The 120,208-nt window shown below is 35.5% G+C and overlaps 8 protein-coding genes and 1 non-coding gene across 13 annotated transcripts; 2 read left to right on the forward strand and 7 right to left on the reverse strand.

Moving 5' to 3' along the window:
• Window positions 1–14,048: 14,048 nt before the first annotated feature.
• On the reverse strand, window positions 14,049–14,129 carry LOC148783006 (small nucleolar RNA R12). Its single transcript, XR_016053131.1, has one exon. It is a non-coding gene; the product is annotated as a small nucleolar RNA R12 (small nucleolar RNA).
• A 3,462-nt stretch (window positions 14,130–17,591) lies between these two features.
• Window positions 17,592–24,493, reverse strand: LOC18421446 (antitermination NusB domain-containing protein). Its single transcript, XM_006826244.4, has 7 exons — window positions 24,058–24,493; window positions 23,018–23,094; window positions 22,087–22,221; window positions 19,945–19,999; window positions 19,671–19,758; window positions 18,725–18,823; window positions 17,592–18,202 (listed from the first exon to the last, which is right to left on the reverse strand). Exons 1-7 carry the CDS (start codon window positions 24,384–24,386, stop codon window positions 18,083–18,085), a joined length of 903 nt encoding a protein of 300 aa, XP_006826307.2. The 5' UTR covers window positions 24,387–24,493; the 3' UTR covers window positions 17,592–18,082.
• Window positions 24,494–31,245: 6,752 nt separating this feature from the next.
• On the forward strand, window positions 31,246–36,215 carry ING2 (PHD finger protein-like protein). Its single transcript, XM_006826245.4, has 7 exons — window positions 31,246–31,301; window positions 31,551–31,622; window positions 31,706–31,893; window positions 34,701–34,764; window positions 35,055–35,296; window positions 35,687–35,725; window positions 35,850–36,215. The coding sequence occupies exons 1-7, from the start codon at window positions 31,256–31,258 to the stop codon at window positions 35,952–35,954; spliced, it is 756 nt and encodes a 251-aa protein (XP_006826308.1). The 5' UTR covers window positions 31,246–31,255; the 3' UTR covers window positions 35,955–36,215.
• Window positions 36,216–39,615: 3,400 nt separating this feature from the next.
• Window positions 39,616–43,569, forward strand: LOC18421448 (ARM repeat superfamily protein). Of its 2 annotated transcripts, XM_088861878.1 has the most exons (3): window positions 39,630–39,830; window positions 40,523–41,730; window positions 42,796–43,569. In XM_088861878.1, exons 2-3 carry the CDS (start codon window positions 40,606–40,608, stop codon window positions 43,294–43,296), a joined length of 1,626 nt encoding a protein of 541 aa, XP_088718004.1. In that variant the 5' UTR covers window positions 39,630–39,830; window positions 40,523–40,605; the 3' UTR covers window positions 43,297–43,569. The 2 variants fall into 2 exon arrangements, with proteins under 2 accessions (XP_020529229.1, XP_088718004.1); XM_020673570.2 differs by having other exon boundaries at window positions 39,616–41,730.
• Window positions 43,570–43,611: 42 nt separating this feature from the next.
• Window positions 43,612–45,449, reverse strand: NDF5 (NDH-dependent cyclic electron flow 5). Its single transcript, XM_011624682.3, has 3 exons — window positions 44,766–45,449; window positions 44,191–44,673; window positions 43,612–43,984 (listed from the first exon to the last, which is right to left on the reverse strand). Exons 1-3 carry the CDS (start codon window positions 45,369–45,371, stop codon window positions 43,790–43,792), a joined length of 1,284 nt encoding a protein of 427 aa, XP_011622984.2. The 5' UTR covers window positions 45,372–45,449; the 3' UTR covers window positions 43,612–43,789.
• Window positions 45,450–46,276: 827 nt separating this feature from the next.
• Window positions 46,277–48,682, reverse strand: PNSB2 (NDH-dependent cyclic electron flow 1). The gene is made up of 3 exons (XM_006826248.4): window positions 48,063–48,682; window positions 46,632–47,102; window positions 46,277–46,529 (listed from the first exon to the last, which is right to left on the reverse strand). The coding sequence occupies exons 1-3, from the start codon at window positions 48,633–48,635 to the stop codon at window positions 46,335–46,337; spliced, it is 1,239 nt and encodes a 412-aa protein (XP_006826311.2). The 5' UTR covers window positions 48,636–48,682; the 3' UTR covers window positions 46,277–46,334.
• Window positions 48,683–49,819: 1,137 nt separating this feature from the next.
• Window positions 49,820–83,311, reverse strand: LOC18421451 (TCP-1/cpn60 chaperonin family protein). 3 transcript variants are annotated; one of them, XR_016052028.1, is made up of 13 exons: window positions 82,881–83,311; window positions 81,975–82,237; window positions 81,654–81,800; window positions 81,255–81,416; window positions 80,089–80,166; window positions 77,833–77,966; window positions 53,295–53,383; window positions 53,129–53,206; window positions 52,876–52,998; window positions 52,368–52,462; window positions 51,211–51,420; window positions 50,946–51,003; window positions 49,820–50,167 (listed from the first exon to the last, which is right to left on the reverse strand). XR_016052028.1 is itself a non-coding variant. In XM_006826249.4 (13 exons), exons 1-13 carry the CDS (start codon window positions 83,026–83,028, stop codon window positions 50,102–50,104), a joined length of 1,635 nt encoding a protein of 544 aa, XP_006826312.1. In that variant the 5' UTR covers window positions 83,029–83,311; the 3' UTR covers window positions 49,820–50,101. The 3 variants fall into 3 exon arrangements, 2 of the variants coding, with proteins under 2 accessions (XP_006826312.1, XP_088718005.1); XM_006826249.4 differs by having other exon boundaries at window positions 53,295–53,367; XM_088861879.1 differs by lacking the exons at window positions 49,820–50,167; window positions 50,946–51,003; window positions 51,211–51,420; ... (2 more) ...; window positions 53,129–53,206; window positions 53,295–53,383 and adding an exon at window positions 69,492–69,658.
• Window positions 83,312–94,094: 10,783 nt separating this feature from the next.
• On the reverse strand, window positions 94,095–98,645 carry LOC18421452 (glucan endo-1,3-beta-glucosidase 8). Its single transcript, XM_006826250.4, has 3 exons — window positions 97,751–98,645; window positions 96,103–96,325; window positions 94,095–95,132 (listed from the first exon to the last, which is right to left on the reverse strand). Exons 1-3 carry the CDS (start codon window positions 98,086–98,088, stop codon window positions 94,248–94,250), a joined length of 1,446 nt encoding a protein of 481 aa, XP_006826313.1. The 5' UTR covers window positions 98,089–98,645; the 3' UTR covers window positions 94,095–94,247.
• Window positions 98,646–108,481: 9,836 nt separating this feature from the next.
• LOC18421453 (Quinone reductase family protein) lies at window positions 108,482–114,561 on the reverse strand. Of its 2 annotated transcripts, none has more exons than XM_006826251.4 (4): window positions 114,062–114,561; window positions 112,477–113,089; window positions 110,451–110,810; window positions 108,482–108,970 (listed from the first exon to the last, which is right to left on the reverse strand). In XM_006826251.4, the coding sequence occupies exons 2-4, from the start codon at window positions 112,644–112,646 to the stop codon at window positions 108,742–108,744; spliced, it is 759 nt and encodes a 252-aa protein (XP_006826314.1). In that variant the 5' UTR covers window positions 112,647–113,089; window positions 114,062–114,561; the 3' UTR covers window positions 108,482–108,741. The 2 variants fall into 2 exon arrangements, with proteins under 2 accessions (XP_006826314.1, XP_020517394.1); XM_020661735.2 differs by having other exon boundaries at window positions 113,930–114,120.
• Window positions 114,562–120,208: the final 5,647 nt, after the last annotated feature.

Genomic DNA, 120,208 nt, shown 5'->3' on the forward strand with positions numbered 1-120,208 from the left:
ATGAAAATAGTTCAGATTTGTATATTTATTTCATAAATTAAAAAAATGCAACTTTGCATTGTTTAGCTTGTTGGTTATTTAGCTTGTTAATTATTTTGATTCTTTTTAATTACATAATAAATTTTTTTTTTAACACTATCGATGAAATTAGATGATTTTAAAAGCTGCATTTTACCCTTTACAAAAATAATAATATTTTAGTTATCTCTGGTAATAAATTCAAATACATTAGATTATCTCGAAATAAATTTAAAAAATTTAGCTGATCTTTTTAAGTTCTTTCACATATCTCATGCTATTTTATTTCAATTTATTTTGTTAGCTCATTCTCTTCACTATTCTCATTTTATGCAAAAATAATACTATTCTTTTGTGAATTTCTTTTAGGTTCATTTTGATGGAAATGTTAAGTTCACTTTGATGGAAATACTCTTTCTTTTATATACATCGATTCCTCCTCAATGCATGTTAATTTTATATTAGAATTGTGCCTCTTCTAACTAGATAAAGTAAAGGCTTAGTTCCTTTTCGTATAGCAAGATCACAGTCACCTTTATGTCTTAGGTAAATTTATGCTTTTTTTCAAACTTTGAAAGTAACTAATTTAATCACCATCTGACAACTAAATGTAATCACCTCATTTCCCTATTGACAACTAAAGATAATTGTGTACTAAAAATAAATGGCAGTAAAATCCTTCTTACAACTAAAGATAATTGTGCACTAAAAATAAATGGTAGTAAAATATAAAATCCATTTTAGTACCTATTCATGTAAGCGCTAATTTTATAGTAGAATTACTCCTCTTTCTCATTGGAGAAAGTACAAACCCTTCTTCTTTTGGTACAATAAGATCACATTCATCTTTATGTCTTATGTAAAAATATGGTTTTTTCAAACTTTGTAACACATCTGATAGTCACCTCATTTCCCATCTGACGATTAAAAGTGACTGTGCACCAAAAATAAATGGCAGTGAAGTATAAAAAGCCTTCTTTGGTAATCTGCATTTTTTTTATTTGCTTTGTCAGTGTGCGTTTTCGCCTTATCATTTATATATGCTAGAATTGATATAGAAAGACTACTAAACAAATAATTTAACAACCAAAATATACCTTAAGGTCTTACTAATTATAATCACTTAGGAATTCCATGAAACACATCGCATATATCTACTGTTATATATTTAACAATATCAAAATTAGCATATAAATATCACCCAAACGGGCTCCCCAAACTACAACATTGTGCCCTAAAATATTTACTTGTTGAAGTATTTTTATTTATTACAGTATTTTCTCTCAAATTTGTATGGATGAAATGTAAATAGAAAATGGGAAAAGAACAAAAATGAGGATGAGGATGGATAATCAAATGTGCATGAAGATGGATAATAGTGAATGCAACTAGGCTTAACAGTACTACATCCATATGAACAAACACCTCTACAATACTTCAAGACACCTCTGCAATATTTTTACAAGACATCTCTTCAATATTTTTACAAGTACATCTATATGAACAAGACACGTCTGCAATATTTGTAAAGAGCGGAATTATGAAATATTTGCAAAGAGGAATTATGAATAGTGCGAGAAAACACTATATTTATAAAGAGAGGAATAATGAAATATTTGCAAAGTGGAATTATGGATAGTGAGAGAAAACACTATAGCTATTCCAATCTATTTTTATCATAAATTTTTTTTAAAAAAAACTCTCAAATTTCCAACCATTAAATATTTGAAGAATGAGTTTTCTTTTTGCTTTTAAGACTTAAAAAATATATACATGTTACAATATTATAATAAATGAAAAATTGCACCAATAATTTCTATCCGGTCTTTACTATTTTGTGTCAAATCCTATTCTCTTTATAGGACATTTTAAAGTTTTCATTTCTCTCTCACTCAAAAATATAATTATAGTAAATATGCATGGGCATACACTCGTGCTCATATGGTTTTAGCTAATATGGAATGGTTTTAGCCATGTGGAAGTTTTAGTTAATATGGAATGGTTTTAGCCATATGGAAAAAAATAGATTAGTGACTCAAATTGCCCATCCTAAAAATCAGTCTAAATCGGCAGATCTGCAGTTTGGATAAGTTGATCGGCGCCCGATCAGGCCTTAAAGTTTTTCAAAAAAATATTAAAAATAGTTATATAGATTATTTTTTGAATCTCCTATCAATATTATTTTTTGAATTTCCTACAAAATGGGTGTAATACATTTTAGATTTTCAATATTTTGTAAAAAATACAAGAATATGGAGACACCATATCTTGTGTATCTATTGATATTAATTTTGATACAATAATTTTACAAAAACATTTAGAAGAAAAACGAGGGAGAAAGTAACTTTCGTACTTTATGATCTCACTCTTTAAAGCTTTATGATAAACCTTCGTTTTTTTTCATACTCACGTATAATCACAGTTGATGATACCACATCCCCATACATCTCACTCTTTAAAGCCTTATGATAAACCTTCGTTTTTTTTTTTTCATACTCACAGTTGATGATACCTCGTCCCCATACATTTCACTCTTTAAAGCCTTATGTTTTCTTTTTTTTCATACTCACAGATGATGATACTACATTTTATTTTATTTTTTGACAAAATTCAACCTTTATTAAAGATAAATCAAATTACTTCGAAGCTTCTACATTATCAAAGATCATTAAGGACTCCATGTCCACTCCCCTTTTAGCCAATAAATCAGCCAAATCATTTGCCTCCTATACACATGAGCTAAGGAACACGTCAGAATAGACAATAGATCGAAAATTTACAAACCTATTAACTTTAGTTGCTACGGGAACCGTTGATCTTTCAGACACCACTTAATCACATTCATTGAATCCCCTTCAATAATATAGCCACCATAAAAATTTCTAGCCACCAAAATCTTCAAACCATGTAAGATAGCAAGTAATTCAGCATGGTTTGCCGTAGTAACACCACATGGACCAGTACAAGCCACTACCACGTTTCCTTGCTAATCACGTATCACTCCACCAAATCCTGCCAAGCCTGGGTTACTCAAAGAACTACCATCAAAGTTCAGCTTTAGTAACCCTTGGTCAGGTGGCCTCCACCGTGCACTTGGTCTGCTTTTAGCCACATCTAATTGAAAAAGATTATTCAGATTAATCATCACATTGGCCTTAGAGATTCTTCTGCCTACCTTTGAGACTGATAACCAAGGCCACAAAGACAACTTGATATTATTCAAAACCTTACCAAAGCTCAAAACCACCCCTTCAAAGGTTATTCGATTCCTCTCCAACCACACCTCCCAAAGTATCACTCCCCGCAGAATCTTCCAAATATCTCCACCAATTTTCGGTAAGGGAATATCCATTTGAACAATCAAATCCACCACATGTTGGGGCAATGTTAAATTTATCCCTAACATCTGAAAACACCACCACCAAATTTTGGAAATGAACGGGCAGTGAATAAAAAAATGCGCCCCAATCTCCCCATCTGCCTTACACATAAGACACACATTCACAATTATCTTCCCACGCTTAATGAGATTATCATTTGTGAGGACATTATCTTGAGCTGCTAACCATATAAAAACTTGCACTTTATGAGGAATAGGTCACTTCCAAATCTTCGAAATCTTTGGGAGATTCCATCGAACTCTATAGTGAAAAAGAAGACTGTAAACCGACTTAACCGTGAACTGACCATCATTTTCAATTTCCTAAATAATCTCATTCTCATTATGCTGCCTGATATACATCGGCTGAAGATCCTTGTACAAGTTGATTAGAGGCCGATATAAATAGCTATGATTCTATCATATGGGAAGGTGATATTCCAGCAAACCTTGTCATTCCGTATTTCCTCTAGATCTGCAACAAACGCTTGGAGAGCGCTAACCTTCTCATAAAGAAGAGGATAAGCATATTTTACGGATACATCTCCCAACCACTTATGATGCTAGAAGGAGATAGAAACCCCAACCCAGGTAACCATCTAACATTACGATCAACCACTTATTTGAGGGCATAAATATCTCTCCAAGGGAAAGAGATGTTATCCCTTCCACTTGTCATGTTAATCCACATGCTATATCGATCCACCCCATATTTAGATGCAAGCACTTTACACCATAGCTGGTCATTACAATGAATGTTTCGCCACCACCATTTGCACAAAAGCGCAACATTCATCAGAGACAACCTTCATAAATGTAGACCCCCTTCCTTCTTTAGTGTACACACCTTGTCCCATCTAATAAGATGATACCTTCTCTCTTCTCCAAAAGAACCCCATAAGAACTTGCGCATCATAAACTCTATACGTTTTGCCACTGCTCTAGGCATAAGTAATAGAGACATTTGGTAGATGGGGATATTAGCCAAACAAGACGATAAAAGAGTTACATGGCCCCCTAAGGATAGATATTTGGGTTTCCAAATGTCTAACTTAAATTGCACTATCTGAATAACAGTGTCTCACACAGCCACCGGTAGATTGCCATTCGAAATCGGAAGACTTCACCCTGCAACCAAACGTCCCTGCTAAATCTTGCACCACTACCTCATCGCAATTAACCTCAATTATTGTTGTTTTTCCAAATTAACCTTCAACCCCATGAGCACCTCACGGCACTTTAGAAATCTCTCAATGTTAGGTATTTGAGAAATATTTGCATCACAAAACAATAAAGTGTCGTCTGCATATTGTAGATTGGTGACTTGCATACCACTCTGAGCCACCTTAAAGCCTGAAAAAATCCCCCTCTCAACTATTTTGCAAATCATTCTGCTGAAGCATTCTGCCTATAGGGTGAATAGAAATGGTGATAAGGGATCACCCTGTCTAAGTCCCCTCGATGCCCTGAAAAAGTCTTTTGGGCTTCCACTTATAAGGACAGAAAAGTGCGCTGTCGACAGACACCCAAAAATCCAACTTCTCCACTTAAATCTGAAACCCATACTTTTTTAAATCTCCATTAAAATACATCACTCCACTCTATCATAGGTTTTCTCCATATCCAACTTAATTACCACCCCCGGTTCCCTACTTAACAACATGGAATAGATACATTCTTGCGTCGTGAGCACACTATCAGAGATCATCCTATTTTGAATAAAGGCCGCTTGAGTATCAGAGACAAGCAGAGGGAGAACCAACTTCAATCTCTCTGCCATAATTTTGGCAATGATTTTATAAAGATTGATGAGCAAACTGAAAGGTCTTATATCAGAGAGAGAACAAATCACATATCTCTTAGGAATCAATGCTATAAAAGTAACATTGACACGCTTAAACAATTCATCCGTATTCATAAACTCTTTCACCATATTCAATAAATCCACCTTAACCATTGGCCAGAATTTATGAAAGAAAAATAACGGGAAACCATCGGGCCCCCGAGATTTATAACCCAGAAGTTTAAAAACTGCACTTTTTAATTATTCCATAGTTACCCCTATTTCATGTTTGTTTGCAACTGCCTCAGGGATAGACATAAAGGACAAACCATCTAATTTTGGTTTGAAATGAACTTCAAAAGAGAAAGCTTTTCAAAAATGAGTAACTATATTATTATCCCACTCCAAATTGTGGCATTCATCAACCCCAGGGATAACTAAGCCTGATATATCATTCTACCTTCTACGAGACTAGGCGCTGCATGAAAGAATTTAGTATTACGGTACCCTTCCTTAACCCATTTAACCCGAGACCTCTGTTTCCAATAGATTTCTTCAAGCCTAGAAAATTCTTTCAAAGAGGACATCAACGAAGTTCTATAAACCAGATCCTCCTCAGACATAAGACCAAACTGCTGAACATTCTGATCCCACATTTGAATATCGAGGAGAGTCTGGTCAATCTTGTGTTTTAGATAAAGCCAATTTTCAGCTTTCCACACTAACAAATTTTTCTTGATGAAGAGTAACTTTTTGTGCAGCTGAAAATCCATAGAACCAAAGGTGATTGAATTTTCCCAAGAACCTTTGATTAAATCCACCACCTCCGATTCATCCAACCATCCCAACTCCATTCTAAAAGGCTTTTTCCCACCACAGATTAACTTCGTATTGAGCAAAAGGGGAATATGATTAGAAGATAATCTAGGTAAAGCCTTCACAGATGCCAGTAGGAAAGCTTCCATCCACTCCTGTGTAGCCAAAAATCGATCCAACTTTTACATAACCAGATTGATCGCACTATTATTGGACCAAGTAAATTTGGCACCCGCAATAGGCAAATAAAATAACTGGAATTGCTCAATAAAAGAATTAAACATTCTCATTAAGGAATTCAGCAAAATATTTGAAGAAGTATCATCTCGCCAACGAATAAAATTAAAATCACCACCCAAACAGAAATGCATATTGTGGGGCAACACATCACCCAAAGAACTAAATGCAAAAATAACATGATTCATAGACATTAATAAGCCCCCAAGAAAATTCACTATTAGGCCCTTGAAAAAAGACTACTAGAAACTTATTAGTCCTTAAAACATCCACAAAATGAAGAGTTAAGGGGTCTCACAGAACCCATAAACTCCCAGAAGCCCCTAGAGCATCAACACCCAAAAATTTGACTGCACCATGACCCCACATATCCTTAACTAAAGCAAACGAATGAGCTACAGAGTTTGTTTTTTGCAAAATAACAACCTCAGGCCTAAACTTCTGAATTAAAAGCTTAACATCATTCCTACATTTGGGATCACCCAAACCTCTAACATTCCATGAAAGTATAAACATTACGGATTAAAAGTCGAACCTGGCCCCTCCAAGAAGGAAACCCTATCAGCCTCGTCCAATATGAGAACTGCCTCGTTCTGATCACCATTCGTTCAGTCACCTCTAATTTCTACAATCGCACCTTCATTAAGCCTTATACCTCCATTTGCCTTAGGCATAGGACTCATCGCAGCTAGTCGAGCTGAAAATCTAACCGGATATTTCTCCTTTTGATTTGAATTTTTCATGGACTTTTCATTTTGTGTCACAAAAAGTGGCTCTTTCAGCACCTTCTCTTGGGCAATTTTGTCAATCTTCAGCTTATCTTTGATTGTTTGCAAAACAATCGCCAAAGGGAACTCAAAAGATAACCCCATATCATCCACCATAGCCTCTATTGGATCTATCTTGCCTCTATCTTCTTCACCACCACTACCATCGATCGCCTGTGGGTTCTTTGGGTTTGAAAGAGCCCCCATAACCTCATCCATCACAACATCAGATGGTCAACGCGTTCGAAATGAAGGAGAAGAGGTATCACTTGAGGGACCACCTCAATAGGCTACTCCCATCCAGACTCCACCTTCATCAAACCATCAACTGTCAATGGTTCTTCCACTGCATCTCCCTCAGTCGGCACCTCCATGTCATCTCCAATCAGTTCCGGCTGCTTAACCTCATCAATGATCACCAAAGCAAGGGGATCAATGGGACCTTGAACCACAGTCCGAGAATGCTTATTCTTTGCTACCTTGCGAGAGGGAGGGATTCTCATCTTCGCTGGAACACCACCACAAAAACAGCACCTGCAAGAATTGCTTCGCCGAGAGAGAACTCCACTTCTTGGCTAAAGATGGTTGAGCGTTCCACTTCTTAGTTAAAATGGCTGGGCAGGATGAGGGTTATGAAACCAACCCACCACCAAATCCGCCTTTTTAGCTTCCCTGTCTTCATCTTCCAACAAGAAATATGACATGTCCTTTTCCAAAGCTTCATTTTCGCCACGTCTAGCCTCAAGTCCACCCTTCCTAAAAAAGGTGGGATTTTCTGCCCCTTTCAAGATTTTACGATGAACATGGACCAGTGAGCCCAACGGATCACCAACAACCTCTAATGACTCCAACGTAAACCCTTGAGTGGTGGATCCCTGATTTGATGAACATGAATGATCATCATTGTTAAAAATATGACGTTTTCCCTTGCTCTTGGATAAATCAGGGGTAGAAGATAGTCAAAGGTGTTGTTGGGGAAGCAACTCACCTGGATCCAAATCTTTTTTAATTTCAACTGCTTTGATCCCAAAAAATCTCCACGTATGTTCTTCAACCTCAAAACGAGGGGATAGAAATTTGCATTGGCTTTCTGAACCTTAACCTCCCCACCATGATTCCAAACCTTCTTTTTGTTATGATTAACTACCTTCCGCCCATCACCATCTATCACCTGACCGCACACATCAGCCACCTCTAACCTCATAGCTTTCTGGATTCCATCTTCTATGGTTACATAAATTAGAAAGCTATCAGGGCCCACTTGAAGAGAAATCTTAGAAGGAAGAGGATCATGTACAGTACTACACCACAGCTTAACACGTATAAAATCTATAGAACCCCCTTTGAGTATCTCCCAATCAATATCACAGTACGAGCCACACACATTTGCTAGTTCTTTAAAGATGATCAAGTTCCAAGCATGTAATGGGATACCCCAAAATCTCATCCAAAAACATTTCCTGACAACAAAAGACCCATGAACAGAAGGATTCCAAGTATCCAGAGAAAAGAGTTTCCCTCGAATAAATCTACGAAGATAAAGCACAAACCTAACTTTCTCCACCCATTTGAGAAAGAAGATCACCTTATTTCCTTCAAGAGGTCAAACAACTATATAAGAGAGACCCATCACCTCGTGGCCCAGTCTCCCAAACCAAAAACATCATTAGAAGGTGAGGAGAATGAACCTACGATCACCAAATTAGTTTTCAGGCTGGTATCCTCCGCAAACTTACTCTCATCATTAACTCTAGTAATGCTAGCCATTACCTACAAACCTTACCTTCACCTAGCTCACGCATGAAAATAGATCTTTCTCGATCAATTCGAAATGAGCCTCAATGTCCTGCCAATGAAGGGGCAAGGAAGCAGAGAACGGTGAGAAATCAGGTCTTCAAAGGCTTTGTGGAGGTTATCTTTCTTCTTTGCTACAGATTGGCCTCTGAAATTGCATTGAAAGAGCCCATCTTTCTCTATGCAAAACCCTACCACTACCACTGAATTGTACTGCAAGTCCAAGGAAGAAAAGACAAGCCTTAAACCTATTCTGCAAGTTCAAGAAGACAGAGGCCCACAAATGAAGAAGAATCAAAACCCTGAGCCCAGCCATAACCAATCCAATATGAGAAGACAAAACCACTGGTATAAACCCAAGCAGAGCCCATAGCTGCAATTTCCAAATAGTTCCGAGAAAACCCTAGCCTCAAAGAGAGCAGTAAGTTTTTCACCCACCGGTGATTTTGAAGAGGAAGAGAAACCCCTTACTCTCTCTCAAGACGGGACGGCCATTGACGTCTCTCTCTCCACACTTCTCTCTAATAGTGTTTCCTCTGTTCACTCCCTCAACCCAATCTACAATTTCCTCTCCTCCACATTACCCCATTCTGATTCAATCTTGAATTGAATTTTGCCCCTCCCTCTCTCTGTAGGGTTAGAAAATCTGACAAAATGAGCTCATCACTTGCATAGAAAACCACCAATAATCCTAGTTTAATTGATATGCCCTTTTCCTGGAAGGCATCACATTCCCATACATCATTCTCATAGACACAATGTAGCAGATAATGCAATGATAGGTTAGAACCTCATTCCCAATTCTTCATGTGGTCACAACATTCAGCCAAATGGTGCCCAATTCTTCAGGTGGTCACAACATTCAGCTCCAGCTCCACCATATAGTGCCCAATTCTTCAGTTGGTCACAACATTCGTTCCACCATATGTGAAGAACAGTTTAGATTCTTCCAAGAACGCACCTCTCAATTGAGACCTAAAAAGTGGCTCTCTCTTTCGCTTCCAAGAACACACCTCTTAAATGCGACCTGAACTGTGCTCTTCAGGTCTCTCTCGGATAGAACATGTATGTAGATGTGATCAATGAAAAGCCAAGCAGATACTCTCGCTTTTCTCTCTAGACATTGTCATGTAAGAAGAATAATTGATTCATCCTTGTAAATAAGGAAGTGATCCTTAATTGAATGGGCTAGTTTTCCAAATCTTTCATAATAATTGATTGATCCTTGTTATTGAGGAAGTGGTCTATAATTGATTGAGCTAGTTTTCCAAAAGTTTTTCTATGAGTTTTATAGGAGATTTTAGATGAAGATCAGTCAATTAAATTATATAATTAATAGAGAAATTTGGAGAATTCTCATGGGAAAACTATGTCTGTTCATGGCTTGCCTACTAATTTTGAGCTTGATATTATTATCTAAGCCCCCATTATGTCCAATTTTGTTCATGGCTTGCTTACTAATTTTGAGCTTGATATTATGATCTGAGCCCCACCCCACCCTATATTTTCAAATACATAGATATTTGGGTTAGTGAATTTGACCATTATTAAGAGATTTGTCATCACTTGTCACACTATGGTACATAGCTAAAACCTTAGCTGTGAACGGGGCAAAAAGAGCTTTCCAAAGGAGATCATGTTTTTGGTGAATTTTATGTTAAAAATTAATGTATAATTTTGCTATAGTGTTGAATTTTCAAAAGCGCTAGTTTTAGGTATGTACACTTGATTTCCTTCCTTGAGTAGTTTTGCAAAGAAAGTTAGTTGCATTGTCAAATTTGCTCAAAATATCAAAGTCTTGTACCTTGGATTTCGTTTTTATAGACCAAATACTTGAAGAAAAGGTGAGTTGAGTGTCCCGTGTAGAATCTCGTTTGTATTGTGTACATGAAGCAAATTGTTTGTATTGTACTACATAACTTACATTTAGACATGCACACCTTATCCATGTTTTTTCATGGAAAAAAAATTGAATTTTGGGCTTTCAAATGCTTGGATCCCACCCTTCACTTATCAATTGTATTGTATTTTCGATCTTACCCTTTTTAATATCTATCTTAGATCTTACCTTTCAACAAATTGAATTTTGAGTTTTCTAACACTTAGATGACCTTCACATCCCATTTAGTTTGGTTCTATTTACCCTTCAAAAATATCTACTATCTCAACAAATTGAATTTTGAGTTTTCAAATAGTTAGATCTCACCCTTTCCATCTCAATTGAATCATTTGTACTCTACCTTAGATCTCACCCTTCACATCTCAATTGGATTGTTTATATTCTTAGATCTCACACTTTAAAAATATCTATCCTACATTTCAAACACGTAAATATCACTACTAATCACATGAGGAATTTTCATATGATGATACTTTCATAAAATATTTTCACATACCGATCTTTTATCTTAGGCATTATTTTTAGCCCCATGGCACTTGGATATTTCTCTTCTTAGGCATTATTTTATTTAGAAATTTCTCTTCTTAGACATTATTTTAAGGGAAAAGTTTATATAGAGACAAGGCTCTAAACAATCAAATTTGAGCCTACCTCAAACATTTCACTAGAATAGGTTCTTTTGATGCCCAAATACCTTCAAATCGATTATCTAGACATCAAGATGCATGGACACAAGAAAAAAAATGGATTTCAAGTTTTGAAAATAGTATATTTTGTAACACATCTTTAGACCGTCAATTTTCAAGATTTTATAAATCTATCAATCTATACTGTTTTTGAAGCTTTAAACTTTATAAATGAATATGAAAATATATTTTAAGGCTATTACAAAGATTCCAACATCAAAACCACATTTCTCGACACTATTTGAAGGTAGGCACTAATTTGATTGTTCAGAGCCTAGGCTCTATATAAACCGCACCCTTATTTAAAAATGGGTGAGATTTGCATAAGGTTGACACCTGAAACTATAAGCACCCTTATTTTAAAAGGGGTGAGATTTGCATAAGGTTGACACCTTATACTATAAGTAGGGTGTACCTCAAAAATATATTGAAAATACAATTTAAAGGACACAGCCTTACAATGATATGAAAATTTATTGTTTCCCATAATCATGAAATTTAAAATTCCAAAACAATCAAGATACTTTCTTAGAAGATAAAATATTTTTAAAACTAGAAATCCCTTTTTTTTTCATATCTATGGATCTTGAGATCGAGATGACATATTTGAAGGTTTTCCAACCTAAAAAAAACCTTCTCTAATAGGTTTGGTTGACAACTTATATAAACTTTTCCCTTTTAAAATATGACAATTTCTATGAGTCCATGTAGAAAAGAATCCCCTCTTAAAAACCTATTTTTGAGATGGAGTCTTGTAGAAAAAGCACCCCTCTTAAAAAAACCTATTTTTGAGATGGAGTCTTGCAGAAATTTGAGATGGGAGTCTTGTAAAAAAAGAACTCCTCTTAAAAACCTATTTTTGAGCTGGAGTCTTGTAGAAATTTGAGACGGAGTCTAGTGGAAAAAGAACCCTCAAAATCTATTTTTGAGATGGATTTTTTATCTATTTTTTAGATGGATTTATTACCAAATTTTTAAGGACATGATCTCAAGAATATTTATAAATCAATAAATTTTAGAATTAAAAAGTAATTTCATAACAAAAAGATTGGAACCGTTAAGTTCAACTGTTTTGAGATGGACCGCCCATTTATACCTACCTACACAATCTTTAAAATGGATGCTTTATACTTTGAGGACTCAAATTTGTACCCAATCTTTAAAATGGATGTTTTAGACCTTGGGAGGACTCAAATGAGTCCCCCGACGCATGGTGCAATTTTCCTTTAAAATAAGCTCACACTAGAAAAAGTCTCGACCATTCTAAGTTCAGAAGTACATCAGTTCTCATCATTCGACGATTTCGAGTCTTGCTTGACCATGCTAAGTTTAAATTAAGGACAAGCGTTCTATGCTACCGTCTCGAGTCTTGCTTGACCATTCTGTTATATGCTACCGTCTGAATGGAGGGTGGGTTAAGATTCCCCAATCACAATGTCTCGTCTCATTACTAATGTTTTTTTTTTTTTTTTTTCTACGCCAAATTTAGCACGTCCAATACTCTCTTTACTAATTTATTAAAACAAAAATATTAAAAAAAAATATTTTTAATAAAATAACCAAAATACTCTCTCAAAGTTTAAAAAAGCATTTTGGTCATTATATTTTATCAAAAAAATATTTTTAATATTTTTATAAGTATACCCCCAATGATATGGCACTTACCAAATTTCATATTAATACAATTTGCATTAAAAAACTAAAAATAAAATACTTTAACGGATCTAAGATCAAGTCAAATCTAAGATCAAACAGTGAGTGGCTCTCTTCAATCAAAATTGAAAGATGGATGGATCTCTTGATCAAAATTGGACAGCCGGATGGATGGCAAAGGGCGCATAGATCGTCTATACGGCGTCTATGCCATAGGGGGAGTATAGAAACCATTCCCTAAAATTAAATCAGTTCGGAGTGGAAGTATAGAAATCTATCCCTAAATTAAATCATTAAATCAGCTCACACTAAAATCATGCTATGAGCTCGAGTCTTCAAACCAAGTTTCACAAATCATTAAATCAGCTCACACTAAAATCATGCTATGAGCTCGAGTCTTCAAACCAAGTTTCACCAACAAAGCAGTGGTAAAGATGTTTCACCTACAAAGCAGTGGTAAAGATAATGGGGTTTTGCTGTTACTAAGGTGTGATCACATTCCAAAATCCTTCTCAGTTATGGATGGATTCAAAGTCGACCACCGTGATCACCAATATTAAAATAAATAAATTTTACATCTGAAAATAGATACTTTAAACTTCAGTTTTGGACTGGTTTTGGATCATTCATTTAAATACTTTGGAAAATATATTTCATTTCTAAGGTTTGAATTCCATTTATTATTAAGCTCAAAGAGAAGAAATTCCAAGAGAAAGAGATGACAGCAGTACAAGCTATTTGCTACACAGAAAAGGCTTTCTCCAGGTTTTTATAAATTTGTTTGATTTCCATTTGCACACACAAGAAGCTTTCTCCAGGTTTTTTTAAAAATTTGTTTGAATTCCATTTATTTTGGATCTCCTAAGCTCACCAAAACTCTCCTATAAAGAATTCCATTTATTTTGGATCTCCTAAGCTTTCCAAAACTCTCCTTTAAAACTATAGCCAACCCTCATTTTAATAGTTAAATAAACCGAAAACAATTTGGAGCTGTGAATATGGAAGGAGTCTTATGGTGTGTCAGAAGTAGCTGGTAAATATCATTTTTTGAGCAAAAATCATTGGGAATCCGTCTGATTTTCTTCATCACTCACACCATTATTAACACACTATATCACAGCTCAAGCTCCATTAGCCCAAAACACATTGTTAAAAAATAAATCAAAACTCACAACAAAAAGCCCAAAATTTTAAGCTCCAGTCAAACAATAATTAAAAGGGAAAAATAATCAAACTACACTCAACATTTAAACTAATTCATATCTCACCCACATTATTGATCTAGGTTCAACTAACACATTTCTTTTTATCAAAATTCAAATAGCCGATCAAATGCTACATCAAAACTGAAACTATCAAATTACACCAAGGGTAAAGACGATTGTATCCTCAAAAAATACACAGAAAATAAAAAGAAATAAATTTAATATGCCTACCTTGTCACCGAAACTTCTTATGCTATTAAAAGGAAGATCAGAGCTAAAGGTAGACTATTTTAGCCTAACGATAGATTCCCAGCCCCATTGAATTATCAGAAGCAAAGAATTGCAATATTAGGCAAATAGGATAATACAAAAAAATAATATGGCAAAGAGGATAATACAAAGAGAAACTTGATCAATCGAAAAGCAAAAAGATCAAATTAAAAACCCATGGCAGCTTCACTAAGGAAGATAACATGGTGTTGGTACGATGGATGGATGGGAAAGCCACTTCATAGCAATCAATATAAGCAAAGGACTGAGTTTGCGATATAGGGCTTTGGGTTTTGGGGAAAAGAGAGAGAGGACCGGGTATGAGGATTGATATTTTGGGTTTTGGGTTTTTAGAGAGAGAGACTTAGTGGTTAGGGTTAGGGTTAGGGTTTGGGAGAGAAAAGAATGGGATCTGAAGAGGGGTTAAACGCCCCTGGGAAAAAATGAACACAGGCCAATGGAAATAAGGCAGAGAGGAGATGATATTTATAGCAGAGCCGGTCTATGGCAGACCAAAACCCTAATTTTTAAGACGATGACGAAGCAAACGGCAAACGAAAACCGTAGATCTTGTACTAAAAATTTAAAACAGACGGGGAAGGCACATGGGTTTCCGTTAAAGACGATTTTATCCTCCGCAATTATTTCCAATGGACCCGGCAAACGAAAACCCTAGGGTGGCAATGTTCCCTTATACCCGGTATACCACACACGGTTCGGGCATGGATCCAACATTTAGAATTGGTAGGTCGTACCATAAATGGATGTAAGATACTTTAAACCCTATTTGTTTTGTTGGCAATAATATGGGTATATGATGGTAAAAAAATAACAAAAAAAAAACTCATAATAAAGGTGGCAATGGGATAGACCCGGATTTAACGGGTATGGGTATGGGTATGGGTCCAATTGTTGGACCCAACAGGTTGGATTTGGGTTTAAACTTAGACCCAAATACTATTCGGGTTTAAATTCGGGTCCAACTGAAACCAACCCATATCCAACTCGTTGCCACCCCTAAAATCTACCAAAGAGACTCTACTACAAATTTGATTTAGGCCAAAGGTAGGGAATGTGTATAGTGATGTTAACAGTTCGAGCCAAAAAAGTTCACTATGTAGGGCTTGACCCAAATTCATTATAGTGAGGCCCGAGTCCAACCTTGATGGAAAGATTGATTGGGCCAAATCGGGGCTGTATAAATCTGACAAGAATACTTAATCTATTTTAAGGGAAAGTATACAATAACACCATTTATATTTGATATATGAAGATCACAATTGATCTTGACTATTAGATGTAAAATTGGGGGACTACATTTATCCTATGTATTGGGCAAAAAGTTAGAATTTTTTATTTTTTATTTTTTAACTCTATAACACACTCAAGCAGTCAAATTTTACAAGTAATTATGACCTTCTTGTAATGTGCAAGTGGTCCAATACTAGCCAAGCCCAGCCAAAAAATATTTTAAGCATGCAGGGCTAACTTGGGCCCAACATATGGGCCAGGTCATACAAAGCCGGCCTGAACCTGAGAATGCACATTGTAACAAATTATCAGAAATAACCATTTCAAGACCTTAAGTGCTTCTTATAGGCCTTCCTAATTTGCATCATTTTCACCTCATTAAATTTCATAATTAAATATGAAAATAGATTTTCAAGCTATCTCAATGCCAGAACCGCACCTTATAACAAGGTTTGCAAGTACACCTTACCTTGATTGTATGAAACACACCAAAAGAAAATCTACAATTTGAATTACATATTTGAACTAGTGTACAACTACTCAGTCCCAAGCAGCCCGACTGCTCGGGTTTCAAAAAAATAAGGAATTTATTTGTGATATATTTTTATGTTTACTATCATTTTGGCAAAGATTGAAAAGTGTTTTTGGCTATAAATACTTATTTTTACATTTTTTTTCTTTTTGGATTATTTTTAAAATACCCCCAATTACAAATGTATTTTTTTTAAGCTCCATTTTTTTCTACTTTTTTAACCACATTTAGATGTGTTTTATTTTATTTTACTTTAAATAAATTTCTCCTTTTTTTCGGTTTTTTAGTTTTTTAACATTTTTTTGCTGCTACAATATGCAGGCCAAGTACTCAATCCGAGCCATGGTTTTCAAACAGTGATCAATCTCTCAGTAATAAAAAACAAGAAAAAAGGGAGAAGATAGACAAATGCTAAAATCAATCTCTCTCCCTACCCTTACCCACCCTTTTGAGTTGCACCTTGATTTCCAGCTATATGCTTTGGCAGGATGAGAAATTCAAAGAATGTTATCTATATGCTTTAGCAACCTGAGAAATTCAAAGCATGTTAGGCCCCACTTCTAATGCATGGATGTATAGACAATGTTTAGCAATAATGTGTGAATTTGGTAATTTGTTCAATCTCTAATACTTCTAGAAGAATGTACATATTCATGGCTCAAATCGTGCCAAATGAAGTATATTTGAATTTAAAAACCTTGCAAATCGATCCTCTACCTCAAGAACTATACATATGAAACAAAACGGATTTTAAGCACTAATAATGGTCCATCTCATCACATCACGTCATCAGTTTCAAGTGATTATATATCCATCGGATCTGCACCAATTTTTTTGGAGCTTTAAATTCCACAATTAGGGCTTTAAATTCCACAATTAGGGACACTTATATAGATCATCAGTTTCAAGTGTTTATACATCCACCAAATCTGCATCAATTTTTTTGAAGCCTTAAATTCCACAATTAGGGGTGAAAATAGATTCACAAGTGATCACAAGGCTTTCTAATGCTGAAACTGCATTTTCCAGCGGGTTTACAGTACAGCTATATAAAACCGTGGCCTTCCGAAAACCACATCCTTTCTAGAAACATAATGCCCCCCACTTCACAATAATCACAACTCACAACAAATCCCCTATAATGTTCATTTGTTTAAAATCACTGTCCAGGGCAACAAAAAGAATATCAAACATACCTCAATACTAATCTCACCAGCCAAAGCTCCCAATACGTTATATTGGCCATTGCCTCAAATGAAAAAGACTTAACCCACCCAAAGACTAGCACGAGACTAGCACGAGAAGAAGAATCATAGAAATTTTACTACTCAAATAAAAAAGTTTCAGTGTTAGCAAATCCAACATTACATGCGTATATAGTAATAAATACATTCACAGCACAAAGACATGGGCATGTTAGCCCAGATAAACCCTGTCCTAACAGATAGTGCCATAACAGATTTAGACAAATGAAGGGAAGCTCATATAATAATCAACTTTCTCAGAGCCGATACAATTCAAGCAAAAAAACTCAAGTTCTTATGAAAGCTTCAGCAAAAATGGCATTTCTGTACTGAACTCACCTTAGGAGTGAGAAAGCGACCTTCAACACATTTCTGAGCTCAGTTAGAAAACTGCCTTGAAAGCATTCATGAATGCAGTAATCCTCCTGCTTGGACCCATTTCTGGAAACCCGGTTTTATTATCATCATCATCATTGTTACAGAGAGAGATGTGAACCTTCTTTCCCTTTACTAATGATATTCGGGACCTTTTGTACAACTATAAAATTTAAGCCTCGACAGCTGCAGCACCCTCAGATACCATATGGTCCTCGATGAAACTCCTGAGGCATCCATTAATAATGCGTGGAGCAGTGCCATCGCAGAAACGTTTTGCAAGATCTACAGCCTTCAGAAAAAAGCCAATATAACATTTAAGAAAAAAGCTCTCTCTCTCTCTCTCTCTCGACATGTCACATCTGCAGTAAGCAGTCCTGTGCTCAAGAGGACGAATGATGCAAATCTGCTACCAAAGAAACTCTTTTGACTGAGACTATCAGGGTTTTCCTGTCCCTTACCTGTTGGGTGTTCCTTTAAAAGTTTTGAGTTTCATAATAATTGATAAGAGCTTGAATCTAAAAATCTGTTTTATAATGAAGCTATGCTTTCTTAGAAACAGAAAGTTCCATGAGATGACTCTAGGGCAAAAAATGCAAGCAAAAAAATAAGACGAGTGATATCATGGAATAAACAATCGCATCCATGTCCGACCAGGTGAGAATAACAAAAGGCTAATGTTTCTAGAAAGCAAAAGATGCAATTCCCTTAATTTAACCATCAAGTAGAAAAATTACGAGAAGTCAAATACGTTTTATTCAAACCTCCAGGAAAAAAAATTATTCAAAAAACAAAGAGGTCTGAGAAAACCAACCTCGTTTATGACAATTTGATGCCGTGTGCCTATTACTGTAATTTCAGCCATTGCTAAGTGCAGAAGGCAGTGCTCCAAGATGCGCCCTGCAGGCTCACTCTGCAATTAACAATAATTTCAATGTTACATATGAAAACTGATATTCCACATATTCCACAGTTGATGTCACCATATGTCAGCGTCAAGGTAAATTGTCCTCATCGTTCATTGCTTAATTATCCTTCAATCAATCTTATAAGACCATGGCCAGTAGAAATCAGCAGATTGTACACTTCCTTTAAACTTAGAAGTTCACAATGCAGCCATGATCCTAGGAGTGAAGGGTTTCTTTTTTGTAAATCACTCAATTGTTCCCAATCATCTTGAAATGGTAACAATGTTATCCCTCTCCTCCCCCCCGCCCCCCCACACACACACACAACAACAACAACACACACAAAAAAAAGATAAAGAACATATTTTACTAGATATGCTCGGCAGCCCAGACTTCCATAGCTGACCAAAAACCTTTTTCCCAATCTAGAAACATTTGTCTAATTCGGTTGAAGTTTCATTTCTCTTTTGGTTCAGTTGTTTTTCTTTTTCTTTTCAAATTTTTTGTGTGTGAGTGTTCATTCCATACCAAACAAAATTGTGATCTTTCCATGTGGAGTTCTGATGTTCACGTTTGTCATCCCCTAATTTTTCCATTTCTCTGTGTACTTTTGTGCCCTCCTTAATTTTCCTATGTGAAGAGTGTCTTGGCAACTACTTTGAATAACAGTAATGGGTGACATGGAAGAACTATTGGGTTCATATATCTGTTTCAAAGTCAGTTCAGACAACAAGCGTAAACATAATTTAAACACAAGAAACCCCAATAAATCCTTGTAGCCAACTGAAAAAGAAATTGAATGGGAAACTGAAACTCAAGCAGGCAGCATAGAAAAGATATCATATACCACACCTTCCATTTTGAAGGGGTTATCTGATCCATAACTATAACATGATGGTCCCATCGGGATACAACTGCTTCCAAAATTTTCTTGGTCAACCTGCAACCGAAAAAAATAACAGACCCATTTCACCATTAATTAGGTATCCTTCTCAAATCCATGAGAAGTTACATGCACAGGCCATAAATTGTTGCACTAAATTCCCACAGAGATGCATCATTTTTCTATGACATACATTCGAATAAAATCCCTCTTAACAGCAAGAAATATGAGAGAGGGAAATACCGTAAAACAAACTTGCTGTAAACCAACTTTAATGGAGCAGAGAGAACTTCAGCTTCTGAAATAATCAACAGATAGAACACATATATTAGTCCTTTACATCAATGAGTTTCAATATTAGAGAATAAAAATGATAGGAAAATAAAGGAGTCTCTAGATACTATATCGACTTGGTGAGCAATATATCGACTTGGTGAGCAATATGTACGAGACAATGCTAACTAGTATGTGAACAACTAGTGGAGAGACGAGTGAGATTTTAGTGACAATCTTAACTAGGCAGTTACAAGATGAGGTGTTGTGGTGTATGTTGTTCGCAGGCGACATAGTTTTGATTGATAAGATCCGAAGCGGCGTCAACACAAAGTTAGAACTTTGGAGGAATGCTTTAGAAACTAAAGGTTTTATAATTAGCCAGACGAAGATAGAGTATATGGAATGCAAGTTTAGTAAAAATAGGAGTAGAGACAAGGAAGTAGTTAAGACAAACGGCTAAGAAATAATAAAAAGAGCGCACTTTCGATATCTTGGGTTGATATTATAAGAAAATAGAGAGATTGAGGAAAATCTCGAACATAGAATTAGAGCTGGGTGGGCGAAGTGGAAATGTGCAAACGGAGTTTGATGTGATCACCATATAATAATAAAATTGAAGGGCAAGTTCTATAGGACAATTGCGAGACCAGCTTTGCTTTATGGGGCGAAATGTTAGGCAGTTAAAAAACAACATAATCATAAGATGAGTGTAGCAGAGATGAAAATGTTGATATAAATGAGTCATAAGACAAGAAGGGATTCAAAATTGATACATTCAGGAGAAAATAGGTGTGAATCGAATATGCGATAAGATGAGAGAAAGTAGGCATAGGTGCTTGGCCATGTGCATCGCAGACACAGTACAACATATGTTAAGAAGTGCGAGTTAGTTCCAGTAGAAGGCTTTAAAAGGGCAACGCTGCAAGGGATAGACCCAAAAGAACATGGTGGGAAGTAATGAGAAACGATATGGGGACTTGTGGCCTTACTGAGGGTATGACCCTTGATAGAGTAGTTGGCAGAGTATGATTCATACAGACGACCCCAAATAGTTGGGAAAAGGCTCTGATTATGATGATGGTGATGAAATGATAGGAAAAATATGTAAAGAACTCAAACCTTTTATGACGATTCAACACAAGATATGATTTTATCCTCACAAAGAAAATCAATAAAGGGTACAAAATTGATCGTGATATGTGATATCAAGTTTAATTCATTCAACAAATAAAGTGGAGCACGATGCAACATCCTTTAGGTGGAATATCCAGGGGAGGAGATTCCCAAACTAGAGAGCTTTTTAGATTTGTACCCGGCACCATAAGTATCTTGTCTCTAACCACCAGATACTCAAACTTAACTGCAAATCAATCCAGAATTCTAGATAACCTCAAAAGCCAAAAAATGATCTGGAAATACTAATCTACACAGCCTCGATACTTGAACTTAGAACACACACCCCACGCCAGGACCTAAAGGAAACTAGGACTAATCTAGGGATGAGGAAAATTTTGATCTGTGTTGACATGGGTGGGTGTGGTGCACGACACATACGGAGGTTTACTTAGGAAGTACACTGCACAAAGGATGAGTCTAGAGCTCTCTTAAGATATTCCAACCTATTTCTCTGGATTTTTTATCAAGGAATGATAATCCCGGAATGCAATACCCTATTCCCTGGAGACGAGAAAATCCTAGAAGAAAGTCTAGAGATTGTCTATTTCATGCTTATTTCAACCATCCAAATCATAGAAAAATGAATGATAACAGAAAATTCCAATCCTTACTCAGGCTTACTAGGGAAACAACCTTGTATTAGTTCCTGTATAAAACTAAGTCATTACGAAGGAGAAAAGCTTTTCAAACCCCAAAGAGAAATCATGTAAGTGCTTTTAAGCTTTAATATGTTATCAATGGATCCATTCCTCATGTCCACATTGGGTTAAATAAGAAATGGTTCCAAAATGCAAATGTGATTGAAAGGGTATGAACTATTTTACATGATAGAAAAATGGAATCATAAGATAATATGATATATTCAATCAACCAAAAAGAAACATAAGAAATCAAACAAGAGAAATACATATTTCTATCAAACCAGGCACCTACCAATGGATGACTCCTTTTCATACTTGAGCTCCAGCATCTCCGCTTCTTCTTCTGTTTCTGTTGAAACCGGAGGTCCACTAAAACTAATATGATCATACTCGAGTAGGGATACTTTATTGAAATTGAATCCAGGATCTGCAGAGGAAAATCTTGAATATTAAAATATTATCTACATTACACTTATCAATATCTGACAAAATTCGTTACACTACAGAAATACAATATATCACTTGAACAAACAAATGTACCACATCCATCATATCTCTGTAGAATAAGCATCTGAATCCTAACTTAGGAATATGTGTGCATGCCCATGTGAATGCACAAAAGTACATAAGCATGCACAAGCACACGTGAGCGCATGCAAAAACACATCATAGGGAATACGAATTTCCAATGGCTTCTAGTTAGCTAATAAAACTCTAAAACCGTCACAATAAGGCAAGTTTTTTTTATAGGTACATCATAGCTTTACATTTTACTCAAACTAAACTAGAGGATTCTTCAACTCAATCTTTTACCATGACCAATACCTATCAGCCTTCTTACTTGCAAATTTCTAAATCAACGCGCATATCTCAAATTTGGGCACATGACTGCCTGCCAAGAATGCAGCCCATGCATTTCGTGAACTCCATGTTTTCTACCAGCACGTGAAAGGTATTATCAGTTATGCAGTAGACATCTAGAGGTGTTCTGCCCAAGCGCAACAAGAAACCACTGGTGGGCAATAACAAGCATAACCACCTTTTTGCTTTTTTAGATGTCGAGTTCAGTTTAATACTCTTCAGTCCATAATAATTTATGGCTAACGAAATGTAAATCAATGATGGTAAAGCATATCAGAAGATTGGAAATCAGCAACCCATGTACAAAGCAAATTTCAGAAAAGGAATAAAAAACCAGTGAGTTAAATTCAATGAAATCTTACATCTCTTAGCATTAACTCGCTTCTCAAAGAGCCGAACTGGGTCAGAACCTTCCAAACAAGCAGCATACAAGATCAATCTGCCACCCGATTTCAAGCATCAGAAATTTGGTTCTCAATTGTCAACACACCTAAAATATTTTCCAACCAATCTTTGTTTGATATATTTAGAACAGTTTGTTCTTCACATGCCATCAGAATAACGACGACAAAAAGGATGTAGAGGCCAGGACCTGAACCACTACAATATAGTAGCAGCTAATATATTGCGGTTTAAAAGGAGTTAAGAAATAATATTTGTTTTTAGAATATAACAGTTTAACTCGCATTATTGAAAATTAGCAGATATAATAGAATCCATAACGGATATAATGGTGCTTCCATTTTTTATTCATTAGAAAAAACGTAAATAAAGGCCTATATTTGAGAGAAATGAAAATAAAGGAGTTTATATTACCCCCTTTCTTCAAGAACAAACACGAACTAAATAAATTTAAGGTTGTAATTTTTAGTCATTACACCAAAAAACACCAAACCAAGGTTATACCATGATACTTAATGAAAGAGATTATCATTGGAGGGGAAGCATGCAATAGTTATAAAAGAATACTCAGCCATAATCACACTAGAAAAAAAGGTAGAGGGATAATACCCACATCATGAAATCAGAAAAAGAGTATTGACAGTAATTTAAAATACTGTAATTAACACTTTTTAAGAGCATCCAAGACAATGGACACAGCAAAAAGGACGAATCTACGCAATCAGACATGAGAGTCACCCCACAAAATTATGCAATATTTACACTCAAATCGAAAATCAAGGTAATGGAAGTTCCATAAAAGAAAAAAAAAATGGAAATTACATCACAATTTGCATAATAGGTGAGAACTGAACTTTCTCTTGAAATAAAGAAAAATAAAAAGAAAACGTTCACGACTAAAAGACGTAGGTGTAATTTCATGGAAATTAGCAGAATTCACTCATTTAAACTGAGAAAAATTTCACAAGGGAAACAGATAGATTTTATAATTTTAACTTACAGAGAAAGCTCTCTAGCAGCACGAGGGCTACAAAATCGCCCACTTTTATCCACCTTTGACTTGACGTCAACCGAAGAAGAAGAAGAAACAGCTTCTGTTACAGGTTCTGTAACTGCAACTTTTGGGGCAGAAATGGAGATTTTAGGGCCAGGATAATGAGAAAACCCCAGTTTTATATGAAGCTTATAATTAATTGTCTTATTATGTGATTGTAGAATTAGGGTTTTACTCAGGAAAGAAGAAGATAGAGGAGTAAGGAGTGTGCACAAAATACAAGAGCTCATGGCTTTTGCCACAAAATGATTCAAAATTAGAGAGAGAAACTCCATCAGAGAGACAGGGAGGAGCTCATTATATTTGGTTATGTGAGATAAATGAGCAAGATAAACCCTAAAATATCTACAACGTCCCTCAAAAATATATTTGGAAATTTTCCGATCTATTTATTTACTGGAAAATGGTTTGATAGGGCTCCAACCTCATCCTTATTTATTAGGGTGTAGGGTACGGTTTGTATGAAGCGCAGGTTCTAAACCATCAAATTTGAGCCCACCTTCAAATAGTATCCAGAAATAAAGTTGGATGTTTGAAAAGTTTTTTTGTAGTCTTTAGTTATAAAATTTAAAGCTTAAACAATAGCGTACATCGATCGGATCTATGAAAACTTGCAAATCTTAAAAATTGACTGTTAAAAAATGTGTTACAAGATGCACTATTTTCAAAACATAAAAAATCATTTATTGTATCATGTTCATATATCTTGATGTCGAGATTATCAATTTGATGATATTCCGGCATCAAAATAACCTCTCCTAATGAATGTTTTGAAGTAAGCTCTAATTTGATTGTTTAGAGCCTGGGCTCTTGCAACCTTCTACCATATACATCAATAATCTAATAGAAAAGAGTAATAACACATTAAAAAACCTTCCAATTAATCATCTCAACCTCTAGATATATGGACATAAAAAATTAAAAAATAGAACTTCAATTCCAAAAACATTATATTTTGTAACAAGTTCTCTAGATCGTTTATTTTCACGATTTTAAAATATTTATACATCTGCTCGATCCACAATATTTTTAAAATTTAAAAATTTATAAATTGGATTGAACATAGATTTTCGAGGCATCATAAGGTTTCCGACACCAAAACTACTTCTTTCGGTACAAATTTTAAGTACCTTACTTGTAAAGTATCAAATGGGCATTTTCACAAACACTGTGATTTATTATAATCTCAAACTTATAATATGAAAGTAATACACACCTCAAAAATCCTCCAAAAAGGGTTGTTATGATACTAAAGGGCCCTCTAGTTGATCATCCTGGCCTAAAACCTTAAAAAAAAAAAGAAAAAAAGAGAGAGATTAAGTCATGAATATAATGTATTTTGTAACACGTTATTTGGATCATTCATTTTAAATATTTTTAAGGTTTACAAATTCGCTCAATCTACATCATATTTAGAGCTTTAAATTTTATAATTAAAGATAAAAATATATTTTTTAATAAACAGCATGACTCTTTGACACAAAACTTCATCTACCGACACAGTTTAGATGTATGCCTTTAATTATTTAAAGTTGGCACAAGCAGTTTTCTCTAGGAAGACCCTTGGATTTATGGCCAAAATAATGCAGTGCTCGTGGCTTTAACAACCCAAAAGTTGATTGGATTTGTGCATCAAGGACACACTTGGATGTGGCTTTTGCGTCTTGCCGATACTTAAAAGGACACAACATTTGTGTTTGAAACTTTACAGGACATCTCATAATACAAAGTACTTAATGCTACTCAAAATCCCAGTCTCATTTCCTCAATTAGTATACGAATGTGTCTGAAAGGCCAATGTGTTTGACACTCGTATTTGTATTAAATCCTAATATACGTATATATGTCTATATAATATAACATGGGTGTGGTTTTTATAAGGTTGTAATCTTAAACGATCCAATTAAGGCGCGCCTTCAACTTTGATCATAACATATAAATTTGATGCAAAATATTATTAGGATTATCTTAAAATCTATTTTCATATCTAATTATAAAATTTTAAACTCAAAAGAATAATTAAAATCAGGTAGGTCTAAAAACATATGACAATTTTGAAAAGGACGGTCTAAATAATGTGATGTAAGATGCACTACTTATGGGACTCAAAATCTATTTTTCTTTCATAATCATACATCTCGATGTCAATATGCTCAATTAGAGGGTTTTTCAACATTAAAACAACCTTTTCTGATGAATTTTTGAAGTGCATTCGTAGTTCTACATTTTAAGGTTGCAACCTTATATAAACTTTTTCCATATAACATTGAACCTATTTCGTCAAACAATTTTTACTTTGGGTGTGGTTTGCATAAGGTTGTGACTTTAAGAAATCAAATTAAGGCGCACCTTCAAATTTTAACTAAGATGTAATTTTGGTGTCAAAAATTATTAAGATGGTCTAAGAATCCATTTTTATAACTAATTATAAAATTTTAAACTCCAAAATTTGGCTAAAACCAATTAAATATGTAAATATATGGAAATCTTGAAAATTGACGGTTCAGATAATTTATTGAAAGATGTACTATTTTCGGGGTTCAAAATCGTATAGATATATATATGTGTGTGTGTGTGTGAGTAATGGTCCTATGAGACCCTCCCACACTTATGTGTGTAGAAACCCAAATGATCACCATTAAATTTGGTACAGATCTCTAATGGTGATCCTTTGGGGTCCTACACACATGGGTGTGGGAGGGTCTCACAAGGTCCTTTTCCATACATATATATATATATATATATATATAGATCATGTCAGCCCACGGGCTAATAGCTACAGTGTCAGCCAATGGCCCAGATTAAATCTGAGCCGATCTGACAGTCATGACCTCATTTCATGTTTGAATTTTTCATTTTTTTTTTTACAAATTCAAATCACTTGAAATTTGAAGCGTTTATTCTTCAAAAATATAAGAATCTAATAAAAATATATAAAAAATAATTCGTAAAATATAAGTTGACCAAAATACCTTTGAAATATTTCGGGGGCATTTTAGTTAATTGATATTTTACGAATTATTTTTTTATATTTTTATTAGGTGCGCCTTGATGACAAGAATTAAAGTCTAAAATTTCAAGTGATTTGGATTTGTAAAAAAAAATGAAAACTCAAATACGAAATGATATTGTAACCATCAGATCAGCCAATATTGAATCTGGGCCGTTGGCTAACATTGTAGCAATCAACCTATGGGCTGACAGAATCCACTATTTTATATATATATATATATATATATATATATATATATATATATATATATATATATATATATATATTCATTGGATTTTTTAGGTGCATATTAATTCTACATGTTTAAGTTGCAACCTTATATAAACTTTTTCTTTTTGCTTTTGTTAATTGCTTGAATTTTTTTTTATTTAATTACCATTTCACCTCATAGTTTCAAGCAATGTTTGAACTAAATGCCAATTTGGATCGACTTGACCGATCTGCATAGGGAATTGTTGGGTAGTTTTTTTCCACAATTGAAACTGCAAATCAACCAGTTTTGTTAAGGAATCAAGCCATCCAGCCCAGTGGATTTGCTCAGTTCCCACAAATTTTTTTTTTTTTTTCAAATTTTTATTTTATTTTTCATTGGTTTATTCTCTCAATGGATAGTCCAAAACATCAGTTTACTAGACCAATCTGGGTATTTAAACACTGGCTTCAAGATTGGGTTGACCGATGACACTTTTTAAACTAGCTGTACATATTGTTAGGTTTATGTGGCATTTAAAGGCCTTATAAGAGCTTGTATAACCATTTTATATAGTGAAACATAAACTCAGTGGGAGTGTGGTCCTCTTGTAGACCATACTAGCCAAATACGATTTGCCCTCGGATTAGGCTCGACGTACTAGGCTAGCCGAGTTTTGAAAAACCCAAGATACCTGGGCATATGGATCTATCAAGAAGGGTTTAGCCATTGATGAGGTCGGAGTATGCACTTATGAGAGCCAAGGGACTGTGCGGCCCTTACGTGTGATGAATAACCTTTAGAGACAGGGCTAAAACCTCATAGTTATATCATCACATGACATATATATAGATAGTCATTTTAATATTCACCAACGAGGGTGAAGTGTGTACATGTGCGAGAGATTACCCCTATGCACCATAAAGTCATGGTTGCATCATGGTCTGAAGGATCATGATTTTTTGTCTCTAGGGGAGAACCTGAAATCAATAAACTGAGTTTGTGTCATTTAGTCTATTGGCTACTTTGGTGGTCCAATCATGAGTCCCTGCAATGGACTGTGGGTCATGGGAACTGCTGGGTCAGTTTGATAAAGCTAGGTGGATTGTGGTTCGCAGTTGAAGGTGGAGTGCTCCCGTATATTGATAAATTTTTAGATCTAACGGATCCGATTCTCATAAAAAAATTAATTAGTTTTAATTAATTTTATGATATATGTTTTTTTAGAATATTTATTTGAAATTTTATGAATCTTCTGATATTTTATTTTTGTCATTTGGATTTATAAATTAAGAGAAAATAATTTTTCAATGTTTTAAATAAAATAATAGATTTAAAAATTCTAAATATGAAATAAAATATTTTTTAAAAATATATCAGACCTCCATAAAATATAGAGCTCAAAATTTAAAAAGCATGTGGATTAGGTGGGGCCACACGTGGCCACCAAAAGGATGGCACGCCCCACCCATTCATGTGTTCTTCTTAGGAATAATGTTTATCCCTTGTTGGCTTATCGTTTGGGGATAGCCAACTTACATCATAAGATTGAATATTTGAAATATTTAATAAATCTTTGAAGTAAGATTGCTTGATCTAATAAATAAAGACTGGATATACTAAAATAGAAAATAAGATATATACTTTCTCTATTTGAAGATTTGATGGAAATAGATCTAAGAAAATGATGATAATGCTCTAGCTCATATCTACGAATCTTGATGAATCAAACAGATGAATGACTCAAATCTCTCACCCCACAAGTCTCCTTAGATCGACGGTCAAGATTTAACCCTATGAATTGAGGCAAACCCCAAGACACAGAGAGTATATAAAAGAAAGTCTCTCCCTTCATAAAATGACATACATATTATCTCATATCTCTTTAAGAATTATCTCTCTCTCCTTACCCAAATGTAGTTATCTCTCTTGATTACCAAAGGAGAGGCACACCCCAAGTTTGATCTTCTTTCTCTCTCAAGTTTTTCTACGTTTTATCTTCTTTCTCTCTCAATTTTTTCTAAGAGGGTATGCCCAAATTATCTTTCACTCGTTGTTTCTAGATGGCGCGCCGAAGCTAAAGTTAGCTTGTAGTGGTTTGATTTTTTAGTAGCAAATAGCTTGTGGTGGTTTGATTTTTGGGTAGCAAAGGAGATGATCCCCTTGCTAATAGATCTCTCCCTCTCTCTTTGATCTATCTCTTATCTCTCATCAGATCAAGCTAATGGGACTTGAGCAAGACTTAATTGGTTCACTCTCTTTTTGTTTCTTATCATATTTAATTATATCGTGTTTATATTATCAAACATAAGAATTGTGGATATTTTATTTGTTTAAAGAAAATTAGTTTACTGGCATCAAGGTTTTTAAAGATCCTAATTTGTTAGTTTTATTTTCTTTAAAGCAAGAGTTATTGTAATAAGATCTACTTATAAATGATCTTTGCTAAAAGAAAAAAAAGAAGAAAATAGATAAAAAGAAGAAGAAAATAGATAAAAAGAAGAAAAAAATAAAATAAAATATTCATCGACATGATCACATTAATCTTTCTTTCATTTTAGTTGTTTTCTACCAATTTACTCACGATGTTGTCATGATATAAGCCCCATCTTGTTCTTTTACTGGTAGCCGATCTTGTAATGGCTTAAATAAAGTCAGGCCAACTTTAGAGAGCCCACATCTTTAACAGATTTTATCTGTACATTAATAAATAAATAAAATAAATAAAGTTCTAACCCGGTGCTGGTCTCGGGTGTGCTAGAAACGATCCTAACTTTGGTTTATACATAAAGTGGCTTGCGCTGGCTACTCGAGCCTTTTACCGTCACTCCAAATGATAGCCCCTATTATATGTCTACATCAACATAATTAAGTAATTATTTGTCCTATGAAGTTGTTGAATAAAATCAAGCAAAGTAGAACAAAAGGACCTGCTTCAACGCTACATTTACGCTTGTAACTAAAAGCCGTTTGAAAAGTTCAAGCAGTCATTTGAAAATAATCATTTAGGGATTTTTCAATATAGTCTAAAATTTTATATATATATAAAAAAGAAAAAAAGTTATATAAGATGTCAACCTTATATCATAGAAGTATGACGCATCCAAAAATCTATTGAAAAAGAGTATTCTGACATTGGAAAGCTCCCTGTTTGATCATCTCAATATTGAGATATATGGATGCAGAAAAAAAAGAAAAGATTCGAAGTCTTACAAAATAGCGCATCACATTATCTGGACCATCTATTTTCAAGTTTTTGAAGTGTTTCTTCGATCAATATCATATCTAGAGTTTTAAATTTCATAATTAGATATTAAAATAGATTTTCAAGCTATCCAATTAATTTCCCCATCAAATTTACATCTTTTCATCAGAGCTTGGAGATGCACCTTATTTTGATTATTTAAGATTAACTTACACAAACCATCCCCAAAAAAAAAAAAACCCACTAGGTTTTTTGCCCAACGGATTATTCTTATTGGACCTCAATAATATGTATTTTTATTAATTTTTAGAGAGAGAGATTGGACCTGAATAGTAAATTTTATTATTATTTTAGAGAGAGAGAGAAAGAGGTGGTTAGAACTAACAAGAGGGTGATGGAAGAGATGTAAAGGGGTGTGGTCACTCAAAATATGAGTAAGTTGGGGCTTGAGATGATTTTATGTCAAAATTAAACATAGGGAAAATTTGAAAACATTAATTACACGTTCCGCGAAAAAAGAAAAAAATGTGACAATTAATTATTCAACGAGTTAACAACATTATCCAAACCATAAAAAATTCCCCTACGTAACTTAGATTTGGACTTTTCCCAATAAGTCACGGCTTTCACCTTCGAGGAAGACCAATATCGATATTTCATATCAAAACCGGGGTGTTTCAGAGACTGCCCTAAAATAAATCGTCCCCCTCCATTACTGCAATTCCCGACCTCAACAATGGCGATTGCTAGAACAGGAGTCTTCGTTGATGACTATCTCGAATGTAAACCCTAACCCTAATCTCTGATAAAAACTAACTTGCCGTTTCCATGGTGAATAAAACCCTAACCCTGAACCCTAAACGCTGCCGCCACTCACACAAAATCTAACTCCTTATTCTGTATATTCTTGCAACAACCTAAATTTCTGGAGTGATGAGAAGCCCTAACCTTTATTCAGACAGTCCAATCCTTTCGAACGATCTAGTGCTTCTTTACGAAAACCCTAACCCTAATTTTCGTTGAATTTGCAGATTCGAGCACGTTACCAGCGGAGCTCCAGAGGCTGCTTTCCACCATGAGAGAGCTCGATGAAAGATCTCAAGGTAATCGAGTCTGTCTGTTTCCATTTTTTCCGGATCTAGGGTTAGGGTTTGATCTTGTTTCTTGACTGGTTTTTTATTTTTAGCCATAATCAATCAAACTCGTGATCAGACCAAGTATTTCTTGAGCATGAGTGGAAATGGGTCCAAGAAAGGGAATTCGGAAGAAGATGAGGGTATGGAAAAGTTAAGAAAGGACATCGAGATGAGCCAAGACAATGCCTTGAGCCTGTGTACGGAGAAGGTTTTGCTCGCCCAGCAAGCCTACGATCTGGTTAGTATTCCCAAAATACCCTGGTTTACTTTCTGAAATATCTGAAATAGGCCGTCACTTGTGGGTAGTTTTCTGAACCTGTATGTTGCGGGAATATCTAAATTACCCCGGTTGGTGATCATTATTTCTGCTGGACTGAAATGCCCAACAGACTTTTCTCTAATACCTGGATTGTTCTCGAACAAGTTTCTTTTTCCCCTTGAAAAATTAAAAGTCAAACTAACGTGCCTGCCTTTTTCCTTTTCATAATAAAAAGTAACCTGAATTATGCACAAGTAAGGATTCCTTTGTATTATTTGGAATTTTGGATGCAATTTTTACCGGGCCTAAAATTTATGGAAAATAAAGTAAAGCCTCACCTCAAATTCTCATCCAAAAGTATAAATTATTTTCCAATACCGACTATGAAATTTGAACAAAAAAATGACGCAGATCTTATAGCTCCCTAAATACTTATTTTTAAACGAAATGGATGGTCTCGATGATGTGCTATGATATACATTATGTTTATGGCTTGAAATTTTAACAACCACAATCGTCAAGGCTAAGATGATCTATGTGAAGATCTTTTGACTCCAAAAATGCATTTTTCAGTGAGATTTGAGATGAGGCTTTACTTATTGGGATTGTATACAATGAGACCATTTACGTTTTGTACAAGGAGGTCACAATTATTACAATGTGAAATCTGGTAGCTTAGGTGTGTCACAGATTTCGAAAAAATTTCTTTTGAACTTTGAGCTTAGTCAATAAAATAAATTCAGCCACCCGATTTCACATCCAATGGTCAAGATTAATTGTGATAGCAAAAATTAAATGGTCTCATTATATACTTTTCATCCCTTATATTAGGGCTGTAACCCTGTGAAAACTTTTCCATTTTATTTTTGCCCAAATTAACCCTTTTGGTACTTCAAGTACGACATGTAAGACTTTTCTTACAACACTCCGGTCCGATGTTTAAAGTACCAGACCAAGTCCTCTATGTTTGCTATTTTTCCCGAAGTTGATGTGGTACTTGAAGTACCCGCTAGCTCGAATGATAAAAACGAAAGGAGTATTGTCCGGTACTAGAAGTACTGGCTCAACTATTTGCTATTCATTTTTTAGAAGCCAGTCCAGTACTTAAATGATGAAAAAAGGCAGTCTGCTACTTTAAGTATTGGACCGGATTGGGGTAAAATGGCCGGTAAAGGTCGGTCCAGTACTAGAAGTGCTAGACAATAATAAAATACCGGAATGGGGTTATTTTGGAAAAAAGTTAAAAATGACCGAAAAAGGGACGTGCACGTAAAATGTTTAAAAAAATGGGGATTTCTTTTTAATTCTAAAAAAAATTTAATTATAAACAATAAAAAGGATTTCATATGTTAATTTCCTTTTTTAAAAAAAAACTAACACAGTTATACATCAAACCGAACAAGGTTAGATGCTATTTCTACATCAAAACTTTGTAGGATTGCAAGACTTTTTATTTATTTTTTTTTCATTTTGAAAGAAGATAATATAGGCCGCCTGGCCTATGGAATAGTATATGCCAGATGACCCAGATTGAATTTAGCAATCTAGACGACTGATGCTGCATGTTAGTACGTTTTGTTTTTTATTTTTATGAGTCTATTGGACCTCAAAATTTGCACTCGTGTGCTACTGATTTGGGTTCACCAAATAAAAATAATAAAACAATAAATATGCATAAAAGAGTCAAAGTGTGCCTAGATGCGCTTTGTCCAAATATGCTGGCATTGTTCAATCTTGGCCATAAAATCTGTGTCCTTTTATTATTCTTTAATCAAATTTTTTTTGTGTATGTAAAATCGGAGAAAAATACATCTTTTACTAACTTTTCTCCCTCCAACACCATGTTACTTGTTTGATTATGATTATCTAAGCTGATTCGATAAGGTAATAGTTCAAACTTTAACTTATGAATAATATATCCCATTTAATACCTTTATTTCTTTCACTTGGAACGTCCTCTCCTTACATAACATGGCAATCTAGAAACTTATATTAGTGAGATAAAACTTCATGTATTTGTATTCCAAGTACTGAAGAAGCAGCAGAAAAGCTCTTCTTTCATGTTCTGTATATGTCCGTGTTATATTGAGAGAACCACATATAGTAATTGAAAAGTACTTTTAATTGTATGACCCACTCGCAGTACATCCCCATCCATCCAACCTATTGATTGGATTTTGATGAACCTAATAACCCTATTTCAGGTGGTCACGTGGATCATGGTATACTTTCCATGTACTCAACATGATTTTTACTCTTTAAGAGCCCATTGGATCTTGGGTTTCTTTACCCTGTTTTATAAAATTCAGTTTTCCTTCGTGAAAATGTGTTTGGTACCTTTTTCTCACTCAAAATCCAGGTTTCGGAAACCCCAATTTAGGGGCTTAGTGAAACACTGCCAAGAGTAGGTTTCTCCTAAACCTGCCTTTTGGACAAAAACTTGTTTTTTCCGAACCTGGAGCCAAACAACTGATAAGAGCTTATCAGGAAATCCTCATAAGTTCGTGAAATCGTCACAACTTCTGATGGCTAGGGTGTCCGCCTCCTTGCGTTAGGACATGTAGCTTGAACAACTGGTTACAACCACAAATTCAATTGACTTAGGAGAGGTACAATGGCTTCCGAATAAATCAGTATGCTTTTTCTGATACCAAAATGAGTTATCTTAAAATGTGGAAAGCTTCCATTCATTGTTTACAAGGAAGCCGTGTTCTCTCCAGCTTATGTTGCTAAGCCAAATGTGAAGCCCCACTGCTACTGAAAACTAAAATCTGTAACTCTTGCAGATAGATAGCCATGTCAAACGTCTTGATGAAGACCTAACCAATTTTGCAGAAGATCTAAAGCAAGGTATTCCCCTCTTAGCAAAGCATTTCATCCTCTAGTCTAGGATGTGTAAGTTTACCATATCGTTGTGTTGACTATTAATGAGCAGTCAACTGGACTGTATAGGTTGCAAGATATGTTTTACGCAAATGACAAATGACTTAGCAAGAATCATGATTTATTCTTTTGTTATTGTGGGATGGAGAGGATGTTTAAATTGTATAAATATTTTCATATTTTATTTATTTATCTATGTTGAAGAAGCTTATCGCCGGAAGTTCTGAATTTGTTATTCTTCTTTCGGTAATGTCTAGAAGGAAAGATACCTTTAGACGAGCCAGCGATCCTTCCTACTGTAGCAATCAAGGATGAAAAGCGAAAAACATACATCAACACACCTCAATCAAAGAGACATGACAGAGATTGGGACAGGGAGCGCGACAGGGATTTCGAGCTCATGCCTCCTCCAGGTAGCCACAAGAAAAATGTTCCTGCACCTGTTGATATGGACCAACAAATTGATCCAAATGAGCCCACATATTGTGTTTGTCATCAGGTACTTCTGTTGAGTTCTTATGACTGCCTTCTTGTTCGGCTATTTGCATGCACATGTAACACCATAAGAGTATATAAGCATATGCACAATACTTTGTTTATGTATGCATATCCAGGTAGGTAAATATATAAAAGCGACTATGGTTTTCTTTTGTTGTACATTCCTGTAGCCCTTGTATTTAAAGAGATGTACCTATCTTGTATTTCCTCAAGGCATATGTAAACTTTTGTTCCTATGTTTATTTTTAGATATTTAATTTTTTGGCCAGGAATTGTACTGATACCCCAAGTCTGTGTGTGTGTGCACGCGTTGTGTGTGCGTGTGTGTGTCTGCACATCATAGGTGTGCTTTGCATTTCAAAGGCTCTGTTTCTCATGTTTCTGTTTTCAGGTATCATTTGGTGACATGATTGCTTGTGACAATGAGAATGTAAGTTATTTTGTTCAGTGCTGCATCTTAATTCCCCTATCTTGTGCCTTATCGTCCTGTGCTTCCTTGTATCTTTTTCTATTCCTTTGTGTAATTTGTTTATAAGAAAACCATGTTTTGGCAGTGTGAGGGCGGGGAATGGTTCCATTACTCTTGTGTTGGCCTTACCTCAGAGACGCGATTCAAAGGAAAGTGGTACTGCCCAACCTGTAGACTCTCGTACTCATGACACCAGGGGAATTCTTTTAGTCGTAGGAACTAAGCATGGGAGGTAGGAATAAAATATTAGTTTGTTAACTTCTTATTATTGATGCATGCATGGGTTGCTAAAAGGCTTTGAAGCAACTAATTGGTTATCTAGTCTGCAGATACGAATTTTAAATCTCCACTAACGTATTTTACATTTTGTATCAGTCGTCAGATAAAAAAACGAAGTCTTTGAATCATTGATGTTCATTTTCATGTATCTTAATGTATTTTGTGTTCGCAACCGGCTACGCATTATTCATGGTTTTGCTTTGAGCTTCAGACTGGTGGTGACGAGATAAAAAAATCTAGAAAATTTGTCTGTGGTTATGAAAATGAATGGAACCACCATTGCTTTTGAGACCCATTTCAAAAGGTGTTTGTATGCATAAATGCAATGAATTTTCCTACATTTAAACTTCGCATCACTGCAGCCATTCCTTCTTGCCATCTGATGGCTGGGATGGTGTGAAGTTTCCCACAGGACTTTCACTGTACTCGTTGAATACATTTCCTCTCTTAAACGATTTTTAATACCCTTTACGTGTGAGAGATTACTTTTATCGGTAACGTTCTTGATCCATATTGAACATTCAAAATATTTTTTTTGGGTTGGGGGAGGAGGAAGTGTGGGGTAGATCAGTGGTAAGGGTCGAACTTGAGATATAGCATTGTTAATGTCAGGCGCTGACCATTCAAGCCCAAGCACAATTCCTAATTTATTTTGGATGGTTCATTTTTACTCTTTTCCAGATCATCACATTTGTACTATTTTTTTGTTTCAAAATCATGGATCCAAGTCAACAATGCATTTGGAGAGGGTTGGGAGGCAAAAAAAATCCGAAAAAAAATTCGGAGGCAATAAATCGAATAAAAAATACGAATTGCTTAAAATTAGTCAAGTCAGATAATTGTGAATGTTTCGTATTTGGCTCAAAGAATTGGAGTAAAAAAATTGGATAAGTAAGGATACACAATATAAGATTATAAGCTGCCATTATTGTATGGATACACGACGATTGACTATAATTTTTATGTTCTTAGCTAATATTATCTAGTTGTACTTACAAAATTTTATCTAAATTTTCAATAAATAATGCTTGGTGTCACGACACAAAATATATGATGGATGAACAATACAACAACAAACTACAAGAATGCAACCCAAAGTAAGAGAATCAAAAAGTGTTAAATTGGCCCATCGAAATTATTATGTTGTATACATTAATAATTTTTTTTAAAAAAGTATAAATATGAAATTAATCAAACTTACGTATGGATGCGGAAAGAAAGCAACAAATGCTTAAGTAAACCAAAATATTTGAAGCTCATTTTGAATTTCTAGCTGCTAAATCTTTAGTGTCACTGAATTTCTCTCTTGCTCTTTTGCTCTTTTATTATAATACGTTGTGTTTAGAGGGAAAAAATAAAATAAAATTTATTGAGATACTCTTTCTCTAACTCTACTGCTAAATCTTTAGTGTCACTGAATTTCTCTCTTGCTCTTTTATTATAATACTTTGTGTTTAGAGGGAAAAAAATAAAATAAAATTTATTGAGATACTCTTTCTCTAACTCTAACTATTATGTTGAGATATATGGTCAGTTTGATTGATCATTTTTTGGAGAATAATTGCACTCTTTCTAAAGGAACGTATTGGTGGAAATTTTAGATGGAAATTTATGTTAAATCAAGATTATTTTATTTTCACTTTTAAATGTGCTCATCTCTAAATGAAAATTCAAAAATATTAAATCGATGAAGAAGATATGGTCAAAATGAGTCCCCTCCAACAACGAATTTACACCATTCATTTGGTGAATTTCAATATCTTAGCCTTAACAAACTCAAAATCATTTTTTTTTTCTTTTTAACATTGTTCATCTAATGATAATAAAGCTAACTAAAAGAATTGGAAAAGAAAAAAATCCTTCTAAGGCTTAGATCTAAGCATCTGACGGCTTATGTTAATTTGACTGAAAAAAGACTTTCCAAGTTATGTTTTCAATTTTTTCTTTTTTGTGAATGTTCATTAGAATAAAAAGAGTGTATATTTCAGAATTTGTATCAAACAAATGGGCCTACCATGATTTTTAAAGGCTATTGCATTATACTATAGTACAACCGTTGTATAAAATCACTGCCCATTTTTACATCCTCCATAATCTCAAGTCCAAAAAATAATCGTGTATTGGATTTTTCACAAGGGATTGAACAGGAGATGATCCTGCTGGACCTTAGAATCTTTGGACCATATATATTTTGTTTGGATCATCTGCTTGTAAACCAACAGTAACATTAAAATAACCACAAGAGATGCAATATTTAGTATTTTACACTTGACACTCTTCCAACTCATAATCAATGGTGGGATTTTGAAAATAACTAAAACAATACAATGTTAAATAGTTAATCTCAAACAGGTAATTTGATAATTTGTGGGCTTAGAATAAGAAACTTCCTTTTAAGCTATAACCATAATAACATGTTAAATGTCATATTAATAACGCGTTACCTTTCTAAAATTGTCCACTTGTAGATCTGGACTTAAAAGTACTTTGTTCATTTGACGATCCAACACTAAAACAACAAATAACATTTAAAAAGAAAGTATCATATTTCATTATTGAAAAATTAAAACATAGAGAAGGCCACAGTAGGAAAAAAAGAAAAAAAGAAAGAAGAGAGGATGTGGTATCTATGAGGCCTAACCCATAATGTGTTATGGGTATCAAAAATCTCTTTGATCGCTCTACTCTAAAATCAATTTCCAGACTATAAAATATGACGCTATAAAAATAGTACAATTCATGCAAATCGTTGAGCACTTATTTTTAGGACGAAATAGACCGTTTAGACAATGCATTATAATGCACATTACTTTTAGGGCTTGAAGTCCTATTATCGAGTTGAAGGGTTTCCGATGTCATAACTATAATTTTAAGTGAGTTTTGAGGTACACTTTACTTATTTTCATAGTATTGCAACCTTATCAAAAATATTATTATTTTTTAAGATTATATACAGTAAGATCATTTACCTATTGTACAAGGAAATCACAATTGCTTATAACCCAGATGTAAAATTTGATAGTCTGAGTGTGTTACAAAGTTCAAAATTTTTTTTTTGAACTTTGTGCTCGGTCAATGAAATAAATGTAACCACCCAATTTCACATCAAAATAACAAGATTAATTGTGATCACCTTATACAAAAGATAAATGGTTGAGATTGTATACAATGAAACTATTTACTTTTGATAGAAAGGTGGTCACAATTACTTACAAGTTACAACCATTTGATGTTAACTTTGATAGCTTGGATGTGTTACAAAGTTTGAGAATTTTTTTGTTTTGTTTTGAAGTTTGAGCTTGATCAATAGAATAATTGCAACCGCCCAATTTTACATCCAATGATCAAGATTAATGCGACCACTTTGTACTAAAGGTAAATAGTTACGTTCCATAATTTTCCTAAATGGTTGGGTTCGTTGTGTACTTCTCTTTTTCAAATAAAATAAAATAATAATAATGTGGCGTACAGGAGTGCTTGTCATTTTTCAGATAGACGGGGGGCTTTGTAGTCATTTCTTTTAGGGGATCCAAGAGGAAAGAAAGACGGGCGTATTCAAAATCTAAAAAGGCGCTTAAAATCCAGCAAGAGTTTGAATTTTGAACCGCACAACACGGGGAGGTCTTTCTCTCTCCATGAATCCACATTTATCTTTCTCTCTCTATGAATCCACCTTCTTTCTTGGTTTTTCCTGGCGAGCTTTATTTGCACTACATTTATGTATTTGATTTTGAAGAATCAAGATCATCACTTTAACCATGTTTCTCTTTGACTGTGTTTCTAGCTGGTGAGTTTTGTTTACACTTTACACTGCATTTTCCTCCTTGATTTTTAAGTATATCAATCTTCATAGATTGTTAGTTATTTTTGTTGACTGTAAAGCAAAAACACATTAGATACCTCTGAGTGTATTACAGTCCTGAGTTTGATATTCTCTATCTTCTCTCTCCTTTCTTACCCTGAGAAAACCCATATAAAATCTTTTCTCACTTCTTATTGATTATGATGTCTTAATCACGGAATACCCATCTGTAATTTTTGCTGATTTCTTCTTGACTATGGTAAAGAAAATCAATATCAGGTCCACTCTTGTATCTTAATTCTTGAGTGTTTACCATTAAAACTCCTCCCCCCACCTCTATTACTCATCATTTCATTACAAAAATACTCCTTCAATTTGCTTTTTCTTCTTTTGATCCACTCAAACCTGAAGAAGATCTTCCATCTCATGTGCTTCAGCTTGTGATCTTATTCAGTCCAAGTGTTGGGGTATTGTTTCAAAAACCTAAAAAATTTAACAGTGCTCCATGGGTAAAAATATCAGTCCTCTCTTGCAAAAAGAGCTGCAAAACCTTGACAAAGATGCGGATACAAGAAGATCTGCTATGAAAACCCTTAAATCCTATGTCAAGGAGCTTGACTCCAAAACAATTCCTTCTTTTCTTGCCCAAGTTTCTGAGTCTAATGAATCTAAGGCAGCTTCAGGTGAGCACACGATATCTCTCTACGAAGTTTTAGCTCGAGCTCATGGCCGCAAAATCGTGCCCCAAATCCACAACATCATGTCCACCATTCTCAAAACCTTGACCTCTAGTGCAGGCTCTTTCCCCCTTCACCAGGCATGCTCTAAAGTCGTGCCTGCAATTGCTCGATATGCCATCGACCCCACAACACCAGATGAAGAAAAACTGAAGATAATACTTTCTCTCTCTAGGCCTTTATCTGAGGCTTTGATGGGTTTTCCCGAGAGCCTAACATCAGGGGCAGCTCTCTGTCTAAAGGCCCTTGTAGAATCTGATAACTGGAAATTTGCTCATGATGAGGTTGTTAATGACATTTGTTTGAGAGTAACAAGTGCATTAGAAGATAAAAGCACACAAACTAGTCCACATATGGGTCTGGTTATTGCTCTATGTAAGCATAATAGCTTGATTCTTCAACCATATGCTCGGTCTCTAATGAGGTCTGGGGTCGAAATTATGAGAAATGGGGTTGCAGATGGGGCATCTCAGAAACAACTCAATGTTGTTCAGATGATGAATTTATTGTTGAAAAGCATAGATTCGGAGAGCTTTTGCTCCGAATTGCCAAGAACAATTGAAGTTTTGGAGAAATGTAGGGTTGATAAGCTACCTTTTGTGAGGATAGCCATAAATGAAGCACTTCAAACTGCAAGGACGATTCTTGTAAGTAAAGGTCTGGCCCATGATGGGTTTGGACACGAGAACTCAACCACTGGTTCAAATGTTTTTGATACTGAGGACTATGGCATGAGAAAGAGTCTATGGCGCCTTCCCAATGGTTCATCTATAGGTAATTATAACATTAGATCACCAAGATATGCTTCACCAGAGTCTCAATGTGTTGTCTCATTCAACAATTCCCCTACTTCATCAGTGCAATCTACTAGTAACTCTGTATTCAACAGATCAGTGAGTCGAAAGTTATGGAAAAGTGACAAAGGTGGAGTTGATGTTTCATTGAAGGATGGCATCAGTGCATCTTCTTTTGAAAGGAGGAAGTTTGAAATGGGTTCATTAAGAAATTTCTCAGAAAGGGACTTTGAGGAATCAAGAAATGTTGGGTTTAGTGAAACAGGGGAAGATAACACTGAAGAATTCTCAGGTTTTGAGTTTACAGCCATCTCCCCCAAGTCAGGTGTAGGAAGTTCAACCCCTAGTCCTCAGGTATACAAGCTCTATGCATAAGGTTTCATGCTTCATACTTGTTTTCTTTCGGTTTTTCTTAGTAGTGATTTAAGCAATATTATTGTCCCTCAGTTTGCTTCTATGTTTTTCACATTTTTATGAATAGCTTGTCAATTTGTACAATGCATTCTATTTAGTATCGTATGATACAGATGAAAATTCAGTGCAACATTAACCTTAGGCCAAGTATGGACTAGGGAGTATGGGTGTATCGTTTTTGATGAATAATCTCATTATCTTCCCTCCCCATTTATGAACAATAATGAGCATTGTTTGGTTTGCTCCAGCTATTCATGAGCAAGGCCCCATTCTCTTCCCTGCTCACTTAAATTAATGCCGCAAAACACTCTGCTGCCTAGAAAGTCAGTATTTTTCCATATTCACGAATTACCCCTTTCATGAATATATCTACAGATGCGCCTTAGAGCTTATACATATCACATCTATGTTGCATATAATATATTATATTACTCTCTGCTGCCTAGAAAGTCAGTTTTGTTCCATATTCATGAATTACCCCTTTCATGAATATATCTACAGATGGGCCGTATAGCTTACACATATCACATCTCTGTGGCATATAATATATTATGTTACTAATAACAAAGTGACTATACCAGCAGCGTTTAATATCACTAGTTTTACCATTGTCCGTAGTCACAACTTTCAAATTGTATGTTACATTTATGTGTATTTATTGGTACAATGGAGTACATTTCTCAATATATATTGTGAATAGCTTATATACTTTAAACTTCCTATGAAAATTTTACATCATTACTTATTTCTCTAGAAATTACATATTTCCATCATATTTTTCCTTTTTTATGGCTATCGATATTTCAGCCATGTATTAAATTTTGCTGACAATCAGGGATACCTTAAAATGGATTTGACCTCTTGCCATTGTGGTTAGGACTTAGGGACCTATCTTCAATGCCCAAGATTCAAATCCTATTTGATAACTGAAAGATCCAAAACAAAACAGACTAATTATTTATCCTCCAGAAAACAATAACATGGGCTTTCATATTTTGATTTCAGAGGCCACAGTCCCAACTAACCATCGACGATATCCAGATTTTCTCGACTCCAAGGAAGCTTATGAAATTCCTTCAGGAAACCAACACCCCAGATTCCAAACTCTCAGAAAGCCCAGCAAAAGAATGTGGAAATAAATCATTTCATGCGAAAGACTCGACTCCAAGACGAGTCCCGTCAGATAAGAGAGAAGAAAAGAATTCTGAGATTTCCAGTGTGCTAAGCTGGCAAAGTGATAGAGTTGAGCCTGCATCCAATGGGCGAGCTTGTGGTTCTGAGTCTGTAGCATCTACAAACAATGGTTGTGAAGGTACAGGTGTTAGAGCGTTAACTCAAATGGATGTAGGAAAGAAAACACTGATAAATTCGGGGACAAAAGAGAGGAAGTTTTTGAGGATTATGCTTAGCGTGGTTGGGGGTATTTGGTTAATAATTCCTTTGGCCTTCTTGGCTTCCGGTTGGATCGAGAGTGGTGAAGGATACGACAACTTGGTTCCAACCTGAATGCAAGTTACTCATAGAGATTGGAAGAAGTTCTTCTTTCGCTGCATCAATTCTGTTACGTAAGTTTTTCTATGTTATGATCTGGAACGCCTTTTGCTTTTGTTTCACAACTGTGCTCAAAGCCTCTGCCACGTTGTTTTGTTGTGAACCTGACAATTTTATCGTTCAGAAAATGCTGGTTTTTTCCCTTCATCCCTTTGGCCTTTTTGGATTATACATTTGGGTGTGGAGCTATAGATTTTGACCTACTGATATGGATCTTTCTTGATCTAACTTCTATGTTGCCGGTTATGTTTCTAAATGAACATTTCACTATACACTACTGAAATCTAGAGGTGATATTACATTATATCACAGTTACAACTTACAAGAAAATGCTGAAGATATTCTTATTGGCAGCAAGTTCTTTTCTTCTTAACAAAAATATTATTTCTCTGGAGCTCTTAAGAAGAAAAGCAAACAAACTGCGTTATAAAATCTGTGTATTTCTAATCTACGAGCTTGGGTTATGGAGAAATTGAGAACCCTTCCACACTGAACCGGGAGCCACGACCACTGGTTTGAGCATGGCCAATGGACCAGTGCATATATATGCGTACTTTCCATACCATTCATGGTTGGAACCAGGGCTGTAAACATAAAGCTCATCAAACCCAGTTCTTCCTACTACCACAGAGTTCCTTCTCCCCTGTTCCAATAAAAAGGACAACATATTATTAGTTGGGAAAGAAGCTTAAAAGCTAGAAACAACAATAATAGAGAGGGAAACAAGGAAATGCAAAAGCAAAAAGCTTGACCAGCCCCTCCCTCTCTCTCACACACACAAACGCACACGCACACTCACACACACACAAAAGCTATAATTGATTCATTTTACATCCATGCAGTTATTACCCTGTCAATTAGTGTGAAGCTCCTGGGTGCATATGTATAAATCTTGCTCATACTATCAGTCAGATGCTTAAAGTTGTCATCTTCTTCGTTTTCATCTTCTTCTGAAACATCATCTTTCTCTAGACCATCTTCCTGGTTCTCTCTCCTACCACCCCAATTAAATGGTAATCCTTGTCGCACCATCCTGCTCCATGTCTCTCTCAACTCAGATGCTTTATCAGCACTATTATTATTAGGAGGAATTATGCTAAAATCTGAGATTAATGGAGGTTTGGTGCAGTAATTTGAGTTTTGGAGGCCAACTGCATAGGTAGCATCAGGGGTGCTCACTGTGAGATGGCTCATAATGGATCCTGTAAGCATTTGTGGTGAGGATGTGAAGTTGGATAGTGTAATATTTGAGTATAATGCATCATTTTTGAGAGTCACAATGTATTTCACTTCAGCCATGTCTTCCCTTCTACTGTACATCTTCAGCTCTACCTGTATACAACAAGGTTTTCTGCGTTAGTAAGTATTTTTCGAGACTCAAATCATCTCTCTCTCTCTCTCTACACACACACACACAAGCATACCTCAATGGCATCTTGGGGGCTTCCTCTGACATCATGGAGAACCCAACTGTTAGCTCTCCATGGAATCCCATCACCACCCTTTCCCTCCAAAACCACAGAGACCCCGCCACTTATCACCACCTCCTCTCTCTCTCTAACCCCCTCAGTCACAACAGTGTGAAGGAGCTCCTGTGTGCCCCCATGCCACATGTGTGGCTTATACGATGTGATCAGGCCACTCGGCAGCACCAGATTTGCTGAGCTCCCATCATCCAATTCGATGCTGACCACACATCTGTCCCCTACCTCAGAGAACTCAGCACCATGGCCTCCAAATTCTCTCTCTAAATACTCTACATTGATGGGGGCTGGTGGTGGTGGTGGTGGTGGTGCTGGTGTGGTGTAAAAGTTGGGTTTTGCTGCTACTTTTGGAGAGAGAAGAGAAAAAAGTTGGTGATGCTTGGGTAACTGATAAACTGGAGGTGATATTGGGGTGCGTTTTGGTGGGTGTTTAAAGAAATTGGAGATGAGATTAGAGGAGAAAGCAGCAGAGTTGGCCATGACCATTGTCTTTTGTCCACTGTGAGCGAGTGGGTAAGTAGGAAGGGAAGCCACCCATATATACATATCCTTATCCTTTGGACATTTTGAAATGATCAAAAGACTTAAACGCCCCTGTCTAGTGGGCAATGACTAGTGACTAGGGCCTCGGCCTCAAAGTGTGTCCCGAGGGCAGGGTTAGGGCTACGATGGGTCAGCTCAGTTCAGCTTTTTATTTTTATTTTTTAATCTGCCCCGGCCCGTTGCCAGCCTAGTGTGAGCAGTGATTGAAAAATCGGCTCAAACCCATAGTGTAATTTGGGAACTGTCCTTATTATCTAAATCTGGGTTGTTCACTGTAGTGATTATAGGACCTAGATAGGTCTCAAAGCCTGAGGGAAACTCTTTTTCATGAACCATTTCTCTTTTTATTTATTTATTTATTTATTTTTTATTTTTTTTCAACTGTTTGGAGTTTACTCACGATTCATCGAACCAGATTGGAAATCCCCGTGCTGGCACACCCTGGCCAGTACCCCAACTCAGTATATTCAAGTTTTTTTAAACATCGGTAATAAGAAAAGAGTCCCTTTCTCTTCATCGCTAATCACAACAGATGCATTGACGGATATCTCAACTTTGAGAGGTTGGGTTCAGTTTTTTTACTGCACCCCCAATTTACTTTAGTCCTCTCTATCTCAGCGTGTTAAAGTTCTCTCATTCAAATCTCACTAATGCAATGCTTAAGTCCTCTCTCTCTCTCTCTCTCATGCAATCATTGAGTGCTGTTCTCTCTCTCAAAAAAAGAGGAGAGAGAAACACAACTCATGGAAGAAAGGCAACACTGGAAACTAAAATTATAATTATTAAAAACTAAAGCAAAGGGGTATTGATGTTTTCATTTTACAAGGTAAAATTACACATTATCATGAGGACAAGAGGGCCTACAATCCAAAGTAAGATGATATATAATTATTAACAAAGACACGAAATTATTAACAATTGAATATAAAAAATTTCCATTGATTTTTTTTATGTTACAGGGCAAAATTATAGATTGTCATGTTCAATGACTTGGGCACCTCTCCACATCTCATTGGGTTTCAGTTCCACAGGAACCAACATAGAAGCAGGGCCTGTGCAGATGAAGTAATTATTTCCATACTTTCTAGAGAGAGAACCAGGGCACCCCAAATATATGTCTTCATACCCCATCCTTATCATTCTGAACTCAAGCCCAGTTCCCTGCAACACCCATCAATTTACATTCATAAATATGAGAAATCAGGGAGAGAGACACCCCTCATTTCATATTCATAAATATGGGAAATCAGAGAGAAAGAATACCTGATCAATGGTTTCATATTTTGATGGGGGTGTCCTATACACCCTCTTCGCTCTCTCCGCAGGTGGGGCAGCATACACTCTGCTCATTCTCTCTCTAAGCATCACAAAGTTGTTGTTCTCCACGGTCCACTGGCCTTTCTCTCTCTTCTTTCGTGAATCTGTACTCCCATTTCCATTAAAGATTGAACTAAACCAGCCAGGTTGCTCTGGTTCCATGGCCTCAACGGGAGAGATAATCCCGAAACTCGACGCCAGAGGTGGGTGTGAAGTGTAGGAGCAACCAGTTAGGCCTGAAATTGCAGAGCCTCCCCTGCCTTTGAATTTGAGATGGCTGAGAATTCCACTGCTCAGTTTTACAGTTTGAGAGCCATTGTTCTTTGCAATTACAGCAGTGGCCATGCTTTCTGGAAAGAGGGTGACAATGTAGGTTACTTCTAGTGTTCCATCTCCATTGCTACAACTAAGCTCCACCTGTATATAAAATGGCTTAAAATTTGCAGTTAGCAAATCATTTTGTTTGTATTTCTTAAAACCTACTCAATTTTTTTTTATATATTTGGTGCTTTTACTTTTCAATATAAAATAAGAGATTAAACTTGGGTAATTAATGAATGAAAGTTAACGCAAAAAGCTTTTGCAAAGATGAATGCACTTTTCAGGATAGTCCAAAGGCAATTAAATTTTTTTTTTTTTTTGAGTGTCAAACTTGGGATATAGCGCCAAAGCTATCCACTCAAGCTCAAGCACAATTTACTAAGACTATTTACTTTTGATACAAGGAGGTTACAATCATCATTGACCCTTGGATTTATTGTTGATACAAAAAAGTTATAATTGACCATGGGATTTGAAATCCGGTAGTTAAAGATGTGTCATTGTTTGAACCAAAAGTTCGAAATAAAATTTTTCGAAAATTATGACATACTTTCGTCAATAGATTTCATATTCAATAGCTAAAAGTGATTATGACCTCTATATACTAAAAATAAAAATAATTAGCTTCATAATATAAAAACCCAACATATTTTGTGTGCAATACCCAAAATTCCATAATGCAAGGCTAGCATTATGGGCTGACCTGAAATTCATACAAAAAATTCAAAACTTTAGTGTAAAACAAAGAGAAACTTCAACCTAATAAAAATGGATGGGATTAAAAGGAGAGCAATTCTACAATCTACCCCAAGAGAGAAAAAAATTCTTTTAAAAAAAGTTGTGTAATTTGGTGAAAAATTCAGCCTACTTGCAATTGCAATCTACTCTCTGGTTTAACACCAATGACCAATTTTCCAAAATTGGATCTTCGATAACCACATTATTTAAAAAAAAAAAAAAAAAGGTAAGAAAACAACATCTCTCTCTCTCTCTCTCTCTTTCTCTCTCTCTCTAACAGACACTATTAACAAGAGAACCTATCTCTAACATACGAACCTGCACAGCATCAATGGAATCGGAATCCACATCCTTAACCTCCCATCCAGAAGGACACCAAGGTTCACCATCCAAGCTCAAAACATCTAAACCCATTCCTATTCCCCCCTTCTTCACCTCATTGCCCTCACTTACAGTGTAAAGCAACTCCTCAAAGGCCTCATCTTTCCAATACACCTTAGGCTTGTAAGATGTCACTAAGCCATCAGATAATTGGAGCTTGAGGCTGCTTCCATTCCTGACCGTCAGATCGACAGCCGGCACCCCACCAAATTCCGAGAATTTCACACCTTTCCGGCCAAATTTTTGGTCGAGAATTTGAACTGAGGGTGAAGATGAGAGAAGGGGAGAAGATGTTGAGGAAGCCATTGTAGAGAGAGAGAGGGGGGGGGGGAAGGAAACCAGTAGTGCTCCTTTACCTATGTGGTATAGTTTATCTTCTCTGCCTAGCTTTATCTTTATTGGGGCCCAAACTTGGCTTAAATCTGACTGTCCGTGTTCAGATCGCAGTGATGTAGGTTGCTTTGGAGCCGTTAGTTTCTTGCACGCTTGTACCACTGGACTACGGTCCATCACCTTAAAAAGGTATTTAGTCTCGTCTCATATGTAGACGACTTTGAAAAACCGCAGTCACATGCCCATCACCATTCACTCTGAATGATGAACGATGATGGAAATTAGGAATAGAAAAGGCATACCACTTTTTGACGCTGCCGTGTTCCCAATCTACCCTCGCACTTTTACCTCTAGGAAAAGGCCCTGTATTTTGTCAAAAAAATTTTAACCACCGTAACTGCCTTGCATTTTGTCAAGAAAACTTTAACCACCGTAACGACCACAAAAGATGAGTTATTCTGAGAGGGAAAATTATAGGTCATATCTTCTGGCATGTCGTTGTAAGCTATTAAACCTCAAATGAGACGTTCAAATATATATTTATTAGGTTTAAAATTATCTAAAAAATGAAGAAATCGAAGAAAATGTTGCATATAAAATTAGAACTGGATGAGTGAAATGAAGATGTACAACGAAAATTTTATGTGATCAATCCATACCAGTGAAGATAAAATAAATTCTATGAGACAATTGGGATACCAACTTTGCTCTATGTGACAAAATATAGGAAGATCAAAAAACAATATATCCATAAAAAAAATATAATAGAAATAAAAATATTAAGATGGATAAGTAATAAGATGAGAAGTGACGAAATTCTAAATGAAAACATTCAGAAAAATTTAATCTGACACTAATTGGTGATGAGAGAATAGACTTAAGTGGACTGACTATGTGTAGTGTACACCCAATACAACGCATGTTAAGAAGTGTGAATTAACTCCAGTAGAAAATTAAAAAAAATAAAAAAATAAACCTCAAAAAACATGATTAGAAGTAGTGAAAAAATATATAAACAAAAATATGACCCTAAGGACATACCAGAATTCGTACATCCGACCCCAATTAACTGAAAAAAAAAGCTTTGACGATGACCAAGCTCGAAAATCTATTAACAATATTTTGAACTTTTACACACCACTACCAATTCCATCTTACGGATAAGGATGACCGCCACTCTAAACAAAAACATAAAATCGCAACAGGACAAAGGGTTCAAATGGCTTTTTCATTCTCATTAACCAAGTACGCTTACTGGAATTAGGCTGTTGCTCCAATGATGCGTCCAGTTTATCCCAATGCAAAATTACCTCGAAAATTAAAAAGAAACAAAAAAAAGGAAAGTGGGGGTCGGTCTGTCCTTTTCTTTAACCATAAATTCCATCACCCAAGTGAAAGAACCGTGATCTGGACCATCCATTCTGCAGAATCGCATCCTCCCGTCCATTAATACAAAAAATCCTCATTAATTCCAAGTGATCACACAAACATTTGCACGAGAGAATGACATTTGTACATATAACACATTTCATCAACTATTCTCCTCCAACTACAAACAAAATTTTCAGTCTAGGATTTGGAATCTCGAAGGGAAAACTGAACTTGTGCGCAACACTAAAAAATTGCATGTCCGACTGTCAAAATTAGTCCTCATCCATACCCGCAGGCTGATCTCTCTTTGGCCCACCCGCTTGTTTTGCCATGATTATCTGCAATAAACAACAGTAGGTACAAGTCAAATCTCATGAGAAAGGGGTGTGATGCATGAGGCTTGACGGCACAGCTCTTCAAACCTCAGCTCATTTCTCTATATACATGGAGATATATATATGGAGACGTTAGGTGTGGGACCCATAAGAAAATGAAAAAAAGTACATTTAAGTGAACTGGCCATGTGTGGAGCAAACCAAGTCTACTTAATAGGGGCAGAATGGCAGACAAAGATTCGGCTCCAATTAGTTGGAAAAAAACTTTGACGATGATGATATATACATATATATTTATAGAGAGAGAAAAAGAGAGACAATTGGGATGGGTATGTTGAGGAGGTTGTTTGGGAGTTCGGGGAGTGAGAGCAGGGGGAAGGAAACAGTGTTAAATAGTTCAGAGTCGTATACGGGGGAAAGGAAAAGTGAAAGTCTGAGAGGAACCCACTCGGATGCCTGGAGTAGATGTTAGAGTATGAGCCTCTATGTTTGGGGTGTGTGTATGTGAGAGTGCATGCACCTCAACTAGCACGTGTGTGTGTTTTGGTGGGAGGAGGGAAGATGTTGATTCGTGTGGAACGTGTTCAAGTACAGGTGAAAGGAAGAGCCACTCACCAATGCATAAAGAGAAGGGGTATCATGGGTGTGTGAAAAAGAGAGGATATCATGAAGTATGAGCTGTGAGAGAGAGCATACATGTGCGTAAAACAACTCAGGTAAAAGAAGGAAATATTGGTATGCGTATGTCGGGGAGAGAGAGAGTGAGAGATAGAGAGAGTACTTGGTCAACTCGGAGCACAGTGCAGGCAGCATCAGCGGCATACTTCAAGGCAAAATGCCTGTGAAAACCATTTGGAAAGCAAATCAAGTCACAGCCATAAGAACGGTTGCAGAAAACAATCCCTCCAAGTGCAACACTTGAAAACACAAAAAGTACGCTACAGACAAGAGAGCATACCGTGGTATTGCTAAGTACACAAAATTAGATGCGTTCTTATTCAACAAGAACAACAATAACACTAACCAATATGAGGGAGTTAGCTTACTTGGTAACATAGAGGTCCCAAATATTCTTGACCGATACATCAATAACTCCTCCCTCTTCCAAGTGTATGCCAGCCTTTGTGTTTCCAGCTGCGTGTTCAGCATAAAGAGAGGAGATGATCTCCATTGAATTGAGTCCTGCATTCTCAGCCAGGGTCTTTGGAACCATCTCAAAGCTTTCAGCAAACTTTGCAATTGCATATTGATCCAGGCTGTGCAAAATGGCAGAAAAGCATGATAAAAGCATCATTTCTCGAAAGTTCGATTGTGTATGAGGTTTGCATATTTATGTGAAAACAAAGTTTTGTTGATTATGCAGATTCATCATCCCGATAAACAAGCAAGCATGACCTATATCTAATTCTTCTAATCCAAGAAGCAAATGAAATTGGGAGAAAGATCCAGACCATCTTGCATGAAAATGAGGGAACAAAATTTAAAGAATAAATATTTAAACGTAGAAAATTTGATAGCAATAACAAATATATAAGAAAGCATTGATCATTTTCGTCATGCAACCTAGGTAGAAGCCTCTGCAAAAAATACTGGGGAATCTAAGTTGCACAAGTTTCTGATTCTATTAAAAACAATGGAAAGAAGCATATTAAAAGCAATGGAAAAAAACATAGGATATACTGAATCCCAGTTCAAATACAAATAAAAGAAGAATGAATGACAAACATCGCATTCAATTCAAGTAAATTTCCCTTTTAATTTTTACTTGCCTCCATAGAGAAACTCAATAATACAAGTACAAAACTTTTAAGGCATCCCACAAATAAATTTTTTTATATAGGCAACTTACAAAGAAGAAACCTGATAAAATCCAATTGTGAAGATTAAAATCCTAAAACCCAATGAGTGGGACCGACAAAAGAAATGATAAAACCAAGATAACAAATAATTTATACTACAAAAGTACCTGCTAAAATTGCTAACAAAATAAGCCATTTTCCAGGGAGAAGTCAATAAAAGAAATAATTTATAATACAAAAGTCCCTGCTAAAATTGCTAACAAACTAAGTTATTCTCCTGGGAGAGGTCAATAAAAGAAAATTTACACACTTCTAGAATGTGCCGGGAACCATATACACACATTATAGATATATTCTGAGAATCAGAAATAACTGAGGGGGAAAAAAAAGACTGGAAATGTTACCCAGTTTCTTTATAAGAGAACTCCTTCAATCTTTTTGCCAACTCAATTTCAGTGGCAGCAGCTCCAGGAACTATACGACTATCTCTGCACATGGCCTGAGACACAGATATCTTAGAATGTGCATACGAGAGAGAGAGAGAGAAACTGAAAAGTGTGTTAAAAAAAGTTCATTCCAAACAGTCTATGCAAGTCTAAAAAATTTGGCAAATTTCAGCTGGAATTTTGGCAATTGCCATGTGGACATCTGTAGGCCAGCCCTTATATCCAGAATTTGGCTAAATATTCATAGAATTATGGGAATTATTATCCCAATTATTTATTAAATAGTATTACTTTTTTGTAACAGAAAGTACACTTCCAAGGTTTTAACCTTTTCCACAATGATGAACCTGGGCGACAAACTTGACCTGCAACATGAATTTCAGTTTTGAAGACAAATTGACCACTTTAACTTTATTCACCCCGTAAGATATATCGAACAGAAAAACAAAAGAAAAAAGAAACATGCCTTATATGTATTAACTCCATCATCAACTGCTCTTTCCAGATCATCCAATATGCTATCAGTGCTTGCCCGAAGAACCACTGTTGACACCAAATTCCCACCCTGTTCATTTTTAGCAATTGTAACCTACAAGAAAGATGAAAACAACAATGTCAAATACCTAAGGCACTAAAACCCCATGAGTTTGAGAGGCTTGAAAATGAAAAGGTATCTGAGAAGCAGCGAATATTCTCTACAACAATAGCCGAGAAATTACCCGAACACCACCTATTTCCTCAACAGAAACAGAATCGACATATCCCAGCTCATCTGGATTTGGCTGTTGAAGCTTCAACTGTTCCGAATAAAAATAAATAAATAAAAGATATCAAACACTCTGCAAATAAAAGTCACAATACACAATATAACAGCAGCATACTCACAAGAGCCACAGCACCACTAGTGCGGCAAAACCGCCGTAGTTCAAACTTCGAGCTTATCTTGAGGACCATAAGCCTGCGAACAAAAACTTCTATAATTCATTATAGAAAACTGTTTGGTCTTGATTTATAAAACAGGATTTGCTCACTTAAACAGCTTGGATTCAGCATGGTGAAAGAACTTCATTCGTAAGGATGGTTAGCCCCAGAATAAACATACATTTTTTGGGCGAATGCACAAATGCAGGGATTTGGACTAATGTTGTCAAATTCGCCACGGATATTTATTCGGTTTAGTCATGAACGGGAAGCACTTCCGTGCTTCAACCAAATCGGGGGAAGACCTGAGATAATTTTTTTTTATTTTTTACTATAGTATGATCGTTACTTCCTTTAATCATACAAGCATTTACAAACGTAGTTATGTTTCTACATACATTTATTATTTGATAATCAAATAATCCATCTATATTCCATTCTAATATGGCAATTCTTTTTTTTTGGAAACTATTAACGGTATTGTATCAAGTGAAAAAGAATAATATAGCGTGGATAAGTGGGGGGGGAGGGGGTATAGAGACCACCCACTAGATGGGGGTTCTATATCAAATAATAGGCTAACCACAGAGTGGTGGCCTTAAAAAAAAAGTAGGTGTAACCCCACACATACGCACAGGAAAACCAAAAATCTGTGGGGGTACGCCACATAAAGTATAACAAAGAAAAATACAAATAGAATACAATTCTTGCAAACTATATGGCAATTCCTGCAAATTATATGGCAGTTCCTGCAAATGAGAAACAATAACGTCTCAATGTTCTTCAAACTATACATCTCTAGGTCTCTTATAGTAATTGTTTTTTCTAGAAATTTGCATAACTAGATTGGGTTTTAAAATGGAAAGACATTTTTTTCTCATTTTTCTGAACTATGATCTAAGAATTCTCACAGGAAAATTAGAGTCTTCATCCTCGGAACTTGAATAAGGAGATGCTTATTCTACAACTACATTAATTTGATTGTTTTGTTCTATTCATAATTTTCATAATTTATCGATCAATAAGTTTTCTTTTTCAGAAATTTTTAATGGTGCCTTTCAAAGTTGAGTTTCTAAGGGCATAGAAGAAGGCATAATAGTTAGAGGTTTTAGACCAAGATTTCTCATAGATTTAGGTTTATTTTCCATTTATTGCAAATACTATTCTTTCTATTTTTTTAATTGGATTATATTCTGACGCACTTGACAGTCCTTTGACTAGTCAAGAAAGTTCACATGAGCCTTTGATCTAATCAATCCATCCTTTGATGACCCCTTTTAAGATGATCCACATCCCAAGGTCGCTAGGAGATCTAGGAGGAGAAGGCCAACTTTTTGAAGGAGTTTATTTTTAGCTTATTGCTGCTTTTGCAGTTTATAGTTATTTCTAGTGTTTAAATTAAACTTAGGGTAATTTAGGGATCTTTTATGTTTTATTTTAAACGAATGGACTTATGGGGTATTTTTCAAAATGTTTTAACTTAAGTAGGGGTAGTTTTTGTCTCTTTTTATCATAATGTAATAAAATGACCTAGGGTGTTAGGGTTTCTAACACTTTTTGGGGTGTGAACAGTAAAAATAGACTGTGAATAGTACCAAAAAGCCCTATTTAGGGTTTTGGGGTCACTTTTTTGCACAAAGAAAGTCCTATCCACTCAAAACTGACCTATATTGATGATTTGTTTCTTGAGAATGTACCTGTATTGATGGTTATTGAACATATTTTGGCCTCTTTTCTACATTTTACTGCATCATATTCTTTTTTTAAAAAAATGTTTAATATAAATCTAATTCTATTTGAGATCCTATAGTTTCAAAATAAATATTAGTATAATTTTTCCGATCAGCTAATCCATTTAACCCTGATATCCTTTTAGTCATGCCTCTAACAGGTCATGCCAAGACATTATTTTCTTGGTTTATAACCGAAGTGTATTGCTTCAACTATTTTAATTTCATTAGCAAACCATGATTTTAAAGTTTTATTTATTGTATTACGTTTAATTGCTCAAACTACCAATCTTCAGGCCATTCAAAAATCAATATTTCTCAAAAATCAATAAGGTTATTGTTGGATTTCTTTTTTCTTCTTTAGAATGAGAAGACAAGAATATTTTTCTTTTTCTTGTTTGAATCTGGATAGAATTCTTTCATTAAAAATTGTTTATCTATTTAAAATTCTTTTGTTAAAGGCATTACATTCAAATGTTTTGATTCTTCGGAAGGAATATAAAGGGGATAACTAACCCTTATGGGACTGTGAGTTTTCATATATTAGAGGAAGATTCTTCTGAAGTAGATAGCCCAAAAGACTCCATTTTTTTCGAAATGTTTTTAAAAGAAATTCCGAAATTTCTTCTTGCAATTCTTTCAAAGATTCAATTTCAGATTTCTGAACTTTTTTCCTATGCTAGATTTCTTAACTTTTTTCCTGTGCTATGTATAGTAGCATAAATTAATTTTCAATATTCTGGTAATCATACTTCGTTTCATTTTATCTAATTAGGTACTATAGTTTTATTAAAAAATTTAACTTAAGTAGAGGAGTGTATCCTTCACTACCTATTTGCCAGTTTTCTGGATTTAAGGTGTTTAATACTCTACAATAAATTTTATATATTGCTGCTAAAGTTTTCGATCCTCCTACACGGGTGGTTGTACCTGGGCGGGCGCCCAGAGTCGTAAGGCCTTTTTCGATTTTTAAAATTGCTCAAAAGGGCAAAGGGGGTCATTTTGAACCCCAAGTTTGTATAAAAACGTTTTGGGGTTTATTTTTAACCCCCAAAGTGGAAAAAAAAAAAAAAAGAACCCTCAATTTGTAAACTTATTTATGAGAATCTAAAGTAATTTTTGAAAATTGAAAGTGCTTTTTGTGGATTGAAAAAATTTTCTTTCCTCGTTGAAATTATTTTTAGAGTGCTACTGGTGGAATTAAAAGACTTTTTAGTTGATTAGTAGCTCGATTGAGGTAACAGAAAAGGTCAAACTGTAATATTTATTTGAGTTTTATTTTTTCAATTTGAGATGTCTTTCGCGGGATCTACTAGGGGCGGAGATCCTGGATGAAAATATTGTGTCAACGTGGATAAGAATGATACAAATAAACTTATGTGCAATTTATGTGGACATGTTTCTAATGCCGGCATAAATTGATTTAAAAAACAACTTGCTGGTATTAAAGGTGATGTTGCCCCATGTAAGAAAGTCCCAGAGCTTGTAAAGAAAGAAATTTCTGAATACATTGAAGGTGAAAAGAGTAAAAAATTTCAAAAAAAAAGGATATAGCAGAATTAAAGTCAGGGGTCCATGTTTTTTATTATATCATTGACACCGAAGAAGAGGCTGAAGAGGGGGAAGAAGAGATAGTCATGATTGGTACTCAGAGCTCTAAGAGCAAGAGAGCTTTTGGGTCTAAGAAGCCTCGTATGAGAGGGCCTATAGATAGTTTTTTTACACCTAGCCCTGCGTCAGTAATTGAGAAAGGCAAGGGAAGAAAGGGGAAAAAACAAATGACAATTAAAAATAGATTTAAGAAGGAAGATAGAGGTAGGGTGATTCAGTATATTGTTCAGTGGTTTTACCATGCGGGCATTTCTTTTAACATCACTCGCTTGAATAGCTTGCATACAATGTTGGAAGCAATTGGGCAATTTGAGTATACTAACGAATATAAGATTGGAGAGCCACTACTGAAGAAAGAAGTTGAGTATACTAACGAATATAAGATTGGAGAGCCACTACTGAAGAAAGAAGTTGAGTATACTAACGAATATCTCAAGACCCAAAAGGAGGGATAGGCTAAATTTGGACAGATATGTGGAGTGATGGGAGGAGGAGGAGTAACATGAATTTGTTGGTAAATTGCCCCTCAAGTACAGTTTTTTTACGATCAATCGATGCTTCCAATGATATTCATGAAGCTCATTATATATTTTCTTTCATTGATAAGGGCATTGAGGAGGCCGGGGAGGAACTTGTAATTCAAGTGGTCACAGATAATGCTGCTCCCAATCTAGCTACAAGTCATTTGCTTCGACAGAAAGATCCTCGCATATTTTGGACTCCTTGCGCTGCACATTGCGTAGATGTTATGATTGAGGCCATTAGTGATTTGCCTACTATTAAAGGAATTCTTTCTAAGGCTAAGGAGGTGACAATCTTCATATACAGTCACATACTTACCCTTAGCATGATGCGCCAGTTTACAAAGAAGAGAGATCTAGTGAGGCCTGGGGTCATTAGGTTTGCCACTGCCTACCTTAGTCTACAAAGCATGTATAGGAGGAGGATAACATTAAGTTCTATGTTTGCTTCAGAGGATTGGAGTAGGTGTAAGTGGTCTAGAGATGCCAAGGGAAAGAAGGCACGAGATATTGTTCTTTCGAAATATTTTTGGTGTGGGGTGAAGCATACAATATTAGTATTTATTCCTTTGGTGAAGGTCTTGCGCTTGGTTGATGTTGATAAGCCCTCCGTGGGCTTCATATATGATGCAACGAAAAGGGCTAAGAATGAAATTGCAGAGAATTCGGGCAATGATGCAGCAAAGTAAGACCCACATTGGGAGATTAGAAATGACTTATCAACTGAGAAGACTAAATAACAGTATAAATGTTGTTCTATCTATACCAGAAAACACAATCTTACATGGTTACAAAACAAAAGATATAATACAAGAAAAAATTTACTTTGATATCTCCTATTTTATTCTTAATAGAGAATATCTTTTACAAGATCTCGACAGGGCTTTACAATATGTTATAAAACAACACTCAACACAAAAAAAAAGAGTATGCCCTCTTAGCATGTTCTTCATCGACTTGGTCTTCTTTTTAGCTTGTGTATTTTCTCTTTTAACATATTATAAACTCCTTTGAAGGTCTTGTAAAAGGTATCTCTATAACAGGGCTTCAGAATATGTTATGGAACAATACTCAACAAAAATACCCAGAGTATGCCCTTTTAGACTGTGTATTTTCTCTTGTAAAAGGTATCTCTATAAGTAGAAAGGTAAAAGAAATCAATCAAAGTAAATTTGTTTCTTCTATTTTATCTTTAGTTCTACAATTCTATAAGATTGTGCTTTCTATTATAAAGAAAACAAATACCAATATTTGTTCTTCTCAGTTGGTATTTCATTTTATGTATATATATATATGGGCCTCACGATCTAAATTGAGAAAAACAAAATTTAAGAAATCTTCATTTTTAAGAATCCATTTGAATTTTATTATGTAGAAGTGGTTGTGTTTCCTCAGTGTGAGTGTTCTCTCACTTGGCTATGTTGGATGTTCAGGTGAAATATAGACCATGATGGTAGAGGACGACCAACTCACCTCAAAGATAAACTCCTATATTGGAGGCTGAATTGGAGTATAACATACCCATACTCATTGAATTTTAGTAATGGGCATGATAGCAGACCAGGATTTATGTAGCCGACTCCAATTAGTAAAGGAAATGGCTCTGACAATGATGATGATGATATCTGTTAGTTGGTATTCGAGTTATGTTGCATATGAAAAAAACTTAAAATTGTTAAAAATGTCAACATGTAATAGTAGGAAGAAGACAACCTGTAAAAAAAACTTTATATAGTGAGTGAAGCCAATTCATGCTCGTTTGACTACTATAGGGCTTTGATCTGGCTTAGGGCACTACTACATTCTTTTGTTAAGAAGGACGTTTTACTCATACGATAATCAAGTGTTAGTATTCAACAATTATATGGCTGGAGCAGAAAATTCTAGACTTAGTATACTAGAAGACCCTAGAATAAATCTAGTAAATGATGAAGAAGAAACTTTTGTAATGTAGGAAACATTATGTAGTTGGAAATTACCTAATATTAATTTGAAAAACATTTATAAAATAAGAACATTTGATTTTAAGACAAAAACTACTATGAAAACAAAATAAGAAAACTATTTCAATGTAACTAAATCTATACATAGGATCCTTACAAGTAGTCACAATGATGTCAACTCAACAGGGTTTAAATGCCCCCGTTTTGTAAGGTGTGATAATGTCGAACTTAAGGTACTAAATCCAAAAAAATTCTTGTACCTTTATTCTAAATACCTGAATTCTGCTTACATGGGCCACAATATGTTACTGTAAAATTAAAATAATTCCCTAGATAAAATCTAGGACCTCTAATTTTTTCTACCAAGAGAAAGTTTTTTCCTACCAATAGAAATAGAAACTATCCAGGAACTTCGAACTAACTTCCACCATAATTTTTAGCATAAAATAAGTTCGTGCAAATTTACTGAAAGTAGGAAATAATACTGAAAATTAATTAAAACTACTGGGACGACTTACTGAAAAATGCTTAGAGTTACCCGACCAAGACTTGGCACACCCCACACCCGATTCCAAGACCGATGACGCACTATAATTCCTTTAGGTGAAATTTTGAGATATGGAAGATTTGTAGGCAATACTTCTTATTCTAGGGTTTTTAGAGAGCTAAAAATGAACTAGGATATATAGAAACCCTATGAGAACAAATTAAGACTAAATTTGTGAGTTGATCTCTCTCTAGGTTGTGCTTCTCCCTCCTTTCTTCAAAATACAGCAAACCCTTGCTCTAGGGTTTCACTAGAGCATCACTTCTATTTTTTCCTTTTCGGTAACGTGATACCAAAATAAAGCCACAAAAATAGAGGAGAGAGGGTGGCATGCCTCCCCAAGGAGTAAAGAGAGGGGTGGCACGTGACTTCAAAACAACTCTTGAGAGAACAATTTTGGCGTGGAGAAGAAAGACAGTAGGTGTGTGGGAGAGAGAATCTTTTTATGGGAGAAAGCGAAATCTAATAATGAGAGGAGGTTAATATAGCTGTAAATTGAAACAGGATCTATCTCCTACTTTGAATAGGATTCCAATCTATGTATGCCTTACCATATTTCCAGCTTGACCTTTAGGATAATTAAGAAATTGGTAGGGTGAGAGAGATTTAATCAGAGTCCTCCATCCCACAAATCAGCCATCATGATTTTGGGTGGAAAAAAAAAAATGTTATCCCTTGATATTTTGACCCAAGTCCAACTCCTATTTAAATTTAAAATATAATCAATTTATATCATAGATCTCCCATAAGGATAGGAAACCAAATCTAATTTGAATTAGATTTTTTATCTTAACTTATTTAAAAATTTGAAACAAAAATTGGAGCATGCCCCTTTTGCCTAGAAAAATGGAATGCTACTTATTCCCTTTAAAGTGGTGCACACATGTGGGGTTGGATCCTTGGTCGCACGTTTGTGGAGTGTCCTTATTGTTGCTAATAAGTAAAGTTAAAACTTAAGGCATATGATAATCTACACAATAAACTGAGAATAAGAGAAGGTGAAAAAGATATCTTCAAAATAACAAAAATAAGAGAGAAAAAATGTATGGATCTAAACCATATTAAATGCATTAAGAGTGAGGATTAAACGGTCTTGGTGAAGGATTATGAGGTCAACGAAAGGTGGAGAGTCTAATTTCAAAAATTATTAAACAACAAACACAATGGGAACATAGTGGTGAAGGAACTGTTGGCACAAGTGACGGCGGAGTTCATAAATACATTCATAAGATTAGGATATCGGAAGTGAAAGAAGCTTTGAAAATGATTAAGATAGGAAAAGCTTTAGGACCAGGTGGTATCCCGATAGAGGTTTGGAAGAGTATGGGGAAATCGGTATTGACTGGCTGACAAAACAGTTCAGCAAGGTGTTGAGAACAAAAAAAATGTCAGATGAATGTAAGAAAAGTATTGTGGGACCTATTTAAAAAAACAAAAGAGACATATAGAATTGTGCAAACCATCGTCGTATCAAGCTTATGAGCCATACTATGAAGCTCGAGTCATTAAGCAACAACTAAAGGATGGAACAAGTGTATCTGAAAACCAATTTGGTTTCATGCCAGGAAGGTCAACAACTGAGCTATTTTCCTACATAGGCAACTGAGTGAGAAATTTAGGGCGAAGGTCCAAAAACCTCCACATGGTCTTTATTGATCTAAAGATAGCTTATGATAGAGTACTTCGAGATTTGATTTCGTAGGTGTTGAAAAAAAAAGGTGTCTCTAAACACTACATCGACTTGGTGAGAGATCTATATGATGGAGCGCTAACTAGTGTACAAACAGAGACGAAGAGGGAGTTTTCAGTGATAATAGGTCGATATCAAGGGTCAACATTGAGCATGTACCTCCTAGTCTTAGTTATGGACGACTTAACTAGACACCTACAGGATAAGGTACCGTGGTGCATGTTGTTCGCAGAAGGCATAGTTTTGATTGATGAGACCCGAAATGGCGCTAGCACAAAACCATAGAGAGATGCTCTAAAATCCAAAAGTTTTAAAATTAGTCAGACTAAGACAGCGTATAAGGAGTGCAAGTTTAGTAAAAATAGTAGTAGAGACGAGGAAGTAGTCAAGATTGATGGCATGGAAATACAGAAAAGACTGCAATTTCAATATCTTGGGCCGATAATCCAAAAAAATGGAGAGATCGAGGAAGATGTCACACATAGAATTAGAGCTAAGTGTGCCAATTGGAGATGTGCAACTGCAATTTTATGTGATCGCCACATAGCAATGAAGCTGAAGGGCAAGTCCTATAGGACAGAGGTGAGATCAGCTTTGCTCTATGGGACGTAATATTGAGCTGAAAAAAAACAATATACCCATAGAATGAGTGTAGCGAAGATGAGGATGTTGAGATGGATTAGTGGCACGACAAGAAGGGATAGATTTAAAAATGAATCTATTCGAGATAATTTATGTGTGGCACCAATAAGCGATAAAATGAGAGAGAGTAAACTTAGATGGGCTGGCCATGTAAGGAGATGACCAAGTACGGCACCTGTTAGAAGGTGCGAGTTAGTTCAAGTCATTGTTTAAAAAAAAAGGATTGGTGACCCGAATCGGTGTCACCCATACCCGTATTGGATCGGTGTTGGATCCAAGAATTGGCCGAATCGGCAATTTTTGTCCCAAAAGTTTTTCAAAAAATCACTATAAATCTCTAAAAATAGTGTTCTTTCAGTTTTTAAAAGGCATTGAGTGGTGCATTATGTACTTTCGTAACTTTGCAAAAATAAGTGAATACTGCGACGTTTTCCTTTTTTGATGTATAATTAATAAATAAAATACAATATTTGCTTATCAATATACAATTATTAATTATAATAAACACGATTCAAGAATTTTTATATAACAACTTAATACAATTCAAAATTATATAAAATTTTTATGGGATTGTATGTAATGAGACCATTTACCTTCGGTACAGGGATGTCACAGTTACTTACAACCATTTGATGTGAAATCTGATAGCTTGTATATGTCACAAAGTTCGAGAATATTTCTTTTGAACTTTGAACTTGGTCAGTGAAATAAATGCAGCCACCAACCTTCACATCCAATGGTCAAGATTAACCATGACCACCTTGTACCAAAGGCAAATGGTCTCACCATATACTTTCTCAATTTTTATTGCTATATAAAATAAGCTATTGTAATAATAAAAAATTAACAGTAAATTATTTGTTAAATGTATTTATAACAATAAAAATTTCAATCTAGCAATAACAATTTTAACATAATTATACTAAATAAGTTAACAATTTTTACATAATTATATTCGTTCAACATATAATAATATTAATTTAATTTTAATGTGATCATATTCATATAATTAAAACTTTATAATAAGTGACTAAAGAGAGAGAAACGCTAAGATATTTGCAGTGAGGGTGGTCATGGGTGGGGGTACAGGGGGGGAAGAGAGAAAGAGAGATATTATTGCATTATTTGAATGGGAGGAATCGGCCACGAAAATTTTGCACATTTTTTTGTTGGGAAAGTATATGATGAGACCGTTTACCTTTGGTACAAGGTGGTCACAATTAATCTTGACCATTGGATGTGAAATTGGGTGTCTGCATTTATTTCATTGACCAAGCTCAAAGTTCAAAAGATTTTTTTCTCGAACTTTGTGACACATCCAAGCTATCAAATTTCCCATCGGATGGTTGTAAATAATTGTGACCTCCCTATACCAAAGGTAAATGGTCTCATTGTATACAATCCCTTATCTGTTTATGCGTTCAAATTTCAAAAGTTTGTTGTACTCTTTGCAATATCAATTGCCCTTTGCATAAACAGATGGCTTGTATATAATGTTCCTTATGATGTTACTTATTTTAGTCTTCTTTCTTTCTTCTTTTTTGGGCTACAGTTCCTTCATGTTATTTGAATGGGGGGAATGGGACAATTGTCCCACATCAAAGAGGTATTATATGTTCATAGTCTATAAAAGGGACTCACAAGTGGTTTATGTATGCGCATGTGAAGTGTGCAGGGGTTGGTAGCTGAGCTGTGGGAAGGAGTAGCCCCACCTGATTGCTATTCCCTTGAGGTCAAAGTGTGCCCCTTGTTTTGTAAGAAATTTCAAAAGTAACCCATCTTCCACGCAATCCAATTTCATACCCTATCCTCCAAGCAATCCTGTTTCATGACGCCAGATGAAGTCGGAATCGATATAAATGACATCATCCAGTGATTTTTGGAAAAAAAAAAGGCTGAATCTTGTTTTTCACTGGATCCGAGGCGGACTTGGCAATACCCGATCCGGATCGCCCGATTTCGGATCGGGTCACCGATTTTTAGAACACTGGTTCAAGTGGAAGGACTGAAAAAGACAAAAGGTAGGCCCAAAACGAGGTGGTTGAAAGTAGTCCAAAAAGATATGGAGACTTGTGGCCTCATTGAGAACATGTCATTTAATAGAGCAGAATGCATAACCAAGATTCATGTAGCCAACCCCAATTAATCGGGAAAAAGCTAAAATGATGATGATGATGAAAGGCACTCCACACGCCCCAAAAACCATGATCCAGTAATTTTTTCTTATCCAACCCAACAAAGACTCGTGACCCACAATCTCAGAGCAAGGGCTCATGATTGGCTTATCAAAGTTGGATAATAAACAATGGGACCATGATCCTGAAATGTGGATTTCAATTCCCCCTTTAAGAGTAGGTCTAGCACTTGTTACTAAAACACAAAAGGGGCCCTCTATGCATATGTACACGTATCCCTCCATAGGGCTTCATCTCAGGAATATGGTTGTCATGTGTACATGCCGTGCGAAAGTTTGTTGAAGCTTTGGCCCCTACTCTCACAGGCATACAACTGCACACAGCAGACCACACAGTTCTCCTGACCTACAAACATGATCCATGGGCATCTCTTCGACCTCAACAAAGGATAACCCACTGCAAATCCTTATCGGTTGTGCCATATGCCCAAGGGTAAGGATTTTAACATGACCAGGTACATAGACCGCCCAACCCTTAGTCAGTCAACATACACACTCCCACCAAAATACATATTCCACTACAAAATATCATTTTACAAGTTCTCTAGGCCATTAAAGGCCATTAAAGGCCACAAAAACCCAACACGTTTTAATTTGTGTCCAAGACAATAGGCATCTAAATTTCCAAGACTCTAAAGTATGAATTTTGTAGAATCTAACCTCTATAATAGTCCAGTATTACTTTGATTGCTATCCCAATTTTATCTGGATTTTAGACGACACTGACCTTTAAAAGGTCTAACTCTTACTTTAGAAATCAATCTAATAGAAGGATCAAAAACTTTTAGCAAAAAAATACAGAATTTATTATATGAAATAGCTTAAATCCAAACAACTAGCACATAGATAATAAAGGATACATTACTCTATTGAGTCAAACACTATGGGAACACAATGTTAGGAGGAACATTTGACATAATAGGGGGTGGAGCTCATAGTTACATTTCCAAGATTAGGATATCTGAAGAAAAAGAAGCTTTGAGAAAAACAAAGATAGGAAAGGCTTTCATACCAAATGGCATCTCAATAGAGATTTGGAGGTGCATGGGGCAAATCAGCATATGTTGGCTTACCAAGGTGTTCAACAAGGTGTTTAGAAAAAAGAAAATACCAAAAAAATGGAGAAAAGTTAGTGTGCTACCTATTTATAAGAACAAAGCAAACATACATAATTGTACAAACTATCGAGGAATATAACTTATGAGCCACACTATGAAGCACTGGGAGAGAGTGGTTGAGCAACGTCTAAGGCGTGAAAAAAGTGTATCAGAAAACTAATTCGATAATCCAGGTAGGTCAACTATCGATGCCATTTTCCTCAATAAGCAACCGATTGTGAAGTTTAAAGCGAAGGGAAAAGACCGCCAGATGGACTTTATTAATTTAGAGAAAACATACGATAGGATTCATAGATATTTAATTTGGTGGGTGTTGGAAAACAAAGGAGTTACTAGAGGTTATATTGACATATTGAAAGATATGTACGAGAAAGCGCCATCTAGTGTGCAAACAACTAGTGGAGAGACAAATCAGTTCTCAAAGACAATAGGCCTACATTAGGGGTCAGTGTTGAACCATATCTCTTTCTTTTGGTTAACGACGACTTAACCAGGCATCTACAAGATGAGGTACCGTGGTGTATGTTTCGTAGATGACATAGTTTCGATCGATGAGACTAGACTAGATACGACGTCAACGCAAATTAGAACGCTAGAGGGATCGTTATTTTAAAATGTGCCACATCACAATATATGCGGCCACATGATGCACTATGCACACAGAAAGGCATCACATAGGGGCGCATATGCGCTTTTGGGGGATGCATCGCATCCCACTGCCTATGCGGCCACATGGCGCATAGCGCATATGCACCGCATAGCATATGGGCAAAAATAATGCCCACCAATATGGGTATTTTGGTCATTTTCCCCCCAAAAGGGGGGGGGAGGGTTTAGGGGGGTATTAAACCCCCCAAACACAATAAACAGCCACATTTATGGTTGTTTTTGGATCAAATGAAGAGAGAAAAAAAAAGTAGGCGGAATTATTCTGCAAAACAATTGTCGAGTTGCTCTCCGTGTTGGTTGGGTGGTCGATTGGAATTAGCTTGGGCATTGCTTTGAAGAAGTTTGAGCATAGCTTCGAGGCTTTCAAGGGCCAAGTTTGTAATTGCGACAATGGCTTTTAGATGTTTATGAATTATGATAATATGATGTCTCCTAATGCCCTTCTAAAGAGTAACTTTCCAGTTTCCAGTTTCTACTTTCTAATGTATTCTAACAGAAGATTCAGAGTCTCCAAAAAACTGATAATATTGGAGCTAATGAATAAATTAGATACCTACCATCAACTCCATTTTTTTTTTTATGATTTAACCAATTTTTAAGATTTTTTTGAAATTTTTTATATTCATTGACCACATCAGGGTGATGCGTCTACATCTAGACTGCATCAAGCCGCATAGCCACATCGGCCCCCCGACCACATCAAAACCGCATTCAAAATTTTAAAACACTGGGAGGGAAGCTCTAGAATCTAAAAGTTTTAAAATTAGCCGGACTAAGAGAGAATATATGGAATGCAAGTTAGTAATAATATGAGTAAAAACAAGGAAGTAGTTAAGATTGATGGTCATAAAATAAGGAAAAGATATTATTTCCAATATCTAGGGTTCATTATCCAAGAGAATGGAGAGAATGAGGAAGACGACACACATGGAATTAGAGCTGGTGGACAAAGTGGAGATATGCATATGATATTTAACGTGATCACCACATACCATTAAAACTAAAGGGGAAGTTCTATAAGACGGCAGTAAGATCAGTCGTGCTTTATGGGATAGAGTGTTAAGAAGTCAAAAAACCAACATATCCATAGGATTAGCATAGCTGAGATGAAGATGTTGAGATGGTTGCGCGGCAAGACAAGAACGAATCGAACTCGGAATGAATATATATAAGGGAACTTAAGTGTGGCTTGAAATGAGAGAAAGTAAACTAAGGTGGGCTGGCCATGTACAGCGTAGACCTAAAACAACACCAGTTAGGAGGTGCAATTTGGTTTGAGCGAACAGCTCTAAAAGCGCAAGGAGAAGGCCTAAAAGGCTTGAATGATGATGATGGCAATGATTACTCTATTGAGTTCAATGAATTTTAATAAAATTATAATACCTAAACATATAAAAATGGAACGAAGGCTACCAAATCATTGAAAATTATTTCCGATGACTACACACAGTAAAGAACAAGAACTAAAGAAATTTGAAATAGAATCTATAAAAGAACTTAAGAGGAAATGTCAAATTTTCGTTTCGAAAAAAATTCCAAGAAGAGAATTGATTTCTCTAGACTATCTACTTCAGAGGAATTTTCATATAACAACATTAAATCTCATAGTCCTATATGGAATAGTTCTAGTTTATAGTCCTTTAGGAGAATTAGAAACATTTTATTGTAGCACCTTAACATAAAAATTTCCAATAGATCAAGATATGTTAAAAACCAAATTTAATTCAAAATTAAACAAAATAAAGATAGCTTTTTTTTCTTCTAATCTTATTTATTTTTTAGAAAGATTCATATATATGAGGTCGATAATCTAGGATAATGGAGAGAAAAGGGAAGATGTCGTACATGGAATTAGAGCTGGTAGGAGAAGTTGAGATGTGCATCCGGAGTTTTATGTGATCGGAGCATATATCGATGAAACTCAAGGGGAAGTTCTATAAGATAGTTGTAAGACCAGCCATACTTTACGGGACAAAATGTTGGGTGGTCAAAAAACAACATACTTATAGGATGAGTCTAACTGAGATGAAGATGTTGAGATGGATGAGGGGCAAGACAAGAAAGAGTAGAATTTGGAATGAATAAAATCAAGGGAAAGGTGTGGCTTCAATAGGCAATAAGATAAGGGAAAATAGACTCAGGCGGGCCGGCTATGTGCAACGTAGACCTAATACAACACAATTAGGAGGTGTGATTTGGTTCAATAAAGGCCCTAAAAAGGCAAGAGAAAAGCCCAAAAAGACATGGATAGAAGTAGTGAGAAAAGATATATTGACTTAGGGTGTTGTTGAGGGTATGGCTCTTGATAGAGCAGAAAGGCAAAACAGGATTCGTGCAGCCGACCCCAAATAGTTGGAATAAGGCTCAGATGATGATGATGATTTTTGAAAAATATTCAAAGACATGCATACTTCTTTTAATGGTTTGGATATTGGTACTTAATAGCAAGTAAACTCAAATACAATACAAAAAACTTAAAAATCACGAATTATTAATCAAAACAAAATAACTGAAGTAGTTCATCGCCCACATAGACTTTGGTTATAAACCAGGAAAATAACATCTTCGCAATACCTATTAAAGACAAAGCTAAATGGATATCAAGGCTAAATCAATTAGCTGAACAGCAAAATTATAGTAATATTTATTTAGAAACTATAGGATCTCAAACAGATAGAATATAATATAGAATAAACAATTCAAAGGAAGAATATAAGCCAACAGAAAAAATATAAAGAATAAAGGAAAAGAATTATTTCAACAGTTTGCCCCCAAACCTAAACCTATGAGAAATCTTGGCCTAAAACCTCTAGCTATTATGGCCTTTTATAGCCTCAAACTTAACTTGAAAACGAACCATTAAAATTTTCTTGAAAAATAGACATATTGACCAACATCAAATTTATTCCGGAGGATTCTTTGGTTTGGTTAGGAAAGGGAAGTGCTTCAGTTGCTTCTGCCAAATCAGGGGAAGACTTCAAGTTTACTTAAATATTATAATTAATAAAAATATAAGTAAATAAGAAAAAAAAATATTAGAAATTAAGAAAAACTCGGAAAAATAATAACTCAATTTGATGAAGAACAGCTGAATAGAATAGATACAATTGTGGTGAACAAGAACTGGATATTAACGATTGAATAACTCTAAAACAATTCAAGGAGCCACATCTTTCAAACAAAAAGAAAAATTCTTCCTAATTTCTATGAAGGGATTAGAGAACCCTAAAATCCCACCATCTCGAATAGTTCAATTTGATGATTTGAATTTTGAAAGAGGCAATTAAAAAGTGAAGGGTGCAACAAGAAGAAGAATAGAAAAAAATAGAGTTTGTGACTGAAAAATTAAAAAGGCCTTTTTTTTCCTTTTGGTGAAACCTGGATATTTTTTGGTATTTATAATATTTGTGGTACTTATAATAATTTTCCAGGTAATATTTTGATAGCCTATCCTTTCACTTTTCGGTTCAAAGTTGTCGTGAGTACAACAAAAATACTGCTCACGCCCTTCTTCAATTGCCCATAAACACTGTAGAAAATCACAGAATTTTCCCTTACAATTCAGTCGAACCACACTTCTTGCTGGCTGAAGATGCCTAAGAGGACCAAATCAAGCCAAAGCAGCAGTACCATTCATTCTTTACAGCCTAACAACCTGGGCATCTTCGACCAAAGAAAAGCAAAGATGCAACATTGATTGAGACATCTTAATGTTTTAAACCAAGCAGCAAAAACAGGCAACAACTAGAACATCCATGGCCAATTAGTAATAAAAATCACAAAGCCTGATACCAAATTGAGTAAATATTGAGCTTGCGATTCATATGTTAAATTTATCTCGATTACAAAATCATTTTCTTAAAAACGAATCGACAAGATTATTACGCGTGAAAGGTATATGGACAGAAATCTAAAATCAGACTGCCATGTGGCCATCTTATCCAAGCCGTAGTTCGGCGAGTAGGGTCCTCTATGACTAGAGAATCATGGTGGGCCCAAAGCTGGCATTCACACTCTGGCCACATGGCATCATATCATTGTGCACAATGAGGTACACGCCACCATTGTGACATTGGATACAAATGGACAACCTATAGAATAGATCTTGTTCAAATAAAGTCCTAAAATTTCGCTAAGCTTGCGGAGCTTTTGGGGTTACCCCACCTATTGAATTAAATTCAAAGAACATAGGTTTGGGACTATAGCTCGATGGTTTTTATAGTCCTATTGATAGTATGAGTACAGAAACAATATGTCATGAAGCCTAATTCTATGCTCTAGTTTAAGAAATTCTACACTAAATCACTCACTTACAATACATTATCTCATTTTCTAGACCACTTAATCATGCCTCAGCAACTTCCATAACCTTAGATTTTCCCTCTCTTCTTTTCTATGCCTTTGTCTTAGCTTTCTTCTTTCCTCCATTTTTTCCTCAAAAGTTGGTGGTTTCTTGATAATTCCTTTTAAATGCTTTTTGGGGTGTGGTAGCATATAATTGAATTAGTACATCTTTTTTAAAGAAATATTAAATTACTACATCTTGCAAGAAACCTTGTGTAAAAGGTCTTAGTGGCTTCTTTTCTATTGCTACCAGAAAGCTCTATGTTCTACCACGCAATCCACATTGTCCTACACATTTTGATAGGAAGTGGCCAACCTTCTCTAGTTCTCTAGCTTTGTTCTTGTGTTATAGTGCTTGGCAATATTTGGCCATAGCATCAACACAATATACAACACAAATAAAGAAGGTCCACCCTAAATGCTACCAAAATGCACGTATTGCTTCTAGCAGCAATAGAAAAAGGTTGGGTTTATTTAAGGCGGCACCTTACTTGAAGAAGTTAGGTTGCGATAGTCTATACCATCAATTTTAATTGGACGGTGTAGATTTGACACGTCTTTTAAGACAGTGTCAAATTTTGTCTCAAAAGACGTGCCAAATCTACACCATCCAACTAAAATGAACGGTGTAAAACACCACAACCTTACTTCTTCAGGTAAGGTTATTGCCTTGTTTAAGCGATATTTCCATAGAAAAATATATCACAAAAATGTATCAATGCAAGAAAACCATTAGCAAGATGTAGTAATCCAAAATTATGTTACCACCATCCAAAAAACCATCAAAATAGATCATCAATATCTTAAGAGGAGACAAGTGAGGAAATAAGGAAGCAAACACAAAGAAATAAAGAAGAGAAATAAAAAAATTTAAGGTTGAACGAGCTCCAGAGGCTTGAAGAATTAGTCACGAAGATGAAATGTTAAAGAATAGCAAATGAATAGCTCATTGTAGAATTTCTTAACCTTCATAGCACGATATTTTGTACAATTACTCCTACTAGGACAATAACCATAGATTTTATAGTCTTGTGTCAAAAGTAAATATTCTTTAAAATCAACACAAGGGTTGAGGTGATGGCACAAACCCAAGCTAGCTTAGCACGGAAAATATATATCTATCTATATACATAAACATGTAAGGAAAAGAAAGTTAAGAACCCCAATCACTAGGAATCTATCATAAATCATAAGAACTCTTTCTTGTGAGTATAAAACCTGATGAGTAAGAGCATGCGCCCTAGAACGGAAAGTACTACCAAATCACTTATCAAATTTGGACCACATCCATTGTCACGATATTTATCACATGGTGGAAATTTTCATGTGAACAACAACAACAACAACAGTAGCAACAACAACAACAACAAGAACAACAACAATAGTAATAATAAGGGAAATTTGTCAAAATACCCCTAAGAGTTGAAGTATTTAACATTTTGCCCAAATGTGATTATTCCAACTTAAGACCATGTATCTTTTATGGGTGTTAAAAGATATGGGTAAAGTGTTAAATTTTGTATCTCTCGTGGGTAATTGATAAATTTCCCTAATAATCATAACTTGGAGTATGCAACGAAGCTAGGCTTCTAAATTTCATTGATGATCTACATTTATAGTTATTTGAAAAATTAATAATCATAACTTAGACGATGCAATAATGCTAGGCTTCTAAATTTCATTGATGATCTACATTCATAGTTACATTTCTTATACATGAGAAATTCCTTTATAGAAGAGGGAGAAATAAAAAAAAAAGACAAACCCTAACAGGCTAGCAACACAAATACAAATGAGACGATAAAAATGTAAATAAAAATGTATCAAGTATAGAAAACCGATAATACCATTCACAATTCAACCATTCTAAAAAATTACGTGCAAAGGAAAAGACAAAGCAACCCCTTCGTAAAATCAAGTGAAAATTATGGATACCCCCCAATTTGTACTTTCTAGGCATCTTCCCCCCCAATACTTTTGATACCACACTATTAACCCCAAAACTGTTTTTTCTTTTTTTTTTTTTCCAACCACTCCCCCCCCCCAGTACAAATGTTGACATTTTTTAACCCAAATACCGTCTTTTTACCTCATTTCTCACTTTCGCTAAGTTGGTGCGAGACCGGTATAATGTGAACATTAGCAGGTCCAGCACACAACTTTTACCTAGCCGATGGCTCTATGTGCAGGACCGACAAATGTTGGGCATCACGTTGTGAAAACATGGGTTAAATGCGTGGTATTTTGGTCCCAAAAAAATAACTTTTTGATTTGGGAGTAGTTGAAAAAAAAAACAGTGTTGGGGTTCATAGTGTGGTATCAAAAGTGTTAGGAGGTAGGATGCCTAGAAAGTAAAATTGGGGGTGTTTCTATAATTATCCCTAAAATCAACAGTACTCTTGCATTCCAAATTGGTAATTGCTTAAAAATCTAAAAAATGATGAAAAATCAAAGTACAATAACCTAATAAGAACAACATTAATCCAAGAAGTAAATGGGTATGGTTAAACGAAAACCCTAAAAATATCTGCATTTTATGGGATTGCAGCCTCTAGAAAAATGTGAACAAAAATAAGTAAAAGCATTGACGTAAAAGAGTTTAGAATAATTCAAAGGATATGCATTAAGAGAGAGCGCTCACCATGAGAAATTGGGGTGGGGGGAGGGGGAAAAAGAGAGAGAGAGGAGGAACAGTAAACACCAAGCAAGCTGAAAGAAAGGGCTTCGAAACGAATGAATAATAATATGGAGAGAATAAAATTGAGCAAAGAGAGGAACATTTTCAAATGTTAAAAAATAAATAGATTAGAAAAAGAGTAAATAGTAGTAATTCAATTAGAAATAGAGAGAGGAATAAGATTGAACACAATCTCTCTCTCTCTCTCTCTCTCTCTCTCTCTCTCTCTCTCTCTCTCTCTCTCTCACACACACACACACACACACACACATTGTGTGCCCTATATACACATCTTTTGAATTATTCTAAACACTTGTTCAAATTTTTTACTTATTTCTCTACACATTTTTTACTTATATCTCCACACAATTTTGTGAGGACCCAAATCCCATGAAGTCATAATTTTCAGGGCTTTTATTTTCTTTAACCAAGTGCATTGACTTGTCAAGTTAGTGCGTTCTTAATGGTTCCTTTGTACTCTCAGTTTTCTGATTTTTTAGATTCCTCAAGAATTTGTCATTCTCAAATGCAAGACTAGAGTTAATTTTACAGAAGGGCTTGTTTCATTTTCTTCTTAGCATGTAACTTGTTGACTATGTATTAAGCCATCTAGGTTTGAGACATTTTTCTAATTTTGAATTGCTAGCATGCCAGGGTTTCTCATGTTTGTTCCATGAAAAGGATTTCCTATGTTCAATAAATGTAACTGTAATATGCTTCCACATTATTGGGCAATCAAATTATTACCATTGTTGTTGTTGATTTTGTTGTTGTTGCTGCTATTGTTATTGTTTAAACCATTGGTCATAGAAAAATTTCAGCCTTTGATAAATATAGAGACGACTGATGAGGTCCACATTTAATAAGAGATTTTGCACTACTTTTTTCTACTAGGGCCCAGCCCAAGCTCTTGAGAATAGAGACAAAGTGACAAACAGTCATATGTTTATGAGCAATAAACAAGGTGGCATTGATGTTTGAAGAAGCTATCATGTTAGCAAGTCCAGAAATTCAGCAAAAGGTAGTAAGGGATAAATGGCAACATTTCCATGAAGCAGTTTGATGACTTGATCACTTTTTGGGTGCTTAATGGTATCTTCCGTAGCCACCCAATTAATACTAATTTTCAGAGTCTACATTTCTTTTTTCTTTTTTCCTTTTTTTTTGGGTAATTCAGTGGGGAAGACAGGCCCCTACCCGTTTTTTTCAATAGATTGGGGAGTTACATTTTGAAAGTGTTAATTGGGGGTGTCAGCGGTAGGAATGGATACCACGATGTGGTAACTGGGTGTGGGGAGTCTACATTTCTTTTCGTATTAATATAATCTTAGATTCCTAATGGCTCTCTAATACAGATCATTAGTTCCATAATTCAGCCTACGGATTTTCAGCCTAATAAATTGATGCCGCATATCCTCGAATATATTATGCAGTCTTGATGGACACTTATCTCTTCGCTTGGCCCTACTGATAATGTTGCTGGCATTTCCTTCTATTCTAAGCATTGATTTCCACTCCAGGTCTAGATTCGGAGGCCAGTTAGCATCACCCACACATCTGCCTCATTGACAACATGACTTTTGCACAGTGGCTGAGAAGGTTCTTAATAATCTACTTTGGTAGTCCCTTATTATACCTCCTACTGTACAGCCAGTGACAGAACCTGCACTTCCTTCAAAATTAAGGTTTATTAGTTCCTCTTATGGTGGTTCTCATGTGAATTCTTGCTAGTATTTGCTAATGTAGATATCACTATGCTTTCCCATTAATTCTCGAAGTCTACCAGTGAATATCCATTGTGCTCTCTTCTTGCGTTTGCCCCCTCTATAACCATCATCCTTTGTTGCTCCTTTAACATATCAATTTTCATAATTCCATCTTTTGGCATTGACACACCTTCTATTTCTCTTGAACTACAAACTCCATAAAGTTGCTAACACGAACAACCTCCAAACTGTTGATCTCTTTTTCAGCATTGGCCGCCAGCTGAACCATTAAGTAATGAGTTGTGTTACTGAAGGCTGCAACTTCCAAACTAGGTCAAGAGCTTAAAGATATATACCCATATCTCATCTACCCATGGCAGTGCAGGAACAGCTGTCTTATTGTTTTGGCATCACTCTTACACATCAAGCATATGTTTGGTTTATCAGTCCTCAACTTCTCCGATGGTCAATAGAATGCAATTTGTCAAGTCCAAACCATTGCAAAAGATCAATTCTAAGCAGCCCAACGCTGTTTATCATACCATTTTCTTCCAGATATTTAGTGTAGACTCTGTGCATTAACTTAACCAAGAAATCACCCTTGAGATCTTGGGCCATAACTTCATCTTCTCTTTCGAGCCTGATAAGGAAGTCCTCCAACCCTGCTCATAAACTCATGAAGGCTTCACCTTATTTCACTTTTGGGTCTCTTCTAAAGCATGGTGACCAGATAGTTGGAAATCCCTCACCTACCATCAGTCATCCATGAATGACTCTGGTACTAGATAGCGCATACAGTTAAGGTTATCAGATACTTAAGGCTTGCCCTCCCATCCAAACCTCCACCCAAAACCTTGCACATTTGTTATTCCCAACTTGGAGTCAAGATTCCCAATGAAAGTAGGTATGTAACTATTGATCCCTCACCATCCTACAAGAGCCTACCCCCATTTGGTTACTATCTCATAAACCACCCATCTCTTTCTTGCTTACTTTCAACAACTTCCTTTTAAAGCTGATTCAATTGTGTGCCAAACCTCCATAACCATTAAGCCAACAATTATTGATTCATTTATTGAACACTACTTACATAAGCTTTCCTATCTTACCAAATGGAACCATGAAATATTCCATGGGCATAGGTACATGTGGCAATGTCAGACACAGGCATCCGTGCCAAAGTCCCTCATGCCATGATGAAGAACATTCGTGATTCGTGATGGAAGGCAAAAGGGTTTCTCCAAATATGAGAAAGAGACGAGGGAGGTGCGCGGCTAGCAAAGGGAAAGAGAATGGAGGCATGAGCAAGTGAAGGGACTAGGTTTGAAAAGAGGAGCCCAGAGTGGAAGGAAAGATAAGGGAGAATCCATTTCAAAGGCTTACTCAGTCCCTTTTTGATGATTTTGCATGAAGCATCTCAATTAGGGAACTCCCAATGAGTTAGGTCTGCCCTGAGTGTTCGATCATTGAATTCCATTAATGCATTGGTCGCTAAGATAGCACAGTGTTTCATGTCATAGAATTCTGCCTCACAATTTCCTACTCTATTTACTTAGCAATTCGTGGCTAATGGTCGAAACTTAGGGTTTAGAGGAAAGAGACAGACTTAGACAGCTTTCCTGCATTTGATTAGTCTTTGCATCAGCGAAGAAATATGTTAAAGAACAGGATTAATGGATGAATTCAAGGACATGTTTTAATGTGTCTCCTATTTCTGATTTCTGTGCCATTTCATGGTGATTATTACAAAGAATTCTACTTTTTTACGTCATCTTTTTGCGGAGAGATTATTTTATTGATTACAGGATGAGATAATTCGTTGAATTCCACATTTTCATCAGTATATTTGTAGGAAAATTTATTTCTTAAATTACAGAAAGGGAGAGTATAGCATAGAGAGTACACATGTTGAAGGTCTTTAGAGATTGGAAACCACCCTAGTTTAAATCATCAAATGTAGGTTATTGAAGATTGGGAAAAGGGTTTATCGGATGCCTGGGTAACCCCTTCAAACCAGCTTTCTTCTTACCCTATCACGAAACCAATGGGCCTATTCACCCACTCACTCCCACCGTTCTACCCGATCTCCTCTATCTCCAGCATCCATTAATTAGACCATGATGTGAGCAAATAATAAAATACATCACACAATATTCTTAGAATCCAAGCATTTAACCAACTGCTCAACTGACACATCAAACCCAATAAGTCAGCAAATTTAAGTTGGGTTAACCTGGCCCCACACCCATGCAGTAGCAAAAGCTCCGCGTACCATGGGGGCTGAAATACAATGTTACAATAATATGGAGGAGAAAAGTAATATTCAATCTATCAAACTCCTCTCGAATTCAGATCTAGTCCTGGAAACAAATTCATCAATGTAGAAACAGAGAGCAATATGGAAATTCCTCTATCCATATCTTCCACCGCACTTCGAAACCCAGCTTACAAATAAATACTCCAACAAACTCCTCTATCCATATCTTCCACCGCACTTCAAAACACAGCTTACAAATAAATACTCCAAGAAGACAGAGTCCACATTGTCGCATCATATGCCTTCCCCATATCCACTTCACCAATTATCACTCTTAGCTCCTGTAAAAGATTTTATCCAACCTCTACTAAAAGCACTTGGCAGGGACAATTGTGGCCCTCAGCACCCACATGAAAAAGATCTACAGTAAGATAAGCATTAGGTTTCTTTCAACTCAATTGATCAAACAGAAATTTTGGATTCACCCTTCCAAAACACTTTGATAAGAACCTAACCTAGGACTCCAACAAGAAGTTTCCCATGTATGAAAAAAGACCAATTGTCCAATAATTTACTAGTAACCAACAAAAATTACAAGGAAATAATTAGCCACTAAAGACCCTTGACACCGGACTAGAAGATCTTTCACAAACACAATTCTCGCATTCCTACCCCAAATTTTCACCAATAAATATGTTTGTTTGGATTCCCTTCGTATCTGAGTCACGCAAACCATAAATAATTTCATAAACAAATATGAAAAAGTGAGGATGTAAAGTCGCAAAAGCACATCTATCCAAAAAAAAGACTAGCAAGTAGCCGAGAACAAGATAAGAAAAATACAAAATCTTACTTGTAACGTTCACAGAAATGCAATGCCATCTCTCCAACTGCACCACCACTGACAATAACTTTAGCACCCGACTCCGCTACAGCTCTTATGAGCTCCTCAACTTTTGCTTCCTCAGTTTTCGCGTAATTCTCAAGCTGTACAAGCATGATGCAAAATAAGAATCAATATACTTCCCATAGCTACAAGGATAATAGCAAGAAACAGGCTCTTAACTCTTAACTAACACAAATAGTTCATAAGATTTTATGCTTGACCAAGAAGATAAAGAATCTAATTGGCATATTCAAACTTCATATTGACTAAGTCAGGAGCTACTTCAACCATAAGTAAATCCTATTGTTGCAACTTGGAATTCAGCCCCCTAATAATCTGTAAGAGGTTTACAAGTAAACAGGTTAAGAAATTTCCTTTTGTCGCCTAGTTATAGTCTATGGATAAGGTGCAAGTGCTGTAGCCTTATTTAAAAGAAAAGAATCATACCTTCCCCCAAAGTTAGAAGTTTATTCAAAACTAGACGTTTGAATTCGGGGTGATTTCCGAGGACAAATGCATACCACCAAGGTGGAATTGTGAAAAATACTGCTAAGTAAAACAGAAGAAGGAAGAGGGTGAGTAAGCTAGATGATAAGGGGAGGCCTAGGCATTGAACGGAATGGCGTCATTTACCTAGTTTACAATAAATTAAATTTTTTGCTTAACGAAAAAGGCATTGGACAACAGGCATTTAAATAGCAGCATGCAACATTGAGATTGAGATCAACAAAGGAGCACCTATAGGTATAGCATCAGCTAAATGTCAACATCTCACAGCTGAAGATTTGGCAAGAGTAAAGTCAGTGAATGTCTGAAGTGATCCATCCATAGAGGCATGGGAAGGAAATAATCCAAGAAAGGCAAGAGTAAAGTCAGCGAATGTCTGAAGTGATCCGCTCACTCTAGAAAGGGATGCACGAAACAGGGTAAGATTCGCGAAAATTATGTCGAACGATGCAGATAAGTTTATATAAGAGTTGCCACAATGCCAACAAAAAACTTGGGAACTATTTTACCCCAAAAAATGCATGCAAAATTACTGAAAACACATTGGAAATGCTTAGAGAAATAGGAGGAAATGCAGGGGTGCCAGAACATAAATGGCAGAAATGCTGGTGAAGTAATAACAACCATGGGCGTTGACTAGTGATGATCATTACAACATATTTTCTTTGAAAGAGATGGCATAACATCAAACTTTTCTAGTAGTTGGTAAAACATCAGAATCAGAACTGGAGTCCCATCGAAGAAGTCGCATTATGCTGGTTCAATCAGTTGGGCTGGCAATCAAACTGGGTTGGACTGGATAGGCCCTCTCTTCAGTTGGACCTCTGGTCAAGTTTTCATACCATCATCTGATATTCCTTTGTAGGGCCACTCCGGATGAAACAGGCCAGCTACCTCTTCAGGCAGTTGAACCTCTGGTTCCACTGTTCTAAATAACAGTCAGGATTGGCTTGCAGGGTCTCTTTCAGGTGATATTCTGGGTACATAAGGATGTATTATTCTAGATACGTAAGGTGATATTATGGAGGGATTGGCTTACAGTGGAAAGTAAAAAAAAAAAACCATTAATTGATCACACATATCAACTCTGACTGAATAGAGAGATCTGAACGTTAAAATTCCAAGAATAACTATGTCCCATGTTCTAGGCAAGCATGTATGTGTAACCCAACCTCTTCGTGTGGTACAAGAGAAAGCTGAAAGTTAAAAGCAAAATAATGAGGACAACCCAAAATCCAAAGCATCATGACAATGAGTACATTCATCTGCACTCAAACCATAAGTAAAAAGTGTGTGCAGAACAAATATTATCCAATAGCATACATTACACAACAGAATTTTTCCTATTATTTAGTATTTGCAGTCATGCATAACACAGGTTCCATAATTCAAGCCTTTAAACTTTAAAGTTCCACTGTTTCCAACACAGCAAGAGGAAGATGCAATACATTGAATATTCACTAGCATAAGCCATGCTTCTCGAAACTGACTATTAACTTACCCTGCAATAAAGACTTTGTCCATGAAATAAATTGAACTTAAAAAGATGTGAAAGAAAACAGTGTAAGAGGAAGAGAAGAAAAGGAGCCAAACACATGAGAATTGCATTGAGTAAAAGTTGCATGGATACTAACAACGTTTATAAGCTGACATAAATCACCAAATTATAGATAAAAGGAAGAGAAGACAAGCATAAGTAAATTGTGCCAAAATAACCTCCTCTGCACTTTGAATAAGAACAGTTCCCTTTGTATCGGTCGCAGATGTATCAACTCCTCCAGAAAACACTGCAACCTACAGAAGAAAAGGAAAAAGGAAAAAAATGAGATTTCATGAAAGGGGACTAAGATTACTTATAGAGAAATACAAAGGAAATGCAAGGACTTTTTTCCTTTTTTGAGAAGGGAAACGCAAGGACTTCAGGCAAACCAAAACTTGATCTACACATCTATTAGAACAATAGGTCAAATTTACTAACTTCCAACTTTTTGTTTTTTTAATCATGTAACCTTCAAGTGTTTTGACACATAGCTTAGTAACAATGCTACAAACAGTATTCCTTGTGCTCCTTAAAGCATAAATTTTTTATATTTTATGCACTAGTTTCATTTTCAGATTCACGAAAAATAGTCGATCAGAAGAAATTTGCACATTCATAGCCATCAGACCTGCAATTAAGTCTCACTGCTAGAAATGCACACCTTAATCAAATAACTAGCTTAGCATGAAAAGAAAAGAAGCAGGGCACATTCATAAGCATATTAAAAACAAAAGCATAGTAACTTAGAATCTCATATTAGATATTCCACTTAATATGCATATATGTCTTGATTATAGGATATTAATATACAATGAAGTATGAAATATGACAGCCAAATTATCTGTTTCAATAGAAAATGATTTGTGTCGATTTATTCTATTTTGCCATAGGATTCTGCCCAATCTCCTAATTTCCCTGAGTTTTACATATTGTTTTGTTAAGATCCTCTTCACAGTTATTAGATGAAAAATCCTATACATTCATATGGCAAATCACAGAAAAAAAAAGAGACTTCAGTGCATGCTCCAACAACCATGACTTAACAAAATAGAGAACTAATACACAAATGACAAATTGAACATTTTCACCTGATGAGGGTATGAATTGCACAAAATGTAAAAAAACCATAGTATTGGCCAATAAAATGAAAAAAAGGCTCCAAATAACATGAAGCCTATAAGAATTTTCTTGAAAATATTTTAAGGAAAATTAAATAGCAAAGCTCATCTCAAACCTCATATGATGAGGATATCTGACATCAAATTACACAAAAGTAAAGAAATGTAAAACCCAACCAGTCAATATCAACCTGAATAACTTTGATTTGATAATATACACGAACCTTGGCCTTTTCCACTCTTTTGATAGTCCCAACAGCATCATTTTTCAGGACCATTCCACGAATAACTAAGCAATTGTGCAATCCTCCTCCCAACAACTTTGCAACACGGACATTGTCTACATTAAAGTTCATTGGGTTCTTGGGGCAGACCTGGATACAAGCCTGGAAGCACATGCAGTCCATCTTAGGAACCCTAATCAAACCTAAAGAATGAGAAAGAGAGAGAGAGAGATATGGGAGGGGGAGTGTGAATGGGTGTGCATTGTGTCTGTGTGCACGCACGCACGCGAGAGAGAGAGAGAGAGAGAGAGAGAGAGAGAGAGAGAGAGAGAGGAGGACGAAGGAGAAGAAGAAGAAGAAGAAAGTCCCCAAAAAAAAAAATAGAATCACACTACTGACATCAGCAATAAGAGGGCACAATATTTCTTCTTGCCCAAATTGCTTGCTAGCAACAGCAGCTTTCATTCGGGTAATAACAGCATCCTTGTCCCTTACATCCATGTTTTCCGAGCCCTTCTCCACCAACTCATCTAAAATCTCAATTGTCTGGTCAAAAAGACGAAAACACTCATGAATGACACAAGGACAACTACTGATCCAAAATGCCAGTTGTAAATGTCTGTCTGGATCTGAAAGAAGCTCTGGCAAAGAAAACTTCATTTCATTGGAGACAAGAAGGAAAGCAAGTTAACTATTCAAACCATAAAGAAAGCAAATAACCTTGTTGATAGCTTTTGTATAACCACTGATGATTTCACTTGGGTGAAGTCCCATCCTTATAAGCTCCTCACCATTCCCAAGGAGCTCCCCAGCAAATGATATGGTCAAATTTGCTCCATCTCCAATTTCTTCTTGCTGTGCTTTGCTAGCTAACACCAAAATCTTTGCAGCAGGATGCTGAACCTCAAGTTCATTCACTATTGTTGCAGCATCATTCGTCACGAAAAGCTTGTCCAAGTGATTGATTACCATTTTATTCATGCCTACAACAAAACATAGTAAAGAAGCCCTACATAAGCCATGTACGAAAGTTGAGTTCTATAACAGTGAATGTTCAACAGGTGATATCATCCCATTCAATAAAAGCATTGTCAATATATATATATATATATATATATATATATATATATATATATGTGTGTGTGTGTGTGTGTGTGTGTGTGTTTGTGAGTGTTAGAACACTAAACTAAAAGACCTTTGATTCACTGAATTGAAAGAACAGCAGATTATCGGTCAAACATGCTGATGATGCATCAAACTGCACATTCTGTTTTCCCGACATTTCCCTACTGAGCTTTACACAACCAAAACAAATATTATCACCCACAGACAGTTAGAAGAGGACGGTGTTTCGGATGAACCTTGAGCTAAGGCACAGTAACGTAGTTTCAAAACCCAAAACTCTAAGGTGTTCAGAAAGCTGGATAGATATTTCCCGAAAAGCCTGAATCAAAATGGAAAATCCCAAAGCTTAAGAAATGGTAACCTAATCACCTCATCAGAGAAAAACTGTGGACTAATTACCTACACAGATGGAAACAAATATGAAATGAACAAAATGGACTTCGAAAGTTGCAGGAAGAAATCTACGACAGAGGAAACTGATAAATAAATTAAAAACCATACCATTTGGTCCAAGAGAAGTTCGAGTGATGGCTGATAACTGTTTGCAGGCATCAATGTTCTTAAGAACTGCTTCATCTAAGCCAGAGAGGTGCTTGTGCCCTTCTTTGAGCATGGCCTGAATCCCATAGGGTTGCATATGGAACCCCATTTTTTCTCTCAATATATTGAAACCCTAGTTTTTCACCTGCTCAAAACCCTATTCCTTTTCACAAATCAGAGCCTGAAACCCTAGTTTTCCTTTCCCGCCCAACGACAGGAAAGTGACGACCCTGGTGTGCCTCTTGTTGAAACCCTAATTTTGTAGCAGAGAGAAACTCAAGAGTCAAAATGATATATTTTGCTCTCTTTAAAAAGTTTGAGCACTTAAGAACACGCCTTTTGAGGGATTTCTCTGCAACTTCTTTTTTCCAACAAATTAAATGCTGAAGAGCACTCACGAGAAACTTGCATTAGAGTATTTGAAATGCGCTTCCTGATGTCCGGAATTAATATCGATATTGAGCTTGTAAAAGCATCATGGGTTCTTTTAGCGTGATCCAATGACCACATGAGATGTGTGCTCATGAGGCTTATCACCGTTAATTATGTGCGCTCATGAGGCTTGCCACCATTGATCAATGGATAATTTCTTTTCTAACAACCCTTCTCATAAAAACAAGTCCCGACCTCATTTCTTTGCCGAAGAAAGAATAAAAAAACATTATGTTCGAACACTTCCAAGTGTGGATCCAAGGGTATTTTAGTTAAGGGTGCGGAGCCTACCTTCAAATAATGTCGAGAAATATGGTTTCAATACTTATTTTTAATTTTCGGTATAAAATTTAGAGCTTCATAAATAGTGTAGATCGATCAGATCTATGAAAACTTCAAAATCTTAAAAATTGTAGGTCAAAAAATTAGTTACAAGATGCACTATTTCCAAAACTTGAAATCTTTTTTTTCTCATATCCATACGTCTTGATGTCGGGATGATGATATTTGAGCATCAAAGCAGCCTCTTCTGGCGAAAGTTTTGACGTCGCTTGTAATTTGATTGTTTAGAGCCTAGGCTCTATATAAACTTTTCTCTTTAGTTAAAATATGAATGCGGCAAATGATTAAACTTCGGTATAAAAATTGGAAAATACAATACTATTTTTTAATATTGCCAAATATATTATATTTATATAGAAATTACCCCAAAGCATAACTTCTTTTTTGATGTTTAACACATTAAGGGCCTGTCCGGATGTACTTGAACTGGTATTTTATTATTTCAATAAAATTATTTTTGATAATGAATTATCCTTTGTTTGGTAGTGTTCATCATAAAGTTATTCGAGATAAACTTATGGTCAATCCTATGTACTAGTTTGTATTTTAAAAAAACTTTTTTTATGTTAGAAAAATTGTTTCATGCGGCCTGCACCACATTTCTACATATGTGGTCTAGAAAGTGTAAAGCATATATCTTCATATGGATAAACACTAGAAACTAATGGTCCAAATATTTTCTTACTATAATTATTATTTATAGTTTTTAATTTTTATTTATTTTTTCATATTCATGATCTCAGCTAGTTCGGGAGGAGGGAGGCCTTGCTTAAGGGCTTCCTTCCTTTTTGACACTGAACTTTTGATATTTCGCTTGAAAGGCTAGCGGTAGGGGGGCTTTTAAGGGCTTTCTTCCCCTTTTACATTGAACATTTGATTTGTCTATTTTGCTTTAGATATACAATTTATGGGGAGCCTATAATGGGGCACATGAACTGCTTTACCAAGACTTGAACAGATGGCACAAGGGGTGTCTCTTTGGGGGGCTTACACCTAATATACCAGGCTTAGTAAATGGCTTTTTGTTGGCCATCCTGAAAGTCCAAACCTGTCGGCAATAGGACCCTTAGTAAAACGGTCTCTTTGGGGCTATTTGGTTAGAGTATCCCCTATTTGCAAAAAGGATAATACTTCAACTCTCACGGTATATAAAATGTCGTATAATATGGGTTAGTTTTTACGGTACTTTAAATACCGTAATGGTGTTTCACGGTAATACAACTACCATGAAGGTTATTTTAATAAAAAAAAACTAAAATTGAAGAAAAAATGTGTGGGTGAGGTTTATAGATGCTCGAAATTGAATAAAAAAGGGTATGGGTAAGGTTTATGAAAATTTATGGTTTTTTTTTCTAAATAGCCGAAAATTAATGTATATCTATGATAATTTCTCTTAAAAATATGATATATTTAAAATAAAATTAAATATCATCCAAACTAATATATGCTATGAATATGAAGTCGAAGGTCGCCCTCAAATGAAAGAAAGAAAGAAAGGAAATGCAATCAAACCATTACTAAGGCAATTTGGTCAGCCCTACCTAAAATAAGTTTTCTCTCCAAAGTCAAATTCATTGACGGATTTTGGATCTAAAATTTTGACGATTGAAAATCTAAACATCGACCAGTATGAATCTGCAAAAATATATATTTTAAAAGATAAAAATTGAATTTTTTATATAATTTTATCGACTTTGATTTCAAATTGTTGGTAGGGCCACCATTGTTTAACGTCCATCTAGAAGATGGATGTTTGGTGCGTTAGAAGACGCTGTTTTGAGAATGCGTCCCCTAATGCACGAATTACTTTTCCTAACCAATATATTGAGGAAGGTTGCTTCAATATTTAACTCCTCTCTTACCAAAAAACCCAGCAACCAAAAAACCTTCCTTTTTTTATTTTTCTTTTTTTTTTTGTTCCTTTCTAATGAGTAGACTCCATGAATTCCACAATCATGATTCAAGCCCAACAACTTATGGAGCCTCACAACTTATTCATAGCCCACTATCATCAAAGAGATATCGAGTTATGTTGGTATTTTTTGTTTTGAAAAATATCTGAGTGTATTTCAAAATAATGATATGTCAAAATAATGATTTGGTTTTGCGTAATTTTTTTTAATTTGTATTTTGTAGAGAGAGAAAGGTGTGGGTTTTTTAGTTTCACATTGAATACAAAAGTGTGGATAAAGTGGTATTTAATATAGGAAAAAATTTATATAAGGATGCAACCTTATAATGTAGAACTACAGATGCATCCCAAATATCTATTGGAAAATGTAGTTTTCATATTGAAAAACCCTTTGATTGATCATCTAGACATCAAGATGTATGGTCATAAAAAATAAAAATATTTGAAGTCTCATAAAGAGTACACTCTACAACATATTATCCACACTATCAATTTTCAAGATTTTCATATGTTTATAGATCTCTTGATTTTAACCATTTTTTAAATTTAAAATTTTATAACTATATATAAAAATAGATTTTGAGATAATCCTAAAAACATTTTATATCAAAATTATATAACATGATAAAATTTGAAGGTGCACCTTACCTCTACAGCTACGGATGCATCCATATGCCAATAGCACCCCTTAATATAAATGTGAGAGTGATGGTGCAATGGGCAAGCATGTGCGTGTGAGGCACACATCGATGCATTTTGTATGCTTGCATCCTCGCATGAGGTGCCTGAGCACATGTATGGGACTCGTTTTTAAATCCAGTTTGCTTTGGGATGCGTGTTAAAACTTCAAAAGTTAAAAGCTTCCATCTCCCAGAGCATACATGTCTTACCATTGGAGATGATTGCTTTGAAATCCAATCTCCCATAGCATATTTGTCTTACCATTGGAGATGATTGCTTTGAAGTCCAAGTTCGTCGTGAGGTTATTCTTGGTTGGGATTTTGGGGGTCGGCCTGGTAAGGTTAGGCAGCTACCGGAGAAGGTACAATCGTCGGCCAGCTTTTTGGATAGGGTCAAACCGAAGAGTTTTTTTGTCGAAAGTCTCATAAATTTGAATTTTTTTAAAAAAGTAACTCCCAAAACTTCGAAAAGATGGATTTATCTGGGTAAGTTTCCGGATTTTACTAAGGGGGTCTTTCAAATTATATTCGTAAACCCCCAATAATTGTTGAAGGGAGAGAATGGTGACATGAAGATTAACATGGAAGTAGGATTTTCGGAATCCATTGGGAAAGTTTCGAATGACTGGATTCTAGATGATTGTTCACGGGAATAGTTTGGTGGTCTCAAGACGGTGGTAGCTGGTGGTCGCACATGCTCATCATTTGCACTATGTAACGTTGGGGGAAAAAGTCTGGCTTTGGCGGCGTGTTTTGGTCCCGAAACTTGTATACATAGGAAAAGGCCGGCCTGTCAGTAGCCCCTCGTTGGGAAAGGTTTCCCCATACAAGTGGCAGGTTTCCCCCCTATTGTTATGTCTAGGGGAAAAAAAGTGTTAGCAGCGACTTGGCTTTCCCATCTCTGGTGGTCTCTTTGGTGTGTCTTCTTATTCACCTGAAAGAGGTGGGTCTAGCTTGGTGCCTGGTGCTTGTGTTTGCGGTCTTCAATTTGAAAATGTATATTGTGCTTTTTTGGTTGGCAGCTGCTAAGAGTTAGAAGAGGAAGAGTTGTACTCGTTTTGATCCCTTGTCGATCGCCCTTTGGTCATAGTGGTGGTTGATCCAAAGGAGCCACAATTACTCTTGGTGACTGAAGCTCTTGGTATCCAGGAGGTCTTACCTCCTTCCTTGGATAGGCCCCTGGAGGATTCACCTACAACTGTAGCAGCTATAGATGTCTCTTACTCACTAGACATGCCCCTGGTGGTCTCGCCTACGCCACTTCCTTTGGATGTTAATCCCCCTCCTACTGATGAGATTGTTGTGCCCGTTCAAGGCGCTGCTGACGACTCTTACTTGGTATAGAAGATGATGACGAATATGGGCATGGAGAATGTCCCGTTTGCGGTGGTGATGTAGGAGATTCGAAAGCGTCACCAAGCTAAGTGTGTGGTGAACGATAATGTGGAACTGAATGTGTCTGGTAATATTCCAAAAAAATCTTTGGCATATACCCCGACAGGCAAAGCACTAACTTTGGCTGAGAAAAATAAGATCTTTCATAGAGGTGTGCGGTCATCAGTGAGACTTAAGGCTCATGGAATTCCTAAAGGAGGCTTCTTGGTAGCTGGTATTGCTTTTCGTGTCCCGGAGGTGGTGGACTTCGACTCGTCTTCTTTTGCAAATGAAGAGAATTGGGAGTCCATGATGCAGGAAGGTGCTTACTTTGGGGGCGGTCCTTCTAGACCATATTCTTCTTCTTTTCATTCCTTTACTTTTTGATGAATATTCTGTCCTGGAATGTTAGGGGTTTGGGAGACCCTAGGCACAAAATGGATGTTTTATTTTTAGTTTCTAAGTTCAAACCTGCTATTTTAGCTTTACACGAGACCAAACTTTCTGGTCCTTCTTTTTTTATGGCTAGGGAAGTTTAGGGCTCAGGGGCTATCTATTTTTGTGGGATTGATGTTGTTGGTAACTCTGGTGGTATCTGGATTATTTGGGATCTTTTGGTGGTTAACAACATTGTATATGTTGTTAAAGTCAATTTCTTACTATTGGGTTCTGTTGGTCCTACTTTGGGTTTCTCTCGGGCTTTTATGAATGTTTATGGATCCTTTGTCTCTTCTTTGAAAGCCGATTTTAATGACGATATGAATGTAGTCATTTAGTCTTTTTCTTTCCCGATTGTAATTGGGGGGGGGCGAGACTTTAATCTTATTAGGTGGCCTAGTGAATGCTTAGCAGACCACCCGATAAACTCTTCTACGAGATGTTTTAACAGGTTTATTGAAGAAAATGCCCTTATGGATCCCCCTATTACTGGCTCAAGATTTACTTGGTCCAATAATAATATAGGCAATATTGTTATGCCTAAACTGGATAAGTTCTTGATCGCAACAGATTGGGCAGAGGTTTCCCTCTTGTTTCAGTTAAATCTTTGGTGCGCTTATCCTTCGACCACCTTCCTATTTTACTCAATACGGGATGTTTTAGAGGTGGGCCTAAACCTGTTAGATTATAGTTAAGCTGACTGGAGGATAAAGAGGTGGTCGAGCTTATCAAAATGGTTAAATACTGAAGTTGTAGGTTCCATGGATTTCCAAATCTACAAATAATTGTTGAATGTCAAGCATAAACTCATTGGGTAGAAAAAGGCTAATAACATGGACCTTAAAGCTAGGATATAGGATATATTAGGTGAGATTGAGTTGATCGATCTTAACACTTAAGTGAATGGAGTTTTAACTGACCAGTTGATAAGTGCGCGTAGCATGCAAATTAAGGAGTTGTAGGAGGCACGGAGATCTGAGGAGCTATATTGGAACCAAAGATCAAGAAACAAGTGGCTGAAAGAATGAGACCTAAATACAAAATTTCCCATGCGCTTGCTAGTGTTAAGAGAAGGCAAAATGACATTTCGGGTCTCAATATCTCAATGCTACCATGGAGGGTGGTATTATTCAACACTTCAAGGCTGTTTTTTCTAAGGAGGTGTCTTTGACCCCTAATTTTGATAATGTTATTTTAGACTGTCGGATACAGAGCGTAAAGTTGTTTTGGAAAATGATATCACCATTGAGGAAGTCAAAATTGTAGCTTTTTGCAATGCATGGTGAGAAGGCACCTGGCTAGGATGGTTTCCCTTTGTTTTATTTCCATAAATTTTGGGATCTTGTCAAAGATGAATTATTGGTATTGGTGACAGAGTTTTTCATTGGAGATCACATATTTAAAGGAATTAACTCAACCTCCTTCGCTTTGATTCCTAAAAATTCGTGATCAGAGAGATTTTTGATATTAGACCTATCAGTTTGCTCACGAGTGTTTATAAAATCATTACTAAAGTTCTAGCTGAGTGACTAAAAGGGGTCCTAAAAAATCATACGGTCTCTAGCAGTTGAGATGGAAGCTTATACACCAACTCGTACACTAAATGGGCCCTAAGATCTCTAGCAGTTGAGATGGAGGCTTATACATCAACTCCTACACTAAATGGGCAGCCTCTCGGAGCTCTATAAAATCGGTATTTTTTTCCTATACGAATTACATTTTTCTCACACCATTCTCTGCGAAATTCTAGAGAGCATGAGAGAGCACTCATCTCTCTCTCTACTTGTTTTTCTCGCTTTCTCTCTCTAAATAACACAAGACTCAGGTGTCTACTATGGGCTTCAAGCTCGGGTGCATAGAGCTTTGGAGTATCAAAATAGGCTCTTATGTTTTCCTATATCCCGATGATGATTTGTCTTTCCTTATTCACATTATTTACAGTATCGAAAGGGGGCAAATATTGTCTTGAAATAACGTTTATACATGCCTGAAAATAAAAAGGATTCAAGCTATATTTTCTTAAGAAATTGATCATATAATACGAGAGAAGAGTCTTCTCACTCTACAATGAGAGAGAAAGGGAAAGGTTGTGCTGGCACTCGATAAAATTTACAACCTATTATCCATATTAATATCCATATGGAAATTTAAGTTTTTTATATCTCTTTGTTGACAATGGTGCTATGATCCTATGGTAGCATTTATTCCAACCACTTATTGGAGTAAAATTTGATTTAGGAATGCTATTTGCTGCCCTAAAATTTCGAGGATGCAACCTAGCGACCTATCTTCATACAAAAAAAAGAAGATATTTGTACTTGCTCGTAGAAATAATGCCCTAAGAACAAGTAAAGCCCGTCTAATTTTTTTTATGGTTAGATTTGAGTGTTTAAGAACTTAAAATTGATTTTATTTCAAAGGCATTTACTCATATTGAACTGTTCTAAGATTTGTCATGCAAGTCTCCTGAGACAAACTCAAGAGCCCCTTAGAACGGTCCAGCCCGATCTTAACACCGAGCACATGATGCATCTTTACCCATATCCTTCATATCAAAGTTGTTGGAGGACTACTCCTTAATGGCGTCAATCTTCCTTGTCGCTGCCTGTCATCGTAAATTCGTTTACATACCACAACAAAATCATGAAACTTTCCTTACAGTGTTTGACATATGGTCCTGCTCAATCATTGAAAATCCGTATGAGCCCACAACCCTATAAAATTTCATATACCACTAAGGATTTTTTTCAGTCCATAAATGTACTTGGCAAGTTTATAGACATTTTGTTCCTGTGCATGGATAAGTTGATCCCAAATCTCATATTAAAGAAATCCTTATAGGTAGCAATTTCACCCAAGCGAGCGAGTGTATAGTGTGCTCACAAGTGATTTGTTTTTTTTTTTGTAAATACCAATCGATCACCAAAACTACCCAAAACTGAAACCGGCTAATGGACAGTTCCAATCTAACCTGGTGATCACGATTGAATCGCCTGATTTTTCTAACAGTGATATTCTCACACCTTCCACAAAAAATAAATTGTTGCTTTGAATTTTCTAGACTACCTCTTCCTAAACTCTCTTTGTAGGTCAACTTCATTCCCAAAAGGTCCTACTCAATGGTATCAAATCCGAGGGCTGTTTGTTCTGTCTAGGAAATGGAAGCACTTCATTCAACCAGGTTAGCAAAAAATTTACTATGTATTATTAAAAATAAGAAGTAAATTTGAAAAAAAAGATAAATTTAGAGATCTAGAGATGTGGCAAGAATTTTACGTTAGCTGCCAACCTAATACAATTCTTCTCATTTCTCATCCCGGGGCAATTTTTGGGATATTTTATATAAATATATATTGAAAAACTATTGAATGTTTTGCATGGATATTTCCAAGAACTTCTATTATCAAATCATGAATATCTCAAGGATACATTTGATACAATTAGTGATTCTTTCGAAACACTAGGGAGTGATTCGTTGCTTCAGTTGAACGGCTGGATTCAGCCGAAGCAAAGTGAATCCACTGATATTTCTCGTACTCTCCTTGAATGACACATGTCCCACCCTTATTTCAGGTGTAATATATATATATATATATATATATATATATATATACTTTGAACTAGAAGGTTGTAAGTCCATAACCCTCACCTCCAAATCCTCTTAATCCCATTTAAAGGGTGTTCAACTTTCAAATTAACACACAGGGCCTCTTTGGATAGGAGAAGATTAGGAATCTTAGATATTTGAAATCCAGAAAAATTTATGGATTTTCAATATTAAAGATTTTTGTCATGAATTTCTCAAATATCTTGTTTAGATAAATTGTATAAAATCTATGGATTCCTTGCAATCACTTCTATGTTCATTGTTTGATAACAAAACTTGATACAATTTCTCTCTCTAAAATTTTTATATATGTTCTCTCTCTGGAACTAAAAATTTGGGAAGTGTATCTATAAAATATTTGAGATAGTTTCTCTCTAAAATTTGATATGGTTTGTCTCTCTAAAATTTTATATACTCTCTCTCTCTATAAATTGTTTTAGGTAGTTTCTTTCTCTAAAATTTACTATAATTTATACTTTTAAAATTTTAATATATTTTATTTTTCTAAAATTCAAAATTCAAGATAATTTCTCTCTAAAACTCAAAATTTGAGATAGTTTCTCTCTCTAAAAAAATGAGATACTTCTCGTATATTTTATTTTTGGCCATTTCTCTTTCTAAAATTTATAACAGTTTATTTCTAAAAGTTTAAGAATACTTTATCTCTCTACAATTAAGAATATTTATCTCTCTAAAACTTGATATAGTTTATCTCTAAATTTTTTTTGAAATTGTTTCTACTTCTAAAAGTTTTTAGGTACTGTCTAAAATTTGATATAGTTTATCTATCTAAAAATTAAAATATAAGATTGTTTCTCTCTCTAAATTTTTTGAAATAGTTTCTCTCTAAAAATTGAGAAAGTTTATCTCTAAAAAGTTGCATGTAATTTCTCTATCTAAAATATGATAGTTTATCTCGAAAACTTAAAATTTGATATAGTTTCTCTCTCTAAAATTTGAGATAATTTCTCTCTCTAAAATTTGAGATAGTTTATCTCTCTAAAAAATGATATTTTCTCTCTCTAAATTTTTAACATTATGTCTCTCTCTAAAATTTAACATACATTCTCTCTGAAAAAGTTAAAATTTGATATAGTTTTTCTCTTTAAAATTTTGAGATAGCTCATCTCTCTAAAAAAATTTGGTACTTTTATCTCTAAAATTTTAACATACTTTCACTCTCTAAAACTTAAAAAATTGAGATAGTTTTTCTCTCTAAAATTTTTGAGATAGTTTATCTCTTTAAAAAATTTAGGTGCTTTCTCTCTTTGAAATTTTCGTACCTACCAAATGCTCCCTATATTTCGAGTCGAGGGAACCAATGAGTGAAATCTACGGGCCTTGGAAATACAAAGAAACAGGTTTTGGTGCGAAAATAAAACCATGGAAAGGTAGGTATTATTTCCATGATTTTGATTTTCTTGATTTGAAGTATCCTAGTCATTAAACAATCCCGTGGATTTTGACAATATCTAAAATATTAAAAATCCATGCCTTAAAATCCATGTACCCAAACAGGCCCAAAGAGTGATCAATGCCAATGAACAATTTCAAAGAAATTTTTCTCCAAGGGAGATCGAAATAGCAATAAAAAAAATCTGATCAAATACTCTAACCTTCCAAGACCAATACATGGAGGAAAGGGCTTCATAGAACTGAACATCTTTTTGCTATCGAGTATCAACATCTAAAAAAATAAAATAAATCCCATTACCAAGTTGGACGGGGACCTAGCTTATCTGAAAACTTAGGCTAATCCTCAAGAATGTTTTATACAAGTTCCATTTTCACTCATATCAATGGAAAATCATAAAGGGTGTTTTGCTCAGCTTATGTTGAGAGTCCTGGTAGCACTATAAATATACTAACTTCAAGATTTTCCTCGAGGTATACATAATTAGTAAAAAAAGAGTTGTTGTACCAAATCATGAATAATAACAGATTTAAAAAAACTGCGATTTTTGTTGCCATGATATCTCCAAAACCAGTAAGAAATTCAAAATATATTTAAAATATCAAAATTTGAAGAATTTTGATCAGTTTAATATTCTCACAAAATTTTGATCAATTAATATTTTGCGTTTCTGTACTCTATATACGGCTTCCAAATGCCGCAACTGTGGGCTGTCACTTTCCAACTTTCTAGTGCAATTAATGGCGTGTGTATTTTGGAGGGAGCCAAATTTCTCTAGTATTTTTTTTTTTTTTTTTTTTTTCCTTTTTACAATTAAGAAATTGTATTATTTTATGGAAATGAATCAAATGTCATCAAAATTGTATTGCTCTACATTAATGGAATAGAAAGTTGTAGGCAAAAACACATCTAAACTATTTTTTTTCAAGACTTGAGATTAAAGGAATAAATCATACAGAAGTACATGAGCTGTGTCTCTGTCAATGACTCAAGCACAATAATTTTTATAAATAATATAACCCAAATATTACATTGGCTCAAGTCAATTCAAGATGAAAAGAGTACAAAACCAATAAATGATACAGAGATATCTCTACAAAAATAAATTAAGAGAATAGACAGAAGAAAATTACAAGGAGAAAAAAATGAAAAAAAGCAAAGCCACCATGACTGCTCTCATGGACAAAATCAATACCCCACTTGAAGAAACCTCGATTTGTATCGGGAACTTACATGGATCTTGCGATGCATTTTGTGTGGTCACGACAGCCAGCCCTCCAAAATCACAACTCTCATCCTTATGGCCTTGTACTTGGTAATACATATTGAAAGCATAAGAGGCATTCCCTTGAGCATCAAGTTTATTGCAAGTAGAGCCATAACCAAGAGAAGTGCAATCTGAGTAGGTACATGCATAGTTTATATTATCAGGCAAAGTGCTCATATCCTTAGCATTTGTATTAAGCACACACCATTGTGCAGGCAAATACTTCACATTATTGGCCCCTATAGGGAGACTGCTTTGTCCCTGGCCTGAGAGGTCCATTGGGAACTTGGGCTGTCCATCATACGAAAATATTCCCCAGTGGCGCTCAAAGTTACCTGGGGCTATGCTCTTTGCATCTTCATCTATGAGGCCAAACAAGTATACAACTAAGTGGCCAGGCCTTAATGGGGACCCTTTGTTTTGGGCTAATCTTTTTAACAGCCCGTTATAAAATCGCTGGGCATAAAGAGAGGTAGCAAACATATCCCCATCTGTTGGCCAACCCACTTCTCCAATCAGTATTGGGAGGTCTGGGAACCCAGCTGCTCTTAAGGATGAAACCAATGTGTCAAAATTGGCATCAAATACATTATCGTACATGACCCCATTATCGTCAACGGGTTTGCTAGTTCCATCGAAGAAGGCATAATCAATCGGGAAGCCAGTGTTCCCATATAAGCTGAGGTATGGGTATATGTTGACAGTGAAAGGAGCATTGCTATTGTTGAGGAACTGAACAATTTGAACCTGCCATGAGAAATTTTGCGAGACTGAGTCAAAAGTTGGAACTAAAAGAAGCTACATTGGAACTCATCCAGAGAAGGAAAATAAGCTGGCTGAAAGAAGGCAGCTTCGTGTGTATCTATACGGAAGGAGTAATCCTTTTGTATCTACATGGACAGAGTAATCCTTCATAATATGAAGATATGAACTATGGATTTTGAACTTAATCTCGAAGAAGGATTGGAGAGCAAATTATGTAATGGAAAGTTCTCCCGTCCACATCATGTGCACGGTGGAAGGGCACACAGGCACCCTTCCTGCAGTTCAGATTGAATCACACCACATCTAGCGGTTCAAATTCAATCTCAAATTTATTTTTTTATTTTTAGTTAAAAATTATTTTTGCCTGAAAATTAAGGCTTATATCTTTTTTACAAGTCACAGAAAATAATAATAATAAAATTTTTATTTTAAATAAAACAACTGACCAAAATAGCCCCAAAATATTTGGAGTATTTTAGTCAATTTATTTCATTCAATTTATATTTCATTATTTTTATTTGCAATTTAAAAATAAATATGTATCCTGAATTTCAGGTAATTCTTTTTAAAATTAAAAATAAAAAATAAAAATAAAATAATTTTGGACCGTTAGATGTGGCATGGTTCAATATGAACCGTTGAAGGGTGCTTCGTCCACATCATGTGGACGCTACACCATCCCATATGTAATATACACCACAAAATTTGATCAAAAGGAATGTTATGCCCACCTATAATTCTCAAGATTATAGACAAGAAAGGCACATGTAATATACCCATGTTTTCAACATCTTGACAAAATTTATGACATCAATATTGCTTACCCTAATAGGCTAACACTAACAACACAGTTGAACTGTTACTTGATAAAAACAGTTGACACAAGCTAATTCTCAAATAACATAAATGATAATGTTTTCAAATTATTTTTATTGGATATGATAAACAGTACCATGAGGTCATTAATATCTGATCTGAATCGGCCAGCTGAGGGGACACTGTTATCCTTAGGGGAGTCATACACATCAGCGTTTAAGGGCACAGTGGCCTTTATCGTGTCCCCAGCTCCTGCTTCATTGAGAGCATTTTGAATATTCTGAAGAGCAGGGAAAGTAGTGTTCAAGAAGGACCCATTATAAGACTTGAGAAAAGGCTCATTTCCGACTGCTACATACCTGTAAAATAAAAACCAGTTACTGCATCAGTTCATGAAACTTCGAAAAGAGGAATCTAGAACCACAAGGCATAGTACAACCCAACATAAATTTTGATTTAAATAAAGCCTCCAGATCAATAGTCAGTGTTTTTCCACTTGATACAAAAAAATGCCATATTGCATGTCACAAAATCTCCGAAAATATTAGGAAAATAACAGATTATAAACCAGGGTGACAGTGGCATACTGAATTAATACAATTTTTTTTCAAATCAAGTAATCTAATCCCATAAGGCATATTTCAAACCACAGTAAATTTCATAAATGAAGACTTCCAATTTCATAAGGTTGCAAAATTTCCATAAGGAGAGAAACAGAATATTATAAAGGGTGTCAAATATTGCTGAGCAATGCACTCTTAGGACAAATGTTTTGCTTATAAACCACAGGAAAACCTTAAACACTTCAAACATCATATAAGTAACTGTAAACAATTTTAAATAATTTAAACCAGAATACTCCAAAGTATGGCTTCTGATGTTGACCAAAAGGACTGAACTCATATCAATCATAACAAAAAACATCCAGAAAAAAAAGAAAAAACAATACAGACCTAAAGGATATTGTAATTAGGAGTCCACTGAAAATTTAGAAAAGCATAAAAAATATAACCCGATAAATTTAGCAATTTACAGGGAATCCATCATACCAAGCATTATACATAAATTTACAAGGAAAACAAACCAAAAGATTACAAAAACATGGCTATCTGTTATTTCAGATCTAAAACACTCAAATAAAGATTATAAAAACATGAGTAATTGACGGGAAATCCATCCAAAACTAAGAATAAAAATTAATCAGCAAATTTATAAATATATAAACAAAAAATTGACAAAGGTTATATAACTAGAAAACCATCCAAATTATAGACAAATTTCAGAAAAAGGAAAATCCACTATTTCATTCATCCGAATTCACAACGAAAAAGAGATAAAAATCGAATGTAAATCAATAGTTACCACCATTGTCCAATATCAATTAGTAAATTACCATATGATTTTAAAAGAGTCAAGGCGACCAGGAAATATATTGGTGGTTATTCCAAAAAAAACACAAAAGCATCCAAAGCTATACCAAACCATACAAACAAATTCATCAAAAATTCCAAATAAGATCAGCTAAGCAGGTGCTACTGATAAACAAATATTACTAGGAACATGTATTACATTCACTATCAAAGAAAAATAAAAAAAATCAACAGAGTTTCCTTATTGTATTCTTCGTTGCCAGAAATCAACCACTCGATGAAACTCAAATAGATATCTTCTATTTTCATCCAAAAAATCAATCACTCAATGAAACTCAAGTAGATATCTTTCATTTTCATCCAATAAACCATCAAAATCAATAGGAGAATTATAGAAGTGAGAAACCAACATACTTGATGTTTACTCCCCCATCGAAGTTGTATAGAGTAATGTTTCTGTCAACCCATCTCTTTGCTGTTTCATAATCATTCATGGCTTCAAGCTGATTATTCGGGATCGCAACCATGACCTCAATACCACTACCAGCAAGGGAGCTCATGGTGCTTTGATCCGCATCAAAAAGCTTCACCTTTTGAAATCCATTGTCTTTAAGGAGCTGAACAACTGTATCAGGAGGAAGGCGGCGAATCGCCATTGTACCCCAATTTACTCCTATTCCGTCTATCATACACCCCACATAACCAACCATGAAAACCCATATCAGAAGCCGGAAAATACCCATTTCCGGCATGTTTTCTCACCGGAAAAACCTGAAAGGTGGCAGGCAATGCAGTTGGGGAAGGTGGAAACCACGTTTGTGAACAGAACTCGCTTAAAACTTTAGGATAACTTGGTTCTTGACTTAGAGAGAGAAAGATATCGAGAAACAGAGTTGCAGGTTGGTTTCCGAACAGAGATTTCTGCCCTCTTTGGCCACAGGGATAAATCTCTTTCCGAACGGTGGTTCTCTCCTCTACGATCGAATAAAAAGAGATTTGTGCCCTCGTTAGCCACAGGGATAAACGAGAAGAGGAACTGTACACATGGAAAAGGACATTGCAGCAGTATTTAATGATACCCAACAAGAAAATCGTTGCCAAAGATGAGGAAAGCGAAGCTTTACAGAGAGAGAGTTTCCCCAGGAGAGCAAGAAAGATCCTTTTTTCACAGAGAAAGTGATCCTTCCAGAAAGAGAGAGAGTGAAATTACAAAACCAAAAGGAAAAGAAGGCTAACGCGTTGCCCTTTTAGAGAGAGAGTTTCAATGTGAACACCGTGAGAAGGGAAACAGGGGAAGGGGCAAGGCTTGTGATGGAAATTAGTGGGCCACTTTTGAAGGGACCGTTAAATCCACGATCACGCTATGGATACCACACGTGGCGAGATCTAACGGCCCACTTTCAGAGGATCTAGGACCCCACGACCAGGCTTTAAGGCTCGGTTCCCTAGCTCGACGCTGTCTCAAGGCTGTGCCACCTTTTGATCCTAAAAATGACCATTATACCCTCAACTACGTAACCGTGTTTTTTTTTAACCTTGCAGTGTCTTGTCAAAAATTCGTGTTACTTGTTGTAGATTTTTCAAAAAATTATTTAAGTTTTGGTTAGTGTCGGTAAAATTTTAAAAATTAAAGGAATAAAAGTTAGTATAAGGTTGAAAGTCGGAATTAAGGTGCACCTAAAAAATCTATTGTAAAATGTTTTTTTTTTTTTTTTGTAGTTGGAAAACTCTCTCATCATCTCGATATCAAGATGTATGAATACTGAAAAAGAAGATTTCAAGTCCATACATAGCGAAGGCGACCATGCGAGCCAAGAGAAGAGACGGAGGGAAGGCAAGCAGGGTGCTTCACCTCCTACATTAAGTTAAGGGAGTGAAAGATGGATCATCCATTTTCAAGATTTTTATGTTTGTTTATAGATCTACATGATTTGAATTGTTTTATTACTTTAAAATTTATAATTAAAATTAAAAATAAAATTTTAAATTATCTTAAAAATTTTAAAATTAAATAAAATTTGGTGGTGCACCTTGCCTTGATTATCTGGAGTTACCGCCCGCCTTATGCAAACCACACCCAAAATTAAAAGCCACAAAAAGATGTTAAAAGCCAAATAACCATTTACCTTAGCAGTGATAAAAAGCATTTTGTTAATGAACAAGTCACAGCTGACATGATGCTTTGAGATCTGAGAAAGAGAAAGAAAACAAAACGATGCCCCAAAACTTTTCACTATCCGTTAGCTTCATTATTTTTTCTTTTTTTAAATGTTCCATTATTTTAACATTTATTTCAAATTTTTCACGCCGCGTCATACGTGTTAGCTTTATTTAGATAACGCCAAGACTGTGCGCTCCCCTTGGCCGCATCTCTCCCAGATTTCGCACGAAATTTTGACCAATGGTCTTTTTCTTTGTCGGCGAAAAATGTTTATATGCGTTCGGATTTCGGTTGATTTTATTAAAAATTGCGGCTGATATAATCTTTACACCGTTTCTTGGTTTTATAGGACACGATTTTGGTTAAATTAATGCATCCGCGTTTGGATGTGATTGTTTTACATTTGTTCAAAACTGCTCTACTCCAAAGACTGGAAACCCAAGAAGTTCGAAATTTCATAGACCACACTTTATTGGGTCCATGTCCATATTTCTTATTTTATTTTTCTATGTGATAAGGAAAGAGAAGCAATGGATCTGCCCAAACCCGAGACCCAAAGAGTAGACCAACCTCAGATTCAGGTATGGGTTCGAATTTTGAACCCGAAAGGTTAGCTCTGGGTCTAAAACTTGGACCCGACAAGAGTATATGTTATTCGGGTATTCATATGTTGCCAATATATTTGTTTATTAGGAATTTCCAGTTATTACGTAAAACAAAGAGAAATGCGGTTATCCATAAATGTCATATAATATTGTAAACGTTGCCAATAATATGGGTATATGATGGTAAAGGAAAAAAAATAAGCTCATAGTCATAAGGTGTCAATAGACCCGACCAGACCAAGAACCCGAAAGTCAGGTATTTATTCAAAACCTAAACCCCAATACTAATTGGGTCCGGGTCCAACTGGACCCAATCCGTTCTCACTCGTATAGAGTGCTGCTACGTTATTATTATTTTGGTAATTCGGTAGGGAAGAGAGTCCCCTACCCATTTTTTCAAATAGTTTAGGAGTTAGTTTTTTTAAATGATTAATATGGTTGTGTCAAATGAGTTAAAAACCACAAGGCGGTGACTAGTGTGGAGGTGCAACCACCACGACCCAACCCCAATCTCCTTTCCAAAAACGGCTAGTATATCATCAACTTAAACACAAGATTATGACAAAACTGTTTTCTTCAAGAGTTTGACATTTAATTTTTGACTGGATGGACAGGATACTATACCCACGGTAGAACTTTAGACCTACCATTATCCTTAGTGAAGGACTTCTTTTAGTGCTCTCGCTCAAAAAAGCAAGAGTGTCATTTTCCAAATGCAAAACCATGTACGAAATATTTTCCTTTTGGGCTATCGGAAAGCTCTTGGTCACCTAAACAATCTCGTCCTATCCTATCTCAACGGTCTACTCATTCGATCGGTAGAGATGGCTAAATGAGAGGTAAGGAGTTACAAACACATATTCATCCTTTTAAGAGTGTAATTTATCAAGATGCCTATAAAATATGAACAATTTAACATTTTACCTATATTGTTTGATTTAATTTCAAAATACCATAAAAATGACCGAATAGTTGTAAATACATACAGTGTTAAATAACACATCTCCCGGGGCATTTTGATAAATTTGTTAATAAAAAATATATTTTTGGACTCAAGAGAGAAAGAGAGAGAAACGTACCTCAACTAATTCCAAACCCGTTTTCTTTTATTTTGGGGAAGTTGGTTCGGGTTAGCTTGAAATGCATTTGATATGGACGAAAGTTTAAATTAATAGGTCAAATATTCACAAAGTTTCCTTGTCATAGTCTCCATAACATTGCATTTTAAAAATAGTTGTTTTGACATTGAAAAATCCTTAAGTGATAAATATTGATATCAAGATGCAATAATGTAAAACAAAAAGATTTCAAGTTTTAAAAGTAGGGCATTTTGTAATATATATGGACTACCCAGTCTCAAAACTTTTTAAGTAATTATAGTTATGCTTGTTCGGCATTATTTTTTTATATTTAAATTTCATTATTACAAGTTAAAATAAATATTTAAGTCACTAGTAACGTTTTTGGTACCATGATTGCATCTTTTAGCAGTATTTAGAGGGACACATTTCTACTCTTAAAAGATAAATTATCGTTTAAGGGGTCAAATTGTTTTACATAATCACTAAGAGGTCATGGAGTTTTAATTAACATTAGAAGACTATTTTTTATTTAAATTTCATTTCACTTGAATGCTTTTTAAAAAATATTTTGTTAAATGCTCAATTTGCCCTTGTTCAAGGCTGGGAATCTCGAACATGCGAAAGCATTTTAGGAATTTGACCGGCCTTGAGCAAACATAATCAAGTCATTTGGTTGAGATCGATCAAATTACTAAACCGGTTCCCAACTCTAAATGGCTTAATATTAATGTATGGAGTAAATTATTGAAGGTAATTTGGCCAATATTATTGCATGGAGTAAAGGAGATGCTATGCGTCTCTAGATACTAGGGCCCACTCTTGATGAGACCAAATATCTGTTAGACTGTTATGTTCCCTTTCTTTTGATTTATGCCACTGTTTTCGGGAGGCAAATATGGAGGCTAATTCACTGGCTAAAGGAGATGTTCATCAACAATTGTTGGTGATCACCAATTTCTTTGTGTGCCTCCGGCTTTTTATCTTGTATAACATTTTGCACCTCTTTTGTTTTAATTCGCTGGCTAAAGGAGATGTTCATCAACAATTGTTGGTGATCACCAATTTCTTTTAGTGCCTCCTGCTTTTTATCTTGTATAATATTTTGTACCTCTTTTGTTTTAATGAATGAAAACTCGTAGTTAAAGTTTTTTTAAAAGAAAAGAAAAATAAACATCCTAAACATATTAATTTTGTGTTTTTTTCAGGGATAATTTTTAAAGCTTTACATGACAAAACTAAAATTTCACAAGTGAATTTTTTAAGGAAAAAATTTATATAAGTGCGAGGCTCTAAACAATCAAATTAGAGGCACTTCAAATTTTTTTCTAGAAGAGGTTGTTTTGATGCCCAAATATCTTCAAATTGATAATCTCGACATCAAGATGCATCGATATGGGAAAAAAATGGATTTCAAGTTTTGAAAATAGTATATCTTGTAACGCATTTTTGGATTTTTTTTATCGTCAAATTTTAAGATTGTCAAGTTTTCATATGTCTGCTTTTTTAAGCTTGAAATTTTATAATTAGAGATAAAAAATATATTTTAAGGCTACCACAAAGATTCTCAACATTGAACCCACATTTCTCGACACTATTTGAAGGTGCACTTTACTTTTTGATTATTTAAAGCCTGGGCTCTAAATGAGATATCTTGTTTTGATGTGTCTCACCATGTCTATCTCTGTTGGACAATGGTGTGCATTCCCATGCGCTATTTGACCAAGATGGAAAGGAGAAAAAAAGAAGAAGCTTAAATCCACTGGCTTGGCTGTTAAGTACCTTGACCTAGGTACCATATACACCATGAGTGTGGCATAAGTTTAATTCAAGAGCACTTCATCGGTTTTATTCATGCTCTTGCACATTGTACAGTTCTCTTCGAGGTGAAAGATTATGCTTATTTGGATTTATTTCAATCTCAAATTTCAAGATATGCTTTAAAATCACCAAATGAAAAATTTAAAGAAATAAAATGGAATTTAAGTTTTATTTTTTAAAAAGATAAATTTATCAAAATATCTATAAGAGATGAGTTATTCAACATTTTACCCATTCGCATCTATTCCAATTCAAGGCCATGTGTTTTTTTTTTAGGTATCTCAAAATTAACTAAAAAAACGCAAGAAAAACATTAAAATTTTCACCTCATATAGATAATTTGTAAATTTCTCTTTAAAATAAGAAACAATTGAGTTGCTAATCGTATGGCTCAACTTACATCATTTTAAAGTACATTTTTTAAAGGGAAAAGTTTATATAGAGTCGAGGCTCTAAAAATCAAATTAGAGCCTACCTCAAAAATTTCACTAGAAGAGGTTGTTTTGATGCCCAAATATCCTCAAATTGATCATCTCGACAACAATATACATGGACATGAGAAAAAAATCAATTTCAAGTTGTGGAAATAGTATATTTTGTAATGCATTTATTGACCATCAATTTTAAAGATTTTTAAGTTTTCATAGATTTGCTGATTGACACTATTTTTTAAGCTTTAAACTTTATAAATAAAGATAAACTATATTTTAAGGTTATCATAAAGATTTTCGGTATTGAAACCACATTTCTGGACACTATTTTTTAAGCTTTAAACTTTATAAATAAAGATAAAAATATATTTTAAGGTTATCATAAAGATTTTCGGTATTGTGGAAATAGTATATTTTGTAACGCATTTATTGACCGTCAATTTTAAAGATTTTCAAGTTTTCATACATCTGCTGATTGACACTATTTTTTAAGCTATAAACTTTATAAATAAATATAAAAATATATTTTAAGGTTATCATAAAGATTTCTGATATTAAAACCATATTTCTCGACACTATTTAAAAGTAGGGCTCTAATTTTATTGTTTAGAGCCTAGGCTCTATACAAACCTCACCCTTTTTTAAATGCAACCCATCTAATAAATCACCAATCTCTAGTACACACATCCAATTGCCAGTTAGTTCTTGAACACCAAGAAAGTCGAGGGAAACTAGGATCACACATTTATTGAAATGCACATTTTTACCCTTTTGACAAAACGAGCACATGAAATGGAAAGCGGTTTTTTGCACGGGGGTGCGGTTTTTATAAGGTTGCAACCTTAAACAATCCAATCAAGGCGCACCTCCAAATTTTATCATAACATGTAATTTTGTTGTAAAAAATTGTTAGGATATCTTAAAATCTATTTTTATATCTAATTAGAAAATTTTAAACTCCAAAAATAGTTAAAGTCAAGGAGATTTATAAACGTATGAAAATCTTGAAAATAGACGGCCTAGATAATGTGTTGCAAGATGCACTATTTATGAGATTCAAATTTTTTATTTTTTTTATATTCATACATCTCGATGTCGAGATGATCAAATAGAGGGTTTTTCAACATTAAAACAACCTTCCAATAGATTTTTGAGGTACATATGTAATTCTACATTTTAAGGTTGCCAACTTACATAAACTTTTCCCTATGCACCGACTTCATACATTTTCAATAAAAGAATTCGGTTCATTAAACATCATTAAAGTCTCTTTGGTTGATCCAAGAGAAGTGTTCAGTTCCTCAAATGGTTTAAACTTCAAAGCCCTAATACAGATATAAAAAAATTTGCACGCCCTTGCATAAACAATTGATACATTTACTGGTTACATTAATGATGATTAAATAATTAGACAACATCATTATAAAGTCACTAAGCTTAATCCAAAGAGGATTGTTCTTCCTTAATAAATGATTAAAACTTCAATTTCTAATAAAATGTCTTAAACCAAATATAAATCAGTTGCCAAAATATGATATGCTCGTCTATGAACTCCCTTTGGTAAAACCCTATTGTGTGGTGTCAGATCCCAAATATGAGCGATGTAAACTCCTGAACCTAGCAACCGATGTTAGAGAGAATAAGATAAAATATAAAAGAAAAATCCATTTTATATGTGCTTGAAAACTACAATATCTTGAGATGGAACGAAGATGGTTAAGTATTTGACGTTCAGATCCAAGTGACTCAAATTTTCGAATCCCTTTCTGAAAAAATAAAAAGTCATATGATAAGTGAATTCCAAAAATTTTAGATCAAAGAGATCCTCGTAAATAGCTATTTGCCCGAAGGTGTTAAGTGTATAAAATGCTACAGCAGGGACTACACCAAAAGCACTCTAACTTAGTTTGCCTAGCACAAACCATTGATATATTATTAACTATATTAATATCATTGGTTATATTAGTAAAGATTAAAAATATAATCCAATTTCTATGGTGGTCAAATGCGATGCGGAGCCCATTGCTTTAAACACCTCTTAATCCCCTTTTTAAGGAATCATTATAAGTTTTATCTGTTGAAAGTTTACCTTTACATACATGAAATCCTCACATGAAGAAAAGGGAAAGTAATATACCATTTATTAGAATTTGACTTTTTTAATTTGGTTTTTTTCATTTGAGATATCCCCTTTGCTGAAAAGGGAATCCACACCCATGTGATTTGTTAATGGTGCCAAATGACCTTTCTACTCCCCATGATGATGCCTAGGAATAAAAAGTAGTTTGAAAATCATGAGCTATCTCCATCTTGGGATTAGAGTGGTAAATGGGAAAGTATACCACAATGCAACAAGATGTGGGATAATGGAAAGGATAAAAAAAAATCATCGAGTCGACTAGGAATTGCTCGAACAGTCTCCTGAGCATCTCTAGTTGGATGGTCAATAGATTTGCACAAGTACTACACATATTAGCTAGTTACTGGAGCTGAGGACGGTTATATAAAAATATAGGATATTAGGAGCTGCAACAGAGAGCAATCAAGATTAAATTTTCAAGGTCACATTGGGAATAAAACCAAGGATTAGGTTTCTTTGATCCTACGCTGAACTTTGATCATGGAAGCTTGGAGCGAAAAATCTTCAGGACATCACAATTTATGTCCACTTCCAGGATTTCGAGAATCCAAATGAGCTAGTGGCAATGGTCAACATCAAGTTCCTCAAACAAGAGTTGACCTATTTAAAGTTTATGCAGGAACATAAATTTTTAAGAACATAAATGGACCTGATTTTTATTGTTAAGTAGTAATATCTGTTTTCTGTTTTACAGAGCAAAATGTTTCTTCTGGTATTTCTGTCCAGTTATGCAGTTATCAAGAAAAATAAAATAATTTGGGGTTTTTTGGACCTATTTATATTTGAGCTAAAAAATTATTCCTTTTGTTTTATTTTCTTCTATAATGTGTTCATCAGAGCATGGGATTACTAAGACAGTCCTATAAAATTTGAATATTATATGAGTATTACTGAGTTGAGTTGATGGACCAGGCCTTTGGCTAATGGCATGATTAGAGGCTCATATTGCATGGATTTTCTCCCAAAGCTGTTCTAATTGGGGAATTTATTATTTTGGAATCAATTGTGGACATTGAACCCATTCTATTGCTAGTTGAGACTGAATAATTGCTTGAGTTTCTTCTATTTTAACGAAGAAAGTAAATAGATGTTGGTTGTTCTATTGTATCTTCTATGAATATGATCGATGGCTCATGTGGGTTTTAGTGCTTACAATCATGGAAAAAAATACAAAACAAAATATATAACGAGACAAGGTAAATGAAAGTCCCACTGAAAATTCTATAGTAGTTGAAGTCTCCATTTTGCTAGAATTAAATTTTTAAAAAAAATCTCCATATTGCTAGGAAAAAAGAAAAAAATAGCAAGGAGACAAAGTGAATGCCTCCCACGCAACTCATTCTAGAAATCCCCTACATGGTTAGAGCCTCCTTTTAGTAGCAATAGCTGTGGGTCTCTGACCAAACCACCTTCTCCCACCATTATTGGTACTTCCTGCTAATGTTCCATTCGATTTGTAGTCCACGGCTTGCACCCCATCACCACATTTAAAGAATTTGACATTTGACCATTGGCATTGGCTCATTCGGATTCCCAAAATGCTCAACATCGATGTACTTCAGAAAGTCCCAACGAAATGTTGTTCCCTCGAAACTCTTCACGATCAAATTATGCATAGGCTCAGAAGAAACCTAATTCAAGTTAAACCGCCATAGTGACTTTGTCAATTTAACCATGGTCGCGATCTGTTGCTCTCCTAATATCTCATTTTCGTAGATGGTTCCTCACTCTCAATAACGAGCTCATACATATGTTACCTGTGTCAATCAATGGACTTCGACAACATTGGCTGTTCTCCTAGTAAAATCTCTGGATCCTCGAGTTGCTGACAGCTGTTTAGCAGCAGATGCCTGCCATCCTCCATTGCAGCTGCAATGTTGTGGCATGTGCATTGTGGTTTCCAAGTGGCAGCATGCACTGGGTGACTGGGAATTATAGATGAGGGTCGAAGGTAAACAACAACAGAGATTTCATGAAGTATGGGATGAGTGGTTGAGGAATGAATAAAAACAAACCTCATAACACAACGGCTATTAAAAATAGAAAGCATAGAAGAGTATAGGTGGAGGCACTTATTTGTTGTTGGAGGACAACCATGGGTAGTGAAGTTTCTCAAGGTAGGGTTATGCAAATCTATATATATATATATCTAGACAATTAATTAAATATTAATTTTGACAATAGCATGATGCTTGCCAAAAAAAATTTATAGTAGTTTATGTGGAAATCTCAAATCTGAGATCTATGGTACTTTTTGAAATGGTCCGAGGAAATTTGGTAAGGAAAATTTTGATCAAGTAAAGATTTTAAAATTTTTAGTATTGGAATCTAGTGCGGAAAAATCTTGGAAAAAAGAAATGCAAAGGAAAAATCTTGAAAAAAGAAATGCAGAGGAAAGCTTTTAACTTCAAGGGTGGACCAATTATTGGATTCTACAGAGCCATGCTTAGTCTCGTACTGGTGGGTTGAGGATCATCATTAGATTCTTCCAACCCTTTCCCACGGAAGAGGACACCTTGAACATCAATCATCAGGCAGCTAGAGAAGATGCTAAACATGTAAAGATAGGCAGATATGTTTAAATACCAAAATGTTAATAATACTTTGGATTCGTTTGAACTTATTATGAAATGTTAATGTAGAGATGGATTCACTGGCCAAGGAAGGGACCAGTAGAGATGGATCAAGCAGTTCCTCCATAAAAATGATATACCTATTACACTTCAACTTGATTACAGAAAATCCTTTCATAGAGATGAAATTCATCAATAGAACAAGGTGAGTTTCTGAAAGGAGCAACGGAGACAAATCCTGTTCAATTATAACCATGATGTATAACAACATGCAGCGATAAAGAACAATATGTGGTGCGACTTTATCCATACTCATCAAGAACAACACTCTGGTGTTTCATCCATCTCCAAATAACTTCATATCAAAAACATAGAGAACATTGTTAAGAGCAAACTCTGTGACTTTATCTTTATTAGAGAGAGCATTCTTCATCTAGACTTACAAGTTACAACCCATATGCAGCACAACAAATATTGAATTACCATAAAAAAAAAGAGGAACATGGTAAAAATAAACACCACAAATAAACCTGAATTAGAAAAAATAGAAACGAATTTGAAAAATGAAACATGGGTAAGAGGTAACGATCCAAACTTAAGCCACTGAAAGCCTCTTGACCACCGCTGCCATGTACTTTCCTTGGTGCTCAGCCAGAGCGAGCTCTGACTCGCTTGGCTCCCTTGTGCCATCTCCAGCAAACACACCAGCCCCATAGGGTGAGCCTCCACGAATGGAATCCAGCTTGAACATCCCAGCCCCAAAAGTATACCCAATTGGAACAAAGAGCATTCCATGGTGAACCAGTTGCGTGATTGCAGTCCAACTGCACAACATGGCTATAGACGTTTAGTTACTGCCCAAAATTTTGGCAATGATTGGTTAGACTTTGATCAAATCATTATCAGAAGCAAAACCAGAGAGAATCTGCATTCAGATGGGAAAAATCATGACAAGTAACCCCATATAGCTTTTAGAAATGACCAAAACGAGACTGGGTTTTTATTAATCAAACAACTTCAATTGCCAAATTATTTCCTAAATGTGCTAATCCATCAGGCATAACAGATCTCCCACGAGCAAGGAAGCTTTCCTAAATGTGCTAATCCATTAGGCATAACAGATCTCCCACAAGCAAAGAAACTTTCTCGTTAACACTCGCAGCTCACTTTACAGCCCATTTGGGGTGACCCATCAATACTCTGAAATGGCCAAAATAATGTGCAGTTCTGCTGACTTCTTGAGGAAAAACATGATTGACATATATTACACTTGGAAATCAAGATATTACACAAATTTATGGGCTAAATGCAAAGAGTTGTTTGACATTCCACAACAAGATGCGGTTTAAGTTTTTGTAGAAAAGTCAGTTCATGCAAATATTCTTTGCAATTTCTAGTGAATAACATGACACAGATACATAACTATACATTAACATGTGCGCGTGTGCACATTATCTGGTAGATAGATAGCTGTGCTGCTCAATTCTATTTTTCAAAGCTCTAAGACTCCAACACCCCATGGCCAAGTCCAGGCTTGGCCTCGTATTGTTCCACAAGACAAGTACTTTGGACTTCCACGGAAACCTAATGTGAAAAGAACTTGATAAAAGTAGAAATACATTGAGTTCTGAATGCATATGAGCAAAGATTATTTTGCTTTTCAAAAGAAAGAAGTTTCCAAATACCTATTGATGGAGACCAGCCCTGACAACCTGATATAAACCAAGAGAAAAAATGACTTGGTGCAGTTCTCAGTGATCTCTAAGAGGTACTTGTGGCTTATATTTGAGAGTTATATAGATATCATAGATTCAACTTCCATTTAAAGATATCATGCAAAAGGCAAGATACATGATCTACTTTTACCAATCTACAGAACATTGGACACATGATACATGGGATTGGGCACCGGCTTGAACTCTAGCACCACATCCAAGTTCAAATTCTGCCGCTTACCGACCAAAAATAGAAAAGGACACAAGGTACATGCATTATATATTCTGAACTGGTGTGGCTGGGACTAGTTTTTACATCAAATTTTCAGGATAAGTGGGATTAGATAAAATGGACACAATCCTAATGCGAATATTTAGACCTTGAGATCAATTCGTTGCTTGAAAGTGGATTATTCATGGGTGTAACTGCTTAGAGTCTCATTTAAACATTGGTTTGAGCTTCTGGTACATATTTTATCATTCTTCATATATTTCAAAGTATATAAGAGAGAATTATTGAGCATGACATAAGGAATTCATAAGCATGCATAGAGAAAGGGCCTGCATTTTGTGAGAAAGGAGAGCTTACGCGGTGGTTTCTTGACCTCCTCCTTGTGTACCAGTGCTCACAAAGAACCCAGCAGGCTTTCCTGCAAGCTTTTGCTCCTGCCACAATTTACCCGTAGAATCAAAGAAAGCCTTCATCTGAGCGGCCATGGACCCATATCTCGTAGGAAACCCGAAGAGTATTCCATCAGCATCAACCAATTCAGCAGCCGATATCTCAGGTATCTCCTCATCCTTTAATGGAGCTTTCATATGCTCCAAAATCTCAGGTGATAGTGTCTCAGGCACCCTGTACAAGACCCCTTCTACTCCGTCAATTCCATCGATCCCTCTCTTCATTCTCTTTGCCAAACCTTCCACATGCCCATACATGGAATAAAATCTGCTAGATCAAGAAATTTAAAAATAAAAATTCAATGTTATAAGAATAGAGGGCCAAATTCTGAATATAAATTGATGGTTTAAAATATTACATAAAAAGATTTTTAATGCATATCTAGACATTTAGGCACCATTTGATTTCCAAACCAAATTGCAATTTCCGTCCTAGTTGAAAATTTCTCACCAACAATTTGACCTCAACGAATATTTGATTCACAAATTTGAATTGATTCCCAATTGCAATTGGACCCCAAATTGAATTTTTTGAAAAAACAACTTGGAGTTGCTTTTTCAAAAAATTAATTTGGCTCTCTCTCTCCCTCCCCCCTCCAAATCACCAGAATCAATGCTGTCACTATCTCTCTCTGTCTCTCCCCCCCCCCCAAAGAAAAAAAGCTACCAGAATCACTGTTGTGACCGCCACCACCATCGCCATCTAACCACTGCTACCATTACCTTACCGCTACTGCACCAGTACCACCACCACTCTACTGCCTCCACCACCTTCCCAACGCCGCCACCACCAATACTCCACCCCACCCCACCCCACTCCACAACCACAACCTCTACTGCCACCACCACTACCTCCATCGCCACCATCATCACCTTACCACTACCGCACCATCGCCTCCACTCCACATCCACCACAACTGCCTAGCAACCACAACCTCCACCAACGTTCCGCCACCACCACCTTCACCACTCTACAACCACCTCCAAGGCCACCACCACCACCACTACTCCACCACCAGCGCCTATCCGCCACGATCACCATGATCACCACCACCACTACCGCTCTACTACCACCATTCCACTGCCCAGCCAGCACCACCTCCACCACAGCTCCACCACCACCACCATTACTGTGTCACTAAAAGAAGTTTCCACAGCCACTCCACCACCACAGCCCAGCTCACTCCCACCGCACCACAACCACCATCACCGTCGCATTCACAACACTACCATGACACCATCACTACCACCATCCACCATCATACCACATAATCACAATTGACAATTCAAGTTGTAAAAATCAAACACCCATATAGAACAAATGATAATTGAGTAAATTGCCATATGTTAATTTACAAATTCAAAAAAAAAAAAAAATCATTTGATAAAACTTTGCAATCGAACGGTCCCTTAGATAACTAAAGGAAATTTGGACAATCAGCCAAAGAATAACATTTGCAGCTCAAGCAAGCACCACGCGACCTCTCTAACTCTCTCTACTAAAAAACCCGAACTTGACTCCGGTCTTCCCCTATGAGTCTCAAATCAACTCAGCGAATGCTATTCTTGTAAGACTCTGAAATTCCTAAGAATATTAATTGCTTCTGAAAATACTTGATAAGACTCAGGACTCCCCTAGCCTTACATCTCATCACGTGCTTATAGCAATCTTATGTGTTTCACCCTCAGTGATTCTACTTGTTATATCACTAGGGAGGTCCCTGAGCCAAGTCATCTCAAGAGGGTCCCAAGTCCTAAATCATCTCTCTCTCTCTCTCTCTCTCTCTCTCTCTCTCTCACTCACACACACACACACATAGGAAGTGCACACATAAGTACATGTTTTTTGTGTATTACGAGCAAACATATATACGCATGCATAAATTTGCATATAAACCAATAATGAAATATGGGAGAGTTTTAGAGAGAATTACACGATGAAGATCTTGAGTTTCTTGACCACTGCAAGAGATGCGGAAGGTGCATCTTGGGAGGAAGCGGGTTCTTCACCATCTGGAGCTTCTATTGTAGCATTTGGGGGATCCTCAGAGACCACCACTGGCATGCGCTTTTTACTAGGTACACACCCCCCTCCTTTCCCCATTTAAATGTCTGCCCCTTTGAATGGACCCAATATCCAATATACAATAAATTTTATAGATAACTGAATATATACAAATAAAACCCCTTAAGAGAATTAACTTCCTTCAATGATTCCCTAGGAACTCAGGCTCTTTGACATCGATGTTCCGATAAGGATTTTGCAGTTTTCGTCTTTGTTCTTCCAAGTATGTTTAGTTGTCTTTGAGGTATCCAATTTATTGCACCCTTCACACTTAAAATTTACTCAGTTATGTCAATCTGTTGCAAAATTTCCTTCAAATATTGAGCTTCTGCAAGGCAGAAACCCAACCAACACACTGTAAATCCACTTCTTATCTCCTTCGTATTAACTGAAACATATACTTTGATTCCTTTGAACATGCAATTTCTTGCACTACAGAGGCAGTTTCATCAACGATTCAGGCTCAGTTGTATTTCTTCACTCTGTATATTCCAGTCTTTAGATATCAGGATTTGGCACTTATAAGTATGATTAAATTTTTTGCATAATATGTTCTTCTTTTTTCTCAAGTAGTATGATAGCTGAAAATATAATACCAAAATCTGTATATTCACTTATAAATTGTCCTTTCGATGATACATAAAATGTAGGGTACCTCAGAACCAAGAATTAATAAATATACAATCTTACAAGATGAGTTGCTTCTCATTTGGAATGAACATCAAAAAAATAAAAGGAGAAGGTCTAATAAGCTCCCTTTACTCTTAATACAGAAAAACCAACAGAAATTGGAAAAACTCAACTATAAAACTAGCATTAGCTACTCAAAACAGTGCTGATCTTTTAAGATGGAAAAACGGATAAAATAAATAAATATTTTCAAAACAGTACTCTACTTATGATTTAGCCACTTCAATGGACTCTGAAATTAGAGAGGAAAACAATGAGGGAAAAAAAAAGAATATAATTTTTTTGTCTGATATCCTCATCTTAAACATAAAACCATAACTATAGAGAAGGAAAAAAAAAAAAGTTCACTGAAACAATAAAAGCACGAAAACACAAAATATAAACAATAAACTAAAATGATCCCTGCTCCAGCTACCTGAACTATCTTAAGGGTCAGAGAGAGAGAGAGAGAGACAACAATATTCAAAATACAGGTCTTCTTGCTACTTATATTTCTGTGCCGAAATTCAATTGAACAAAGAAACACAACTCCATACATAGCCACTTTGGATTATCATCATACAAAAATAGAGAAAAAAAAGTTATTTCAGATCACAGAATGCAGAAAGAAATCGCAGAGAAAATGATCAAACCTCAATTAATGGTTCGTCTCACTTAATCACAAGTAAAACACACTTGCATTGCTCAATTAGGGTTCTTGAACAAAGCCTAACTCCATCTCCAACTCAAAAAAAAGCAAATAAGATTAGGGTTACAGTTCTCACCTGGTTTCAGTGCTTCAGAGAAAAAACGTGAACCTGATATAGGGAAAATTCACTTTCCTCTACTGTTTTCCAGAACCTAGTATAGGGTTTGCTGTGTGCCTATACTCTCTCTTCTTTGACTGGCTTATCGTTAGCAGAATAAGCCATGACCAGTTTTCACCAAATTCTTCGCAGTATTTTCACCATGGGCGAAAATGCAGAAGCCAAGCTGTATTTTCCTCGCTATCTTTTATTGGCTTTCTGGAATATGCCTCAAAAATGAAAATGAATTGATCGGGACCCGTTGCATCGACCATATTCGAAAAAGATTACTATTTTGCCACCCTAAGCGGGAATATGGGGTTGGTCGTTGTGATGATTTGGTGGTTGTCATGGGGGCAGAGATGGAAAAGCGTGGCGTTAGTGCGAATTCTGTAACGCTATACATAATTAGAAGGTGGGCTCGCGATACGTTATTATTTTTTATTTGATGGAGGTCCCATTGCCAGCGTGCACAACACGTTTCTCTCTATCCTCATTGACTAGGATTTAGAGAGCCGCTCTCTCTCAATCAATTTGATAACGGATGTCAGTCCATGTAGAAATGTGTCCGACACTTCACAATCTATTTTTGATAGGGATTTTGGACCTAAATTTTAAGGACGTGGAATATCTAACATGAAGATCATCAATATAAATAATTTTTAAAAAATAAAAATAATAATTTTATAAAAAAAACCTTTAAACTATTAGTTTGGATTGTTTTTAGATAGACCATCTATTTGTATCCAGTTTTAAAATAAATAAGTAATACTCTCTCTCTATAATGGTCAAGATTTAGCTTTCTTTCTTCAATGGTCAAGAGCTAGAGTTAAACCCTCTCTCCACTAGACAAGAGGCTGAGAACTACACTCTTTCCACTTGAGTGCCTCCACTCTCTTTTTCCCTCTCTCGCATGTACCGAAAGGGGTTTGGTGGGTGTGGTGATACCCTTTTATCTAATTATCATGTTGTGGCCGCTCTCTTTCTCCCTCTCTCACATGTACCGAAAGGGGTTTGGTGGGTGTGGTGGTACCCTTTTATTTAATTATCACGTTGTGGTTTTCAATTCTACTTACATCACCTACTGACATCTTAGAAAGAAAAAAAAACTAACTCAGTAGTCTATATGGAAAATGGGTATGGGCCATATTGCCCACCGAATTAAAAAAAAAAAAAAACCCCCTCTGGACTGGATACTACAATCTCTCAATTGGATAAGATTTCACACTCTTTCTCTTCCCAATGGTTGAGACTTGGGAGCCACTCTCTCTCTAGATCGGTTGAGACTCGGAGATGAGACGGTATGGGTTCCATCAAAGTGGAGCCCGTTTCATTTCATCGTATTCCTTGCCAGCACATGGTTTACGTAGAATAGATTAAAGATAATAATGTGTTTCCCACTCTGAAAATATGAAATTATACCTAACCATTCTCGAGTGACCCACCCCTATAGACTTTTAAAGGCAAAAATAGTGCTGGCAATGGGCCCAAGGGTCAGGCCAAGGCCAGGTCACCAAGACCCAAGGCCTAGGACAGGCCCTGAAAAACCCAACATGCTTTAGCCCGGTCCAACCAGATCCTTATTTTTTTATTTTTTTTTTATTTTTTTTAAGAAAATTATCACTAATACATCATAATTTTAAGAAAATTGTAAAAAAAAACCCAACTTCCCAAAATCTCGCTCACACGTTTTTTTTTTTTCAATTTAGGCATTTTTTAAATTAAAATACCTTTTACGATAGTCTTTCTACCATAATGCATTGCGACCATTACGGTAATTAAAATACCGTTGTAAAATCCCGAGGGCCAATGCCAACCAAGTTTGGCCAGGTCCAACCGTCTTTTTTTTTCTCTTGTGTTTCTTCATTTGTTTTGGGGTCTGCTCAACCCAGCCCGACCCTAACAGGGACAGGGTTAGGCTTGGGCCGGCTCTATGACAACAAGGGCAGGGCCATTGCAGAGGCTGGCCCAGCCCGTTGCCACCCGTACTCCTGAATCTTGATAGGACTCCCTGCATTTGCAATTATACGCACATTTCCACCCTGCGCTGAGGATAGACGATGGATGTCTCTTTTGTCCAGTTGCATAAACATAAGCATGTTACACCTTTTCCATAAGAATGGGTGTGCAAAGCGTAAGGCATGCTTTGCATGTTGCGACATCACTATCCATCGACAATAATCAATGGTTGTTGTTTAGTTGACAGACACGGCCCACCCCTGAAGCAAACAACTATTGTTGTCCTCGTCTTTGAGAATGGATTGTATTATTTGCATATTCCATGTGTGCGTAATTTATTATTAAAGGAAAATTAACGTAAATATCTCCCATTTTAATAATTTAAAAAATGCCCTTGGTATTTTCTAAAGGCACGTTAGTATTTCAATTTTATACTATTTATTCTATACATAGAATTGAGCTCAAATTTTATGTATTCATATTTTTTATTATCGTGCATATGTAAAAAACTAATTAAAAATGATGAATATAAATAAAACTACCAAAATATTAGTACGAATCTAAAGGTATTTTAGTCATTTTATTTATTTAATATTATTGATTTGTACATCTTTTACAAGCAAATTATAGTGAGAAACATGGACACCCAAAATTTTGAGCTTAATCTGATATATATATAAAAGCTAAAAAATGATACATAGTCTAAAAGAGTAGGATGTGAGTGTGAAATATGAAACACTGAGGATAATTTTAAAATTCTGTAAATTATATTGATATTTAGATAACTTTTTTTTATTTAAATACGGGTGTCATTTGCAAAAAGTTACAAAATTAAACAATCAAAGTACGGTGCACCAGCAAAATTTATTATAAGATGTAATTTTAGCATAAAAGATTATTAAGATGACTTGAGAACCCATTTTCATCTCTAATTAAAAAATTTTAGATTAAAAAAGTGGATCAAATCAAGTAGATTTATGACCACATGAAAATCTAAAAAATGGACGGTCCAAATGTGTTGCAAGATGCACTACTTTTGGGACATGAATTCTTTTTTTTTTTTTTCTTCATACATCTTAACGTCGAAATGATCAATCTTAGGGTTTTTCAACTTTGAAACAACCTTTTATGATGGATTTTTAGGTGTACCTTAATTCTACTATTTAAAGTTGCAGCCTCATGTAAACTTTTTCCTTTAAATTATTATAAAACATAAATTTGTGAGATTCACATCTACCCTCCATCGAAAATATGGAAGGTTCGTAACTGCATAAGGACGATAGTGGGAACATGTCGGAATGTCATTTGAGAAATATAATTCATCTCGACCAATCATTTTCAAAATAACCAATGGTGTGTATGTTATTCTTTTCTAAGAGGGTTCGGTTTGCTGAATTTACGGTGACACACAATTATATAGTCATAGGGTTAGCACCCTCCAATCAATGGGTTGAATAGTGGTAGTGTTAGCACCCTCCAATCAATGGATTGAATAGTGATAGTGTGAGGCATGTTCATTTTTTTTTTTTTTTTTTTTTTTGAAATAGTAATGATCATATGAGATCTTTCTACCCCCATATGTATAAGATCTCAAAATATCACTATTAAATTTGGCACAGATATTTTAAAAATTCAAGTCACATATTCAGTGATCACTTTTATAGAGATCTGTATAAAATTTAATAATAATTATTTGAGATCCTACATACGTACTCTTTTTTAAATGTATCATCCGTTTTACTTAAGAAATGCTCCCACATCTAATCATAATGAAGAGTTATTTTAAAATATCCTTACTCCCAAGGCCTTTATAGGAAACCCACGTGGCCTTACTCTAGGAGGCCTTTACAGGAAACCCACATATATCACACCATGCATTACCCCTAATGACCGTTATATACATATTGCAGGTACATTGTCCAATTGAATTGGACAGTCCAATCGAACCGTGCCAATTCGATATAATGAAAATGAAATCTATCAAAATATACATACATGTCAAATACTTAAGAAGTTTAAACAATCCAATTAAGGTGCACTTCAAAAATTCATTAGAAGAGGTTGTTTCGGTGTCCAAAAATCCTTAAATCGATTATCTCGACCTTAAGATGTTTGGACACGATAACAAAATAGATTTTAAGTTTTGGAAATAATACATCTTACAATGCATTTTCTAGACCGCCCATTTTTAAGAGTTTTAAAGTGTTCATAGATTTGTTTGATCTGCACTATTTTAGAAGCTTTCAATTTTATAATTAGAGATGAATTTTTTTTTTTAAGGATATAATAAAACTTTTCAATATTTAAACAACATCTTTTAACACTATTTGAAAGTGCATCTTACTTTGATTGTTTAGAGCCTCAACCTTATACTTACTCGGTTTGGACCTCAAACTTAACTTTGATGGTAGCTCCTTAGAAAACCCACGTCCTGCTGGTATGAGTAGTTTACTCCGAAACCACGTAGGAACAATGCTCTTTTTTTATGCGGGACCCTATAGCAACACTATGTCCTACAATGCTCTTTTCTTATGCGGGCCCCTATAGCAACACTATGGTTAATCAAGCTGGAATTTGTCTTCTTTTACATAAAAACAAGAGCTTTTTGGGAAACATTATTATCGAGCGAGTTTCCCTTAATGTCATTAAATGGTGTAAACATGAGCGGTGGACTCTCTGATCTCTTCACGGGCTTTCAGTTGAAAATTCATGATCTTTGTGCCCCAGGGCTACGGATTATATTATCCCATATCAATCGTGAAGCTAATGATGTCGCCGATAGACTTACAAAGCATAAGAGTTTTTTATCTTATTTTCTCATTTACAGTGCTTTAATTCCCTCATTGTAATCTGCTGCTTTTTAAGCATTTATCCAATAATAGCTTTTAACATTAAAAATAAAAAAGGCCTCAGCCTTATACAAACCACACCCTTTTATATTTTACTCTTCATCAAGTGTCCGACACACGAAAGGCTTTATCTCGAGATTTTTAAATTTGAATCAAAATACATGAGTAACATGTTATAGAGTTCATATCTTACATGTATTTTGAAAAAGTTCTCTATATAAAGTATTACTTTGAGTGTCAAACTATCTTACAAAACTACTAAATGTGTCATGATGTCATATTTTAACTTTAGTGGTGTTGTTTTGAAAATTTTCTATTGCATTGAGCTACATTTCTACTAGAAAAAATTGAGCAAATTATCCCTCTTTAGGATTGGAAAATAGACGTTGAGAATTCATGTTGTCAACCGTTACAATAGTCTTTTGAGTCATAATCCTAGTGGATGTTCCAACCATAAAAGTTGCTACCCCAAACCATTTTTTCAATAACTACCCAAAATTCATGCTTTTTTTTTTTTTAAATAACTATTCCCTTGACCGTCATTCAATAATATAGGTGTGAACATTTTTTTTTTTTTGCATGAATATGAATTAAGACTTTACCTCATGCAATCATGTGAAATTGAGGAGCTAGGTGTGTTATAGAAATTAAAAAATATTATTTTTAAAACTTTTATCATGGTCAATTGTATTCTATCAACTCACATATTTTATCAAATCCACTGGTCTCTTATATTATTTTTTTTTAAAAAAAAAGTTTATATAGAGCTGAAGATCTAAATATCAAATTAATGCCAACCTCAAAAATTTCACTAGAAGAGGTTGTTTTGATTTCCAAATGTCCTAAAATTGATCATATCGACATCCAAATGCATGAACATAAGAAAAAAAATGGATTTCAAGTTTTGGAAATGGTGCATCTTATAACGTATTTTTGGACCGTCAATTTTAAAGATTTTTAAGATTTCACATATACGCTTGATCTATACTATTTTTTAAGGTTTAAATTTTATAATTAAAGATGAAAACATATTTTAATGCTATCACAAAGAATTCCAATATTGAAACCCCATTTCTAGACACTATTTGAAAATGCATTTTACTTTGATTGTTTAGAGCCTCGGCTCCATACAAACTACACCCTAAAAATAAATAGCCTCATTCTATAATTTTCCTTGTTGAATGTGATCCTCTTATATTAAAAATAAATAGCTTGATTCTATAATTTTCTAGCAAATAATAGGGGAAAAGAAAAAGTATATACTTGTCCATATAAATATGGAAGTGTATCAATGAGACTATTTACATTTGATATATGG

The sequence above is a fragment of the Amborella trichopoda genome, chromosome 3, assembly GCF_054954075.1.
Source record: "Amborella trichopoda isolate Santa Cruz 75 chromosome 3, AtrichopodaSantaCruz75HAP2 v2.0, whole genome shotgun sequence".
NCBI lineage: Eukaryota > Viridiplantae > Streptophyta > Magnoliopsida > Amborellales > Amborellaceae > Amborella > Amborella trichopoda.

Bases quoted from the DNA above. Each gene is read 5' to 3' on its own strand.
- LOC18421446 (XM_006826244.4), bottom strand. From the start codon at position 24,386: ATGGAGTTTCTCTCTCTAATTTTGAATCATTTTGTGGCAAAAGCCATG. The intron at 19,759-19,944 runs GTATTTCCCTCT...TTTCGGTTGCAG, and splicing joins TACAGCAAGTTTGTTTTACG to GTTGACCAAGAAAATTTTGG. The intron at 18,203-18,724 runs GTTGGTTTTCTC...TTTTTTCTGAAG, and splicing joins ATCAAATTGTCATAAACGAG to GCTGTAGATCTTGCAAAACG.
- ING2 (XM_006826245.4), top strand. From the start codon at position 31,256: ATGGCGATTGCTAGAACAGGAGTCTTCGTTGATGACTATCTCGAAT. The intron at 31,302-31,550 runs GTAAACCCTAAC...TTGAATTTGCAG, and splicing joins CGTTGATGACTATCTCGAAT to ATTCGAGCACGTTACCAGCG. The intron at 31,894-34,700 runs GTTAGTATTCCC...TAACTCTTGCAG, and splicing joins CCCAGCAAGCCTACGATCTG to ATAGATAGCCATGTCAAACG.
- LOC18421448 (XM_020673570.2), top strand. From the start codon at position 40,351: ATGGGTAAAAATATCAGTCCTCTCTTGCAAAAAGAGCTGCAAAACCTT. The intron at 41,731-42,795 runs GTATACAAGCTC...TTTTGATTTCAG, and splicing joins GTTCAACCCCTAGTCCTCAG to AGGCCACAGTCCCAACTAAC.
- NDF5 (XM_011624682.3), bottom strand. From the start codon at position 45,371: ATGTATATATGGGTGGCTTCCCTTCCTACTTACCCACTCGCTCACAGT. The intron at 44,674-44,765 runs GTATGCTTGTGT...TGTTGTATACAG, and splicing joins GCCCCCAAGATGCCATTGAG to GTAGAGCTGAAGATGTACAG. The intron at 43,985-44,190 runs GTAATAACTGCA...TTATTGGAACAG, and splicing joins GCTTCACACTAATTGACAGG to GGGAGAAGGAACTCTGTGGT.
- PNSB2 (XM_006826248.4), bottom strand. From the start codon at position 48,635: ATGGACCGTAGTCCAGTGGTACAAGCGTGCAAGAAACTAACGGCTCCA. The intron at 47,103-48,062 runs GTTCGTATGTTA...TTTTATATACAG, and splicing joins ATTCCATTGATGCTGTGCAG to GTGGAGCTTAGTTGTAGCAA. The intron at 46,530-46,631 runs GTATTCTTTCTC...TGGGTGTTGCAG, and splicing joins AATATGAAACCATTGATCAG to GGAACTGGGCTTGAGTTCAG.
- LOC18421451 (XM_006826249.4), bottom strand. From the start codon at position 83,028: ATGGGGTTCCATATGCAACCCTATGGGATTCAGGCCATGCTCAAAGAA. The intron at 52,999-53,128 runs GTAATTTCTCGG...TCTTTCTTGTAG, and splicing joins AGGAAATAGGTGGTGTTCGG to GTTACAATTGCTAAAAATGA. The intron at 51,004-51,210 runs GTAAGCTAACTC...TGGTTTTCACAG, and splicing joins TGGGACCTCTATGTTACCAA to GCATTTTGCCTTGAAGTATG.
- LOC18421452 (XM_006826250.4), bottom strand. From the start codon at position 98,088: ATGCCGGAAATGGGTATTTTCCGGCTTCTGATATGGGTTTTCATGGTT. The intron at 96,326-97,750 runs GTATGTTGGTTT...TTTATTTTACAG, and splicing joins GATGGGGGAGTAAACATCAA to GTATGTAGCAGTCGGAAATG. The intron at 95,133-96,102 runs GTACTGTTTATC...TTCTCATGGCAG, and splicing joins CAGATATTAATGACCTCATG to GTTCAAATTGTTCAGTTCCT.
- LOC18421453 (XM_006826251.4), bottom strand. From the start codon at position 112,646: ATGGGGAAAGGAGGGGGGTGTGTACCTAGTAAAAAGCGCATGCCAGTG. The intron at 110,811-112,476 runs GTAATTCTCTCT...TTGATCTAGCAG, and splicing joins AAACTCAAGATCTTCATCGT to ATTTTATTCCATGTATGGGC. The intron at 108,971-110,450 runs GTAAGCTCTCCT...CATGTTGTGCAG, and splicing joins GGAGGTCAAGAAACCACCGC to TTGGACTGCAATCACGCAAC.